General features: G+C 41.4%; 1 pseudogene; it reads right to left on the minus strand.

Annotated features, from left to right (window-relative positions):
• Positions 1 to 42,648: 42,648 nt before the first annotated feature.
• On the minus strand, positions 42,649 to 95,321 carry LOC110542421 (stabilin-2-like; annotated as a pseudogene).
• Between the last annotated feature and the right edge of the window lie 48,858 nt (positions 95,322 to 144,179).

Here is a 144,179-nt window from a genome sequence, read left to right on the forward strand (position 1 = left end):
CCTCAATACTTCTAGGTCTTGACATGTCTGAACTTAAAAATGTTAAACACAGACTGAACTTTGAGTATGAACCACAACAGTCCTAGGTAGTAGTTTGGGCCGATTTTGGTACCACATTTGCTCTCTTGTGTTGGTTTCTGTGTCTTTTCTGGATTTTGCAAAGGCTCAGGAATACTTAGGTTAAGAAATAAATGCTTCTCCAGATGCACTGATTGACGTAGTTGTGTCTTTTAGCAGTTACTTCTAAAGTTTCTGTTTGTTTGTTTGTTTGTTTGTTGTTTTCCCAGTCATGAGATTGAAGTTTGGTATTTCATATATCCCTTATTTTTAGTAGCGTCCATGGTAAATGAAAAAAAAAAAAAAAAAAAAAAAAGAAGTCTATGAATACTTGTCTTTTCACTTTAGGAAATTTCTGCTTGTGTGTAATGGTTAGGTGAAAGTAAGAGCATCTTCTGGAGTGTTAGAGGCAGCAGCCTAGGACACAACAGTGCTGAGAGATGGGAGCACTGTCATGTGTATGGCTCTCTAAGAACACATTTTTGAAATTAACTTCTTCTAATATCAGAGATCAGACCTCTACTCTTGCCTGATGCGTCTAAAACAAAAAGGGGGAACTGTAGAGAGCTGCGGAATGCTATGCCTTAAAGATGGAGCTGGTTCCCGCCTTCTACCTTCCCGATGGTGAGTGCTCTCTGTCAGGAACATTTGGCTAAGGCTGAGGATCTGGCTTGCTTCCATGTATGTGGACCTATCTGCATTGCACATGTGGCACGCCTGGGTTGGCTACCCAGAGGCTATTTAAGCTGTGGGCTGGCTTTCCCCAGGGTCAGATGATTGTTCAAGGTTCCTGAATAAACTGCATTGAAAAAAATAAGATTTGCTTACCATATTATAAATTTGATTTATATATTCAGGGTTGTGTGAAAGCTGTGTCTTACACACAACTCATATGCCTGTGGCCAATACAGTACTAATTTTTTTTTTTTTTAATTTTTGAACCAACTTTATTTCTGTTACACCAGAGATGGAACCCAGGGCTTTGGGCATGCTAGATACTATAATTCATCACTGTTGTTGTTATTATTAAAAATCAGAGCAAAACCTCATACACATGGCCACTGGCCAAACTTATAAAACAATTCCTCAATGACTATTCATTTTTCCAAGACATTTCTAATTAAAAAAAAAAAATAAGCATGCTAGGCAAGCAGTCTACTATTTTTTTTCAAGGCAGTATTCAGGAACCTTGAACAATCATCTGACCCTGGGTAAAGCCAGCCCACTTTAAATAGCCTCTGGGTAGACAACATCAGCATGCCATGTGGGCAATGCAGATAGGTCCACATACATGGAAGCAAGCTAGATCCTCGGCCTTAGCCAAATGTGGAGTTGTTCGTGATAGAGAGCACTCACCATCGGGAAGGTGGAAGGCGGAAGGCAGAAACCAGCTCCATCTTTCAGGCGCGACATTACGCAGCTCTCTACAGTTTCCCCTTTTTGTTTTAGATGCATTAGGCAAGAATAGAGATCTGATCTCTGATCTCTGATATTAGAAATAAATTGGGACTTTGAACTGATGTTCATTTAGGTGTCATCCACGCAAAGAGCATCAGACCCATCCAATACCTTTTTCTCAGAGGCTGGACCTGGGGCATCAAACCGCATGCAATCAGACATACTCTTCTCTGGGTCCAAAGCGGCTGACCCTGAGTGCAGTGCTTAGCCTCGCATACTGAGCATAATATTTTGGCTTTTTATGGTAGCCAACCATGCTTGGGGAGACTGTCCTGCTTCAATGGTTATAAAGGCCTGAATGGTCATGGCTGCATTATGCTGTTGTGAGACTCTAATCTTGCATATATACCACAGGCAAACCAAGGAGACCAACACCAGAAGGCCTGCTAATGCTCCCATGCCTGCCCATCCCTTCAGATGATTCATGGCTGCAGCAATCCATGATGATAATCCTGTGGCTAGTCCTGCGTCCACTCTGGTAGAATTTACCATGACAATGGCCACTCTCAGCTGCTCCATTGTAGTATCGAATTCTCCAGTCCAATTACCTAAAATATAGCTAGACAATTTTTTAGACAGATTTGCAGCACAGGGAAAATTGTCATGTTGTATGCTAGTGACTCAAAGTCCAGCATACTTTCATTGACAGCCAAGTTGAGCGATTTGCCATAGGGTATCAATTTGCTCCTGCACGAGGTCAATCCTCTGATTGAACACCATCAAACCTCCTTTTAGTTGAGCATTAATTCTTTTTTTTTTTTTTTTTGTATATCTAAGACATGAGCTACATTGGCTAAAAGGTTTTTCAGGGTCTGAACAGTCTGCCCAGTATGACTCATGGCAAATGGTATCTCCAACAGCTGGTGGTAGCTCCAACAGCCATCAATGAGATGGCAGTAACAATGGCAGCTATAATTCCAAGATCCCTTTTCTGTCTGAAGAGAGTCATAGCGTGAGGGGCATCAATGGGCACAGGCACCCAGCGAGGTATGCGAGTAACCAGCTAGTCAATTTACTAGCAATGCAGAATTGGGCAAAAAAGCAAGTATCATTACCACAATTAGTTGGCTCTATCTGGCTAATAATGAATAAAAATGGGGGATATAAACAAACAGGTGTGGGCTTATAGGAAATATTATGAGACGCCTTAACCCCCCTCGTTGGAACATCCTGCATCAGTTCTAGAACTAGCAGTGGTGATGTCCGAGGTCTGAGTAGTTTCAGGAGATCATTGCCCCCAGGGGCGAGACTTGCTCCATGTAAATTGACTAACTCCATGTTTTCCTCCACTTTTGAAAGTCATTTAACGTTCTTAAATTATTTTTCCCTTTTTTTTAAATTTTTCATCAATTACACTTTATTCATTCTTCATCCCCCATAAGCCCCTCCCTCCCCTCCTAATCCCACCCTCCCTCCTCCCTCTGCATGCATGCCACTCCACAAGTCCACTGATAGGGGAGGTTCTCCTCTCCTTTCTGATCTTAGTCCATCAGTTCACATCAAAAGTGGCTGCATTGTCCGCTACTATAGCCTGGTAAGGCTGCTCCCCCTCAGGAGGAGGTGACTAAAGAGCAGGCCAGTCAGTTCATGTCAGAGGCAGTCCCTCTTCACATTACTATGTAACCCAATTGGACTCTGAACTGCCCTGGGCTACATCTGTGCAGGGGTTCTGGGTTATCTCTATGAATAGTACTTTGTTGGAGTATGAGTCTCTGGGAAGTTCCCTGTGTTCAAATTTTCTTGTTCTGTTGCTCTCCTTGTGGAGACCCTGTCCTCTCCAGCTCTTACCATTTCCCAGTTCTTACATAAAATACCATTCACTTTGCCCAACAGTTGCCCATCAGGCTCAGCATCTGCTTTGATAGTCTGTAGGGAAGAGGTTTTCAGAGGCCCTCTGTGGTAGGTTCCTAGGTTGTTTCCTGTTTTCTTCTTCTTCTGATGTCCATCCTCTTTGTCTTTCAGGATGGGGATTGGACATTTTAGTTAGGGTCCTCTCTCTTGCTTACTTTCTTTAGATGCACAGGTTTTAGTGCGTTTGTCCTATGTTGTATGTCTATATGAGTGAGTATATATCATGTGTGTCTTTTTGCTTCTGGGACAACTCACTCAGGATGATCCTTTCCAGATCCCACCATTTACCTGCGAATTTCATGATTTCCTTATTTTTCATTGCTGAGTAATATTCCATTGTGTAGATGTACCACAATTTCTGCATCCATTCTTCAGTTGAGGGGCATCTGGGTTGTTTCCAGCTTCTGGCTATTATAAATAAAGCTGCTACAAACATGGTTGAGCAAATTTCCTTTTTGTGTCCTGGAGCCTCTTTTGGATATATGCCTAGGAGTGGTATGGATGGATCTTGGGGAAGCACTATTCCTAGTTGTCTAAGAAAAGGTCAGATTGATTTCCAGAGTGGCTGTACCAGTTTATATTCCCACCAGCAGTGGAGAAGGGTTCCTCTTTCTCCACAACCTCTCCAGCATGTGTTGTCACTTGAGTTTTTGATCTTGGCCATTCTCATGGTTGAAATCTCAGGGTTGTTTTGATTTGCATTTCCCTAATGGCTAGTGAGTTTGAGCATTTCTTTAAGTGCTTCTCTGCCATTCGGTATTCTTCTACAGAGAATTCTCTGTTTAGCTCTGTTCCCCATTTTTAAGTGGGTTACTTGGTTTGCTGCTTTTCAGCTTCTTTAGTTCTTCATATATACTGGATATGAGTCCTCTGTCAGATAAAGGGTTGGTGAAGATTCTTTCCCAATCTGTAGGAGGTCGCTTTGTTTTGATGAAGGTGTTCTTTGCTTTGCAGAAGCTTTTCAGTTTTATGAGGTCCCGTTTATTGATTGTTGTTCTTAGAGCCTGTGCTGTTGGAGTTCTGTTCAGGAAGGTTTCCCCTGTACCAATGAGTTCTAGGGTATTCCCCACTTTTATTTCAAGCCGATTTAATGTGTTTGGTTTTATGTTGAGGTCTTTGATCCACCTGGACTTCAGTTTTGTGCAGGGTGATAAGTATGGATCTATTTTCATTTTTCTACATGTAGACATCCAGTTGGACCAGCACCATTTGTTGAAGATGCTTTTTTCCATTGTATGGTTTTGGCGTCTTTGTCAAAGATCAGGTGTCCATAAGTGTGTGGGTTTATTTCTGGGTCCTCTGTTCAGTTCCCTTATCCACCATTCTGTTTCTATGCCAGTACCATGCAGTTTTTAAAACTGTTGCTCTATAGTACAACTTAAGATTTGGGATGGAGATACCTCCAGAAGATCTTTTATTTTAGAGGATTGTTTTAGCAATTCTGGATTTCTTGTTATTCCATATGAAGTTAAGAATTTTTCTTTCCAGGTCTGTAAATAATTGTGTTGGTAATTTGATGGGCATTGCATTGAATTTGTAGATTGCTTTTGGTAAGATGGCCACATTTACTATGTTAATCCTGCCAAGCCATGAGCATGGGAGATCTTTCCATCTTCTCATATCTTCTTCTAGTTCTTTCTTTAGAGATTTGAAATTTTTTTCATACAAGTCTTTGACTTCCTTGGTACCTTATGTCATTTGTGGCTATTGTGAAGGGTGTTGTTTCCCTAATTTCATTCTCAGCCCTTTTGTCTTTTGTATACAGGAGGGCTACTGATTTTTTTGAGTTAATTTTGTATCCGGCCACTTTGCTGAAATTGTTTATCAGCTGTAGGAGTTCCCTGGTGGAGTTTTTGGGGTCACTCATGTATACTATCATATCATCTGCAAATAGTGATAATTTGACTTCTTCCTTTCCAATTTGTGTCCCCTTGATCTCCTTCAACTGTCTTATTGCTCTAGCAAGGACTTCCAGAACTATGTTGAAGAGATATGGAGAGAGTGGGCAGGCTTGTCTTGGCCCTGATTTCAGTGGGATTGCTTTAAGTTTCTCTCCGTTTAGTTTGATGTTGGCTATAGGTTTGCTGTATATCTCCTTTACTATGTTTAGATATGTGCCTTGTATCCCTGATCTCTCCAATACTTTAAACATGAATGGATGTTGGATTTTGTCAAAAGCTTTTTCAGCATCTAGGGAGATTATCATGTGGTCTTTTTCTTTCAATTTGTTAATATGGTGGATCACATTGATGGATTTCCGTATATTGAACCACCCCTGCATACCTGGGATGAAGCCTACTTGTTCATGGTGGATGATATCTTTGATGTGTTCTTGGATTCGGTTTGCGAGTATTTTTTTGAGTATTTTTGCATCAATGTTCATAAGGGAGATTGGCCTGAAATTCTCTTTCTTTGTTGAGTCTTTGTGAGGTTTAGGTACCAAGGTGACTGTGGCTTCATAAAATGAGTTTGGTAATGTTCCTTCTGTTTCTATTTTGTGGAATAGTTTGAAGAGAATTGGTGTTAGCTCTTCTTTGAATGTCTGGTAGAATTCTGCACTGAAACCATCAGGTCCTGGGCTTTTTTTGGATGGGAGACTTTCGATGACTGCTTCTATTTCCTTGGGGGATATAGGACTATTTAATTGATTTACCTGGTCCTGATTTAGCTTTGGTAAGTGGAATCGATCAAGAAAATTGTCCATTTCATTTAAATTTTCAAATTTTTTCCCTATAGACTTTTGAAGTAAGTCCTAATGATTGCTTGGATTCCCTCAGTGTTTGTAGTTATGTCTTCCTTTTCATTTCTGATTTTGTTGATTTGGATGGTGTCTCGCTGCCTTTTAGTTAGCTTGGCTAAGGGTTTGTCTATCTTGTTGATTTTCTCAAAGAACCAGCTGTTTGAATTGTTTTGTTTCTAATTGATTGATTTCAGCCCTGAGTTTTATTATTTTCAGGTGTCTGCTCCTTCTTGGTGTGTCTGCTTCTTCTTTTTCTAGGGTTTTTAAGTGAGGGATTAGGTTGCTTGAATGAACTGACTCAAATTTCTTCTTGAAGGCACTTAGTGCTATGAACTTTCCTCTTAGCACTGCTTTCATTGTGTCCCACAAGTTTGGGTATGTTTGTCTTCATTTTCATTGAGTTCTAGGAAGATTTTAATTTCTTTATTTCTTCCCTGACCCAGCTGTCTTTTAGTAGCAAGTTGTTCAGTTTCCATGTATGTGTAGGCTTTTTGCTATTTCTGTTGTTACTGAGGTCCAGCTTTATTCCATGGTGATCTGACAGGATACAAGAGATTATTTCAATCTTCCTGTATTTGTTGAGGCTTGCTTTGTGACCAGCAATGTGGTCTATTTTGGAGAAGGTTCCATGAGGTGCTGAGAAGAAGGTAAATTCTTTTGTGTTTGGGTGTATGGTTCTGTAATTGTCTGTTAGGTCCATTTGATTCATGATCTCTGTTAGAGATATTGTTTCTTTGTTTAATTTCTGTTTTGTTGACCTGTCCTTTATTGAGAGTGTTGTGTTGAAGTCTCCCACTATTAGTGTGTGGGGATCTATATGTGGTTTAAGTTTTATCAATGTTTCTTTCACAAATGTGGGTGCCCTTGTATTTGGGGCATAGATGTTCAGGATTGTGATGTCTTCTTGGTGGAATTTTCCTTTGATGAGTATGTAGTGTCCTTCCCCATCTCTTTTTCTTAATTTTGGATGAAAGTCTATTTTATCAGATATTAGAATGGCTACTCCTGCTTGCTTCGAGGGTCCGTTTGCTTGGAAAGTCGTCTTCCAACCCTTTACAGTCAGGTAATATCTATCTTTGTGTCTTAGGTGTGTTTCTTGTATACAACAGATTGCTGGGTTTTGTTTATGCATCCATTCTGTTAGTCTGTGTCTTTTTATTGGAAAATTAAGTCCATTGATATTGAGAGAGAGTAATGACCAGAGGTCGTTAGATCCTTTGAATTTGATGTTGGCTGTGGTCATACGGTTGTGTGCTTGGTTGCTTTTTATTTTACTGTAGTGGGGTTATTTATTTCCTGTGTTTTCTTGAATGTAGGTAGCTTTCTTGGATTGTATTTTCCCTTCTAGTGTCTTCTGTAATGCTGGATTTGTTTGTAGGTATTGTTGAAATTTCTTTTTGTCATTGAATATCTTGTTTTCTCTGTCTATGAGGACTGAGAGTTTTGCAGGCTGTAGTAGCCGTGGGTGGCATCTGTGTTCTCTTAGGGTCTGTATGATATCCATCCAGGCCCTTCTGGCTTTCATAGTCTTTGTTGAAAAGTCAGGTATGATTCTAATGGGTTTGCCATTATATATTACTTGGCCTTTTTCTCTTGCAGCTTTTAGTATTTTTCCTTTGTTCTATATACTTACAGTTTTGATTATCATGTGGCGGGAGGATTTTCTTTTCTGGTCTAATTTATTGGGTGTTCTATAGGCCTCTTGTATTCTTATTGGCCTCTCCTTTAAGTTGGGGAAATTTTCTTCAATGATTTTGTTGGAATATTTTCTGGGTCTTGGTGCAGGAAATCTTCTTTTTCCTCTATTCCTATTTTCTTAAGTTTTGTCTTTTTATGTTGTCTTGAATTTCTTGGACAGTCTTTGTCAGGAATTTTTTAGATTTAACATTTTCTTTGACAGATACATCTATTTCTTCCATTGTATCTTCCACACCTGAGATTCTTTCTTCCATTTCTTGTAGCCTATTGGTTATGCTAACCTTTATAGTTCCTGATTTCTTCCCTAAGTTCTTTCTCTCCACAATTTCTTCCATTTGTGTTTTGTTTCTTTTTTTTTTTAATTTTTTCAATTCTATCTTCAGGTCTTGAGCTATTTTGTTGGTTTCCTTCCCCTGTCTGACTGTATTTTCATGTTTTTCCATCAATTCCTTCAGCTGTTTGTTTGAACAATCCACTGTTTCTTTTATTTCATTCAGTGATTTAAGCATTTCCTCTTTAAAGGCCACATTTGGCTTCAGCTTCTTCTATTTCTTTTTGTATTTTATTTGTTTCCTCTGTTATCATCTTCTTGATCATAGATGGTAGGTCATCTCCATTTCATTTATGCTGGGGTTTCTAGGGTTATTTGCCCCTGGATAACTGGGTTCTGGAGATGCCATGATACTCTGGCTTTTGTTGGTTGAACTTTTACGCTGTCCTCTACTGATCAGGCTATCTTAGTTGTTTGAATTTAGTTTCTGGTTGTTCCTGGACTGTTGTAGTGGAGAGAATCCCTTTGGCAGGAAGAAGGTTTTTTCTTAAGGAAGCCTTCCAAGCTTTTTGGGTATAGTCCCTGGATATCTGGTGTTTTTCAGGAGTTGCTACAGCTCACCTCAGGCCTAGAGACCTGGGTGGTAACTGTGGTCCTGATTAGTCAAGAGGGCTCTCCTCTCACCGGGAGAAGTCCTGGGGGCAGCTGCACTCCTTCTGGGTTTCTTGCTGTAAATTTAGTGATCAGCTGTGGTAATCTGTGGCGGGTGAGTACTGCTCTGGTGTCTTGGGGCACTCAGTTCTGTCTGTTTGCAATCTGCAGTCTGCTAGACTTTCCCTAGGTGACCCCATCAGCACAGTTTCTTCCTTCTCTGTGGGGTCCTCTCGGGACAGGGGTTCCCAGTCCCTGTTGTACTGGTGCGCACAGCTTGTCTGTACCTCTGAGCTGAGCGCAAAGCTCTCTGTGCGTGGCAGGAGCTTGGCTGTGATGGTGGCAGAAACCTTCCAGGGAGAGACTGGGTGACCTGCGATCAGACCCGCAACCCTGCCTCCCCATGGGGTCCCCAAGGACTGGGACTATCAGTCTCAGGTACCCTTGTGACCAAGGATCAGCCTGAGAAAGTGGCTGGGACATGCCCGCTTGCGGCTCCAGCCTGGAGACCCAAAGCCTGTGTTACCCGGGATTTCTTCCGGGTTCTGGCTGGTAGCTGTCTCCTGTCTTCTCTCTCTCCTCTCTCTTCTATTTCTCTTTGTGTTTTCTCCAAGTAGTTTCCCTTTCCTCTCTTCTCATGAGAGTTGGGCATATCCTCTTCTGTCAAATCTTTCTCAATTCATCACCGTTTCTGTTACTCAATTAGATATCACTTTCAAATATGGATGCTTCCTTTTACAAACTAATGTTCCTTTCTTTGTTTGGGATCAAACAATGAATGTATCGCCATACCTGGACCTAAGCTTTTCTTTATTTGCCACTTGGCCTTGAAATCAGATATGCTTGCCTCTGTTTCCTGGATTAAAGATGCTGTTTGTATTCCTGCCTAGGTGGTGTTTGGATGTGATCTCTTGCCAGAGCAGCCATGTTTTGAATAAAAATTCCTCTGCAAGTGTGGAATAGACTGACAGTCAGAGTACACCTGGCAGAGTTGCTTCTCCTCTGTGATGTCTTCCTTCATAGTGCAGTTTGGTCAAATAAAAATACTTAGCCTTAATATCAAATGAGGCTCACTATGATTCATTATCTTTTCTAGAACCTCATGGTGCTCCCTCCATTCGATCAGACACTGCTTTCTAATTCACCCCACCTCTATTGCAGCAGGGCCTCTGTCACATGCTGAAATGTATATTCTCTCTCTTTTACATGGAAACATTTTAAGAGGCACAAGTCTAAAATCAAGAACAAGGAAGAAAGACATTGGCTATCATTATTCACTCCCCTCCCTGCACTAAAAAAGAAGGGGAAAGGGGAACAGAAGAATCTAATAGAAAAAAAATATAGGAAAAGTACCATAAGATTTTCACTTTTAACCTAAGTCCCAATTCAAAAGTACTTATAGGTATGAAAAAGAAGAAAAATGTGGAAAAGGGGGTTGTCAGCTAACTCATGAGTTCCACTTACTATGTTAGGATCTTCATTTTAGAAGAAACTTCTAGCACACAGGAAACTTTCAGAAGTTGTAAGATTAGGGAGAGAATTAGTTACTTTATTTTAAATAAATTGTTATAATTTGGTGTTTATATCCTCAATTTATAAAAGCCATAACTGGACTATTTCTGTTCAAAAGAGAGGCTCTTGGGAAGTCTCCATGATTTTCAAAGTTCTTGCAATCCTCCTTCATTATCCAGAGGCCTTTCACACAGCAGTGTTAAGCAAAATATTTAGCACTTATGTGAAATTATAACTCCATATAATGCCAAGTGGCACTGCTTAATAAGACAGTTTAGTCTTACCAAGTAAGACAGTTTTCTCTCTATTCTTAGCTATCCAGAGTACTAAAATACCTTTAAAAAAACTGATTACAAAAGCCCATTGTTGCAAAGGCAGACTTATACAGATCGCCAAACAGCAGGGCTGCACACACAGCTGCTCCAGCCAGGCCACCTAGATCTCACTTTGCCTTGGCAGAGAACACCCCAAGTCCAGCCATGGTGCAACTAGTGACCTTGGCCCAACCTGTGATCTCTTCCAATATACAGCCACCAAAGGGGGTCTTCCTATTCTCATTATGATACTACCCAGTCCCATGTGGCTTTTAGCCCTTTACCTGTGGGCCAGACCAACCTCACACTGAGGACTTCAACTCCCTCAACTGACCTTTTTTTTTTAGGCAAGGCTTCACCTAATAAACCCGCAGATCCTTCTGCACTCTCTGTGAGCCAGCCACATGGGACTGTGAATAAGTCTGTTGGAGTGAGCAATCACTCAGTGTGTCAAGCCATCCAACCTGGGATTTTACCACTCACACAGCCCATGGGGTTTACTAGTCGACCACTGGGACCTGTAGTCAGATCAGTGGGGCTTACAAGTAGGCCAGTGGAGCCCATAAGTGGACTATCAGGCCTGATACTCCGACTTCTGGCTTTGCAAAAAACCCTGGGGTTCTCCAGACCATACCACCAGGAACAATTTATGTGGGTGAGTTGGTCTCATTGGCAGGCTTTCCTGAGGGACAGTTGACATCTCCTTCTGTGATTCCTGCAGTGACTGTAGCTTCTGGGGTTGTCCCCACTGGTCAAGCAATCCATTCCAGAGTTCCCCATGCAGGTCAGACAGTCTCCACACATACAATGTCTTATCTCTCCTCATACAATGTCTAGTAGGGTTTTTCCCTAAAGGTCAAGTGGTATCATCTGGGTTGCTACCCCCACAACAAGTGGCAGTCTCAGATGTCCTTGTGAACCAGGTTGTGAGCTCTGGTATTCCTCTGCTTGGTCAGCCTGTTAAATCAGGTCCATCTGTTGGGCCAGTATGCTTCAGCTCAGTCAGTATGTTGGCACCAGCATCCTGCCAGTGATCCAGTTAGTAAGAGCTGACACTTCACATAAGACCCTGTTCCTCAAATCAGGCTCTGTTTTCAGGAAGCTGATTCTAACAGGTTCACAGGTCAATGGGAAGCCCCTTTACATGCTGTACCCCATGTCTGTCATCTGACTGTTTCATCCCAGGTGTCCACCCAATTACTACCCCCAGTGTGGGTATGCTGATTTCCAGTGTTCCAGCCAGCTTGTCTTCCTCCCCGGGGCTGGTAAGCAATGCAGACCAGAACATATTTGTTCAGGTCTCCTCACCTGAGGTGGATATGAATTTGGTTGCCATACAGGCCACACAGTGGAAAGTCTGCCCAGTTTGCAATGTGTTATTCCAATCCAGTTTCTACCAGGCTCACATGGAAGAGGCTCACAATGTGAGTTCAACTCCAGTGAGAATTGTGAACTGGTAAATCTGGCAGTGTGTGCACTGTTTCTCAAGTGGACAAGAGAGTGGGCCATGCTTTGCCTTACCTGCAAATGCCTAGTCTCAGAGGAGGAGCTAATGTAGCACTTACTCTCACACAGCTTGGGGTGCCTGTTTTGCCCATGTACTTTCCACAGCATTCAGGGTCTCTTGGAGCACAGCAAAAATTAAACACCTGGGGAGGAAGAAGCTGTTGTTGGATTATCTTAATAGGGGCTTCCAGTTGAGGCTAGATGCTGTGGCAACCTGTTGTTCCCCAATCTTGATTTCATCATCACTCTGCCAAGAGAGGAGATTGGAGTACAGGAGGTCCACCTGGCTATCCTCTCAGGCATATACTCCACATTGCTGGTGCCCTTGTATGTTAAGATGTGTGCCAAAACCCACACTAGTGTAGCCATAGTAGCATAAGCTACAGGGCAGGAGATATGATTTCTCTGGAAATTCGCCCCCTGGAAGGTCCCTGGCAAACTCTTTCCACTTTGAAAAGAGATGTGTTCTGAGATTTCTATGCCCCTTCAGTTGTGCCTCTGGGGCTGGAATAATGAATTTTTTGATCTTTCTCTGTGACACTTGAAATAGCTCAACTAACTTTATAAAGAAATTTATTATTAGTAGATTGTTAAAGGCTTTAATAAAAATAATAAGTTTAAGAAAGTTAATTAATTAGATTTAATATTAATAGGTATTAAGAATAGTGAAATAATAATAGGCTCCTTCTTAAGAAATAATAGCATGAGAGTGCAGCTGGCAGGAGTTTCTCCCTCCCTTCAGTGTCTTGTTTCTACAGAATACCATAAATCTTGGGCAGGACATGTGGGAGGATGGTTAACAAAGGTGTAGTTAGATTTTGATATAGAGAGTTACTTAGCTCCTGACTTTCCTCTTCACTAGTTGGCAATAATGAAACTATATTTGAGATTTCCTTTCCTTTTTTGCTCTGATCAAAAAGTTTTTAGGCCAAGATTACTTGTGGGTACTGCTTTATGTTTGACTGCATTTTGAGTTAAAATGTAAACTTTGTATTCTTGGTAAAAAGTCTGAATGTTCTGGGAAGTATGCAAATTTTAAGGTGCCTTTTGTGAAATCATTATAAAAATACCAGCTTGATTTCAGTAAAGTTGCAGCAGACTCAAAACCATCAAGGTGTCTCTGTCAATTCTTCACCGAAACCATATCTTCCTGTCCAAAGCCTTGTTCTCCAGTGAACAACGGGATCACGACTAGGCTGGTCCTTGGCAGAAGAGGTCTCAGGTTAAGGTTGTAACTCAGCTCAGAAAACAAGAGCTGCCCTGTCCCCTCTGTTTGACAACATTTATGATAGCCAATGCCTACATGTTACACTTGAATGATAGACACCATATTATGCCCATGGCCTAAAAAGTACTCAGTTCTCCCACCTTTAGGTGTGGCTACTGTGGTAGGATCTACCCTGGAAGCTTGACTGCAGAGGCTATCACTCTTCATTTGCTACATTGTGCACATGCAACCAAAGACAGCTCAGACCTGTGAATTCAGTCCAGTTTTGTGGAGAACAGTGAACTGCAGTTTGCCAGTGAGGAAACAGTTACTGATTCTACCTGTCCCTTCAAAAGAAAGTGGCCAGAGGGCCATCTGAATCAAGAAGACCAAAAGAGGGATCGGAAAGGGCACTTGTATGTACTGGGTAATGAAGCTTCAGATATAAAAGAAGGGACTTGTTCTGTGACTTTGAAGAGACAAAGGAATGAAAGCACAACTAATGAACTGGAGGCCAGTCATGATTTACTCCAAATCCTAGCATTAAATCCTACCAAATGCAAAGACTACTCCTCTGAGGAAAAAAAAAAAAAAAAAAAAAAAAAAAAAACAGTTTCTTAAGAGATTATTTCCAAAAGAAACCATATCCTAGCAGAAAAGAAGTTGAAATGTTGTCATTATTCTTGAAGATGGAAAAAATTATTGTGATTTTGTTTTTTTGGAACAAGAAGATATATTTGCTTGAAGGCAATTGAAGACAACAGACCCTCAATACTTCTACGATTTGATATGTCTGAACTTAAAAATGTTAAACACAGACTGAACTTTGAGTATGAACCACAAAAGTCCTAGGCAATAGTTTGGGCCGATTTTTGTACCATGTTTGCTCTCTTGTGTTGGTTTCTGCGGCTTTTCTGGATTTTGCAAGGGCTCAGGAATACTTAGATTAAGAAGTAAATGCGACTCCAGATGGACTGATGGATGTAGTTGTGTCCTTTACAGATACTTCTAAGGTTTCTGTTTTTGTTTTTTGTTGTTTTTTTTTTTTTTTTCTCAGTCATGAGAATGAAGTTTGGTATTTCATATATCCCTTATTCTTAGTAGTGTCCATATTAAATGATAAGAACAGAAGTCTACAAATACTTGTCTTTTCACTTTAGGAAATTTCTGCTTGTTTGTAAATGGTTAGGTGAAAGTAAGAGCATCTTCTGGAGTGTTATTGGCAGCAGCCTAGGACACAGCAGTGCTGAGAGATGGAAGCACTGCACATGTGTATGGATTTCTAAGAACACATTTCTGAAATTAACTTCTGTAAGATTTGCTTACCATATTATGAATTTGATTTATATTTTCAGGGTTGTCTTGGAAGCTGGGTCTGAAAACACAACTCATATGCCTATGGCCTATACAGTACTAAATGTTTATCATTATTAAAATATTCCCATCTCAGCATCTGGTATATAACTCATAATAAGTTCTTATATAAGTGAAATATTTGTAAGGACTGGATTTCAATCTTTTGTGAATTTCATAGGACATGCAAGGTGCTGGACTCTAGTATGACTTACTTTTGCCTGTTTTGCAGAGGAATAGGCAGAGTAACAGCCATGGGGTCCCGCATACAAATGGGCTTCCCATTACATGCAGATCTTTAAACTCCATTAAAAGATAAGACAACTGAAAAAACTCAGAACTCTATGTTACTTGAACTACCGATAAGCAGGTTGGAGGAAAGCACCATGGTCACATCTATGGCATTTCTGCCCTTGTGTGTGGACCCTATTGAAATGGAGTACAAGTTTCAATCTTAATGGTGAAATGGGTTAGACAGGGAAATCTCTCTCTCTTCCTAATTTGAGTAACTTACTAGATGTGTTAGAGTCAAGAAGGTGGGATTATCCCTGGCCCAGGTAACCATTTGAGGGACTACTAAGGAATCTGTTTATTACTGGTCTGTGGATGCCAAGTCCTGTGTTTTCCACAGGCTATAAAGCACCATCAGATTGCACAGTAATGCAGATCAGCCAGCTTAAGTCTGGAATATTTTTTCTTTCCAGCAGAACAAACTACATCTGATCATGAGGCTGTGCTCAGGAAGAAGGAATACACAGAGGAAAATATACTAATGGTTTTTATTCTGAATAAGGTGGTGGTTGTTTCTTTTCCCTGTTGGCTGGGGTCTGACCTCCATCTTACACATTTGGATAATTTGAATCTAATTGGTGCACAGTAAAATGGAGGAAGGAGAAAGAAATTACTGCTTCAGGCTATTAAATTTCTAGAACAGGAATAGGACCTTTTCAATAAACAAAAGTTTGACTTGAGATGAGGGGAGGGATTATAATATTTGCAAATCTTACAAGATGAGGAAGACAACAGTATAATCCCTAAGTATCAGTTTTAGCATATTTGATAGAAAAGATTCATGTTTTATATTTCTCTCTTTTCTTTTAAAATACTCTTCAAACTCATTATGTTTGGTACTTATTTTTCTATCTTGGAATAAAAAATAACATTTGGGGCTATTAATGGTTGACTCAACTATCTTGTGTTAGGCTCCTAGTAGAAAGAATTAATTGTTACATTTATTTCATTAGCATGGTTCAAAATGAGCCCCTTCTTTCTAAGAGTATTTCTTTGACCAGGAGATTAAATTACCTCCATTGGGAGTATTGCCCTTTGATGTGTAAAGGGGGAACTTGTTTCCATCAGGTAAATCACCCACAGTATGAGGCTCCAGTACAGTGTTGCTAGATGGATGGATTTTTGTTTGGTTGGTTTTGTTTTTTATAGTCAGGGCTTCTCTGTATAGCCTTGCGTTGTTCTGGAACACACTAGACCAGGCTGGCCTCCCCCTGAGAGATCCAACTTTGCCTCCACAGTGCTGAAATTACCAGCTTGTGACACCATAGCTCAGCTGCTATATGGATTATTTTTTTAACTGTAACATTAGTATGTAATTTCTGTAACATGCATTCAGGCAATTCTCAATCAGTTTTAACTCTTTGACTCTGTTTACCACTCTTGTCAATTCAGAGTCCTTGTCTGGCTTTTTGTTTTTACTGTTGTTATCTCTCTTCGAAGTGTCTGCAGTGAATTAAAAGTGGTTATACCACTGCCAAAGGTAAAAATAAAGTTTGTTTTGCTACATAGTCTTAGAAATTTATTTTACATGATGTCTGAGGTCAATTTTGTATTAAGAAGGCAGAGTCGAATAGTGATAGAGATCAGCTGACCTGGAAAATTAATATTTGCTTTCTGGTTTCTTTACAGATTTTTCCCCAGAACCTAGATTAGAGGAATACAGAAACATTTCTGAATTTTTGGAAGCTTTTTCCCCTAGATAACTTTTTCATCCTTACTAGCCTCATACTTACATTATCCTCCTATCTTTTAAATACTTTACTTAGTGAACATCACCCTGTACTCAAATGTTCCAAATAAGTTCTTTCAATATAACTTACCTCACAACAGTTCCATTTGTTTCTGATACATCTGCAAGTGACCTTGTAGAAGCTGTGAAGTAAGTGGCTAAAGGAGACCATTATCCCCTTCATTGTAGGCTGGATATTCTTCTTTACAATAGCCCTCTATTTTCTCCTGTTCCATTCCCTTGATGCTCTTTAGTACCCTGCTGCTACTTCTAGCTCATTTTGTTGCAAAAACCCTGGCAATGGGACTAGTCACTGTCATCCTAAATCAACTCTATGCCCACTTTCTCTCACTGACCAAGTTTGTTTCTCCCTATATCTCAACCTTACCAGAAAAACCACATGGTTTTATGTTTTTACCAAATTATCTTGTTGAAACTCTCTATTTTCCAAGTCTCTTCAAGAATGCAGACAGCAGTCAGGTGTGATGGCACATACCTTATCCCCAGGGCTCAGGAAACAAGGCCAGACTAGTTTACAAAATGAGTTCCAGGACAGCCAAGGGCTTTTACACAGAGAAACCCTTTCTTGGGGAGGGCGGGTGGAGGGAAGGAGACAGATAGCAATTGCATAATTGTTTGCAGCCCATCAATTTAAGACTCTCCCATTGCCCTATGACCTTAACTGTCCCTTTTCATTGGGTCCAGAAGTTCCTCCGATGACACTCTCTTCAGCTAAAAAAAAAAAAAAAAAAAAAAAAAAAACTACAGTATACCTACTCTACATTTTTATATACTCTTAGAGTTGGGAAAGATAGTTTCCTTCTAAAAGATTACTCTTCCCCTGTTACCTTGTGGCCAGACCAAGTAGGCCCAGAAGCAAGAGACTATGATCCACACAAAGGTCTGCATTTGGGCATTCATACAAGTGGGTGATTAGGTAGCCCTGTGCCATGAATAAACCTGGTCCTATCTGTGCTAGCTAGTTTTATCTTAACCTGACAAGCTAAAGTCATATGAAAGCAGGTGCCTCCTCTCAATTAAAGTATTGCCTCCATAAGATCAGTTTGTAGTACTGCCTTTTGGGCATTTTCTTATTTAGTGATTGATAGGGCAGGTCTTAATCCATCTATGGTTGTGCCATACCTGGGCTGGTGCTTCTTGGTTTTGTAAGAAAGCAGACTGAGCAAGCCACATGAAACAAGACAGTAAGCAGCACCCCTCCATGGCCTCTCCATCATCTCCTTTGTTCATTCAGGTTCTCACTCTCTTTCAGAGTTCCTGTTCTGACATCCTTTTATAAGATGAACAGGGATATAGGAGCTTATGCCAAATAAGCCCTTTTCTTCCCAAATGGCTCTTTGATTATGGTATTTCATCACAGCAACAGAAAGTCTAATTATGAGACAACCTAAAAGCTAGAGCTACAGCTTCCTTAATGGTACAACAGAGCTGAAGGGGGTGGGGTGGGAAACTTCATATTCTGTAGGCATAACAGATTTGAGAGCTGTGAGGATATGGTCTGCTAGACCTTCAAGGCTTAATATTCATGTCACAAAAAATACACATTTATGAAGGCCCATATTTGAAAAATCTATCTCTTCTTTTCAAGTTTTTAACTCCCAATGGGTAAAAAGCAAGCCAAGTACTGTGGGCTGGATTTCTCCTCCACCCACCCTTTGACCAAGTGTCTTTATGCAGCACTCAGCCCACACACCTGTACATAATTGTCCTAACCTTGGAGGCATGATGCCAGTTGACAGAAGGGTTCATGAGTGAGCAGTACAATCGAGGGGCTAAAAAAGAACAATCATGAACTTAGTCCAGTTACTTATTTCGGAGAGTTGCCTCATCTGTGACATGAGGATGATATAGCCCTAACTCATATTGTAGTGTTATAAAAACCCAAGGAACACCAGGTGGGGGTGTGATATGTGGAATATAATGGACCTTCAGAAGTTCCAAGTATCATACATAGGCCAAGGTGATTGTTCTGATGCCTTCACGACAGAGTCAATAAAGGATAGCAGGAAACAGTCATCATGTATAGGATGGATAGTGGGTGTGCCAAATACATTCTATACAGAATATTCCATGGGATTTCAAAGCAAGAAGGTGATTCAGTAAATTCCAGCATTTACTGAAAGACCTTTAGTGGCAAGCCTTGAATTAGAGGGTGTTATTTAATCATCACAAAGAAAGAGAAATGATGCTTGCAGGGATTAGATGACTTCCACAAGATTATTCAGCTAGTGAAGAACCCAGACTCTATCATTTTAACATACTCTGTAGATATGGACTGTGTGGGAAGACCACCAAAGTGATGGGACTCACTATTCCATGGTGATAAGCTCAGAGTAAGAGGTGGGTTGAGGTGCCACCTTACTAAGAAAGTTGTGTCTATTCAAAATATGTAAGATGTGAGAAGAGGTGAGTTGTGTGTATTTGTGTTCACTAAGCCTGGATTTCAGTATTATATCTAGACTGACTGGATAAAGATCTTTTTGTTTCTCCTACCCCCAGCTTGTGTTACAGATCCATGAAACTATATCCAGCTTTTTATATAGACACTAAAGATGTGAATTCATCTATTCAATTTGTGTGACAAGCACTTTACCTACTAAGCCATCTCCTCAGTCCAATTTTATGTTTTTGTAATCAGTTTTTTTAAAGGTATTTTAGTACTCTGGAAAGCTAAGACTAGAGAGAAAAATGTTGGTAAGCAGTGTCACTTGGCATTATATGGAGTCATAATTTCCCATAAATGCTGAATCTCTTGCTTTACAGTGCTGTGTGAAAAGCCTCTGGATAATGAAGGAGGATTGCAAGAACTTTGAAAATCATGGAGACTTCCCAAGAGCCTTTCTTTTGAACAGAAATAGTCCAGTTATGGCTTTTATAAATTGAGGATATAAACACCAAATTATAACAATTTATTTAAAATAAAGTAACTAATTCTCTCCCTAATCTTACAACTTCTGAAAGTTTCCTGTGTGCTGGAAGTTTCTTCTAAAACGAAGATCCTAATATAGTAAGTGGAACTCATGAGTTAGCTGACAACCCCCTTTTCCACATTTTCCTTCTTTTTCATACCTATAAGTACTTTTGAATTGGGACTTAGGTTAAAAGTGAAAATCTTATGGTATTTTCCAGTTTTTTTTTTCTAGTAGATTCTTCTGTTCCCCTTCTTTTTTAGGATACCTTAGCACAGGGAGGGGAGTGAATAATGATAGCCAATGTCTTTCTTCCTTATTCTTGATTTTAGACTTATGCCTCTTAAGATGTTTCCATATACAAGAGAGAGAATGTGTATCAGGCAGCATGTGATAGAGGCCCTGCTTCAATAGAGGTGGGGTAAATTACAGAGCAGTGTCTGATTGAATGGAGAGAGCATATGAGGTTCTGGCAAAGATAATGAAGCATAGTGAGCTTCATTGGACATTAAGGCTAAGTATTTTTTTATTTGACCAAACTGCACTATAAAGGAAGACATCATAGAGGGGAAGCAACTCTGCCAGGTGGGTGGTGGCATCTTACTTTGTTCATGATGTGCATCACTCCATTTGTGGCTTCATTGTCACCGTCCACAGTGGATGCCCCCTCAATCCTGATATTTGGCAAGTGCAGACACAATGGGAAAGTGAGTGTGCTTGATTTTGTATTACCTCTGGGTTTTCTATCTTCTGAGCATCAGTAAACATTCTACTTTTGGGCCATGAAATACTTTATACTGTGACCCATTAGACATCACCAGCAGATAGACAAACATATTCTATTCTACATGAGGGGTATACTCTGACTGTCAGTCTATTCTACTCTTGCAGAGGAATTTTCATTCAAAATATGAGATTACTTCTGGCAGGAGATCACATCAGAAGATGACCTAGGCCAGAATACAAACAGCATCTTTAATCCAGGAGATAGAGTTAAACAGATCTTAGTTCAAGGCCACTTAGCAAAGAAAGAAAAGCTTAGGTCCTGGTGTGGTGGTACATTCATTGCTTAATCCCAACAATGAAAGGAATGGTAGTTTGTAGAAGGAAGCACCCATGTTTGAAAGTGATATCTAATTGAGTGACAGAAACAGTGATGAGTACAGAAAGATTTGACAGAAGAGGATACCCCCAAGTCTCATGAGAAGAGAGGAAAGGGAAGCTATTTAGAGAAAAGTGAGAGAGAGAAACAGAAAAGGGAGGAGAGAGAGAAGACAGGAGACAGTTTTACTGGGACAGTGATAGGTAGGTTTCAGAGAGAGAACAACCTAGACTGAGGTGAAGAAGGAATGAGCCAGAGAATGAGGAGATTAAGCAGATTGCAGGAGTTAGTCTGAAGTCAAGCAGAGCAATTCAGGGGCTGAGAGAGAAGCCAGATTGAATCATTCAGCTGGGAGAGAAGTTTGAGCCAGAATAGCTGAGTTGAACCACCCAGGCCAGAGCTCAGATAGAACAATGAAGGGTAAGCTTATTAAGCAATAAGTCTCAGAGGTTGACAGCCTTCCATGTCTCGGTTAGCAGAAGCATGCAGTGAGCCTTCTAGTCAACAATTGAAACATTTGAATAAATTTTCTGTTTACACAGTCTCTTTTAGTTCATTTGAAAAAAAAGGTAGAGGGAATTCATACAAGCATTATTGAGAGGAGATCCCATTTGATCAGTAACATGGACATCAATAAGCCAAGGAGGCAGCCTGGAACATCTTATTCCTTCACTACCCTCCCAGGGAATCAACTCTTGCCAATACTAATCTTGGCTTTACAGATGCCTTCTGCACTATGAGGATATCAACTATTGATAGAGCCCCCTCATTTGTGGTACCTTTTACAGAGATCACTGTAAACTAATAGATACGGTGACTATCTCCCATTCAAGAGCAATTGAGCTCCTTTTTTTTTTCCTTTTTTTCCCTCACTGGGACTTCTGTTTGCAATTTCTTTGTGATCTTAGGGAAAAGGGACATTTGCTTAAACCTGCACATGAGTTCCATGTACAAAGGCTGTGGAATCACATGTCATCTGTCACATCTTCTTTTGTTAAATTGGGGTATTTTTATTGTATTAGACACAGGAATGAACTTGAGAAACACTCCTGTTTGATGGTTATCTTCTCTAGGCCAGGGCCTTGATGGATTTATTTTGGGATTGTATGACTTGTGACATGCCAGGGTAGATGTTAATGTTTCAAAAAAATCGAAGTTTGAAATACCAATGGATTACCTGAATTTACTAAACACATTATATGTACACAAAGTCATGTGGTAAATTAAGAAAATTAATAAGGATACCTATCTATTGTGTGCAGTGTGGTGCTTCAGTGCAATTTTATACACTATGCAGTGGTCTAATTAGGAAACTTGGGCTCTCTGTCATCCCCATCATTTATTTCTCCCTGGGATTACAACATTCAAATCCTTTGTTCCAGCTATTTGGTTTATTTATATGGGAGTTCTGGAGATTGCATGTGGGACTCCACACAAGTGCTCTCTTTCCACTGAGCTTCATATCCAACTCTTTTTTACTTTATATTTCAAAACAGATGCAGCAAGTTGCCCAATATGGCCATGACATCTCTCTGTGCCCCAGAATGCTTTAACTTGTGATCCTCTTGCCTCAGCCTCTGGAGTGGCTGAATCATAGCCCCATAGCATCAAGCCTGGAACACCTATTTGATTTATATACTATAGTTTATATACTATAGTATATTTATATATATATATTTATATACTATAGTTCTCTTAAATAGAGAATAGCTGTGCAGTACTCCACAGAATTTGTTCTTTATCACTAGTTGTATCCTTTCACCATTCTGTATATGTATACATATGTATACACCTATATGTATGTGTACATATAGGTGTATACATGCCTATATAAATGTCTGTCTGTCTGTCTATAGAGACAGGGTCTTGCCACTTATCCCAGACTCACCTATAATTTGATATTGACCAGGTTGGCCAAAACTCACAGAGATCCACTTGCCTCTGTTTTCTCTGGGGCTGAGGTTAAAGTCTTTTTTCACAGTGCCCTATTGTACTCCAAATTTGTATTTAAACAATTCAGAAAATAACATGAGTGTCCCTGGAATTTCCAAAGATTTGTAAGATATCCATGAAAGCACATGTAGTCTATCACATGTCCCTGCTGTGTAGGCTCAGCTCACTAGATTCTTTTCCCAGTGCTCATAGGCTGATGGGGAAGCTGGGATGCTCTGAGCCATTGCTGCCTAAGGTGTCATTGTGACAGTAGTTGCTTGCTAGAACCCATGCATACTTTCACTTTGTCAACTCATGGAAAGAATTTAACACCCAAACCCTCATAGGCATGAAGCCAGACTTACCCCTTGAAGTGGCATGGGAGTCCTTGACAGACTATATGAAACTGGGAAGAGACAACCAGGTTCTCTGGAGCTCCACTCTTCTGTGGACATTGCCCTGCTCTGTCACTAAGATACCTGTGTCTGCAGAATAGGCACTCACCATAAGCTTGTAGTCTAGCTACCTTACATGACATCCCATTACTGATGATGGCTCCACTCAGAGGTTTGAGTCACTAGTCTTAGTTAACTGCACACCAGAATGAAGTGTGTGGAATTGAATACGTTGACCATTTCCGGGTCATGTCAGGAGAAGATTGGTGGTCTGCAGTTTGGATTACTGCTTTTGAGTGCTAATCTTTTTTTATTTTTCCTTTTTTCTTATTCTTTTTCATACAATATATATTTTAATGATTTCTTTATTTTATGCATATGAGTGCTTTGCTTTCAGGCCCACGAGAAAAGGGAGTTAGATTGCATTACAGACAGCTGGGAGCCACCCTGTGGTTGTTGGTAATGGTACTCTGGAAGAGCATCCATTGCTCTAAACCACTGAGCCATCTCTACAGCTCAATACAATATATTTTGTTTATGTTTTCCTATTCCCTTAACTTCTCCCAGATCTTCCCTCTGTCTTCCTCAAGTAACTTTATGTTCTTTCTCTCTTAAATACATACACACACACAAATGAAAATCAAAATAAACAAAAAGGCAATAGCACAAAAATGAAGAGCAAAAAAAAAAAAAATATCCCACAAAACCCCAAAAACAACCATGCGGTTCATTTTGTGCTGACCATGAACTGCCATTCATGAGGCCAGCCCTGGTTTGTGGTTAATATACACAGTGATACTCCATTGGGTAAAACTGATTTTCCTTTTCATAATATCAAGTCTTGATGAACTCTAGGATTACCATGGAAAAAGCCCTAGGGCACATGCACAAGGAAATAGGAAGTAGTACCTTAAATATCAGTAATGTCAGTTCTTGGGCTGGAGGCCTGAACTTCACAAAAGGTAGAAAGCTAGCCAAGCACCCTCCCATTAAGCACTCCTGACTGTGGGCAATGTGAGCATCTACCTTCTGCTTTTGCCATGGTAACTTCCCCTTGATTTTAGATTGTTCCCTCAAACTGTGAGCCAGAATAAACCCTTAAGTTGCTTTTGTCAGACACTTGGTTAATTTCCTCGGCAGAAAATTAATGAATATATTGCTGTAGCCTAGTTGTTTTTTTTTTTGTTGTTGTTGTTGTTGTTGTTGTTGTCATTGTTTTCCTCTGTTATTCTTTCTTCTCTTTTAAAATGTGTATGTGTGTGATCATTGTTTTAAATGGGTTGTTAGTATAATGTTTTTTTAAAATGTATATGCCTTACCCTTGTTAATTCAAATGCTGATTTCCCCACCCCCAACTCTCTGTTTTTAATCTGGATATTGCATTGTGATACTCACTATAAGCATCCTATCTCAACTCTTGTGTAAACAGGACATGAATAAAGCACCTAGATACAATGTTGTGCAATGGGAGGAGCCAGAGGACAGGAAAGAGGGGAGGAGCTAGAGAACAGGAAAGGGGGAGAAGAAGGAGGGGCTGGAGGAGAAGAGAGCAGGAGGAGAGCAGAGTGGGAGGAGAGAGCTTGGAGGACTTGGAGCATGAACCAGACCTAAGATTTCACAAAAAGCAAGTATAATGTGGGAAATAAATGACACTTACCTTATCAGGGCTGGAATATAGTTCTGTGACAACCAAAAGGGCTTCTCTTTCTGGTCCATGTCCTCAATGGTTTGTTGGCTTGGTACAAGGAAGTAAAATTTGAGGTGGTAGTCTGTATTGCCTGCAGGTAAACATTCTGAGTCACAGGAGGAGAGAATGTGGCCTGAATACTGTTAGCTACTAGCTATGCGGACCTATATGATGTCAGAGACAATGGCTTCCCATGTGATGTAACGCCAGGCACACTGGGAGGATCGTAGGCTTTCCTTCCCAACTCTACCCAGACCTTGGCTGATGACTCACTTTCTCCTTTGAGACTCAATCTTTTTTTTCCTCTTTAATGTGCAGATCTTTATAACAATGCAGATTTTCCTGATTGGGTCATACTTGTAAGTTGGAATGAAAAGGCTGATGAAGAGTCCTGTCTGTGTGTGTGCACATGTGTACAAAGGATAATGTGACTTCTACCATGTCTTTAGAGTAAGAAGGTTGCAGAGAATGAAGGCCTGTCTCAAACTCAACTATGTCTCATTCATGCCCAGAAAGACGATTGTTATGTTCAACAATTGGATGGAAAAATATTCAACCAATAATGATAATAATAATAATAATAACAAGAACCAGATCCCCTAAACCTTGATTTACAAAACTTACTGAAGCCAGGTATGGTGGCATGTACCTGTATTCCCAACACTCAGGGAGCCAGAGGCAGGTGCATCTCTGTGAGTTAGGGACCAGACAGGTCTACAAATTGAGTTCAGGACAGCCAAGGCCACACAGGGAAACCCTGCCTCAAAACAAAACAAAACAAAACAAACAAAAAAAGAAAGAAAGGAAAGAAGGATGGAAGGAAGGAAGGAAGGAAGGAAGGAAGGAAGAAGAAAACAACAAAACTCAACAAAGAACTTACTGATTTCTGGTGAATATTCTCCTCGCAATGATGTTCAAGTTTGAACTCAAAAGCATTTAAAGCAGGTCCTGGGGAAATGTGCCCTATCTAAGCTGCTACTGGGCTGGTATTGAATGGGGTGAGACTGGGTATAGCCACAGGGAAGCCAGCATGCCCAGAAAGGAAGCAGTTCCCTGCCTTGCTTTATGGAGAGACTCCACTTTATGTACTGAGACTCCACTGTAGAAAGAAGTGGTTCTTCAGGATACAGGGAGCTGTTCTCTGAGTGACTGATGACTGAGCAAGACCTATTTGGGCCCATACTTACAAAGGACAAACAATCTGTTATGATGTCAGGCTAGGGCAGACATCCCAATCCATTCAGCCCAAAAGGACAGAAACAATTGGGCAGGCTGAGACTGGATTCTTTTAGCTTTGTTTTTGATACAGTGTTTCTCTGTGTAACAGCCCTGGGTGTCCTGGACTCTCTGTATAGAAGAGCCTGGCCTTGAAGTCAGAGAATCACCTGCCTCTGCCTCCAGAGGGCTAGGATTAAAGGCATGCCACCAAACCCTGCTTGAGATGAAATTTTTTATGTGATCCTCCACAGGGTTGGAGAGTAAGCTCTACAACTATGTTAGGCAGAGAGGTAAACATATATGCAGTTCCCAGGTGACAACTGTAAGTCCACATTGTAGTGAATTATGAAGTAAGTCACATTAAACTTTCTGAGAAAGCTATGTGATTTCTTTGAAATCCATGCAGTGGCTAGCACTATTCTTGTGTATTTGAATTCCTTGGAAATCAGCTACCTGGCCTTTGGCTGCTGTTTCCATTTTGGCTATCCATGTTAGCACTGGTGACTAGAACAGGCCCCGCTGACTTTTAAATCATGATCTCCCGGGGTGGGATAGATTGTAAAGATCAGAAAAAGAGGAGGAGCAGCTGCTCAGGTTCCTCCCAACTCCACCCCCTGCCAGGTTTCTATTGTACAAACTCCTTATTTCTAAAGTGATTTATGTTGTCAGTGCTAGGATGGGAATTCTGGGACTCACATTTATCCACCAGTAAAATACAGCTGCTTCTGAGAGAAATGACAATTCCTTATTCATTCATTTGAAGGAGGGTGGAAGAGCAGAAAGAGAAAATAGAAATATTATCTCAGTGGCATTCTGAAAAGCCAGTGCCTGCCCTCTTGGCCTGTGCTGTATACAGAGCCAGCCTCCCCAGGCTGATGTGAACCAGTGCCCCAGTTAGGTGAGCCTACAAGCAAGAACTGCAGGTGGACTCCATAGTTAGGGGCCTGACTCTCCTATAGAGCACCTGATTCTCAACCTTCCTAGTGCTGCAACCCTTTAATATAGTTCCTCAAGTTGTGGTGACCTCCCCCCAACAAAAAAAAAATTATTTTCTTTTCTACTTCATAACTGTAATTTTGCTATTGTAATGGAGTGTATTATAAATACCTGGGCAGAGGTATTGAAAGTTAGTTTGTTTCCATGGGAAGACAGAAACATGGGAGTTGGAGGGGCTGGAGAGTTTGGGGTCATAAACTGCAGGTGGGAGAGTCCAAGCTCCACGGTGGGGTCAGGTGCAATGAGTGACAATGAGAAGCTAAGGTTGGGACCTCCCAGCACACAGCAGGGGTGTGTGTGTTGGGGGTTCAGGTGGGGATGTCACAGCATCCTGGGGACAAGCACTGGAGTGGCTTTTGGTTGCCAGGCTTTGGATTTTAGGGGATTTCTAGAATGAAGGTTTTGTAGGAGAAGAGGCACAAGAACTGGACTGTGTGAAAAACAAAAGGTGAGGAAAGAAATCATCACAGTGTCAGTTCTCAAACCTGGACAAGCTGCTAAGTGCTGTGCTTGTTAACACATAAAAGCTGAGGCTAGCTAGCCAAGTTCTCCCAGCATCCCTCCATTTCTCGCTGTTGCATGGTCCTCCTGGCTGGCATACCCTGCCCCTACCCTGAACCCTTCAGCTCAGGGACTAGCCTGCCATTCCCCAGCTTCTCATCTCTATATAATCCAGTTATTTTTGCTAGGCTGGTTGTTCTAGCACCTTTTACCTCTTGGTCGGTCACCTGGCCCAGGTAGCTGCTCTTCGTTTGTGACTATCTCCTCTCTTGCTCTCCCTTCTCATTTCCCCTCAAATGGCCCTGCTCAGCTTGGCCATGTTCACTCTGGATTCTCCCAGATGTCTCAGCCTCTGGCTGTATTTAACCTTTTATCTACAATAAAACTTCTTCTCCACTATTCCTAGAAGCAGTCATGTGCACCTTCTTGTTTCTTTTTTTCTTTTATTTTTTCCTCTCAGTCATCTGGTGTTGAAACCCAGGATTTCTGTAGGTTTACATGTGACAAAGGAGTAAGGTGAATGTGCCCCCTCTTGAGATTAGAGTGCTAATCTGTTGGAGAGAGAGATGGAGAGGTAGTGAGAGTTGGGCATGACCCATACTACACAGATAAAATACTCTATATTGGTGATTAAGTGTTGGGCCTGGCACATGGATAGATACCAACTCTGAGATAAGTATGTGTACTTAGCCTCTGTTTACTGACCTGTGGAATAGGCATCATTATTGCACTAATCCCAGACAACTGTTGTGAGTTTTAAATGAGATGTTACTTCATAAAGGGCCTAGAAAGGACCTCCTACACAGAAGGCATTTGCATGTGCACATTAGCACACATGTACAAATGCATGTGAGCACACATCAATCAGGATGAGCACATACATACACACACACACACCTCATTCAACATGAGTAAATCCAGGATGTTCTGGGTACGCAATGGGAGCCGTGGGTCCTCAAGGGGAGCTCTAACAGCTATCCCATGCAGCCCAGCAGAGGAAGGTCAGTAGCTCAATTGGGAAGTCTGAGACAAATTGGCAAACAAAAGCTGTCAGGACTGCTCTGTGTGTAGACATTGCCTAATAAATTCTGCTGTTGCCTGGGAAAAGCAGGAACCCACCAAACATGAAAGGACCTGCAAAAGCCAGCTGTCATCATATAAAGTCTGAAAAATGGGATACTGTTCCAAGGAGGTGGAGTGGGCTTAGAATGTTCTGAGAATGCTCTTTAAGAAATGGGACACTGTGGGCCTTGAGGAAGGGCAAGAGACCTGGGGAAGGCTTCAAATTGAGGAAAATTGTCAGGAAAGAAAAACAGAGCTGAAGAAGCATGCCTGGCTGGAGAAACAATGTTTAGGATGGATTCTGAAACTCTAACACACCCCAGTTGGGGCTGATATAACACTATTCAGGTGTGGGAAGAAGTGAGTAAGACCATTCATTGTATGAATTTTCACTGTAACAGTGTCACCTGCTAAGTGAGTTTTATAAGGCAAGTATGTATATTTTATATTCCTGTGTACAATATTTTATAACCATGTGAAACCCAAGCACACCCTGTGCATGGCAGAATCCAAGCTTATAAGCTAGAGCTAATTTCCTCTGTTGGGACAGCACCTCTATGTCCCCACTCTTAACACTTCTAACATTTGATCCAAACATGGCTTGTTTCTTTAAAGCAATATTCACAGATCTTAATGTCAGCATCCATTTGACTTGCCAACAATCTTTCAAACCAACTGTGACTGAGTGAAGGCCATCTTAGATGGGTTTATTTGATTTCTTAAATATGTCATAGAGACCCTCTCTTTCTTCTTTATCCCTTCGGGACATTTAATGTTTGTTTGCAGGAGAGGATGTAGACACTGTACATATTGAATTGTGTTCTCCAACCCCAAATTCATATGTTGAAGTCATGTCCTGCAGAACCCTAAAACATGATCATATGTAGAAACAGGGTAGTTATTAGGCAGTGACTTAAGACAAAGTCATATTTGAGTAGTGTGGACCCTGAATCTAATGGAATTGCATACATGTGAAGACATGAAAATAGGAGATGTATGCACAGAGAGAATGCCATGGGAGTGTGAAAATGGAGGTTGGGTAATGTGTCTCTACCAAAGATGGTCAGTAACACCCCAGGCTAGGGGAGGAGTAAGGGAAGGCTCTCCCTATTATCCCTCAGAGGAAGGCCACAGCTGACCTTGATATGGTGTCCAGATCATGAGACAATATGTTTGCTCTCTGCCGCCCACTGTGTGGTACTTTCATTATGCTTATCCCTAGAAAATGAATATTGACACTAAGACATTTTATATTATTCTTTTCTCAGCTGCAGCCTAGTAACACAAAAGTATCAAGGTGCAATGATTTACTAATTGCTCAGTGAGGCATGAGTCTGCAATGGGCTCCCCCTTGATTAGATTCCTGGGGCCTCACTGGCAAGTTCATTTTCCCTAGACACATTATCAGACACTGCTGTCAGAGTGATTAGAGGGGAAACTGGGACAGCAGCCACTAGATGTTGTTGAGTGGCAGGCATAAGGTTTGCCTATTCTATCTGGGTTGAAAGCATTTATCACTTTGCCACTTATTTGGATCTTTCACCTTACAGGAGATAGTTTCTCTAGGGTGAATTGTGGCACTTATCCCTAGTAAATGATTATCCCCCAAACCCAACTCAGTGGGTCCCAAGAAAAGCAATTGTGTGAATGCTAATGTAAACATCTGTTCTCTCTAGAAAAAAGCACCCCATTTGGCTCTGGGGACAGTACTCTTCCCTCTTGTCATTTATAATAACAAGACATGGTTATTTCCTTCATCCCAGGTCCCCATTATAGAGGTTAAGATTGAAATTGTTTCTGCTGGCACACATCCTGGCATCCAGGGTTGGATTTCTGCAATAATGGGCTGATTGCTGTCCCATGGCCTGATGGGAATGATAAGGGCTGGGAAAGTGTACAGTTTGAGCCAACAAGAGAAAACGAATCCTGGGTTCTGGTAGAAATGGTCACAGATGTACACCACTGTGCCTCAGTGAGAGCAGGGGTAAGGCTGGAGATGCTGGAGGGAATCCCTTACCCATGAGACCTGGGAGAACTTGGGGACAGACAGACATCCTTTGTGCAGACTTCCCATCCCTGATTGCACCCACATCAACATCTGCCTGTCAACATCTTCCTATAGTTGTCATAGTTGTGTGAGCCCCAGATGCTTATTTTGCTCTTAGACATTTTTCCCCTACCATCTTCTTTAAAACTGTGGTAAATAGTGCCTGACAAGCTTACCTTTGTTCCCATTTTTCAATAGACAGTTCAGTGGCATTAACCACACTCTGACTGCTCTTCCATCACTGATGTGGCTCCAGAACCTTTCTCTTCAGCACAAATTGAAACTACCTGCTTATCAGTAACTCCATCTTGCATACCAAGCCATGTCTTGCATTTTCAGTCTCTGTCTTTATGAATTTGACTCCTCTAGAGAGTGTATTTAAAGGGCTGGAGAGGTGGCTCAGTGGTTGAGAGCATTGGCTGCCCTTTCAGAGGAGCTCAGTTTAACCCCCAGCACCCACATAACAGCTCACACCTGTTTATAACTCCATTTTCATAGCTTCTGACACCCTCAGATATACATGTAGGCAAAACACCAATGAAAAGGATATATATCCTGTAAGAGGAATCAGTGATATCTCGCCTTCCTCCCCAAGACTGCTGCTTGACTTAGGAAGTCTACACGTTTATTTGTGTTGTAGTATGTGTCAGAGATTCCTTCCTCAGGTTAACTGAGACTTACTTGTTGCTTCCATTTTTGATTAGTGTGAAAAATGTTAGTAGCATTGTGGTTATACAAATATACCTTGAAGTCCCTGCTTTTAAACATTTTGGGGCAGCTGAATTACTGAATCATATGGTAATTCCTTGTTTAATATCCTGGAGAAATGCTATTTAAATTTTCATGGCCATGCCATTTTTTATTCTTACCAGGAATTTCCATGTGATCAGATTTTCTGTTATAACCAAAAGTGTTCCCAGTGACCCAATTATGTGCTCATCCTTCCCCACCCCTAGTTCTCTCAGCCTAAGAAATACCCATTGTGGCCTGTGGTGGCTTAAATTAGAACAGTCCCCATAGGCTCATATATCTGAACGCTTGGTCCTCATTTGATGGAACTGTTTTGAGAAGGCTTAGGAGGTATGGCCTTATTAAGACAAATGTTACTTTGTTTAAGGAGGTGTGTCACTGGGGGTGGGCTTTCGGATTTCAAGAACCCACACCAGGCCTAGCCTTCCTGCTTGTCTCTCTTTCTGCTTCCAAACTGTAGATAAATATAAGGTCTGAGCTACACTTCCAACACCACACCTGATGGCCTGTTGTCATGCTCTTCATGTTGAGGGTCATAAAAGCACCCTTTGAAACTGTATGCCGTTCTCCAGTTAAATGCTTTCTTTTGTAAGATGCCTTAGTAAATGTGTCTCTTAACATCAGTAGAACAGTAACTAAGATGTGGTGTATGTTACTGAGATATTTTAGCACAGTGAGACCTCAGCACTGTATGATCAGACATTGACCAGGAGGGAGCTAGAAGTTTGCTTGGGTTGGTTCTTGGAGAGACAAGATTCCTGGGTGGTATCCTGCATGTTCTTGCCTGCACACTCCCAGTTCCTTTCCCACTTTCTCTAATCACCTTCACTACCCTTTAGCCACCCAAAGTGATATAACTAGAAATGCTTGCAAGAAGATCCCAAGGTGTCCCAGTACTCTAAATGCTAGCCAACCATATACTGCCTCACAAGTGTTACCCCTGCTCTGCATCTGCAGGAGAGAGGCTCAGTCCCTCATTCCTGGAGTTGGGAAGAGGAAGAGAAAGGATAGCTTTTGCTGCAACCAGAGACATCCTTCTCTAGCAACTTAACTGGGCCAGAACTTCGGGTGTTGGGTGATTTCCATCCTTGAGCAAAGGAGAGGTATGATCTGCCCTCAAGGTCTCACCAAGGGCTATTCAAGCACATGCTGCCCCAGTTCCTAGCACATGTAAGGGAATGTGCCCTCTAAGGCTGAAGGCTTGTGAAGAAAAGCCTACCTCCATCCCCAGAAGCAAGATTAGGCCTTATACTGTGCCCCAACTCATGGGGAATATACCTTTCTTAACAAAATAATCTGAAGGTTTAACAAGTCCAGGTTTAAAAAACAAGTGTGAAAATTTCTGTCATCATTCAAAATAATGTATATGAAGGAGAATTTCCTGGTCCTTACCTTCTATGCCTTATGTTTTGTTGGCCTGATAGAGCCTAATGGACTTTTTTGGGGGAGAGGAGTGGCCAGGTGGAATGAAGTGGGCACAATCTTAATGTAGTTCTATTTCCTCCTCTGTAACTAGCTAATGACCAGACAGCAGCCTCTGCCTCTTGTCATGAATTGAAGCTACGTATAATTGTGTAACATTCTATGGAATGTTCTTAGATATTTTTGTGTGATCCATGGGTGTTGGGGGAATGACTGAGCATCTCTGAATTCTGACTCTGTGTGAATCACAGTGTGACTGGTTGATTTTCTTTGCCACAGGGCACATAGCTAACATCTCAGTGCCACAGTTCCTTTTCTGTAAGGTGGCATTACAATGACACTGAAGTCACAGACTCATTATAATTTACCCTTCTTCTCTACCACAACTGAGGGCAAAGTACCAAAGTACTTCTGTGGTTATGATTACAAAAATAAATGGAATTCCATTTCTTTTTTTTTTTTTCTCATTTTACCTACCTGCACAGGGCCTACATATAAACCGGTAGCACTGTCATGGAAGCCACCTGGACTGGGCAGCAGGCAGCTGTTGATCTCTACACAGTCTTTTCTGTTCTCTGTCCAGCCCCACTGGCACACACAGTTTTGTGTCCTTGTGGCAGGTTGGATGCATTCTGCCTGTAAGAGGAAGCATAAAATCTACACCTTTGAAACCACAGTCAAGCTGCCTAGGGTCCCCAGATGTGGAAGGGATCTGAAAAAATGTTCTAGAAACACATAATTGCATGTGGAATACAATGGTCATGATGGAAATGCTTTTCCACATGAACATAATACACCAACTGGGAGATTCTGAGAGCAGGACTGCTTGGCACTGGTCAGCTAAGGGCTACAGCACTCACATTGTTCTGTTACTGACTAAGCCATATATTGCTTCTATTGATTTAAAGAAGTAAAGGATCCTTAGGAGCAGGGGTTCTCAACATTCATGATACTGTGACCCTTTAATACAGTTCCTCATTTTGTGGTAATCATCCAAATGTAAAGTTATTTTTTTTTGTTTTGTTTTGTTTTCATACTTCATAACTGTAATTTTGCTGCTGTTATGGAGCCTAATGTAAATATTTGCTATGCAGGATATCTGATATGTAAAAGGTCATTTGGCCCCCAAAGGGGTTGTGACCCACAGGTTGCAAACCAGTGCTCTGCAAGCAAGAACTATGATTATTTTTATTTACCTTTGGGGAAAGAACTTTCCCCACAGCTATAGAGAGAAGCAGGAATCTCGGGCTCCATGATATTGTTGTCCAAGCCCCTCTAAGCTACACTAGGACTCTTGATTGGAAGGTGTGATGGTTATATTGTCAACTTGACAGCATCTATAGTCACATAGGAAATGGACCTCTGGGCATGACTACCAGGGAGTTTCCAGAATAGGGCAATTGAGGTGAGAAGATCTACCCTAAATGTGGGTGGTATCATGTCATGTGTTGAAGTCTTGGACAGAGTGAACAGGAGGAAGAGTAGAGCACTGACACATATCTCTGCTCTTTAACTGAGGATGCCATATGACTAGCTCCCTGGAATTCTGGTGCCAGGCCTCACCAAAGATCATGCTCCTTAACTAAGAGCTAAAACACCAACTTTGTTCCTGAATTGCTTTTGTAAGTGTTTGTTACAACAAGAAAGGTAGCCATATGCAGGGAGACTGTGGAAGCTGAAGGACCCTAGGAAAAGAGTTGAGGACCAGAATTGGTTGAGTTGTGGTGCTCTGTAGTGGGTGGGGCCCAGTTACCAGGAAATCTGGTGTTGTGTCTAGATTTCATCCCTAGGCCCAGGGACTTCTCTGAAAGGGGTTAAGCCTGAGAGAATTGACATGATTTGCTTCAAACCCCTCTGGCCACATGCACCTTGTTAGTACCAGGGGAAACAAGCCAACCAACTGCTCAACTGTGGGTAATGATTGAAAGTGGTGATGACACATGGTGCTAGCAATAATTGAGAGATACTAGTGCAAATAATGGCAGGCCTGGTAGTACTAACAAAAGCAAAATGTAGGCAAGTTTCTTTTTCTTCTTTCTCTTTTTTTTTTGATCTTGTTGTTTTATTTTATCAAGGCAGGGTTTCTCTGTGTAGACTCAGCTATTCTGGAATTGCTTTGTAGACCAAGCTGGCCTGTAACTCACAAAGATCTGCCTCTGCCTCTGCCACCAGACTGTTTGGGATTCAAGGTGTGTATCACTGCACCAGCCATAGACAAGTTTCTTACTTCCCCTGAGACAGCTTTGTCTTTAGTACAGCAAGGCTAACATGTTGCTCTCATTGGGCTGATGAAAGGAATAAAGGATATCAGCTGCACTAGAATCCAAGTTAGTTATGGAGCCTGAAGCAAGGGTTATTATTCTCCAAAGTTCATCTTCCCAGAGACCACAGATCTGAATTAGGGAAGTCACAGAGAACACCTACCAGATAGCCTTCTTCAAGTGCAAAGTTTGCAAAGACAAATGCCACATGTTTTCTCTTTTATATGTATCTGAGATCATAATTTGTGTGTGTGTGTGTGTGTGTGTGTGTGTACATATGTGTATGCAGAGGGATCAGTTGTATAAACTAACAGATTTCATTATGACTTTTCATATACATCTATAATATACTTTGGTCACCTTCAGTCCTCTGCTCTCATGGCCTGGTCTTCCCAGCTGCCTTCCCCTTCCTCTACCTTTATGTGTTCTCCTAATCCCATGCATTATTCTATTTTGGAAGGAGTGGAGGGATGAAGCTAATGAAATATCTGTGACAGCAGGGCTTATGGGGGCCAGTGAGGACAGGGAGACAATGAGGACTAAGGTAGGAGGGCAAGGAGATGGGAGGGGAATGCGTGAAGAAAAAAAAAGTCAAACCCCATTTCTTTGTATGCTATTTCAAAAATTCTAGTACAAAAATACATATTCAGCTTCACATCTATGTGCTTTGTGCCTATGAAGCATCAACAGGCACTGCTTTTTGGGGTGTCTCTTCCTCTAGGATTTCTTTAAAATGTCTTAGGTCACAAAACAGGCTAGGATGTCAGTGCTGATGGCATTATGACATTATGGCTCTGTTCTCATGGCTCTGTTATCACCTCGGCTGGGATTTCTTAGAAACTGGCCTGGGATTTCTGGGAAACAGAGACCTACAGCCTTTCTCATAAGTCCTTCACTGCTGGATGTACACCTCTGCCTTCAACTGTCAGCACCTTCTCTGACTCAAAGAATGCTAACCACCTGCTCTCCTATCCTGAGCTGCCTATACCATCACCTACCCATATAAAACCCAAAAACCTTTTGCAGCTGTCACTGTCTTCTGCTATCCAAGGCACCATGGCATGTTATTTTTTCCCTTACCTAACTTCTTTTATTGCTATAGAGAGGCTTTGATTGGTGGCTTCTTGCTGCACCTACTTACAAAAAAAGTAAACAGAATGACACAAAAGGATGCCCAGGGCACCTGGCTACACAACACTCACATTTTGACAGCAGCCTCCTCTGGAGGTCAATTCCATGCAAGGGTCCTTCTTAGAATAGAGATCCTTCTCCTCATTGCAGACACAGCTGTGAAGGAGAAAATGCACAGATGCCTAGCACCCATCTTGTAGGCACATGTAGCCAGCAGGAGACAAGCTGGAAGTGATTAGCAATTAGTTTTGTACAGAAAGCCTGGGTTTGCAAGCAAGGGTGGATGATTTTGGGGGGTTTGCAATCAGGGCTTGGTGGGAATCTGAGTCTGACCTTACCCATTATGTGGCTCATCTGAGTCTCTTCCCAGCTGGGATAATGTTTTCTTAGAAAAACAGGCCTAATTCTTGGGGTGAGCTTGGCAGGACTCCCTAGCATCATCAGGGGCAGTAGTGGCAGCTCTTACTGGATTAGAATTTGAGTGTTCACCCATGTATGCAAGTACACTCACAGATACAAAAGCATATAGATATATTACACACATGGAAATACACAAATACAGAAATGCACACATACTTGGACACAAAAAGACACAGACACATGCTCGAGTTTGTGCACACATGGGCACGTATGCTCACAGACACATACATAGACACAAAGAGAAACACAGGCACACAGACAGAAACACACACACACACACAGAGCCATACACACACACACACACACACACATTCAGAGGACAGAAGACACTGGTGGATCCCTGTCCAGTGGTGGAGCTATAGTTGCGAGTACAGGTATGGCTGTGGTAGCCAACCCAGATCCTCTGGAGGAGCAGCAGGTGCTCTTCCAGGCTGTAATTCCTCTCCACCTCTGCTCCCTTTGGATTTTTGAGACAATGTGTTGCTGTAGTTCTGGGTGCCGGGAACTGGCAGCAGTCCTCTTGCTTTAGCACCTGGTGTGCTGGAATTGTAACATGCAAAGCAGTGTGCTTGTCATGTTGTTCAGTCCAGGCTAGGCCAGCATGCTCATATCTTTGGCTCTTTTAATCTCTACTATCTTTCTCTTAGCTAGAGTTCATCACTGCTAATTCAGAAAGTGAAGCTCAGAGAGGTAAGGTAACTTGCCAAGGTCACACAACTGCTGCTTTCCAAGCAAAGAGAGATAAGATTTGGATTCAAGATCAGACTTAGCTCCTAAAGAGCCATGCTGTCAGCTGGGTAGAACATGCCCTCCTTTATGATGAAGCATTAGATATGGGCTGGATCCACCCAGAGGTGGCACTGTAGCCTTGGGCTGGGACCTGTCTGGCTGTCCCATTGCTGTATTCACAGGTTACAAGGATGTGACAGAACTGTACATAGGGCCCACAGGCTGAAGTCTTCTTGTCACAGAACCAGCCTCCTTTGCCCTCTATGCACTTGACTGTGAGGCAGTCTGCATCATGTTCTGGGAACGCACAGGATGGCTGGAAGAGAGGCAAAGAGGGTGTGCCGGGCTTGGAGAGCCACTTGCTATTGGAGCACAGTACCATAGAGGATGGGTGCCTTTGCCTCCCTGGAACCACTGCTGTCAAATCAGAGTTGGGCTGAACTCAGGGTCACCAGCCTTTCTCAGACTGCCAGGGGCAGCCTTGGAGACCTGACCGTCCCCCAGAAGAGGGATATGTTAGACCCCAGTGCGCTTCCAATATATCTGTGTGATAGTACTGGGAAGGAGGTGGTTTGTAATGTGGCCTAAGAAGCCAGGGAGTCCAGTTTTCAGCTACTTATTGGTTGGAAATGTTAGCTGCTGAGAAGTTTCTCACTTTCTGAAAACATTCTAGAATATATAGACAAGCTTCATTCTGTTTGTAGAACTTCTGATGGGCTCACATGATAATCCTTGACTATGACTCACAGCAAAGCATTGAAAATTGGTGGGCAGTATTTGGGCCCTGATGTCATTCAAGGCCCTGGACTGGCTTTTCCCTGTCTTAATAACCACGCTCAGTCCATAGTGTACATTCTACTTTCCAGATGCATAGGTAGAGGCCCAGGGAGCTGACACAAACAACAGAGTTTGCCTCTGAGTTCCCATGCAGAAACTTGAGCCTGTGCTGTCAAGTTCACATCTACAGTGACTGAACGCATAGTGGGCCACAATGCTAACCAGCACTTCCACAGCTCCTGTCATTTTAAATCTTGCCTTGTTGCCAAATATTAGTATCTGAAAACTTCAAAGTGGGGACTTAGTTCAATTAGAAAAAGAGCTTGCTGTGCAAGCCTGACAACCCAGGTTCAATCCCCAGAACCCAGTAAAAACAACAACCAAACAACCCAGACATGGTGACCTGTGCTTGTAATTCTAGTACCAGAGAAGCAGAAACAGGTGGGTTCATTGTGTCATTGACTGATGAGGGACCCTATCTCAGGCAACAAGGTAATGGGTCCTTAAGGAAAGATACCCAAGGGTGACCTCAGCCCTCTACATGGGTATGTATGTACACCACCATGCACATGTGCCCACATTAACATGTGTATACACTCCCATGTGCATATAAACTGCCACATGCATACAAACTATTTCTCTCTCCCTAACATATACACACACACAGATACACACACACACACACACACACACACACACCTCTCAGGCACCTGTACATGAGGATATAGGTAAGAAGGAGGGAAGGATGTGGAGTTTCTCAAAGGAAAGCTGCAAAGATTGGGTTTGAATACCATCTAACTTAAAGGCTCTGGGCCTTGCTTCAGCCAGGACAAAGGAGGCAGGAACCAGACCAGTAGCTAGAGCCAACATCCAGGAAAGAGTGAATAAACTCAAAGGAAAGATTATGGAAATCATATCTGGATTTAAAACAAAAATTAACTTCATGCCATCCTAAGTAATCCAGGACTTAATTTGCAAAGCACAGAAATCCAGTGACCCCAGAACCATGACAGGGGCAAAGCAGGAAGCCTTCTCCCAACCTGAGCCTCCACATCCTGCTGGAGATCTAACAAATGCCAAGGTTGTTGGGCTTTGTAATAAGTTCCTGTTTTTGTCTCAGGAACTTTTCCAAAAGAACAAGCAGATAGGACTTAACAACCCTGACCCCACCATGCTGCTGGGCTGCTATCCACACATCGGCTGCTCCACAACCTCTCCAGCATGTGTTGTCACTTGAGTTTTTGATCTTGGCCATTCTCATGGGTGTAAGGTGAAATCTCAGGGTTGTTTTGATTTGCATTTCCCTAATGGCTAATGAGGTTGAGCATTTCTTTAAGTGCTTCTCTGCCATTCGATATTGCTTTGTTGAGAATTCTTTGTTTAGCTCTGTTCCCCATTTTTTAAGTGGGTTACTTGGTTTGCTACTTTTCAGCTTCTTTAGTTCTTTATATATACTGGATATGAGTCCTCGGTCAGATAAAGGGTTGGTGAAGATTCTTTCCCAATCTGTAGGCAGTCGTTTTGTTTTGATGACAGTGTCTTTTGCTTTACAGAAGCTTTTCAGTTTCATGGGGTCCCATTTATTGATTGTTGCTCTTAGAGCCTGTGCTGTTGGTGTTCTGTTCAGGAAGTTTTCCCCTGTACCAATGAGTTCTAGCGTATTCCCCACTTTTTTCTCACGCTGATTTAATGTGTCTGGTTTTATGTTGAGGTCTTTGATCCACCTGGACTTCAGTTTTGTGCAGGGTGATAACTATGGATCTATTTTCATTTTTCTACATGTAGACATCCAGTTGGACCAGCACCATTTGAAGATGCTTTTTTCCATTGTATGGTTTTGGTGTCTTTGTCAAAGATCAGGTGTCCATAAGTGTGTGGGTTTATTTCTGGGTCCTCTGTTCAGTTCCATTGATCCAACATTCTGTTTCTATGCCAGTACCATGCAGTTTTTAAAACTGTTGCTCTATAGTACAACTTAAGATCAGGGATAGAGATACCTCCAGAAGATCTTTTATTTTAGAGGATTGTTTTAGCAATTCTGGGTTTCTTGTTATTCCATATGAAGTTGAGAATTTTTCTTTCCAGGTCTGTAAAGAATTGTGTTGGTAATTTCATGGGAATTGCATTGAATCTGTAGATTGCTTTTGGTAAAATGGCCATTTTTACTATGTTAATCCTGCCAAGCCATGAGCATGGGACATCTTTCCATCTTCTCATATCTTCTTCTAATTCTTTCTTCAGAGACTTGAAATTTTTTTTTTTAATACAAGTCTTTGTCTTCCTTGGTTAGGGTTACTCAGAGGTACCTTATGTCATTTGTGGCTATTGTGAAGGGTGTTGTTTCCCTAATTTCTTTCTCAGCCCTTTTGTCTTTTGTATACAGGAATGCTACTGATTTTTTTTGAGTTAATTTTGTATCCGGCCACTTGGCTGAAGGTGTTTATCAGTTGTAGGAGTTCCCTGGTGGAGTTTTTGGGGTCACTCACATATTCTATCATATCATCTGCAAATAGTGATAATTTGACTTCTTCTTTTCCAATCTGTATCCCCTTGATCTCCTTCAACTGTCTTATTGCTCTAGCAAGGACTTCCAGCACTATGTTGCAGAGATATGGGGAGAGTGGGTAGCCTTGCCTTGTCCCTGATTTTAGTGGGATTACTTTAAGTTTCTCTCTGTTCAGTTTGATGTTGGCTATAGGCTTGCTGTATATTGCCTTTACTATGTTTAGATATGTGCCTTGTATCCCTGATCTCTCCAATACTTTAAACATGAATGGATGTTGGATTTTGTCAAAGGCTTTTTCAGCATCTAGGGAGATTATCATGTGCTTTTTTTTCTTTCAGTTTGTTAATATGGTGGATCACATTGATGGATTTCCATATATTGAACCACCCCTGCATACCTGGGATGAAGCCTACTTGGTCATAGTGCATAATATCTTTGATGTGTTCTTGGATTGGGTTTGCAAGTATTTTGTTAAGTATTTTTGCATCAATGTTCATAAGGGAGATTGGCCTGAAATTCTGTTTCTTTGTTGAGTCTTTGTGAGGTTTAGGTACCAAGGTGACTGTGGCTTCATAGAATGAGTTTGGTAATGTTCCTTCTGTTCCTATTTTGTGGAATAGTTTGAAGAGAATTGGTGTTAGCTCTTCTTTGAAGGTCTGGTAGAATTCTGCGCTGAAGCCATCTGGTCCTGGGCTTTTTTTGGATGGGAGACTTCAATTAGTTAAGTGCTGTTTATTATAATTGTATTATTTATTTTTTCCTAGACAGGGTTTCTCTGTGTAGTCCTGGCCATTCCAGAACTCACTAAGCAGACCTAAAACTTAGAAATCAACTTGCTCCACCACTTCCTGGCTCTTGATGTGCTATTTATTAAACATCTAAAAACAAACATAACATATCCAAAGGCAGCATGCTTTGTTGTGTCAAAAAGGGAATTTCCAATTATTTCTACTCTTTCTACACCTAAATAACATACTCTCCAGAGAATTCATCTGGACCTTTAAGAGAGAGATCTAATCAAAACTACCCTGAACTAAGAAGAGCAGGTAGAGCTTATTAAAGATCCTGGAGGAAATAGTGAATGTTAAGGAGTATAAGGACTCATTCTTGGCTGCTGGAAAGTTCTTCTCCCTATTGAAGCACAATTCTTTGGGTTGTAACTCAATTCCACATCTCTAGTTTGTCCCTTAGGGAGGTGAAGAACAAGCTTTTGAACAGCCAGAAGCGGAAATGGCTAGCATTGGGCTGCCTTTGTCTCTCTCCAAACTCCCTTTTCTGAGCCAACAGAGATTCCTGAGGTAGAAAGCTGTGAAGAAGAGCATATTAAATGATTGTATCCTAATTTCTTAATTTCTTCCTCATTTTTTCAGGTCCATGTAAAAGGAACTTTTATTTGTCAGTTGTAATTGACTGACATCTATGGTAATTCGTTACAGAAATACCAAATCTCCCTGCTCATCTGTTGGTAGCCACTGGTTTGATATTTAGAGCTCAGTGGAAAGACTGCTTTCACCTTGTCCTTCACCTTAACAGACAGGAGATGAGGTGTCACCAAGTTCCTTAAAAGCTTGTCTGTGTGACCTTGGACCATAACTGCTTTAGGGTCTTAGTTTTAGAAAAGAACTATATCTGCTATAAGGGGTAGTTTTTGAAAGGAAGTTTGGCATTTCCACGAACCTTTTCTTTTTGAATTGATGTGACTTGTTTTTGCTTTTACCTATAAAAAGTAAACCCTGGAATATACCCAGAGTGCTTTAGTCCTATTGACAGCCCTCTCAAGCCTTCCTGTGTGTAGTGTGGTTTGTTTTAATTGTTTTTAATTTTCACTCCCCACTCAGGTTCTGTCTGACTCTGCTGACAGGCTCCAACACTCACTTGCTGGCCATCTCCTATAGAAATCCCACCAGAAGCTTGTCTCACAGCTGATAGGACCACGTGCCATCTCAAGGACATGTACTTTGAGGAGGTGGTTTCAACTTTCTCAGAAATGTGGGTACAGGATGCTGCCTGTTTCCAGTGTCTGCCCAGGCACCAGATTTCCCAAATTTTTAAAGTTCTTTTTTCCTTTTTAGCCCTCTCTTTGTTAAATCGCATCCGTGTGGAAGAACTGGGAAGAAGGGGGGGGGGAGGAATGAAAACTCCAGTCAGTGTTGTAAATTCTGCCATTTTTTGGCAGCGACCTCAGTGTCTTCTATGGCCATGTCATTTACCAGAATCTGTCCCTGAAAGAAGCAGTGGTGTCTTTCTTTTGGAGAGTGGTGGAGGGTATCCCCAGGCAGATGGGCATAGTCACAGCATCTCTAAACAGCTCAACATTACATTACTTGACCTCTCCTTGGAGGGAATGTTTCCAGTAGGCAGGTTTCCTTTGGGAAATGATTATGTCTGTGAACTGAATTCCTTCCTGGGCAAGCATGTCCCTGCACATGCCAAGGTGGGGCAGAGGCCTGCCCACTTCTGCTCCATACACCCTTACACCACTTACTTATTTTACATCCTACTTCTCAAAGGAGGATTTGTCTAGGCAATGCAATTTTTGACCTCAGGTTAACTCTGTTTTATGCTCTGTGAATATGAGAGTAAACAAATAGACATATTGCTGCTTAGCAGTCAGTGGAGGAAAACAACAGAAACAAAAAGTGTGAATTCACCAACATTTCTGAGTTCTTTCTCCATACCTGCTCCCCCTGCAAATCAATGGTGATGGCATCCTTGTTGTTCCATTCAACAACCCGAGTTATTCTTGGCTTTCTCAATCCTTATCACACTCCAAATATATTGGCAAGGTTGGGTATGGTGGCCCATGATTTTGATCCCAGTACTAAAGAGCCAGAGACAGGTGGATTTCTATGAGATGGAGGCTAGCCTTTTCTACACAGTGAGTTCGAGGACAGCCATGGCTACATAGTGAGAACTATATCTCAAGAAAAGAACAAAACAAAACCCAGATAGACAGACAGAGAGACATAAACACACACACACACACACACACAAACACACCAGTACCTTTTGTTGGGTCTATCTTCAAAATATATTCAAAATTCAACCACTTCTCACCATGTTCCTGGCTACCCTTGTGTAAAACACCACCATTATTTATTTTCTTTGTTTGTTCAATTATGGCATGTGGAGGCCAGAGGCCAACCCTACATATGGTTCCTTAGATACTGCATCTGATTTATTTATTTATTTATTTAGACATGGATTCCCACTGTCTTGGAATTCATCAAGCAGCATAGACTAATTGACTAAAGTGCCAGGGATCCACTTATTTGTGCCTCCCCAGTACTGGGGTTAGAAGTGTGTGCCACCACACTTGGGGGTTCTGATGTGGGTTCTGGGTGGCAAGCACTCTGACTACTGTGATGTTTTCTGTGCCCTCACTGCCATTTTTACTGGCTTACCATGATCAAGTATCTCAATTTTTTTCTCCAAAATTGTGTATCTCACAAGATCATCCTTCTACAATCCTCTGGCTGCTTCTCATCTCATTTGCAGTAAGAGCTGTGTCCTTATCCTGGTGTTGTAGGCTACAAAGGAACTGGCACTACATCCCTTGGGTGTCTGACTGCATCACACCTCCTTCTTTGTTCTAACTACACTGTATGCTTGTTCCTCAAATAGCTCAGCTTCTTCCTTACTGTGTAGATTTGGTTTTGGCTGTTTCTGTCCCCAGATAGTTACACTGCTTTCTTCTGTGTGAGGACTTTTTGGAACTTTATCTAAAATGCTAGTCACCTGAAAGCAGAAGGTTGGCTAAGTGTTGGGGGAGAGATTCTAAAGACAGGGAAATGGGGACAAGACAGAGTAATGTGGATACAGAGTAGGACAAATCATGGGAGGTTTTCTTCCACATACAGAATTGAGGTTTGTGTATGCACATACACATATGTGCATATATGGCATGAAAACAGAAGAGAGGAGGAGGGGGAATATAGAAGGCATTGTAGAGAGAAGTGGGTAAATATGCCCAAGCTACAGTAATGTACACACAAATACATGCATACACAAGGAAACCTCATAATATCCCATTATTTTCTACACCAACTAAGACAATAACAAATAAATGTAAAGTACCATTGGCACTGACTTCCTATTCTCTCTTCCTGCTTTATCTTTTCTCACTCATTACTTTCTATGGTAAACTTTTTTCTTACAATCTTTGTCAACTTCTTCCTATTTATTAGAATGAAAGTTCTGCGCAACCAAAGACTTTTGTTTGGTTGCTCTTGTGTTCTTCTAGACATAGGTGAGTGCTTGGCACATATTGATTCTCAGTAGATTTCTGCTGATTGGATAAGAATACCACCACCATCATCACCACACCACCATCACCACAATCATCATCATCACCATCACCATCACCAACACCAACACCAACACCAACACCATCATCATCATCAACAATATTAGACAGCTGAATCAGCAGGAGATGATTATTTCTGCTCCCATATTTAATCTACCCCAGAGCTCTCTGAGTTTGTTAAGTAAGCCATGTTCCCTCCACTTCATGGCTACTCACTTGTTCTCCTTCCACCCAAATTCTCTTTTACTCATCTTGACAAACTCATTTCTACTCTTCAATTCTTGACCTTTCTCAGACTCCCCTATGTGGTTTCACAAGTTCTCAGACACACTCTTTGCAACAGTACTTCATTGATCACTTTAATGGATTGTTAAACATTCTACTACCATAATGTAAGCCTTTTCCCCCCTTGCTTTAACCCTGATTACTAATCATGGAGGTGCTCAACTGGTATCTGCTGAAAGAACTGAGCAAAGAGTTGAAGTCTGTAGAGATGTCAGGGCTGTGAAATAGGAAAGATTCCTCATTTGGTAAAATGGTTGTGTTTCAAGTAGGAAGACTGGCTCTCTGGAACCTTTTTTAAAAAGCCCAGGCATAGTAGCATGCACTTTAGTCTATTTAATGAACTCCAGGCCAATGGCAGACCTTGTCTCTGAATGTAGGCAGCCAATGGAATGACACCAAAGTGGCCCTCTATCCTTCTTGTATACACACATGTACCTGCATATAAAGAGATATTCCAAGAGATGTTACCTAACAAGAAAAGGCTTCAGAGATGTGAGTTAGTGTAGAAGCAAGATAACCTGATAAATGGCTAAGCATGCATATTAGTCAGTTCCAGCCTTCAGCATCTCACTTACATTGCTGGTTATGTTAAACCATATGTTAAACCATATCATCTGGTTGGCCATGCTCCTGATGTGAGGAGTCAAAATGAGAGTGGCCACTTCCAGCTGCAATGGGAAGAGATCAGGGAGTCATCTGCAGCATGCCCAGAGTCTGCATTTCTCACAGTTCTTGCTGCAAACAAGGTCCTTCACTATTGAAATAATGGGAGGTTTGAGGTAATGAGCATTTGTCACCTTCAGGATTTCTTTGATAATGATATCACAGATAACAATCACAGTCTGCTCAGAGCTAGTGAGTCTCACAAATAATTCTCTAGACCCATCTTAGAATTGAAGGCCAGGATGTGGTGTTATAAAGGCAGGAATAAAGTAGTAGGTAGAAGAATAGGGCCAACCTCAGTTAATGGGACTATGTGGTATCTTAAGAGTTCCATATGTTTCTGATAGCCCTGCAAAGGAACCAAAACACTCTGTCAGTCAAGGAAGAAAAATCTACATGCTCCTTTCTTGACAGCCCTTCAGAAGAATGGCTTTGGAGGGGGTTAATCATAAAAGACAATGACCTAACTTCTTTGTAGGGAAATTGAAGATAAGAAAAATTCCATGCCCAAAGAGCTGACAGCCATCAAAACTCTTGGCTATTCCAAAAACAAAAGAAGCACATTTCATACCAACATCCCTGTGAATACAGTCTATCATTAGCCCATTTTACATATGATAACACTGAGTATTAAAATACAACTAAGTCACCCAGCTTCCTCAGCATATGAACCTAAGCTCTTAGCCACTCTACTCAACTACTCAACTGTGCACATCTCAGGTTACATTTTGGAGTTTTCATAACACCCATCTATTTAGGAGTCTCACTTGCCCTGGAAGTCAACATTTGCTAGTCAGGTCACATAATGATAGTTTAGGTGTGTTCAGTTGTGGGGACCCTGATCACCCAGTCCCTCAAAAGAAGTCACACATCTCCGTACCAAATCATAATTGCACAACTCTGCCACTGCTGCAACTAGAATCCTGGAGCTCTCAGGCAGAGCTGCAGGCAGGTGTCTTGGAGGGAGCCTGTAACATGGAGGATTACATGGCCACATGGCAGAAGGTAGGGGCCATGGTGTTTTCCTCTGCTTTGACTCAGCAAGACAAAAGTGGCCTAGGTTTGTAGCATCCTTGGACAGACAAAGCACCACAGACCAAGAGCCTAATAATCAGGATGTTTTCCTTTTAGCAGACATATTCCTACACTGTCAAGTCTCAGGCAGAATGAAATCTTTGCTGGACCTCATCTCATTCTCACTCTGACTCCTCTTGGCACTTGACCTTGGTCACCATGCCAGGGTATTTCCTGTAAGTACCACATATCTCAGTTTGTCTGATCCAGTTGTAGCTGACACCTGTTGTCTGGCTGCTCTGCTCATTCTCAAAAGTGTCTTTGTATGGATGATAAGGCTGCCACAGCTACAAGCTGATAGTGTGATGCGCAGGGCTGCATTACAGTAAGAATGTTGAGCTTTCTGCCCTTTACCAGGTCTAGAAACCATGCTCTCTGTGGCCATGGGTGGATCAGCATGTGACGTTGAAATAGTCAGCCTCTGGGTCTCAGTGCCTCCATGTTTCCCAGAAATAGAGACAAGAGTAAAGATCGTCAGTTCCTGAATGACAAGATGATGTATGTCAATGCTGAGCTGTTATTATTGTTCTGTGTCTGTTTAGAACAAAATGAGGAATACACTAGTCACTTTCCAAAAGCACTTGTGCCAGCAAATTAAAAATAATGCAGGTGTGTTATAAAGAGCACTGAGCTTGAGTGTAGAAGTCTGGGTAGCATTACATTTTAGCTTCTATGTGACCTTGAATGAGTCACATAACTGCTAGGGCTCAGATTCCCTCAAAAATAAAATAAAAATAAAAAAGGATTAGCATGAATGTCTTCTATAGGTTTTCTTCTTCTGGAAAGAATCTCTCCATGAATTCTCCATGGAAGAATTCAGTTCTAAAGTCTAGTTAGTGTTGGGTCCGTGACATAAGAAAGAGAAGAAGGAAAGGAACAGAGGAATCAGTCTCTGGTTATTGTGTGTCAGGGTCTATCTGGCTCGTGTCAAGGGTAACACCAAGCATGAAGATAGACTGCTTCTGTGAGATGGCCATCAGCTTTCTCAACTACCTTCTCCTTCTCACTTACTTTCTTGTGATTACTGTCTATGTGAATCTAGAATCACATGGGAGCTAGGTCTTGGAGCTGAAAGGGTTAGGCTAACTTTGTAACCTATATGTCCTCTAAAGCCTATAGTTATGAATTTTAGGTCCAGGTTAAGCTAAAGCCTCTTAGTACCTTTCCAGAGAGTGAAGGAATGTGACCCTATCTGTGAGGACAGATATAAAAAAAGGGCAAGCAAGCAATGACCTTCACTCAGCAAAAGGAGGACCAGACCCTTGTCCTTGAGATAACGTTTCTTAGCAACAATCCTAGACTTCTGAGTAGCTTTTGACCTCCAGCCAAGAGCCCGCAGCCCTAATCTTCAAGGATGAGCTAACCACCCCCACCTTAAATTGCAGCTGCATCCACACTTGGCAGGACTGGCCAAGCTTGAGCACCTAAGCCTAACTAATTATCTTACTTTATAGCTTCCTCATCCAATCCTAAATTGCCAAAACTTAAACTTCAAATCTCCCGCAATTTTTCTTTTAAAAACCTAAAGGCCTTTGTCTCCCGGTGCCACTCTTTGCTGACCGGCAGGGGTGACCCTGTTGTATAATGGTTAATAAACCTCTTGCTTTTGGAATGAGTCTTGGTCTGGGAGAGTTTCTGGGAAGGGTGCGATTGAACTCCTGAGCTGTGAGACCCCAGGTCTTACAGAGCATGCCTGTAGAGAAATGTCTTGATTAGTTAATTAATGTGGGAAGCACCATTTTAACAATGGGCAGGACCACTCCCTGGGATCAGGCTCCTGGACTGAACAGAATGGAGAAAGGGAGCTGGACACACACATGTATTCATCTATTGCTCTCTTTCTCTGACCACGGATGTTACATGGCCAGCTTCTTCAAACAACTTGTGCCTCAATTTCTCTGCCATGATAAACTGAGATTTAAATCAACTCTTTCACCTTATCTGATTCTGTAAAAACATCTTATTGCTATGGGTAAAGAAATTAAGACGTGTCTTTACTGTCTATGTAAAATATATTTCAGTCCTTTGGTGCCAGAAAGAGTGTTGTGTACAAACGTGGTACTATGACCTTGAACTTTGTGAATTCAGTTCTTTTTGTTTCACTTTCTTTGGAAAAGAATCTTAGAGCTTGCAAGGCATCAAGCTTTCTGCTCCTGTCACTTTTATTTTTGTGTAGTTCAGTGAAGGAGTACATGGAGGCTTTTCATCAACAGCCACAGGATATTTTCTGGACTAAAACTGTGGTTCAGAGACAAAAGGCTTTATTAAGGAAACACACATTTCACATTCAGGGCCTGAATGGGAACTTTCTGTCTCCTCTGAGGCTCTTCCCTGGAGATAAAGTTAAATGATGGTAGTATCACTGTGAAGAGAGGAGAACTCCCTATGTCTGAAATGTTTTAGCCCCTGAAGACTGGAAAATGGCTGTTTTTCTGTTCACTAGAAATGGCATTAGCAAAACCAGTTTTTGCCTCAGAAAAAAGAACTCTGGCTTTATATTCTTTGTAGGCAGAAAGATTTGAAACTCTGTAGAAAAAAGAGAATCAAGGTCCAGAAGCAGTGTTGGTGCTGGCCAGTTGGTGCTGTTCTAGGTATAAACAGTCCCACAAGAGCAATGAGAGGCTGTCAGTCTCACTGCATAGTGTGAGGCAAATGAGATCCACACATTTGCTTAGTAGCCAGAAGGAGCCTGCTCCTGATTGCTCTCTAATGCTGACAGAGCTTTCTAAACAAAGGCAGAGAGTAGAGCAATTAATTTTTTCTATAATTTGGTTTATTTTTGCTTTACTACCTATATCCTTAGGTAGCCTAAAACACATTCATTGTCATAGTTCCATGAGTAACATTATTAGGGAGGCCATATAATTTTAGGATTTTAATAATTTCCCAGGAGAGCAACATTTTTTTTTTAATTTTACTTTTCTTATTAGTTATATTTTGTTAACTCTGTGTCCCAGCTGTATCCTGCTCCCTCATTCCCTCCCCAACCCCACACTCCCTCCCTGGTCTCCTCCCTGCCCCTTTCCAAGTCTACTGATAGGGGAGAACCTCCTTCCCTTTCATTTGACCCTGTTTTATCAGGTATCTTCAGGGCTGGGTGCAAAGTCCTCTTCTGTGGCCTAATAGTACTACTCCTCCCTTGGGGGGTGGGGAGGTGAAAGATCCTGCCCTTGAGATCCTGTTAGAAATAGTCCTTGTTCCCCTTACTTTGGGAAACTGCTTGGTTACTGAGCTATCACTGGCCACATCCGAGCAGAACTTCTAGATTATATCCATAGATGGTCCTTGGTTGAGTGTCAATCTCAGAAAAGATCCTGTGCCCGGATATATTTGGTCCTTGTAGAGCTCCTATCCTTTCCATATCATACTAACTCCCCCTCTTTCATATGATTCCCCGCACTCTGCTGAGGGTTTGGTTATGAGTCTTAGTGTCTGCTTTGAAACTCTGCTAGGTACAGTCTTTCAGATGCCTTCTGCAGTAGACTCCTATCATAAGTTCAATGCACTTCATAAGTTCAATGCACATCCCATTTGTCCTTCTAAATGAGGATTGATCATCTTCACCCATGTCTGCTTTCTTGATTATCTTCTTTAGGTGTGTAGATTTCATTACATTTATCATATCTTGTAGGTCTATGTAAGTGAGTCTATACCATGTTTGTCTTTCTCCTTCTGGGATATTTCTCTCAAAATGATCTTTTCTAGATCCCACCTTTGCCTGCAAATTTCATGATTTCCTCCTTTTTGATTGCTGACTACACTGGAGTCCTTGAGTCACTGCTTTTAAAGAATTGCATTGTCTCTACCTCCCTCGTTCTGTGCCATCAATCAGTCAATCAATCAATCATCTACATACCTACCTATCTCTTATCTATCATCTATTTATTGTCTATCATGTATCTATCTATCTGTATCTGTATCTATTTTCTATCATCTGTCTATCTATTTATCTATCTATCTATCTATCTATCTATCTATCTGTCTGTCTGTCTATCATATATTTATCTATTGTATATCATCTATCTATCTATTTATCTATCTATCTAATTATCTATCTATATGCTTATCATCTCTCTATTGTTTTTATTATGGAGAAATGCCAGAGTGGTCAGAGACTGGGACAGGGATGCCAATGTCATGCCTTGATAACTGGGATACTATACCTCTGGAGAAAGGAGGTAATCGAGGGTGCCAGCCTTCATATGGCTTAATGCTTCATTACTTGGAACAAAAATTCTATATGAACCAACAAAGTCACCTTCATCTAGGGTGTATCCAACATTGGTTTCCTGCATTTGAAAAATAAAATTTAACAGTATTCCTTATTGAAAATAAAATTTGATGTAGCAACTAGAAAAACTATTGAAAATTGGCATCTCTGCTGATTTTACAGAGGACTTGACTCCATTCTTCTGAAATATATGAAAGCACGTACCTCTAATAAAAATTTGAACTTGCTGCATTTTCCTTATTGTATTGTCATTATGGTTTGCTGAAAAGAGAGATGTTGTTCAAAAGTTAGTAAAAAAAAAGTAAAAAAAAAATATGAACCTTCATGTTAAGAGACATGGCAGAGATAGGGTGAAGTTCTGAGTATGTATACACAGAGCCAACTGCTCTGTGTATAGGAATGTTTTGATTTGAACAGTCATGTAATCTGTGCATTCTACAACAGTCTCTGGCCATATCGTGCAGATGAGAAAGAAGAAATTCATTATTATCATGACTATCCTCCATACAGCCCAAGTAACAACCTGGCACCAGGCAGAGTTGTCTGATATGGCATAAGTAAAGTTTCAGAAAACATCTGTAAATCTTCTCCCACCCCAGCATGCCTTCCTTTCTCTCTGTGGAAACACTCAGTAGCCTACTGAAAATGGACAAACCATCCTGCCTTCTCTTAGCTTGAGTCACTGAGATCCTCCTTGTAAAACTTTCTTCATGGATGTGACTCTCCAGGCAGCAAAGATGGTGGGCATAGACTGACCTCAAAAATACCCGACTTGCCTTACCTGGTGGTTGCTCTCAAGTGTGGGCTCCATCTTGTCCATGGCACTATCCATGGTTAGTCCTAAGAATTACAGACAATAAATGTAATGAATGAATACACGGATATGTATACATTTTCAAGAATATGAATACATGCTTTGTCACATATATGCTGCTCAATCATAGCTATCATTCATCCTCACATTCACAGCATAGCACATTGGTGTCACTCAGATCCACCCTTGAACCCTGGCTCAGATATTTTCTGTGACCTCTCCACTGCCAGTAGGAGAACCAAGGATTCTGATGAATCCTCTTTTCCTAAATTGTTTTACATAATGCAAATAAAGGTTTATGCTGATACTTAGCATGGAAAGAGCACCCATCAGTCTGCCAGCTCATAATACTAAGGAAAATACAAGAAACAGCCCAGTATGCCACCCATACAGGCATACCTGTTAAGTGCATTTCACCACCTTAGTTGAAACACAAACTTTGTTGTGAAGGAAAGTGAAGTAGTCTGATAAAACACACACACACACCCACACACACAAACACACACACATGAAACAAAGTAGCAGGATGATTGGAGAAGATGTATCAGTGCCAGCAACCCAAACCAAACACACTCTATTAATTTTCTTTTGTAAGAGGAATGCTGATAGTTTGGAACCAGGGCTTTCAGGAAGCAGGCTCAGGGCACTTTGTCTTCAAGGTGGTGACAAGCCAGCCTGCCTTCATCTTGGGCTTGAAAGCCACCTTATAGTGAGGACAAACTAAGTTCATTACCATTTATATGATTAAATATTTGTTTCTTAAAAATTGGGCTATGCCCTACCTGTAATCGTAACTGCAAATGGTTCTATACTGCCTGTTCCAGGAAACAGAAACCATGTCTTTGTTTCAAAAGGTTATTATGACCACTTGTTTTATGATTATGTCTGTGTTTCAGCAAGTTGTTATGACCATCTTGTTATGCTTATGTTCTGCTTCTGTAACACTGCCTATTTGCCTGCCAATCCCATATTTGAAACACCCTACTTCTGTATTATAAAAACCCTTATCTCACTCATGTCCAATGCTGATCTCTTGAACCCCACCTTTAGGGAGAGGCAAGCCTGTGTACACAAAATTTTAAAAGTGTAGTTTAATTAATTGCTTGCTTTAATTAATTTAACCAAGATGTTTTGGGTCAGTGGTCTTTATCCTCACATCTCTGGGTTTAGTAGTGGCAGCTGAGTGTTAGTTGCCTTGAAAGCCAACTCATGGCAGACCAAAAGAGTCCCCTTTCTATAACAGTTCCTCCAAACCCCTCTACAAATTTCCCCAACCCCCAATACAAAGTTCCCCCAAACCCCAATATAAAGCCCAGGTATTGCTTTCTTGCTGTCATGGGAGAGAAATCAGAGAAATTCTGACCTTATCCCTGTTGGAGATTTCCCCTGACTTTCCTGTCAAGGTATAGAATGTGTCAGAGTCATTCATTTGTTCCACGCTCATTTGCCTAGCATTGATGTGGAGCTTCATGAGGTACCAAGCAGCCTCTTTGTTCATCGAGAGCTCCAATACTAAAAAAAAAAAAAAAAAAAAAGAGAGAGAGAGAGCCACTTGGGTGATGTCTGGAGAAAACATGGATAATACTTTCCACTACTCACCCATCATCGAAGACACCTAAGCTGGAGTGCTCTGCAGGGCTCTATCTGAAGTAGGTGATGTTTCACGTGAGCACAAGCCTTGATGAGAGTTGGAATCTGGAGAGTCTGAGTTGATACAACAAGAGTATCACCCTGGAATTGACATGGTATTGAGAAAAGAGCAATGGCTGCAAGTGGAGCTAGAGGGTTCCAGGCATAGAGGAATCTAGAAAAGAGGACGAGAATGAAATCTTCTCAGGATTTTTGTTTTTAAATGAAAAGAGAAGATAGTCCTGGACTTGCAGATGTGCATCACCCCAGGTTTTTAAAAGGTGTACTTACATCACACAATCAAAGAGCAGACAGTCAAAAATAAAGAGCAGGTACAATGGAATGAAGATGCTTTGGAATAGTAAATTTATGGGACCTATTCTGTATGTTTGATATTCCTCCATTATCTGACCCGTCCCGCAGGCTAGTTGAACAGAGTCCACCTGAAAGAGGGAGTGGAAATTGGGGGACAGAGTCTTGAAGGATGGAAAGAAGACAGATTCCTGATCAAGTCTCAGTTTATTGAACTTGCAAACAGCACTTATAAAGCAAAGCGTACAAGCATTTCTTTTTTTCACAGTAAGAAAACATCTGTGCCACCTGGCAAGGCATGCAGGAATTCACTCAAGGTTACACAAAGTTTGCTGTCTGGTTCCCAAGTATGCAGGATGCCTGTAAAGGAGAGCTTCATACCTGACATGGAACCAGCATAAGAGAGGGAAGTATGATGACCTCAACAAGGATCAAAGGAATGGGTGACTGGAAGAGTAGTTTAAGCCAGGATGTTGAATTTGCTTGTATTTTCACACTTTGCCCCCTTTCCACCATTTCTCTGCTGGACTTTGTGATTTTACAGGGGGTTTCAGATAAGCAATTTCCTTGTGTCTCAGAAGAGATTTGGACGTTTAACCTGTCAAGACTGTGGAGATTTCAGGGACTTTTGAAGTTGGATTGAATGTGTTTTGCCTTATGATAGGGTTACAAGCCTGTTGGGGACCAGGGAGTGGAATGTGGCCTCATTGGCTCACATGTTTGAATATTTGGTTCCCAGTTGGTAGAACTGTTTAGGAAGGTTGAAGAAAGTATGTCAGTTGGGTGAAACTTGAAGTATTAAAAGCTTATGCCAAACCCAGTCTCTCTCTCTCTTTCTCTGATGCCTGAGAGTCAAGATAAAAGAAAGCCCTTTGCTATTGCTCCATCATCATCCCTGCCTGCCACCATGCTCCCTGCCATGATGGCCACTATAAGCTGCCTCTGTCTTCACAGAAATAGAACAACAAATGAGACACTCCACATCCTTATCTTGAGTGTGATAAATGTTTCTCACTTTAAATAAGGTACTACCTACAAAGGCCTTTTATATTGGCCCCTTAGAAGAGGACATCTTAGATTCTCACATCAACCACTTTTAGTCCCTTGTCTGAGGACAGCAGCACAGTGAAGGGTCCCAGGTTGCTCAGTGGCCAGGCATAAGTTTTGTCTTAAAAGTCCAAATACATAAAGAAAATGTCATGGTCAGAGGTGCATGGGTTTTGAGACTGCTCAGTGGATCTTGAGTCAGGCCTAGTCCCTGTATGCCTTCTCCCTTCCCTTTGTTCCTGGTAAATTGAGGCACTCAAAGAGCACATGGTGCTGTGATGTGCATGCCACACATCTTCCATTACTCTCTAGGAGTTTCCCAGCAGACCTAGCTGGGACTTTCTAGGTGCTCTGTCCTTAAAGGGCAAGGTGTGACAGAGCTCTCTGGAAGTCCCAAAGTCATTGATCAAGTGCCTGGCTTGCTGAGCTGTTTCATCTCTACATGTACAGATGCAATTTCCACCCAGGGGTAGCTCAGAGGAGTCCATGATAGACCAACTCTTCCATTTGTGCCTTCATGACAAGAAGAATATTTGAACAAAGGACCCCACATTTGCATTCTGCCCTGGACCTTGCAAGTTATGTGGTCTGCTGGTTTCCATTACCCAGAGCATACCAGAAGGTTAGTACATGTTCCATGCTCTCATGTATGAGCCAGGTGCATGGGAAAGGTGAAAAGTAAGTAGTACTCTGTCTAGGAGCACGAGTGCAAAAGTGTGTGTGTGTGTGTGTGTGTGTGTGTGTGTGGCCTGTATTTCATAGTACACTTACACCTCCTTCTATTCTCATTAACCATGCTTAGAGTTCTTAGGTGAAGGTATGAATTACTGCAAGACTGTCTTCACACCCAAGCCATGTGTGTAATGCTTGAATTTCCCTAGGAGGTCTTGCAAAGAGTGGAGCATCACACAAAAGTTAAAGTTATTCAGAGAACTCAGTATAGCCTGCAAGGACACTTTCTTCTTCCCTGTGTTCTTTCTGGGCAATTGTTTCAGCTTACTTTGCCAATTTTAACACAAAAGCTGGTATATTAAGGTTTCTGTCTGGTCAGGTCTGTGCTTTTTCTATGTATGTATGTATGTATGTATGTATGTATGTATGTATGTATTTACTTACTTTCTTAATTACTTACTTATTGTTGAATGTTCATGTTTGGGTGAGGAGTTACCCAGTGCTCTGATCAGCTATAATATTTTGTCCTTCAGGGGCTGTGGGGTGACAGTTTTGTAGAAGGCATTTGGAAACAAATGAGCATGTTGTGTTATCACACACTCCCTCAGGAACAGAGAAGATCTGTTACTATGAAAGGGTTAATTAGTAGCTTATATCTAAAAATACACACAAGCAGGTTTGGTCCAATATTCAAATGACACCTTCCCTGCTGGGCATGGCTACCACCATGTGGTTGTCAGGATTATCAATTTTCAGCATTCTCTGCAATGTTTATTCCTCCTTGAAAAACACAAGAAGTCAAGGGAAAAAGGGACAATCTTTTACACCAGTGGCTGTCACTCTTGTTCTCATAGCTAGTCTGTTAATCTATGTTTATGTTATGACCTTATCCTCAGCTCACTTCCTGCTAGTCTTTGCACTGCCAGTGTGCCTGCCAAACAGCTTTCTCCTTGGAAACAGCTCTTCTGCCCCTCCCCATCACCCAACTGGCCTGTCCCTACAAGGATTAGCTCAAATGCACCAGCCTTGCCTGCCCTCTTCTGCCTATTTGTAACTTGCAGATGCCCTGGCCTGGAAGAGTGCTGCCCTCAAGGAAGGAATTGCATACCCAGGATGGAGATGAAAGAGCTAGGCCTTCCTTGCCACATTCTTCTGGGTTCAGTATTTAATTCCCTGAGTCTCTCCAGGAGGTTTCCAAAGAATGTTAGGCCTTTGCCCAAGTAACCTTTCTGGCAAATGCATCTGTAGAGAGGGTAAATCACATTCTCAGGGCCTTGGAGTGATCTTGAGTTGAGAGTATGCAGCCCAAGGCTTTATTTCACAGTTGAGGAGAACAATAAGAAAGAACAGGGTTGGAGAACCAGACTCAGTGCTCTCTCAATCTCAGACCCTGGCTTCTCTCGTTGCCTTTCTAGATGGGTTTATATAATAGAATGTGTGCATTTATGAATACTAGATAGCTTTGCATGTTCTCTAGAAGTAACTTCCAAAGTGTGTCCAGATAGCATCCATGTCAGAATCACTTGTAGTGTTTGCTATAAATATAGACTCAAGAATAGCTGCACATGTCTAAGGTTGATAGCCAATGTGGTCAACTGTAGAATCACCATGGAGACAACTCTATGAACATGCCTGGGTGAGGGTCTAGATTAGACTAACTGAGGAGGAAAAACCCACTTTAAGTATGGTTGGCACCATTCACAGGATTAGGATTCTGGGGTAAACGAAAAGGAGAAGGGAGTGGGCAGAAACAAGGGATCATCACTCTCTGCTCTATGTAACAACTGTTCATCCTTCTCTCTCTCTACTTCCTGCATACTAGCAATTGTCACTCTGTTCCCTGACATGCAGGTGCAGCTGCCTCTAAAGCTCCTAGTTTTGTGACTTTCTCACACAATGGATGATTCATCCAAACTGTTCACCCAAGTGCACTCTCCTTCTTTAAGCTGCTTTTGTAAGAGTATTTTGTCACAGTAACAGTAAAAGAAGTGAACATTCTTCAAAGGCAGCCTGCAGGCCGGTAAGACTCAAAACCTTCCACATATAGTATGTGGCCCCTGCTTTCTCCCTTCCAAGTGGAGGTTTCTCCTTCCTCAGGGAAGCCTCCTCAGAAATTTGCCTCAATAGTCTCATAAGAAAAAGAGGTAAAGATGTGCTGGCCAAGGCTGGTCACAGTCTGATAACTAGCTCTTGAGGCCCAGGAAGGAAAGTATCAACTGACAGCATTCGGCACTCTCAGTGCATTATCCTTGTGCCTTGGCTAATTTCATACTACTAACAGTGTTGTCAACAAGCTTGAGAAATTCCTGAAAATCTAACCCTCAGCTCTGAATCAGGAAATGCTGACTGCTGTTTTCAGAAAAGTTCACAGTGGAAACTGAGAAAGCATGTAGGATGGTGATTCTGGATAGGAACCAAACATGAGGATGGGAACAATCTTACAGATTGAAAGGCTAAGGAAGGTTCAGATGAATGGTTCCCACAACAGCATAGATGAGATGTGTCAGGGCTATATTCCAGATTAAACTACTCTGTTATGAACCCAGCTACAAATAAATACCATCTCTAAGAAAACAGATCTATTTTCAAATCAGTGGGGCAAACCTCTCTGAGCCCTGTTGCCTGGATTGCAGCAGTGACCATTTTGGTTTATTTTTTTTTTTTTATTTTTATTTTCTGTTGGACATTTTTTATTTTTTTTAATATTAGCTACAGTTTGTTAACTTTGTATCCCTGCTGTATTCCCCTCTCTCATTTCCTCCCAATCCCACCCTCCCTCCATCATCTCCTCCTTGCCCCTTTCCAAGTCCACTGATATGGGAGGACTTCCTCCCCTTTCATCTGATCCCAGTTTATCAGGTATTTTCAGGACTGGCTGCAAAGTCCTCCTCTGTGGTATAGCAGAGCTTCTCCTCTTTTGGGGGTTTCGGACGTCAAAAGTTGACATGAACCACCGTTGAGTTCATGTCAGAAACAGTCTCTATTCCTTTTATTAGGGTACCCACTTGAATACTGTGCAACTGTGGGCTACATCCAAGCAGAGGTTCTAGGTTATATCCTTACATGGTCCTTGGTTGGAGAAAGAGTCTCATAAAAGATCCCTGTTTCCAGATATATTTGGTCCTTTTGGAGCTCCTCCTTCTCCTGGTCATATTACGTCCTCCTTCTTTCTTATGGTTCCCTGCACTCTACTGAAGATTGGTTATGAGTCTTAATATCTGCTTTGATACACTGCTAGGTAGGGCCTTTCAGACGCCCTTTGTGGTAGGCTCCTGTCCTGTTGTTTTTCCTAGATCCACTACCATTGCTGTTCGGTTCTCCCATCCACCCTTCATTGAATCTCAAAGTGACTTCCTCAGAAGAGAAACTTGTTAGCAGTATGTTTCAACCCTCTGACCCTTTTCTCTTACAAATTAATATAGAAGAATTGGGTACCTGCTGCCCACCACAAGCCCTGGAAGCATTCAACTGATGCATGTTTAAATAGGATCTCATTATGTCCTCCAGGCTAGACTCCTACCTCAGCTTTGAGGATTCTGGGATACAGTTGTACAGCAACAATACTCTCTTTAAAAAGGTTTTCTAGGTTTCCTCAGACTGTTCACCCTATGGGACATAATCTGATGGGTAAATACCACAGCGTGTCCTACTCAGATGAAGCAGGTGTACATACATATTGGAGGTTGTTCTAAGTGGAAGAGAAGGTAGGAGGCATGTAGTTGAGTATAACATAGAACAGAGTGGTGCTTGAGACTGATGGGTTGTGCCAGCTTTACAGTCTCATGCTGAAATGTTAATCTCCAGAGTGATATATTTTAGGAGCTGGGGACATGTTAGGTTATAAAGCCTCATCAATGGATCAACGCTCTCGGGAAAGGGCCTTCAGAACACTTGCTACCGCCCGTCACTTTTAAAATAATCAAGGACCTGACTCTCAATCCAGAATGTCCTTAACATTCAGCACTGTTTGTTATACCTTTCTGTGGCTGGAATGTGAACTTACTGTTTTCACTCCAAATTTTCAGTCCAGTTCAGTCTGGCTCAGCATCTTTACAGCCAAAGTCAATTATATAAAAGAAAGTGTCTCTCCTGTGTGGCTCTGTATTTCCTACAAAGAGGTATAATGGGAAGTGATGCCCATTACAGAAATAACCCCATTTCATCCTTTTTAAAGTAATAATACAAATAGAGTCTAGAGTGAAAATGTACCTTGACCCTTCATGGGAAGGCTTAGATGATCTCTTGCTCTCATGTTGGTGAGGAGATTGTCGGGGTTAGTCTTCTTCCAGGTCACCCTAGTGAGGACTGGGTGAGCCCATGTTTTAGCGTCTTCTTAGTGATTGGGTGGCCTTTTGGATTTTGGTTTGAGAGTCTACAGAAAACTGCTATGTTGAGACATAAACCTAATGAATCCTTTAATTCAGATAAACTATTGTATATTGCCCAAGGGCCAATGGCTTCACCTTTTACCAATCTCACCCAGCCAGACGTTCTATCTTGGCCTCTTTTAAGTAAAGATTTTTTTTTGTTTGTTTGTTTTTCTGGGTAGGAGGAGAGTAGGAAGGTTTATAAATGGCATACATGGTCCTAAAAATTATTGATAGTTCTACTAAACATCTTAGACACAAGTTTGGATGAAGCTTATGGCATTGTGTTATTCTGATTTTATATTTTTGTCTTTCTGTACATGAAGGAGCGAGATGATATGAGGCACTCTGCTCAGACTTTCTAGCAGGGTGGTGAAATGACCTCTCTGCTTCCCTGGACTCTGAAGAAGAGGTGTGCAAGTGTTCACATATGTCTAGAGGGCCTATGTACCTAAACTGATGGCTGTAGTTACTTGGTGTGTGTTATTTCTGTGTAACACCGCTCATGGAGAGATAAAGGTAATTTCATTTGGTCCTCAGCACAGCCCCAACAGGAGATACAATTCTCCCCACTTTGTGGCTTAATAGCCAGCAGTCCTGGAGACTAAGTGGTGGAGTTAAGATGTAAGCACTAGTATCCTGATACCCAAGCCTGATCCTTCACCCACACCTAGGGTATTTATCTATAGAATGTGATGATAATTCATCTGGGAGAAAAAGCTGCACACAAAGGCCCAGTTATAAAGGACCAGCCCTGAGAAAGCTGAAGTGGCTGGCCTCTGAAAGTGAAGAAACTGTTTTGTGATGCTTGGTTCAATGTAATCATGATTTTAAGCTCACAAAAGAGGCAAAAGTATTTCACAAAGGTGGAGCCAATGAAAAGTAAGTGGAGTAGGGAAGGTCTGAGATTTAAGAATACAGGTTCTAGCTTCTGTTCAATCCCTGATGAAAACATAACATCCTTGCTCAAAGTCTGCACAAAAATATTTTCTCATATTGCCATGGTGGCTCTATGGAGCAGACATCTTTTTTCTGAACATAGATAGGCAGTCTCTCTTTCCCAGGGCCAGCAGGGTAAGTACAAGAGTCATGACTTAACATCAAGTCTTTCTCCTTCCTTCCTTCCTTCCTCAAATTCCCTTTCTCCCCCCTTTGAGACATGATCTTATTAAGTCACCCTGGCAGCCTTGGAAATTGCTATATACACAAGGCTGGCCTCAAACTGATGGAGATCTGCCTGTCTCTGACTGCCAAGTGTTGGGATTAAAGGCACTTGCCTCCATGCCTAGCTTACCTCAGGTCTTTAAACTTGACTCATCATTCCCCTCATACAATGAGGGTTGCCCTGCCTTGGGAAATTACACAGAAATATTTTCACTCATGGCAAACATCTTCTGAAACTTGGCTTCCATGAAATACCTTTCATGCTTAGTCATTTTCCGAAGTCTTATTCTGTCTCATCCACAAGCACTGGCCCAGGAATGCAGAAACAGAAGTGTGCTTTAGTGGTCTAACTCCTGCATTCCCAACAGCCATTTGTTTTCCCAGGCCAGAGGTTTCCTTTTGGGTTCTGTCTGCTAAGCCCCAATATTTGGCCTAGTTAATGCTCAGAATATTCTCATAGTCATCAGGGAGGAAATACCTATTGACTCATTGATTAAACAGATCTATGGAACACTCCTTGCTGCCACTACCTGGGATGGAGTGGATATAGGGATGATTGAGAAATGATTTCTCTCATTCAAGGAGCTTACCACATTGACAGGTTCCCATTTTCACCATCTGAGAAACATCTAGGGAGACTGAGAAGACTTACTGAGAAAAATGAGAAGGCTTTGTCTGGTGTGACTATGCTGCAGTTTGCATTCTTATGACATGGGCTGTTTGATTCACAGATGTTGGTCATACTGCACCCCACTCCAGGTACAAAGTTTTGGTAATGTTCTTTACACTCACAAAGAGACAATGAGATATATAGAGAAAACCAAATTGGACCCCAGTTAGTCTCAGCAGCTGATATTTTTAAATCCATACATATATTCTCCCACAAAAGCCAACACTAAGCAGGACTGAAGTGTAGGCTTACAGAAAACACTTGTCAAAGTTTCCAGAAGTTGAAATTGTGATTGTATATCTTCCCTATTGGAAAGCTCATATCCCTTGTATGCAAAGTTTGAATGTGTACTTTTTTTTGTTTGTTTCCTGAATCTTAACCTCACACATAATTCCATTTAGACAATTGATAGGGCAGTGGAGGCTGGCCTTCAAATGGGAGCCACAATTCCTCTAGAATACAGAGGAGTTTTCATTCATTTTCAGTGGAGGAAGAGCCCTGGACAATGTCTAGAGGAACTTTTCATTGTCACAAGAAGTTAGAGATGAAGAATGATATGATGAACCTAACCCAACAAAGAATGATGCAATTCAATACAACACCAAGATTAAAAGTCTTGTTGTACAGGGATGCAATTGCCATGCTTCTATGAAAAACAAAACAAATCAAACAAAGAATGAGGATTCCTAAACCTTCAAAATCTGCCTTGAGGTGTGGGCATTGTTACAGTAAAGCCACAAATAGCATTTTAAGTGTTATTTCCAAGTTCGGATACTCATGACATACCATGGATTTTCTCACAGAGAAAATCGAGGAAGAGACTTTTTATTCCTTTGAATTTTTAGGCAATGCTGGCTCAGTAATTGGAGAATTTTGTATGATACATTTACTCCTCAGAAGGAAGACAGACTTGATTCTCTGCAGAATTTGAGAACAGTCCCACCAGGTGAACCACAGGGGCTTGGGGTACACACTGAGCTTTTCCTTTATCCTGTGCAACAATCCTCCCCATGGCCATGAGCACAGTCAGCATCCACTAAACACTTGGTAAGGGCTCTTTCAGCAGGTCTCCTCAGTAAAGTTCTCCAGGCCAGGGCAAGTTTTTGTCATTCCAAATCATAATATAATTCATGTCTCTCCCAGGCCACCCTCAGTCCCTAAAACCTGTAATTCTGCTGACTTTTGCTCAATTCCCATCCTTTGGGACTCCAAAGATTCCCATTAATCTAAAAAAAGGCTTTACTGAGAATGGGGACCTGAAGGTGGATGTTGAGTGCATTCAGATGACTCCAGGCAAACTAATCTAGTCTAATTTAGAATTCTGTCCATATATTGTCAATCAGCACATGGGATGGGGACAGGAGAAAACACAGGGCAGTTAAGTTCTGATTCAGGGTCTGGGAAGGTATGAGTTTAGTGGGAGCATAGGGTAGAAAAGCCCTGCAATCAAGTCTTGAGCACAACAAGAACTGCCTAGCAAGGAAGACCAAACTGAATACATGCACGTGCGATCAGAACTGAAGACCTGAAAGACACACATGGAGTGGTCTGAGTTACCTGACATCCTCCCCCATTTCTGGACACATCAGTTCCATTAGCTCACCTGTCCAGGCCCATCTTATTTTCACCCCATAGATTTTGTAGGCCAGTTTCCACAGTTTGTCTGGCAGGGATCTACTGGCAGACACACCTGACCATCCCCTTGGTAGCCTTCTTGGCATGCAAAACTGTGCCAATTTGGTCCCAGGTAGGAACAGCTTTAATGAGGGTGGCAGATGATTTTTAAACATGGGTTGTTAGCTTGACAGAAGGTGAGACAAGAGGTTGTTAGCATTCTCAGAGATGAAGGAGAGAGAAAGGAAACACCAGGCAGCAGTGGCCCAAATGCATTACAGACATCAAAGCAGTTGGACAGTGTTCAGAAAGAATGCATCTTCTTAGGCTGTCTGATCACCCTGCTCTGCCAACACAGATTCACACAGGAAAGACAGAAACTGTAATTGCCTATGAAATCTTTGTATTAGCTAGATAATGGAAGGGGATCTGCCACGATTCCAAGATTTCTAAGCTTTTTACCTGGAGCTTTGTAATTTCTTACTGAGCTTCACAGAAAGGCAAATAGGGTGTGATCCACTCACCCTTGCAGTTTTGGCCATCACCTTCATAATTGGGAAGGCATTTGCATTTGATCTTGGTTTCATCTCAAGTTTTCTGGGCAAAGCAAGGCTGCATACTCTAGGATGGCTGCACTGGAAGGTTACAGAAGCACTCCAGTTAATAGGATAACTGATTATAAAAGTCTTTTATTAAAAATGCTAAGGCTGCCAGACAGGGTGATGCAGACCTATATTCCCAGCATTCAGCAAGGCAGAGGCAGGGGCAAGGGCAGGGCTAGGTGGATTTCTGTGAGATTGAGAACAGCCTGGTATACACAGTGTGTAAGGAAAGACTGGGCTACACAGAGAAACCCTGTCTCAAACAAACAAACAAGCAAACACACAAAAAAAGAAAAAATAAGGCTTATGCCAATAATTATTAAAATATAGCAACAAAAACTAACTTTGATTGATTTTGGTTTCTTTTAGATAGGATATCTTATAACTCACTCAGGCTGGCTTCCAACTTGCTACGTAGTCTTATTATTTGGAAAAGGGTATCTCATTAAACTTGGAGGTAGGCTTGTAGCCTAGTCCCAACTATCCTTTTGCCTCTGGGTCCTACACTGCTGAGTTCTATGTGCACAAGCCATAGCAGGTTGTAGACATTTGAACTCAGGCTCTCAGTCTTGCAAATTGAGGGCTCTCACTCCCAGAGTCATCTCTCCAGACCGGGAACTTACTTTTAACCACAACAACCACTAAGAAGACAGCTAGGGAAAGATGCTATGTCATGGAAAAATGTAGTGTGATCTCATATGCAGTCATGAACTAACCCAGGCTAGCAGGTCTTATGGTATTAGACAGGTGCATCTTTCCACTCTCCATATTTCTTCCAACAACTCAAATAACCCCAAAGTGGTTTGTGGCTTTGATGTGGTCTCCTGCTAGATAGCTTGAGAACAATAATGTTAAATCATTGAAGGTTTGTGTGTGTGTTGTGGGGAGCATTTTGGAAGGAGGCTGGTTGAGATCACAGGGAGGACAGCCCAGCTACCTGGGGATTAGTGTGAGCTGGTGGTTTGCAGGGCTGTGTCCTCTGCAGAGAAGACAGAGGGTGATCTATGTACTTGTCACTTCCATGGTATACCTTGGGCTTTCAGTACAATGAGTTTGTCCTGTGTGGAATTCCAAACTCTTCTGACCCATTATTCAACAGGAGACTACTATTCAGATGATATATTGAGTGATCCTTGTGTTGCTGGGTAAATTTGGCTGATTTTTTTTAATACCTTCTTATCCATCCTGTAGAAACTGCTTTGACTTAAGGCTGAGTTAGGAGTGGGGATAGGCGTGTGAATGGGGATGGTGAGAGGATGTTTCTCTTCTCTAGAGATAATTAAGTTTTGCCAGTAAAGGGCGATGGTGGGACAGAATAGCTGGTAGCAGCTGGGTGCAGGGCAGAGCAGCTGTTGCTGCTGCTGTGCAGGCCTCAGAGGGATGTCTGCCCAGACTGTACACCCAGAGTGCAGCATCCTCATCTGTACAACCAGCTCCTTGTTTAACTCAACCCTGCTCTTAACCTTCTAACTGGACCCAGTGTCATGGACTGTTTAAATGATTTTGCATGGTTGTCAGTACTTTGACAACTGATTGTATTTGTCATTCCTGTACCCCTGGGTAAGCCGCATAGCTTTGGAGCCCCTGTTTCTACACACTTTGATTGGTAATGAGGATTTACAAATGAAACCATACTTTGTCTCCTTTATGGACTGTCTTTCTGGGATGACCTTCCTGGCCTTCCAGGCCTCTTCATCACACTGCCTCATGCTGCCTCCTGCTCAGCCTCCCTACAGCACATCTCTGATCATGTTACACACCTCTTCATCCCTGTCCCCCTTCTATTCTCTTTAGCTCTTTTACCATGTTTCCCTAATTTGTGTCTTCCCTCAGAAAACATTTGGCAACCCACCTTCTCAGGCAGAGTCACAGTAACAAGAGAAAGAGTGAAATGTATCCTCGCCACTCTGGGGCTGGGTAGCGGTGAGGAAGCACACTTAAGCTTGTCACACCTGGGGCCAGGTAGGCCGAGAAGTCCTCACAGCCTCCATCACCACTGAGAATACTGCAGCACACAAGGTGAACACAGCTGCACACTGTAGGCAGAAAAGGGGAGTGTCCCCATCCTCTGATGGGGAATGCTCTTAAAGATCACGGATTGGTAACAGTCTCAGGAAGCCCATCTGAGACTCATTCCCAAAGAAATTAGTTTGTATCACAGCTTCATCTCTCTTCTATTAAAGTTGTGATTTTTCAGTGTGTGAGATGGACAGTGGTGCCTTGGCTGATAAGAGTGTGAAGTAAGGAAATGGATTTAAAGCATACCTGGCACATAAAAGGCACTGGTATTCTTTTCCCCACTGAGCTGTTTGCTTTGCCTTTGGATAGCCTGGAAGTGGGAATAATCTAGGATCTTCTTACAAAGAGTCCCTGCCCCCCTCAACTCTGTCCAGTAGCTGGTTGACATCTCTGTTATCAAATCTTCCTGAATCAAGAGGGCAGTGTTATGATTAGGAAAGAAAAGGAAACCAATAGGGTCCAGAATGACTATGTCCTATTTTCTGCCCAGCATAAATGGCAGATGAAGGGCCTTTGGTATAAATGGTCAACCCTTCAACAACCATCTCTTACACAGTTTACTATCAAGCTAGCCAGCAGTATACTGAAGCCAAGATTCCCACAAGGAACATTATATGAGGTTCTGTTGCTACTGTTACAAACTGTCCTGAAGAGGAGCCTGACAGAGTCCAAATTCACCTGACAATTCTGAAGGACTAAAGATACCATTAGGTTAAAATCAAAGTTGCTGTAAGGCTGTGTTATTTTTTGTTTGTTTGTTTGTTTTTGTTTTTGTTTGTTTGTATTTTTTTCTGAAATCTCTTTATTACCTTTCCCAGATTCTAGACTCATGACCACTTTCTGCACTTTTAGTTGATGTTCCAAGTTCTTCTCACACTGGTGTCTCTATGGTTACGTTCTTTTCCCACTCTGGACCACCTGGGCAATAAGACCAACCTCTTTATGTCAAACCTACTGGTTAGCAGCCATAATCTCATCCATGGCCTTAGTTCCCTGTCATGTAGCTTAACATGCTCACTGGCTGAAGGATTAGGATATGGATTCTTGAGGGATGGAGCATTGTTCTGTCTTCCATATAAATTTTTTTGCATATGAGAACATTTCATATAAGCTCAAACAAGTTCCAATTATTCAGAGGTACTTGCATAACAAGAAATATAGAAACTCAAGGGTTTCTAAGTTTAATTTTTTCTAAATGTCTAAAATTGCACCAAACCCTTAGTAGTCTTTTTCTTCATCTCCTCCCTGGGCATCCCATTCATCATCTTACTGGTCCTGTCCTTGCCCTTTCCAAGCTTTGTCTACACTGTTGCAGCAGCATTCTACTGCATTATCTCCAGTTTGTTGCCAGCCCAAACACAATTAATTCTTACACATTTGACTTCTACGTGTATAGGAAGACTCCTGTTCATTCCCTTTCATCTTCATGATTAGCCAGCAAATTGCCATGTTCCAAAGAGTGTACTATACAAGTTTTCATGCTCAAAGGACTTCCAGGGCAAAGGCAGAAGGAAACAGCCCTTCACAGCATAGTGTGATAAATGTTATTACCCAATACAGCAATCGGAGGTGGCCAGGAAGAGCAAGTTGGGCACAGGCCTCATGAAGACCACTCCAGGGAGAAGTAGCTCATGTGTCCTGCACTCACACATTCCATGTCCTGAACTCACACACACATATCCTATGTGTCTTGCACTCATGCATCCATGCATTAGCTTCTGGTGTGGTATGTGAAGGTCTTTCAAGGACAGCCTACTTTTGTGGTGCCATCCCAGGAATCCTGAAGTAGAACTGTTGCTCCATTGGCAGGGATGGAGAAGAATGTTAAAAGGGAGTAAACTCGGGGAGGGGCAAGATGGCGGCGCCAGGAGGACTCTCATTCTGAGCAGCAGCACAGCAGGATCAGCACAGTGAACAGCAATCAGAACTCTCGGCCATAAAACACAGTCATTGTGTTTCCCAGGTGAGAGGATACCCCATAGTGGGGGATTCAATCAGCTTTTAACTCACCCGGCTAAACCGCGGAAGAGATCCCGGTTCCACCAGACGCTTGGCTGCCGGCCTCCAGCCCCAGTCCCAGCCCAGAGCCACAAGCCAGTGTCTCTGGTCACGGTCCCAGACTGAACCTTGGGCACCACACTATCAGAGACTGGAATTTTCAGTCGAGAGATAACCCCAGGGTACAGGAAACGATTGGGACCGGCCTTAGGTCACCCAGACATCCCCTGGAAAAGACTCGGGCGGGTTCCACGGGCACCCCAGGAGCCAGCCCGGAGCCAGAGCCGGGGACCCAGGTTCCGGCACAGAGCCCTGCCTGCCTGCGCGCCTGATTCGCCGCCAGAGATAGAAACGGCGGGTCTGATCTCAGAGCACTCAGCTCACCCCCAACCTGAAAAGGTCCCCGGAAAATTACCCAGCTTAGGGAGCCACTCAGACTCCCAAAAGCCACAAAGGCAGACACAGGCAGTTTCTGCACACCAGACAGCTGGCAGAGACTGAGCCGCCATCACATAGCTGTGCTCCAGGCACAGGCAAATTTCTGTGGCCAGCCAGCTGGCGGACACTGAGCAGTGTGCACCAGGGCAAAAAATGACACTAGGAGTCCCTGTCTCCAGAGAATCCAATGGGAAGGAAGGAAACTGTACTGATCTAAATCACCCAATCCTTCCCTAGAAAAAGTCTAGCAGTCTAGTGGGGCCGAGGCGCCAGCACTCAGCTGTGCTCCAGACACAAGCACAAACAGTTGAGGTGCGCCTGATGTCCAACTGGGTCACAACAGCTGATCATTAAATTTGCAACAAGAAACCCAGAAACAGGGCAGCTGCCCTCAGGACTTCCCTGGGTGAGAGGAGAACCCTCTCGACTAACAAAGACCACAGTTACCACTCAGGTCTATATCCCTGAGGTGAGCAACTCCTGAAAAAACACCAGCCATCCAGGGACTATACCCAAAAAGCTGAGAAGACATCCTTCAGGAAAATCCAGCTTTCTGCAAAGGGGATTCTCTCCACCACAGGATCCCCAGGAACCACCAGAAAATAACCCCAAACTCCTAAGATAACACAATGGGTAGAGGCCAGCGTAAAAGCTCAAGCAACAAAAGACAGAGCAATATGGCATCTCCAGAACCCAGTTACCCAGGGGCAAGTAGCCCTGGACACCTCACCATAACTGAAATCCAAGAAGATGACCTAACAAGTATGCTCATGAAGATGATAACAGAGGAAACAAATAAGATTCGTAACGACATAGAGGAAGATAAACTCAAACAGAATATTGCCATCCGTAAAGAAATAGAGGAAGCTGCAGCCAAACAGTTTATGGCCTTTAGAAAGGAAATGCTTAAAACACTGAATGAAATGAAAGAAACAGAGTTGAAGGAACTAAAAGAAAAACAGGAAAGTACAATCAGACAGGTGAAGGAAGTAAACAAAACAACTCAAGACCTGAAGATAGAATTGGAAAAATTAAAGAAAACACAAATGGAAGAAATAATGGAAAGGAAGAATCTAGGGAAGAAAACAGGAACTACAGAGGTAAGCATAACCAACAGACTACAAGAGATGGAAGAAAGAATCTCAGGTGTAGAAGATACAATGGAAGAAATCGATGTATCTGTCAAAGAAAATGTTAAATCTGAAAAATTCCTGACAAAGACCGTCCAAGAAATGCAAGACAATATGAAAAGACAAAATCTAAGAATAATAGGTATAGAGGAAAAAGAAGACTCCCTTCTCCAAGGCCCGGAAAATATTTTCAACAAAATCATTGAAGAAAATTTCCCCAAGCTAAAGGAGAGGCCAATTAGAATACATGAGGCCTACAGAACACCCAGCAAATTTGACCAGAAAAGAAAATCTTCCCGCCACATAATAATCAAAACAGTAAGTATACAGAACAAAGAAAAAATACTAAAAGCTGCAAGGGAAAAAGGCCAAGTAACATATAATGGCAAACCCATTAGAATCACACCTGACTTTTCAATAGAGACTATGAAAGCCAGAAGAGCCTGGACAGATATCATGCAGACCCTAAGAGAACACAGATGTCAGCCCAGGCTACTATACCCAGCAAAACTCTCAGTCCTCATAGATGGAGAAAACAAGATATTCAATGACAAAAACAAATTTCAACAATACCTACAAACAAATCCAGCATTACAGAAGACACTGGTAGGGAAAATACAACCCAAGAAAGCTAGCTACATTCAAGAAAACACAGGAAATAAATAACCTCACTTCAGTAAAACAAAAAGCAACCAAGCACACAACCTGATGACCACAGCCAACATCAAAATCAAGAGATCTAACAGCCACTGGTCATTAATCTCTCTCAACATCAATGGACTCAACTCTCCAATAAAAAGACACAGATTAACAGAATGGATACGTAAACAAAACCCAGCAATCTGTTGCATACAAGAAACACACCTCAGACACAAAGATAGACATTACCTGAGGGTAAAGGGTTGGAAGACGACTTTCCAAGCAAACGGACCCAAGAAGCAAGCAGGAGTAGCCATTCTAATATCTGATAAAATAGACTTTCAACCAAAATTAATCAAAAGAGATGGGGAAGGACACTTCATACTCATCAAGGGAAAATTCCACCAGGAAGACATCACAATCCTGAACATCTATGCCCCAAATACAAGGGCACCCACATTTGTGAAAGAAACATTGATAAAATTTAAAGCACATATAGATCCACACACATTAATAGTGGGAGACTTCAACACCCCACTCTCAACAAAGGACAGGTCAACCAAACAGAAATTAAACAAAGAAACAATGTCTCTGACAGAGGTCATGAATCAAATGGACCTAACAGACATTTACAGAACTTTACACCCAAACACAAAAGAATTTACCTTCTTCTCAGCACCTCATGGAACCTTCTCCAAAATAGACCACATAGTGGGTCACAAAGCGAGCCTCAACAGATACAAGAAGATTGAAATAATCCCATGTATCTTGTCTGATCACCATGGAATAAAGCTGGACCTCAACAATAACAGAAATAACAAAAAGCCTACACATACATGGAAACTGAACAACTTGTTACTAAATGACAGCTGGGTCAGGGAAGAAATAAAGAAAGAAATTAAAGTCTTTCTAGAAATCAATGAAAATGAAGACACAACATACCCGAACTTGTGGGACACAATGAAAGCAGTGCTAAGAGGAAAGTTCATAGCACTAAGTGCCTTCAAGAAGAAATTCGAGACAGCTCATTCAAGCACCCTAATGGCTCACTTAAAAACCCTAGAAAAAGAAGAAGCAGACACACCAAGAAGGAGTAGACGGCTGGAAATAATCAAACTCAGGGCTGAAATCAATCAATTGGAAACAAATAAAACAATTCAAAGAATCAATGAAACCAAGAGCTGGTTCTTTGAGAAAATCAACAAGATCCACAAACCCTTAGCCAGGCTAACTAAAAGGCAGAGAGACACCACCCAAATCAACAAAATCAGAAATGAAAAGGGGGATATAACTACAGACACTGAGGAAATCCAAACAATCATTAGGACTTACTTCAAAAGTCTATATGCCACAAAATTTGAAAATCTAAATGAAATGGACAATTTTCTTGATCGATTTGACTTACCAAAGCTGAACCAGGACCAGGTAAATCAACTAAATAGACCTATATCCCCCAAAGAAATAGAAGCGGTCATCAAAAGTCTCCCATCCAAAAAAAGCCCAGGACCAGATGGCTTCAGCGCAGAATTCTACCAGACCTTCAAAGAAGAGCTAACACCAATTCTCTTCAAACTATTCCACAAAATAGAAACAGAAGGAATATTACCAAATTCATTCTATGGAGCCACAGTCACCTTGGTACCTAAACCTCACAAAGACTCAACAAAGAAAGAGAATTTCCGGCCAATCTCCCTTATGAACATTGATGCAAAAATACTTGCAAACCGAATCCAAGAACACATCAAAGATATTATCCACTATGATCAAGTAGGCTTCATCCCAGGTATGCAGGGGTGGTTCAATATACGGAAATCCATCAATGTGATCCACCATATTAACAAACTGAAAGAAAAAAACCACATGATAATCTCCCTAGATGCTGAAAAAGCCTTTGACAAAATCCAACATCCATTCATGTTCAAAGTATTGGAGAGATCAGGGATACAAGGCACATATCTAAACATAGTAAAGGCGATATACAGCAAGCCTATAGCCAACATCAAACTGAATGGAGAGAAACTTAAAGCAATCCCACTGAAATCAGAGACAAGACAAGGCTGCCCACTCTCTCCATATCTCTTCAACATAGTGTTGGAAGACCTTGCTAGAGCAATAAGACAGTTGAAGGAGATCAAGGGGATACAAATTGGAAAGGAAGAAGTCAAATTATCACTATTTGCAGATGATATGATAGTATACGTGAGTGACCCCAAAAACTCTACCAGGGAACTCCTACAGCTGATAAACACCTTCAGCAAAGTGGCAGGATACAAAATTAACTCAAAAAATCAGTAGCCCTCCTGAATACAAAAGACAAAAGGGCTGAGAAAGAAATTAAGGAAACAACACCCTTCACAATAGCCACAAATGACATAAGGTACCTCGGAGTAACCCTAACCAAGGAAGTCAAAGACTTGTATGAAAAAAATTTCAAATCTCTGAAGAAAGAATTAGAAGAAGATATGAGAAGATGGAAAGATCTCCCATGCTCATGGCTTGGTAGGATTAACATAGTAAAAATGGCCATCTTAAAAAAAGCAATCTACAGATTCAATGCAATTCCCATCAAATTACCAACACAATTCTTTACAGACCTGGAAAGGAAAATTCTCAACTTCTTATGGAATAACAAGAAACCCAGAATTGCTAAAACAATCCTCTACAATAAAAGATCTTCTGGAGGTATCTCCATCCCTGATCTTAAGTTGTACTATAGAGCAACAGTTTTAAAAACTGCATGGTACTGGCATAGAAACAGAATGTTGGATCAATGGAACTGAACAGAGGACCCAGAAATAAACCCACACACTTATGGACACCTGATCTTTGACAAAGACGCCAAAACCATACAATGGAAAAAAGATAGCATCTTCAACAAATGGTGCTGGTCTAACTGGATGTCTACATGTAGAAAAATGAAAATAGATCCATACTTGTCACTCTGCACAAAACTGAAGTCCAAGTGGATCAAAGACCTCAACATAAAACCAGACACATTAAATCGGCTTGAAAAAAAAGTGGGAAATACCCTAGAACTCATTGGTACAGGGGGAAACTTCCTGAACAGAACACCAACAGCACAGGCTCTAAGAGCAACAACCAATAAATGGGACCTCATGAAACTGAAAAGCTTCTGTAAAGCAAAGGACACCGTCATCAAAACAAAGCGACCACCTACAGATTGGGAAAGAATCTTCACCAACCCTTTATCTGACAGAGGACTCATATCCAGTATATATAAAGAACTAAAGAAGCTGAAAAGCAGCAAACCAAGTAATCCACTTAAAAAATGGGGAACAGAGCTAAACAGAGAATTCTCTGTAGAGGAATACCGAATGGCAGAGAAGCACTTAAACAAATGCTCAACCTCATTAGCCATTAGGGAAATGCAAATCAAAACAACCCTGAGATTTCACCTTACACCCATGAGAATGGCCAAGATCAAAAACTCAAGTGACAACACATGCTGGAGAGGTTGTGGAGAAAGGGGAACCCTTCTCCACTGCTGGTGGGAATGTAAACTTGTACAACCACTCTGGAAATCAATCTGGCGCTTTCTCAGACAACTAGGAATAGCGCTTCCTCAAGATCCAGCCATACCACTACTGGGCATATATCCAAAAGAGGCTCAAGTACACAAAAAGGACATTTGCTCAACCATGTTTGTAGCAGCTTTATTTGTAATAGCCAGAAGCTGGAAACAACCCAGATGCCCCTCAATTGAAGAATGGATGCAGAAATTGTGGTACATCTACACAATGGAATATTACTCAGCAATGAAAAATAAGGAAATCATGAAATTCGCAGGTAAATGGTGGGATCTGGAAAGGATCATCCTGAGTGAGTTGTCTCAGAAGCAAAAAGACACACATGGTATATACTCACTCATATAGACATACAACATAGGACAAACCCACTAAAACCTGTGCATCTAAAGAAACTAAGCAAGAGAGAGGACCCTAACTAAAATGTCCAATCCCCATCCAGAAAGGCAAAGAGGATGGACATCAGAAGAAGAAGAAAACAGGAAACAACCTAGGAACCTACCACAGAGGGCCTCTGAAAGCCTCTGCCCTTCAGACTATCAAAGCAGATGCTGAGCCTGATGGGCAACTGTTGGACAGAGTGAACGGAATTTTAGGTAAGAACTGGGAAATAGTAAGAGCTGGAGAGGACAGGGTCTCCACAAGGAGAGCAACAGAACAAGAAAATTTGAACATAGGGAACTTCCCAGAGACTCATACTCCAACCAAGGACTATTCATGGAGATAACCTAGAACCCCTGCACAGATATAGCCCAGGGCAGTTCAGAGTCCAATTGGGTTACATAGTAATGTGAAGAGGGACTGCCTCTGACATACTCTGATTGGCCTGCTCTTTGATCACCTCCCTCTGGTGGGGGGGGAGCAGCCTTACCAGGCCACAGTAGAGGATAATACAGCCACTTTTTATGTGAACTGACAGACTAAGATCAGAAAGGAGAGGAAAACCTCCCCTATTAGTGAACTTGGGGAGTGGCATGCAAGCAGAGGGAGGAGGGAGGGTGGGATTAGGAGGGGAGGAGGGAGGGGCTTATGGGGGGATGAAGAATGAATAAAGTGTAATTGATGAAAAATTTAAGAAAAAAGGGAAAAAATAATTTAAGAACCTTAAATGACTTTCAAAATTGGAGGAAAACATGGAGTTGGTCAATTGGCATGGAGCACGTCTCGCCCCTGGGGGCAATGGTCTCCTGAACCTACTCAGACCTCGGACACCACCACTGCTAGGTCTAGAACTGACACAGGATGTTCCAACGAGGGGTTAAGGCTTCTCATAATATTTCCTATAAGCTCACGCCTGTTTGTTTATATCCCCCATTTTTATTCATTATTAGCCAGATAGAGCCAAGTAATTGTGGTAATGATACTTGCTCTTTTGCCCAATGCTGGAATGCTAGTAAAGTTAGGTATGCCCTGGTTACTCGCATGCCTCACTGGGTGCCTATGCCCATTGATGCCCCTCACGCTATGACTCTCTTCAGACAGAAAAGGGATCTTGGAACTACAGCCACCATTGTTACTACCATCTCATTGACGGCTGTTGGAGCTACCACCAGGGCATTAGCCATGAGTCATACTGGGCAGACTGCTCAGACCCTGAATAATCATTTAGCCAATGTAGCTCATGCCTTAGTTGTACATAAAAGAATTAATGCTCAACTAAAAGGAAGCTTGATGGTGTTCAATCAGAGGATTGACCTCTTGCAGGAGCAAATTGATACCCTATGGCAAATCGCTCAACCTGGCTGTCAATGAAAGTATGCTGGACTTTGTGTCACTAGTATACAACATGAGAACTTTCCCTGTGCTGCAAATCTGTCTAAACAATTGTCTAGCTATATTTTAGGTAATTGGACTGGAGAATTCGATACTATGATGGAGCAGCTGAGAATGGCCATTGTCACAGTAAATTCTACCAGAGTGGACGCAGGACTAGCCACAGGATTATCAACATGGATTGCTGCAGCCATGAATCATCTGAAGGAATGGGCGGGCATGGGAGTGTTAGCAGGCCTTCTGGTGTTGGTCTCCTTGGTTTGCCTGTCGTATATATGCAAGATTAGAGTCTCACAACAGTGTGATGCAGCCATGATCATTCAGGCCTTTACAGCCATTGAAGCAGGACATTCTCCCCAAGCATGGTTGGATACCATAAAAAGCTAAAATGATATGCTCAGGATGCGAGGCTAAGCACTGCACTCAGGGTTAGCCGCTTTGGACCCAGAGAAGAGCATGTCTGATTGCATGCGGGTTGATGCCCCAGGTCCCGCCTCTGAGAAAAAGGTATTGGACGGGTCTGATGCTCTTTGGGTGGATGACACCTAAATGAACATCTGTACAAAGTCCCAATTTATTTCTAATATCAGAGATCAGACCTCTACTCTTGCCTGATGCGTCTAAAACAAAAAGGGGGAATTGTAGAGAGCTGCGGAATGCTATGCCTTAAAGATGGATCTGGTTTCCGCCTTCCACCTTCCCGATGGTGAGTGCTCTCTGTCACGAACAACTCCACATTTGGCTAAGGCTGAGGATCTGGCTTGCTTCCATGTATGTGGACCTATCTGCATTGCCCCCGTGGCACGCCTGGGTTGGCTACCCAGAGGCTATTTAAGCTGTGGGCTGGCTTTCCCAGGTTCCGAGGATTGTTCAATGTTCCTGAATAAACTGCATTGAAAAAAAAAAAAAGAATGTAGAGAAACTTAAAATCTGGGTTTATGTATGTTTCTGATGCTTCAGATTAATGTTAAATTAATGTTAAAGTTAGAATGCATCCTTCACAAATATTTTTCTGTTTCTCTTATTTGACAACAACAGTACTTACTTTCAAGACAATGTAAAAAATGACAAGAGGCCCTGAATATTCTTAATATTTTTCCCTATGATAATTTTGATTTTTAGAGAATCTCAGTGAGAAATTGCCTAGATAGATACCTAGAGTATGTTTGTTCTTTACTGACTTGTTTACATTAATTAAAGTGAGACAATTCTCCCACTGTGGGTGGCACCAAATCCTTCAGCAAGAGATTCTGTATTGTATAAGTTTGAATACTGCAAGCTCAGTGCTGGTATGCATGCATCAATTTATCATGTTCTGCTTTCTCTGTGGGTGTCATGTGATGGAACAGTTTAAATTTCTCTGCAATGAGACCTGGAACCACGAGTTAAATAAATATCTTTTCCCTTAAAAAAAAAAAAAAAAAAAAGGGAGTAAACTCTGCTAACAGCCTCACTCTGATCCTTCAGCTTTCATAAGGAGTTGTGCAATTTGAGCTGCCTTCTTATGCTGGCCCTAAAAAGTTGATGTACTGATTTGCCTTAGTTGAAATTTTTTTTCTTCTTCTTAAATTTCACTCTGAGGAACATTTCCTCCCTCACCTTACTCAGGCCTGCACCTGTGCTTGCCTTGACTTGTTGCCTGTGTTCTCTCAGGCATTTTGCTGTGCACTTTTTGGTTTATTGTGAAACAAGGCAGGAAACATTATTAATCTCAATTTATCAACAGAAAATGTGGGAGCTAAGTAGCAAGTGCTTGGTCAAGGAGATGAAGCATTGAATTTGTCACTTTCATCTTTAAGTCTTGTGTGCTTTTTTCTGTTTTAGCAAATCACTTCAAACTCTACACCTGACTGCAGCTTTTGGAAGGGGAGAACTCTGGAGAAAACTCAAGTTGATTACAGAACTTCTTGGAGTAAGGCGGGATCTCAGCAGAAATGATTCTTCCATCAAAGCTAATGGAAAAGGGTCCAGTCAATTCAGCTAAACAATACTCACCCTGTTTCTGCCTAGCAGCAGGTAGGGCATCTGGTGTGAGGAGTACAAACACAGTTGACTATGCATATCTCACTTTTGGTAGGTCAGAGAGTGGCAGAACAGTCAGACCCTGGGAACAAGGTGGCAACTAGTGTTCTTTTTTTTTTCCACATAGCCAGCAGATTGTGGTGACATGGAGGTGGGTTCAAGTTCCCACATGCTAAAGCAAGTGTTGTCCTTGCTGGTAAGAGCTCCCTCAGTCATGTGCTGTGAGATCCAGCAGCAATCTGGCATCAGCCTCCCATTGTGCCCCATCCTTCTGCTCTGTGCGCTGCTTTAGCTGGCAGTCCAGGCAGCCTCTGAAGCTTGTGACACTACATTTCAGGACCATCAGCCACTTCTAGGATTGTGTCCTTGGCAAGGAGAAGTGAGATGCTGAGGGTTTCCAGATAGCCACCTAAAGTCCTCAGGTGATTCGTGAAGTGGTCTCAGCAAACTTATAGAGAAATGTGAAACTTGGGTGGTGTGATTTTTAAAGTAGCCCACACCTTGGCCATTGTGGTCACAGAGATGGTTCACGGTCACCTATGACATGCCCAGAGATTCTCTCTCTCCTGTGGGGTATGCACAGCACAGTGTGATTAATATTCATATTTACAGCTCCACAACAACATGAGATAGTGACCTGTTTGATATCTAATCCATGCTGCATTCATACCAGGGCCAGAGCAGTGCAGTGCAGTGGCCAAGTCAAACACATGGTTAATCCTCTAACCTTGTAATAGTCAGAAGGCCTTTTTTCACCTCTGTGCTCCTTTAAAGCATGTTAGTTCAAAGTGATATACTGAGGACCTGAGACAATTGTGGGTGGGAAACTTTTTGCACACTGCCAGGCACACCGCCAGGAACACATGGATGTGGGTTGATTAGGGGGTTACATAGGGAAAGTGAATTTTGCACTGGACTGGACTCTCAATGAGAGCAAGGTACTGAGTAGCTTCAGGGCTGGCAGCAAAGATGAAAGACACTGGCTGACCAGCTGATTTAGCTGTCAATCATCCCCAACCAACAAACAGCCTCACAAGGGAGCATCTTTGGCAGCAGGGAGAAGTCAGCATTAAAAATAGATGACACCTGAGAGAACTGTCCCTCTTTCAGGCAGAAGTGCCACTTCCTGGGGCCAAACTCCACTGGATGAGAAAACCCTAGCACCAAGTGGGCACCTGGATGAAGAAGTTCCCCAGGAGGAAGATAACAGTCCTTTTTCATAAGACACACAGAAGTTGAACTTTGTTCTGGACTCAGGCTAATTTGAATTCACTGGTTGCTCTCTTATCTATGATGTGTGAAGATGTTCTGTCCCATAGGAGACTCACTGGCCACATTGGGCTCTTTCTATTTAAATTCAGAAGCATACACTAAAAATTAAAATTTGGCTCCTCAGTTGCTGTAGCTGAATTTTAGGAGCTCAGGGTCTGCATGTGGACTGTGGAAAGCATACATATTGAAAATATCAAAGGAAGTTCTGTTGAACTGTAATCTAGAACACAGAGAGCTTTTGCTGGGTCTCTTTTTAGGCTTAATCTTCTTAACAATTCAGGGCTTGGGGCCAGCAAAATGGCTCAGCAGGTTAAGTTCCAACTGAGCTCAATGCTCAGAACACAACCCACATGGTGAAAGGGGTGAACTGAGCTCTGCAAATTTCCCCATGACCTCCACATATGTCTTGTGGCATGCCCATACCTAAGCACACAACTAAATGTTTACAATGTAATAAGGATAAATAATACATTTTATTCATTTGAATTAATAAATGAAGAAAATTTCATTAAATAGGGCCCGAAACATCTTCATACTTTTGGCCCCTGTTTACCTCATGGCACAAACAGGAAGCATATCTTCTTTCACTTAGAAATATCTGGAATTTCTATTATGTTTGTGCTTGTCAGCAATCAATGCCCAGTATTACAGAGGTTCCCTGTATTACCTTCATCCTAACTTTTTATCCCCACACAACCAGTCTACTTTTCTGGGGTGCTGGGTGCTTGCTTCCTACTTTCCCACCTCAGTATTTATTTATTTTATCTAATTTAAATCCTAATTGATTGTGGTAGGGAAGGAGCCATGTAGAAGGAGAGCCAAAATGGCATTCTAATCACTTTGGTTTTGTTTTAGTTGCTCTCCTTTAAATCAATGCAAATGTTAAGAACCTGTGGAGTACTATGACATGGTTTCAATTTGCTTTGCTAGTGCAGCTATGGAATGATCTTTGTGGAGCAGAGAATGAATGAACACTTAAAGATGAGGAGGAACTAGGGAACAAAGTTAATGACAGCTAAAAGCTACTATGCTCTGTCTCCAGATGCACTCCTCAGAGATGACCATATATTTGCTTTTACAGGTAAGAAGCTCACAGAGACCATGTTCTATACAGTTCTCCAGTTGCTGCAGTGAGCAGCCCTGGAGCAAGAGCCCTACAAGGGTCAGCTCTAATCCTTTTATCTGTACCTCCTTAATTGGGCTTCACTCATTCATTCATCCATCCATACACTTATTTGTTTATTTGGTTAACAAACAGCTGTGTTTCCCATGCCATCCACACTAGAGGAGTTATGAGAGAGAAAAATACAATGGAGTCTTGCCTTCAACAACAACCCCATGCATCAGAATGAGGAAGTCTTCTTCTCCTCCAGGTGAAATGTATTATGGAACATGCTGAAAAACTTACAGGGTTCAATGTATGTATGTGTTTATACGTTTTTTTTTTTTTTTTTTTTTTGAAAACAAAACAAACAACTGGCTAGATGTAGCATATAAGCCCAATATAACACTCCATGGCTTATTCCCAAAGGACTCCATATCATACCACAGAAACACTTGCACATCTATGTTTATTGCAGCTTACTCTCAATATAGCAAAGTAAAAGAACCAACCTAGATGCCCATCAATTCATCAATGGATAATGAAAATGAGGTGCATGTACACATGCAACCTCCCAAACTGAGTCCCCTCAAACCTGTCTCCTCACTAAATCTCCAGTTTCATGTTCTTTTTTACATGAGTGAAAGGCAAGCTACTTTGTATTTTAAAATAACACAACTCTATATATTTATGGAGGGTAGCCATCTAAAACCACTATTAAAAATCAGAGTAGCCTAAATGAACATCGGTACAAAGACCCAATTTATTTCTAATATCAGAGATTAGACCTCTACTCTTGCCTGATGTGTCTAAAACGAAAAGGGGGAACTGTAGAGAGCTGCGTAATGCTGCGCCTTAAAGATGGAGCTGGTATCCGCCTTCCACCTTCCCGATGGTGAGTGCTCTCTGTCAGAAACAACTCCATATTTGGCTAAGGCTGAGGATCTGGCTTGCTTCCAAATATGTGGACCTATCTGCATTGCCCACGTGGCACGCTGTGATTGGCTACCCAGAGGCTATTTAAGCTGTGGGCTGGCTTTCCCCAGGGTCTGATGATTGTTCAAGGTTCCTGAATAAACTGCATTGAAAAAGAAATCAGAGTAGCCATCTCTGGGGATTTTAAAAATTTACAGAGATTTAAATGAACAGAAATCAGACCTACCTGATGAACAATTTGGCCCAAAAACATGGTCAGCAGCACAGATTTCACAGGCTGTTCCCCAAAGCCAGCCTCCAAAACACAGGTGGGAGACATCAGGGCCAAGGTCATACCTGGTGACTCCTATTTTATCCAGAAAGCCCCCAGGCAACCCACTGATGGCCTGGCCATTGTGTGCTTCACAAATTTTCCTTTCCCCTGGGCCTTTTTTTCCTCAGGCCCATTGAAATCTGTACATGTCATAATGTACAAATTTTGTTGCTTTTTCCCTTAATTTCTCTCTTTTTTTTGGTTTTGTTTTGTTTTCAATGCATCTTGATTGCTCCACTTCTTCCAGTCCGCACTCCTCAACCTTCCCTCTCTCTAAGATCCACTGTTCCTCTGTTTCTCTTCATAAAAGAGCAGGTCACCCAGGTATACCAACCAAACATGGCATAACAAGATGCAATAAGACTAGGCACAAGTCCTCATAGCAAGGCTGAATGAGACTGTGTTGAAAAAAAATGGTCCAAAGAGAAGGCAACAAAGTCAGAGACACCTCCTCTCCAACTGTTAGGGTGTCCCACAAAACCAACAAGCAATTTTTTTTCTCTAATGTCTAGACCCTATGGAAGAAATCCATCAGCCCAATAGTATAAACAGATAGTAAGTGCTGTCAGTTATCACACTTTCACCCAAGGACAAAATAAAACCACTTTCAGTTCTGTTCAGAAGGCAGCTGAACTCAATCCCCTTTAGAAGTATCTGTGTTCAATTCCTCCACAGTTTGAAATTCACAAGAGTCACTTTTGGTTAGCTAAAGAAATTCTTCAATGGCCACATGTCCCTGGTTGGCTCAGGATTAGAAGCAAAGCCCCCAGGCTAGTCTAGTAGCAGGGGTAAGTGCTACCAGTAGCAAGAAGTGACAACTTTAAACCTCAAATGGATTCATAATTTAGATTTACATAAATGACCTCATTGTATAACTTCAAAGAGGCTTATTCCATAGGTCTTTCTTCAAGTTTTAGTGGTGTATATATAAGGGTGAATGTTCCTATTGTTGTACATGGTGAACTCATTTTATTTACACTGTTACTGTTAGAGACTTCTATCGTGGGCTGTCGTGAAAGAAGATCAACAGGTAGGAAAAGGGGAAGTGGCATTTCAGGAGCAGTTCTCTGAACTTACTTGGCAAGAGCATCTTTTGGTTCCTTCCATGCTGTAATTGCAAATTCCCCTGCCACTGCATGGTGATGCTGCTCCTCCTGGGAACTCTGGAATAATTGAACAGACAAGAAAAATCCATCCATTCTAGCCTGATCAAATGCATGCTGCAAGATGCAGTTGACACCGACAGTGTGCCACTTAGTGGTTAGGTCCCAGGGAAAAAGCAATGAAGATCCTGTCTGTCTGATCACAAGTTAGAGGCCAACCTGGAACTTACTCCACAAGTAAGTTCAAGGCCATAAATTTAATGGCTGTAGAAGTAGCTTTTTGCTGGAGCCCTTGCAGAGGTGGGGGGACTGCTGAGGGATTGAGAATTGGACTTAGGAGTAGCAGGGGTGGGGCTAATATGGCACATGAGGGTCACTTTTGCCATTCCATGATGTTCTTATTTTTTTTAATGATTTTATTTTTATCGCTTGTTTGCCTACAGGAGAGGTCTATGTGAGGGTTAGATCCCTGGGAACTGGAGTCACAGGTAGTTGTGAGGCTCAACATGGATGCTCGGAATCCCTGGTCATCCAGAAGAACAGCCAGTGCTCTTAACTGCTGAGCCATATTTCCAGCCTCCCTCAAATATGTACTTATTAAGGTGAGCAAAGGGAGCCATATTTCTCCTAGAGCTGGTTGAAAACAAGCAACCACTTTTCTTTTCAGTGTAGTTATGACCAACAATTACCAGAGGCTTTTCTAGTTACCAGACTGTCTACCAAACATCACATGCATGCTGAGTCAGAGGGACACACACCAAGGTAGCCAGTAACTACCATGCTCCAGCCCAACAGAATGTAAAAGAATTGTTAGTGGTGGAAGTTTAAGGTATGTCTGCTGTGATGGTGAGAGAGTTTCCTCTCCTCTTATGTGTTGTTTGGTCTGTGTGTGTGTGTGTGTGTGTGTGTGTACATGTGTTATGTTAACATGGATTTAATGTCAATTTGGGTGAGTTCATACTGTCTGTCCTCAGAAGGGAATGCTAGGCATGTCTAGATGGGACCCTTCATTACTTTTCCAAGAGAGTTGCTATAAAAGGCTGACATCAACCCCTGACTTCCTATCTCTCTGTGTGATCTCTTTTTCCCACATGAGTTCCTGCCATCTTGCAATACAGTCATGAGGTACCTCACCAGAGTTGGGCTCTACCCCAGCTATGCCTCAACTCCAGAACTGTCAGTTAATACTCTTTTTTATAAACTTAGGCTGCAGCAGGTTATAGTAAAAGAGCACCTGACAGGCACAGAAGTACAGGATATAAATATTCAGACCACAAAAACAGTTCTTAGGTAAGGTAAGTTATAAGCACAGAGAAAGGATATTCTCTGACAGACACTGGTGGTTCTCAGTATGTTGGTCTTTCAACAGATGGTTGGTAGGCAATTTGCAGATATTGTAGAAGTGACACTTGAGTTGTCCCATTGGACAACACATTTGCAGGTGTTTACTCTCTGCATCCTTCTATTCAAAATATAAGTGGCTGAGACATTTCAATTTTTTTTCAAGAGTGTTTTACTGTGTTGCTCTGGCTACTCTGGAACTCTGCATGTAGACCCATGTGGCCTTGGGCTCACATAGGTTCCTCTACCTCCTGAGTGCTAGGATTAAAGGTATTTTGAATCCAGTTTTCAGCAGTAGTGGCAAAGCCACTCTACAAAGCCATGCAGATGCTCTAGGCTCTGTTGTGTTGTGTTATTGTGATGGACTCTCATTAAACAACCAGTCAGGGACAGGATCATAACACCGGTGACAAAAACATTCGGAAAGTGGGAGAGAAAAAGCCATCCTACTCAAGCTACACTGACAGTCATTTTTGAAAATGTGATGTTGGTATGAAAAAATCCTAAGTGGAAGTCATTTTGGTATCATTAATATTGCCTTCATCCCTTAAAGAAAAGTTAAATGAAAGGAAGGAAGGAAGAAAAGAAAGATAAAGAAAAAAGAGAGGAAAAGGAGAAGGAAGGAAGGAAGGAAGGAAGGAAGGAAGGAAGGATGATAGCAAGAAAGAAAAAAGGAGGAAAGAGAGAGAGAGAAAGATGGAAGAAAAAGATCTGGTCTGAGCTGTTCAGCAACTAAAGATGCAGGAGAGAAGTCTGGTGGAAAAAGCCTGGGCCTGGCAATTAGGACCTTTCAGATTTGAATGCCAGCTTGAGCTTTTATGGCCATGTCCCTTTCTCCTCTCAGTACAGCCCATGTCTGGCTCTGAGATTCACCTCCTTGCTGTTCCCTTGGTAGGGTGATCTTGGGGCAGAAAGATAGGTGACAGTAAGTGTAAACTACTGCAACTCTGGCTGGATATCTGGATATTTTCTTTCTTTGGGATTGGCATGGTAAACAGTTAATGACAGTCAGGAAAAAATAAATTAAATAAGGAAATAAAAATTAATATGTTGGGGGCACAGACCTGTCTCTGTGGGGAGCAGAGGGTTGGTCATCAGCCTGATGAGGGCTAAGATTTTTACAACTCAGCTGAGGACACCTTGTAAAAGGCCTGGTCTCCACAGCATGCCCTACTGGAGACGTTCAGAATTTATTTCAAATAGCCTAATTTTGAGAGGACAGATTGGTTTCCCTTTGCCTCAATGGACAGGGCTGGTAAAATTATAAATGGAAGTCTTTGTTAACAAAAAGTTGGGGAGAGAAAAATGAACAGACATTTCTTAAGCAGGAACCAGGAAAGCTCTTGGGATGTGTGTGCATGTGTGTGTGCAATTTTTATGGGCCTTTTCTAAAGTGCATAAAGTCTCTCCTAGTCTGGAATAAACCCAAGACCCGTCAAAATAGCTAAGACAGTGTTAAGGATGCAAAGATTCATCAGAGGCAAAGCTTACAAAGAGAACTTAAGAACTAATAGTACAGAGCCTGGTGAGGTGCTTGCCACCAAGCCTAAGGAGTTTGATTCCAGAAACCAGTGTGGTGGAGGGAGAGAACTGATTCCTGCAAATTGTTCTCTGAGTCTCCTCACATGCTCACTGTTGCAGACCAAACACACACACACACACACACACACACACACACACACACCCCTAAGAAACACAAAAGATACAAGTTTTATCAAACAGCAAACCAAAGTAGCATTTACAATATTTGAACTCAGTGAAAGCTATCTAGGCAGAAGCAATAAAGAGAAAATAATAGTTAATTAAAACCAACAGAGAGGACACACATTTCAGAAAGAGACTGAGAAAGTGACAATCCTATTCCATATATTAAAGAGGGGAACAAAGACAACAGTGTTTAGAAAAGCCAAACATTTACAGATAAAAACACATTAGAGTCATAACAAAAGGTATCCATTTAACAGTTGCCCAAACACTGACAGCAAAATGTTCAGTCTAACAACAGGCAGTAAAGACAAAATAAAACAAAGAGAAAATTCTGGATACACCAAGAGAGTATGGGTGAGCTGTGTGACAATGTCAAGTGGAAAGGAGAAAAGATACTGAAAATTAAAAGTCAGCATTTCACAAACATGATGGAGATGCTACATGCCCCTTGCCTAGCTTGCAAAGAAAGAAGGCAATGTGGTGAAGATTGCACATGACCACAAAACTTAAAATCAATGACAAGATCATCTTACAAGCTGGAAAATTCAATGTGTAGTGAGAACTGAGTTACCATGACAACAACTCTCTGCTTGTACTCAAGTACACCTAGAAAACAGTGGAGCATTTATTTTCAAAATACTAGAACAGAAACACTATTGCAATCAAAAATACGACCTAAATGATATCTCTAAAGAACAAAGGCATAACAAAGAATTTTTTTTCAGTTATACAAAAGTTGAAAGATAAATGTAATTAATTGGCTAGGAAGAAGCAATATGACAGCAGATACAGATCTTGAGTCACACAAAGGAATGGAAAATGCTGGACATTATCATTATGAGCAACAAAACAAAACAACAACAACAACAAAATAACCAATGGCTGGTTAAGGACAAATAGCTAATGCTGTATTGTCACACTTCAGGGAAGGACAGAGAACTAGAGCATCAGGCCTGGGATGCAGAAAAGGATTTGTGATGTTGTAGATGTCTATGCATTGGGTGGTGTAATATGACTTGAAGGCAGACTGCAGAAAACAAGGGGTGTTTTTATGTACACAGAAGCAAATGCTTAATCCCCTAAATAAACAGTACAGCAAATACATCAACAAAGAATATAAATAGATTATATAATATAATTAAGAGGGAGGCAAAGATGCAGAGGAAGCAACAGAGCAGTTTCACATAATGGAAGGCAAATCAGGCAGTGAATATAAACCTGATATATTAGGCATAAATGGTCAAATACCTTAAATAAAAGGTGTGGGTTTTCACACTAGATGAAAAGTTAAGAACTTAGATGGCTCAGTGGAAGAATGCTTGTCTCACAGTGTGAAAACTGAAGTTCAGATTCTTCAATCTCATATAAGGGCCAGGCTGAGAAAGAGGATCTCACACCAGCTGGCTAGCTAGACTAGCTGCATTGGTGAACTCTGAATTCAACTGTTAGGCTCTACCTCAATGGTGGAAAGCAATTGAGGAAGGCTTGCAACATCTGCCTCAGGCCTCCCTATAAATAGTTCATTCAGGCAAAAACCACACACACACACATGCAAAATATATTAAGAACTAACTATATTCTGTCTATGGAAGACTTGCTTTATTTCCTTTCTTTCTTTCGTTCTTTTTGAGGCGGGGTCTCACTGTGTTGCCCTGGCTAGTCTGAAACCCACAATGTATCCTAGGACACCCTCAGATTTCACAGACAATCGTTTTGCATCAGTTTCCAAAGTTCTGCAATTACAAGTATGTACTCTCGTACTTTAAATACAGAGACTCAAAAATGTTGAAGATAAAGGAGATAAAAGGATATAGAGCATCACCTGTGAATGAGAATGGCCCCATAAATTCATATATTTGAAGGCTTGTACCCAGTGGTAGGACTGTTTTGGAAGAGACTATGAGGTGTGGCCTTTTTGTGGGTGGTATGTCACTGGGAATGGGCTTGAGGCTTCGAAAGTTTATGCTAAGCCCAGTCTCTCCCTCTCTCTCTGCTTTCAACTTATAGAGTTCTCAGCTATTTCTCTAACACCATGCCTGCTGGCCATGATGCTTTCTGGTATGAGGGTCATGAACACATACTCTGAAACTGTAAGAAAGCCTTAAGTAAACATTTCATTTTGTCTCTATTGCTGTAAAAAGATGACATGTCTTGGAATGTCACGACATCATTTTACAGCAATAGAAAAGTAACTAAGACACCACCAATCACAAGGGGGGATGGAGTTAAGTAAACAAGGAGATTTCAGAAAGGGACATTTTTAAAAGAATAAGAAAGTTTATTTCACAATGTTATAATGGCAACTCAGGAAAGAATATACATCATAATTTTAATGAAACTGATAATAGTCATAGTCTATACACTAAAATGTCATAAAACCCCAAGGAGAAGCTGATAAACCCACAGAGTCACAGAGGTCTATACCTTTCTCTCAATAACAGATGGAATAAATTAGTCATCAAATCTTTAAGGCTAGAGAAACCTTGAACAGCCCTTTTAATCAACTTAACCTAATTAACACTTACAGAGCATTGCCTAAGAACTGCAGATCACCACCCCGCTCACCCCCCCTCCTTTTTTAAGAGCAGACAGTCCATTTTCCAAGATAAGTGATATTTCTGGGTTCTAATACATGTCTCCCAAAATCAGAGAGACTGAAATCTTATCAAGATTGCTTTCTGACCACAATGGGATTAAATGAGGTAGAGAGGCAAGATAACAACAATTAAATCCTAGCAGAACACCACAGTAGAAATTTATGAACAGACACATTATGCAAATGAAGTTACTGGAGTAATCAAAATGACTGAGAGTCTGAGCTGAAAGACATACTCTATTCAGTTTCCATGAAGCACGGTAATGACTGAGAGTAATTTCTCCCCTCAGCAAGATAAATCTTCGTACTACTGAAGGGCCAAATATTCAGAACTGATTCCAGAAGAGAAACACACACATATGGTTAACTGTTTTCTAGAAAGCCTTCTGAGGAAAAGGTTCCTGGATCTGAGTGTGACAGCCCATGCACCAAAGGTGGAGTTAGGAGGATCAGGAGGCTAAGGTCATTCTCAGCTACATATTGAGTTTGAAGCCAGCCTGGGTTACATGATATCTTGTCACACAAGAACACTTGCATGCATGCATACATGAATGAACATTCAGAAAAACAAAACAAAACAAAACAAAAAACAACAACAATAACACCTCTCCCAAATGTTGCTGGAATTATTGGAAATAGTTGGAACTGAGCTTTGATCCATCCCTTTCTTCAGATAAAAGGGCTGTTGTAACCTAAACATAAACCTAAAACTGTGAACCTTCTAGAAGAAATCCTGTGAGATCCTATGTCAGTCAAAAATTTCTAGACATAATACAAGGAACACTATCTGTAGAAGAGAATCCCCTTCCCTGGCCTCAACATGATGGAGGAGGATTTCCTTGCAAAGATGCTGTTAAGACAGTGCAAAGGTGAGAAGTGTGAGCAACTATTTATGAGTCACAATTTCCATAAACAGCCTGTGTCTAATATCCTTAAAGAACTCTCCAAGTTTAATGGTAAAAGAAAAACTGACTGCAAAAGTGTGCAAAGAGAAACAAAAGCCTGGACCTCAACTGAAAGCACATCTAACAGCTGTAGCCCACATCCTGCACTGCAATTTCAAAACCCCAAACTCTACCTGCTTTTCCAGAGACCTTATAATTACAGGACCACTAGATGGGGCCCCTCACCAAGACCTTGCTCGCCAACTCCTCTGAAAGCACAGGCAACATCAGTAAACTGCACCCTAAAATTTGTGCTCTATTTTTGACTCTCACTGTGCACACTTGTACGACCACTTTGGAAAGTAGTTTGGCTTTTTCTCAGAAATTGGAATTAGTTATACCTCAAGATCCAGGTATACCACTCCTGGTCATAAACTGAAAAGATGCTCCAACATACCACAAGGACACTTGCTCAACTATGTTCATAGAAGCTTTATTTGTAATAGCCAGAGACTGAAAACAACCTAGAACCCCCTAAGTGGAAGAATAGATAAAGAAAACATGGTACATTTACATAAGAGTAGATTAAAAACAATGATATCATGCAATTTCCAGGCAAATGGAAAGAACTAGAAAAGATCATCTTGAGTGAGGTATCCCAGACCCAAAAAGATAAACTTGGTATATACTCACTTATAAGAGTATGTTAGCCATAAAGTATACAATAACCACGTTACAAGGACTCCAAGAATATAAGTAACAAGGAGAGCCCAAGAGGGTATACTTGAAACTCACAGAGTAGGGGAAATAAAATAGGCCATTAGGGGTGGACAGATGGAGGTACCTAGTTTGGAGAGCACAGAGGAGCAAGAGGGATCAACTCAGGGAAGGACAGAGGGAGAGAGAGTTGTGAGAGAGAACTGAAATCTGTGGGTGTGGCCATCTCTGGGACAAGCTAGAAACCCCCAGGAATCTATGAGGGTGACCCTAGCTAAGACTCTTAGCAATGGGGGAAATGGACATCTCCTGTAATCAGAACAGATTTCCAAGGGGACAGGGACACCAACCCAAGCGTGAAACCTTAGACACACAGCTTGTCCTGCTTATGAGAGTTGCAAGTGTCGAGTCTGAGCAGAAATTGAGCGAACAACTCAGGTTGAGACCCATGCCATAAAAGAGAGCCCACGCCTGACACTGTTAATGATACTCTGCTGTACTTGCAGACAGGTGCCTAGCATAACTGTCATCTGAGAGGCTTCATCCAGCTGTTTCCACTGATGGAAACAGATGCAGACACACAGCCAAACATTAGGCAGAGCTTGGGGAATCCTGGAGAAGATCAGGAGGAAGGACTGAAGAAGCCAGAGAGGTCAGGAACACCACAAGAAAACCTAAAGAATCAACTAAGCTGGCCCATGGGAGCTCACAGAGACTGAACTGGCATACAGAGAACACACATGAGACAGACCTAAGCTCTCTGCACATATGGAACAGTTGTGTAGCTCAGTCTTCATGTGGGTCTCATCACAGCAAGAGCAGTGGCTGTCTCTGACTCTGTTGCCCATTTTGGGATCCCTTTCCTCTAACTGGGATGCCTTGTGTAGCCACAAGAGGACATGTGCCAATTCCTATTGCAACTTGATATGCCAAGGCAGGTTGGTATCCATGGGAGGATATCCTTTTCTGGCTGGGGGGGGGGGGATGAGATGAGAGGGAGGGACTATAAGGAGGGAGGGAGGGGAAGCTGAGATCAGGATGTAAAGCAAAGTTAAAAAAAAAAGTTTCAAGAACCTGATGCCTGAGACAGACTTTCTATATTCTGTTTTTGTCACACCAGACATTTTACTCCATTCCAGCATGGGTCTGTGTAGGCAATAACATTTGTGAATGCACTAGTCACCAAGAATGATTTTGAATCTCAATTATTTGGTGACCTGGCAACTTTCTAAGATTTTCTCTGTCCAGAAAGGCAGATGAGCGGATCTGTTACAGGAATGAAGCAAATGCCTATTTAATCTGTGCGTCCAGACAGGAAAAACTGGTGACCCACACAAGTGAGCTTTTGTGAGAATTATCTACAATCTATGAAATGCTGAAAGTTGGTCTAAAAATACCATTAGTTATCTGTAGTTATAAAAAAAAAAGATAAGTAGTTACAATTAGGTAATGTCCACTCAGGTTAGTCAACTCTCCATTTGACTTTCCATGAGTGGCAACAATATTTAGGGCTTGCTGAGTTTTAGAGGTCAGTTTGTAATGAGCCTTGGCAAGTGTGTTCACTGAGTTGAAACATTTTAATTTACTTATGGAAAACTGTTTGAATAAATGAGGATGTTATAAAAAAGAAATAAGCACATTAAAGGTATAAATAATACAATAAAAGGCTTAATTCAATATTTAGAATGGCTAGAGAAATAAAAAAATATAGTTACATCAATTTTAATCATGGATCTCCAGCAAACAGGGTCCTTATACACTGATAAGTAAAAATACATTGGAGAGGTGGCTCAGAGGTTAAGGGTGCCTGTCAAACCAAATAATCTGAGTCCAGTCACTGTGACCCACATACTGGAAGGAGAAAGCCAACTCTCCCAAAATTGCCCTCTGACCTCCCCACACTTGACACAGCACAGAATAACACCAATAATAATTATAATAAATACATAAAGTTTAAAAAACTGGTTGGATACTTCAGAAAGTGGCTTGGAAGTGTTTTGTTGTTGTTTTTGTTATTTTTGTTTGTTTTTTGTTTTGTTTTAAGTTTAATGTATAACCTAGCTTTCATATTTCTAGTTATTTATCAAAGTGAAAGAAAAAATTAAAAATGACCCACACCTAAATGTCCACAGCATCTTTGTTCTTATTTGTCCTAGACTGGAAACAACCCTGAATGTCTCTGGCTTAGTGACTAAACTGTGAGCAGTCACACAATTCCCCACTGTGGAGAATTATGACCAACTGCTTGACCTGGACTGCAGCTTGCTAAGTGAAAAAAGCCTGGCTCTTCTAGAAGCAAGGCTGGGGTAAAGCCAGCCCTGTGCAATCATGAGGACTTGGGTTTGGATTCTCAGAACCCGTGGTAAGTCAAGACCAATGAACATTCACTTGTGAGCCCAGCTCTCCTGTGCTGAGATGAAAGGCAAAAAAGGAGAATGTTCAGAAGCCAGGGCCCAGCTGTGCTTTAAGGTACCTAAGAGAGTGGTATACACAGCAGCACAAGGAGGAAGACATGGTCTGACAACAAATCCACATGCCTGCACACACACACACACAAGCACACATATACACACACAACCTACACATGTGTGGGTATTGTTATCAATTTACCTGAAAGGAAAGTGAGACACAGAGGTGTCAGATAACAAAGTCACACAGCCATGAGCATCACAGGGAAGGATTCTCCATGACTCTATCTCTAGTTTGTCATGGCTTCTCTGTACGATTGAGTATACTATTTTCCTAGTCAGTGGGTTTTTACAAATCACTGATTCAGCCAATGGAATCATTTAATACTTTCTGAGTGCTTAGTATTACTTTCCAGGTTGGCTTCTCTTTGTGTTTTCTGAGGAAAGTAAAATAATGTTTAGCCAGGATAGAGGGAGGGACTGTCAAGTCTTACTTCAAAAGAGGAGTATCCGTGAGTGTCTGTCTTTGAAATCGGTGCCCCTCCAACCGAAAGCCTGATGTTTGCTTGAGGCTCTGCTAAGAATGAAGGCCAGTTGGAAATGTCTGTCCCCTAAGGGTTTCCCCAAAGACCAGAAAGTAACCAGTCTGCTGTAGGTGAGACATTTTTCCTCTGCGGAGGCTGCTTTCTCCTTGACCAGCTTATGGCTCACTAGTGTGAGAACTCACTGCTAGGAAATGTATCCCCAGAGATTTCTGTGTTGAAGTTTGGATTCCAGTGTGATGATCTCAGGGAGTGGCACCTGTTAGTATTTTGGAACACAGCCTGTGTTAGTTATCCAGAGACCTATGATGTCATCGTGTTGTGGCCAAACCTGGAAGGTGTGGTTACCTTCCAACTTAAATGGCCCACCCCAACAGGAGGTCTCTCTCTTGACCCCTCTCTCTCTTACTCACTTACTTTTTCTCTCTTACTTTCCCTCTCTCTCTGGGGTGCCCCCCTTTCTATTTCCCTTACCTCCTCTCTTCCCCCACCATGTCCTGCTACTCACATCCTCCATGTCCCTCCTAATAAACCTCTCAAAGAGAATATCGGTTTTCCCCCCTGCTGCTTCTATTTTTAATTTATAACAGCACCTTTTGGAAGTGGTTAGATGTAGTCTAGCAGGCAAACAGGGAGCTTTGGGAAAAGGACAGCAGCAATATGGGGATAAAGCATGTTCATTTTTTGGCTTAGGTGGGTCTCTTAATAAGACCTAAAAACTATGCAATTGGTTTTAAAATAGAAGAAATTAAAGCAAAAGTGAACATTTGTTTACTGCATCTGAGATAATTCTGTGTCACCTCAGGTACTGCTAAGAGTATAGGTAGCAAAACGGCCATTCTCAGCATCTGCATTTGAAAGAAAAATCTCAGAATTTCCTCTAGGGCATATTTGTGATGCCTTGTGAGGCTGAAGTAGCTGATGAGACTATTTTAGGTTATTATCATGGTTCCTTTAGGTCACTGCTGGTGGGTGGCCTTTTCTGTGTCAAGGGCTTTCTCATGTATCATAACTGCCAGCAAATCACCAGCTGGTCTGTTGCTTCAAAACAAGAGAATTCATTTCCTGCCCAGCAAGAGGTGCCACTCCCACCCTCCAGAGAGCCTTATCTGTTAAGAGATTGCCTAGCCCAGGCAGTCTTAGCTCACTGCACAGCACCAGTAGAAAACACACCCTGATATGCAGGCAACACTCTAGTCTGCTCGGGAAACAGACATGAGCTAAGTTGCTCATGTGAGCTCAGCACTGTGTACCCCTCAGAGCATATATACATTGGCAGAACAGCATGGCTCTTGATCCACAGATCCCTTAGGTATTTGTAAAGTGTGTGGCACCTAGCAAGGAATGTGAAGTAGGAGATCAGGGGCTGGGTAATGTAAATATCACAGCACAGAAAAACAGTCTCACTGAATATAGCAACACTAAGCTGGACAGAGACCACTTCTTTTTTAGAGGCTGAAGAGAAGGGTTGGCCACTACAAGTGTTTACTGCTCCGGCTCCTGTTCTGATGTGGGCACCTACATGCATGTGATGTGTATAAACTCTAACAGGGAAACACACATTAAAATAACTCACTAACTAAATCTTAAAATGGCCATTTCACTTTGAAATGGATTTTAAATGAGCTTTAGTGTGTGTGTGTGTGTGTGTGTGTGTGTGTTTATGTGTGTGAGACTCCATTGAACACATCCAGATTCTTATCTTGCTGTAAAAAACCATTGTGTTCATGACTAAATACTAAGAAAAGGGATGTAAATGAAAAACAATTGGTTTTGTGGCAGGTAAAATATGGGCTATTCAGTGCAAATGTGGTGGTATGTGACTGCCACCTGACCAATAAGGAAACTGAGGCAAGAAGATTGCCAGGACTTAAAGGTCAGCCTGGGCTATATAGTGAGCTCTGGGACAGCCTGTGCTACAGAGCAAAACTCTGTTCAAATGTGATTAAACTGCCAAGTTAAAAATACATTCATACATCATATACGTGTGTATATATATATGTATGTATCTTAGCTAACTCAGGCCCATCAAGAGAAGCACCCTGTTCTTTTTTATATAATATTCTATATTAAAATATTTGACTTCAAAAAAATAGGTTTCTGTATAAGCATGGTTGAAAAGTAGAGGTAATTTTAATGAGGGTGAATCAGATTAAATTGTAGTATAAACATCTTTCCTACCTTAGGAACCAATTTCTTCCATCCACCTCAAGTGAGATTGCATGCCTTATTCTCATTTTTAGAAGACAATGGATAATTTGTTTGTTTGTTTTCATTTTGCTTATGGTGTTTTCCGAATTTTCAGGACTGATCATTTTTTCCCAGAATGAGGCATTATGAAAATACTTTTCCCTGAGATGCTATTGATGGATGTGTTTGTTGTCAGAATATAAAGGAAGCCTGAGTCCATCTGCTTCCAACAAAAGGTCAGAGGGAGGTTGTGAATGTGCTTCCTCAGAATAGAGGAATGGACCCATGTCAGCAGCCCTGAGCTGGCCTTGTCTCTTTGGAAATGCAAAGTGATAGTCAAGACCCTGATGGTCATGGCCATAGAGTGGGTGAGCAGCCAGCCAAGGAAAGGGCTAATCTAACTTCCTGAGCCTAAGGAAGGAAAGTCCTTTGTGACACTTGCCTTGTTTAGAATATGAAGATAAAGGGTAGTACCTTTTGGCCTTACTAGAGAACTGAATAGTTGTTAGGCATCCATTTTCATGTTCCACCTCACTGGTAATGATCTTGTTCATAGGAAATTCCTGAGCTTTCAGAAGAAAAATCTGTTTGAGCACTTCTGATCCTGTGGGAAAACCTTGATATATTTGCCAGCACATGGCATTGCAGGGTATGACAATGGCTAAGGGTTTGAAGTCCTGTTTGCAGCTCATGTTTTAGATAATGTTTATGCTTACTAAAGGACTCAGAAAAGGGCATCATTTATTTGTCTCTTATTATCAGACATATATTTTGAAAATGCTTTCATGTATTATGGTTGTGATGTGCCATTCTTTCTTTAGACATGCTAAGTTTCCTAATACACCTCAGTCACAGCTTATTCTTGTGTATGCTATGGCAAGCCAACAACTACATCACATTAGTTTATTGAGGCAGAAAGAGAAGAGCAGATGAAAAAACTCTTTCCAGTCTAGCAAGGAGGCAATGAGAAATGGATGCCATCACAGATATATTTGGCACCAAAAGCCATCCTTGAACTCTGAAAATATGGGACTACTCTGAAGAAAACAGACTTGATCACTTGAGTTAGTCTTTGGATGTGTGTGTGTGTGTGTGTGTGAGAGAGAGAGAGAGAGAGAGCAGAGAAAGAGACAGAGACAGAAAGAATTTTATCTTAAGATAATTGATGTGGTAAAACCCAGCCCACTATGGGTAACACTATTCCATACACAGGAAATCCTGAACTGTCTAAGAGGGGCAAAAACAAGTTTAGCACAAGCAAGTGAGCATGCACATACACCTTTCTTTGTCCTCTTGACTGCGTGTTTAACTATTTGAAGTTCCTATCTTGCCTTCCCCACAATGAGGCATGTGATCTGGATTTATGAGATGAAATATTTTTTTTCTCTTCTATGTTGCTTTGTAGTCAAAGTATTTTGTCACAGCAACAGAAATGAAATCAGAATATGGAGTAAAGCCAGGAAAAAAGCTGTCAATAGAATAGTCTGGATATCTTAATGACAAAATTTTATCTTTCCAGGGCAAATAACACACTGAAGACAGTGGCAGGGGAGGTAAAGACACCAAGAGAGGAGTTAGAAAAAGCGCATGTTTCTGTCCATTTTTCTCTCCTTGACAAGCTCTGCTTTAGGTAGAGGACAAGATGGAAATGTGATAACTTTTAGTGCCTCATGGATCATTTAGCATCAAGAAGGGAAACCAGAAAGACACATACTTCAAATACCTGTTTTTCCTAGTCAAAATGGGAATATTCAAAAATTATATCAGATGATGAAAAGTCCAGGGCATCCCTATACCTAATGCCAGGAGTGTGGAAATGTGGAAGCCATTACTCAGTTAGTCATTACTTATGGGAAAAAAAGCAGATCACACAGTTTTGAGTATAAAATGAGCTCAAGGATTTGAAAGTTAAGTAGAAAAACATCAATATCAAGATTAATGCAGAAGGGTAGAGTCCCTGTGTGTCAGTGTGTGAGTCACTGCCTTCTTGCTTCTCTTGTGTTTAGGTAGGTATTTCTGTGGCTATGCACATTCATTTAGTTAGGCAGAAACAAACCTTCTCATGACTCGGTCTGAGGGATATTTCAAACACTGTCTTAGAATCTAGGGACCAAATGAAAAATTCATAATGAGAGAACTTGTCTCAAAACAAAAGATAGACAGTGATTGAAGAAGACAACCAATGTCAACCTCTGGCCTACATACAGACACAGACACACACACAATGTCAACCTGTGTCCTACACTCACAGACACACACATACACACACAATGTCAACCTGTAGCCTATAAACTCACAAACATACAATCCCCTGAAATCCCCACAAACATGTAGACCTGTATATAATGTGTAAATTAAAAACTTCATTCTTTGAACAATGCCTCATTTCTAACCCAGCCTGTTGAATGAAGAAAAAAAATGTGTTTGCCTTTGTAGCCTCCAGGCTGCAACTGTTAGTATGCATACAGATCCTCCCCCTTTGAAAGGATCTGCCCTGGATTATAAGGGTTCCAGATCATATATGACCTTCAAGGATGTAATACAGACAATCCAGCAATGTGAAAATATTTTTCCATCCAACATCTTTGGGTTCATAATTAGCAACATCAAGACCTGTGGCTTAACAAACTAATTTTGGTTTTGAGACAGGATCTTGCTATGTAGCCAAGGCAACCTACAGGTTTTTTTTTTAATATGTTCAAGTTACAACCCTAATTAAGTAATTGAGACTCTGTGTGCATGTGTGTACATGTGTGTGTTGCACGCACATGAGAGTGAGGGATGCTTATGCACATGAGTAGAGGCTGGGGCAGGATGTCAGGTGTCTTTCTCTGTCATGTTCCACCTTGTCCCCTTGAGACAGGGTCTCTGACTGACGTGGAAACTTGACATTTGGACTAGGCTGGCAGGCCAATGAACTCCATCTTTCTCTGGCTCCCAATGCAGGGTCACAAGCACCCACAAACACATTTAGGTGGGCACTGGGGACTTGGCCTCAGGTTCTCATGCCCACATGTCCACTGAGACATCTCCCCAGTTGGAGAACCATTTCCAAATGAAACAAGACTACAATCAAAACAAAACAGAACAAATCAAAACAAACAAAAACAATGACAAAAAAATCTGGGGCTTGTAGGCTGTACATGCCTTTAATTCCAGCATTAGGGTAAGCAGAGGCAGGACAATCTCTGTGATTTGGAGGCCAGCCTGGGTCTACAGAGTGAATCCAGGACAGTCAAGACTACACAGACAAACCTGTCTCCAAACAAACAAACAAACAAACAAACACACCAAAAAGAGCAAGAGGAAGGAGAGTGTGTACAACACAATTTTGTATTAAAATGTATGTCAGTAGGCATAAAGATTTAGATCCAAATCCATTGACTGTGAGTTACCTAAGTTTGGGCTTGGTATAGTCTTAGAGTAAGAGATAAATCCTGGAACTACTTTCCAGTATTTGAGACAGGATGTTCCAACTAGACTTGCAATTCTCAGGGTACCAAACCATGGACACACTTATCTTGTCATAACCTTTACCTACAATCTTGAACCCCGACAGAGCCATTGGTAACCTTGATGTAACCATCTCAACACTTGGTTGCGATGCTAAAAGAGCAGAATTAGCACTCTGTCTTGATTATTAGAAGAGACTTCTTATCACATTTTTCCCCTGTACAAATACAGCAAAGAACACAGATTCTTCAGAGTCTTGAAAAATATTTGGTATGGCTGCTTCTCTAACTGCTTCATCTCACTACAAGTTAGGAATGGCAATGAGGTTGATTTGCATCAACTGTCTTGCTGCTCCGAGGAGTATTTTCTTGAGAGAATGCTGGAATCAGTGATCTGCTGGTAATGTCTGCTATGGCTGTGTGTGTGGACAGGGATACTGCTTACACCACCCCTCACCTGGAACCTGGAAACCAAAAGAGGGTAATGTCACTAGTCACAGTTATCAAAAAGAGTAACATGAGCTATATTGCAGAGTACCTGAATCAAGTGGCTTAATGCAACAGTGGGTTATTCAAAGCTAATTGTTCAAAGATCAGTTATCTTCAGGGATAATATTTCAGAATTGTTTCCATAGGAATATTTGCTGTAGGTCTAGTGCTGTGCTAAATGCCATGGTGTACAGTTTTTATTCTAGAGTGATTTGTATTATTAAGATTTTAATGTCATGAAAAAAGCAGGTAGCATGATGCAAGGCTTTTTGTTGTTGTTGTTCATTGCTATTGCCTGAGCCCCTAGAATGCTGCCTGATACATGGTGATATCCTGAAAATATATGTTGATTAAATTAAACCATGGGGACATAAGACAGCCATACTAGAAACAGATCTTTGGCAGCAGAAGGTGGCCCAGAACTAACTGCTTAAATGAATGATATAGGCAGACCCTGGTGCTCCTGACCCTCCTGGATAGACAATCCTCCCCTCCCCACATCTTTAAAGCTTCCCTAATCTGTCCATCAAATTTGGTCTGCAAAATGCAGGCTAAAATTCAGAGCCCAGGATGGAGTGTGGGTCAAATTCTACATCTTGTGAGGTGTACAGCCTTGAATGAGTTGCTATTCCTTGTTATTAGCTGTAAAAGGGAGACAGTGGTTGCTGACTTTCTTTTTTTTTAATTATTTGTTTATTATTTATACATTCCAACACATGTGCGTACATGCCAGAAGAGGGCACCAGATCTCATTACAGATGGTTGTGAGCCCCCATGTGGCTGCTGGGAATTGAACTCAGGACTTTTAGGAAGAACAGCCAGTGCTCTTAACCTCTGAGCCATCTCTCCAGCCCCCCCTTTTTTTGTTTGTTTTTTATTTTTTTATTTTTTTTTATTTATTTATTTATTTATTTTTTTTGGTTGCTCACTTTCTACAACATGCCAGCTGCAAGCTACCTGGCACAGTGTCCAAAGAAATAGATGATGGCTCTTGAAACCCTCTTTATCCTACCTCTGAACCTGAGGATGATCTGACCTTGCAGGAATGTTCAGTCCCCTACCCTAGGCTAACCTCAATCTGCCAAGAGTAGGCTTTCACCAACTCATCCACAAAACAGTACTCATTCTTTATTTCCTTTGCTCACATTCAAGTCCTTCAGAAGTTTGTTATGTTTTTGTTTTTGAGAAAGGGTCCTGAGCAGCCACACTCCCTGTCAAATATGCTCTGTGGCCAAAGATGAGCTTGAACTCCTGATCCTCATGCTACTACCTCCTAAGAATGGGTGTGCTCCATCACAATGAGCACATGCAGATGCAAGGATAGAACCCAGAGCTCTGTGAATGCTAGGCAAACACTCTACAACTGAGCTACAACCCTAGGACCCAAGTTGTTAGTCTCTGCTCTCTATTTAAGAACTCTAGGCTGTAGAGGGCCATGTCTCATATTTCTTTATTATCCTGACAGCCCAGTGCTTTTCAGGTGTGGGGGAGACTTCATCATCTCCTCTCAGTTCATCAGAATACACAAAATGTGCAGAGGAAGAAACCTTTCATTCACAGAATTCCAGTGGTGTCACCTGATATTCATTGCTCCAGAGGGTCAGGCAAGGGTCACCATTTTTATTGCAAGGGTGGAGGGGCTGAGGAGTGCAGATAGTTTGGAATATGAGTTGCCGACTGTCACATATAAGTTTCAGCCCTTTGATTAGCCCTTTCTTCAAGCACCCAAGTGGCACAGAGAAAAAAAGTCTCTAGTTTTGGTAGAAGCTTCATTGAGGACCAAAGTGCCCCTGGCTTCTACTTGAAGAGTGAATCAACACTCCCTGTAACTGTTGTGGCATGATTCAATATTTTGAAAGCAGGGTTTCATTTATACTGGAGTTTCTCTGTGGATAAATGGATGAGTTGATGTCATGTTGAAGTTTCCTTCTTAATATGACCAATTTAACTCTATTTTATAGAAATTCTTTGCCCTGGGGATATGGATCCATTCATAGAATATTTTCTCTGGCAAGTGCAAATCCCTGTGTTCAATCCCCAATACTGCATAAAATCATGAGTTTGTTGTTCAGGTCTGTAATTATTTCACCCAGGAGGTAAAGACAAGAAGACATTCAAGGTCATTCTTACTACATAGAAAGTTAACATGACAAACACACATACTTAGAATATATATTTACCTCTCTCTCTCTCTCTCTCTGAAATTACTGTTTTCAAATGGAATGACTCATTTTTATGAACTTAGACAAATGGAAAAACATACTCTCCATTGAACATTGGTCAAGGGCAAGTGCCAGCACAGAAGCAAGCCCTCCATGCTGAAGATAATGGTGATAGCCTTCCCTCCCATTTGCATAACCCTGCCTGGGGAAGCAAGTGAGGCTTAGAGGGAATATTTGCTTGGGGTTGAACAGCTAGTGTAGTGAGCAGCCATGCAGCCTGTCCTCTGAAATATAGTGAAGTTGCATGTACCCCTCTCTAACATTTTGGCCAGAGAGGTATCCATCATTCTGCCACCTTCTTAGGAAAGTGCAGCCAACTCAGCCAGTCCCAGGACAGTGTCACTTTTTTCTTGACATTCATGAAGTCCAGCCAGGGCTTTTGACCCCAAGATTATATTGCAAAACAAACAAATAAACAAAGAAAACACCCAGCCCACATTGTGAAAGTTAACAAGTAAAAACTAAGGAGTACTGATCATACCTGTCCAGGGGCTTCAGCTAGGGAGCATGTACTTTGTAAAACCAACCCCAGGAAGAGTTGGATTAAAGGGAGTATCATGCTGAGGAAATGCTTGAGTCTTCACATGACAGGCTTCTATAAGGGTGATCTGTTTTAGCTTGCTTTGATGAGTGCCTGGAGAATTCTTTAATATGTCTGTGTCTACCTTTAAATCCTTTCCTTTCTCTGGATAGTTAGATAGGAAAGGTAGCTGAGGTCTGCCTGATTGTTCACAGGAAATCATGGTAGCTGGCCACGCTGAGCTGTATGTAAGTCCTGGATGGTGACAGGATTACCTGAAGGGGCTCAGACAGAGGTCTGACCCAGGATTTCTGTGCCTTGCAGAATTCCCAGGGATGGGTCTTCCTCCTGTCACTGTGCCCACTCCTCACTTGACCTGCCTGCTGACCTTTCCACCTTTCATCATAGAGCACTCTTAGCCTTTTCAATCCAACATACAGATTTAGATTTTCTATAGGGAGAATTGGCTGGAGTTCTCATCACTGAGCATAGTCCCAAGCACTGAGAGAATGTTCAAGAAGACTGGTCCTTGCCTTGGAAGATAGTGGTGTCTGAATCCTCCTGTGGTTGTCAAAATTCATGTTGGTGCCAACAGTTGGGGTTCCAGATAACTTTTCCTTCTCTTCAAGGTTATTCCAGTAGTGAGTAACTGCTCTACTGGGCAAGAACCATGGGGTTGCAAAGCAAAGTAGTAGCTTGTCCATGTGCAAGACATTGGGGCTCAGAAACATTAGATGATGAGATAAGTTGTGAATTTCCAGGTGGGGTTCTCAAAAACATCTAGACAGGCATGCAAAAAGTGATGAGTAGTTTTAAAAAAATAATTTCATAGATATTACAAATATTTCACCTTCAAAAATTTATATCTTATATCAATAAGACATAGCAGTTGATGCCATAAAAGTATGTATTTCTGGATAAAATATAAAATAATATTAGTGGCAAAACTATGAAAAACATTTCAAGAATTTTAGTACTTTAAAATAATATAGCTCCAAGTTAAAAAAAAAATAAAAGTACCTAAGAACCTTCCAAAATAGCTACAATTATTTATACCAATGCAAAGACTTAAAAAAAAAAAAAAAAAAAAAAAAAAAAAAAAAAAAAAAAACAGCTGAAGTGGCAAAAGGGGCATTTTTTTCTGACATTAAAAAAAATGACTCTGTGGAGGAAAATTCAACAAGAAAATGCACAGTTGTTGCTGCCTAAATATGTGGTTTGGACTCTAATCATAAATGTTTCTTTGATATGTAAATTACTATTTTAAGTTGGTTTTTATTTTATATTCCTAATGAAATGTTAAGCCATTTTTCTACATTTAAGAGCTAGAGTGAACACAAGCCTGTCATTATAGCACATGCCTTTAATCCAAGCTCTTGGGGAGGCAAAGGCAGGCAGATCTCTGTGATTTTGAGGCCAGCCTGGTTTACAGAGCAAGTCCAGGACAGGTTACATAAAGAAATTCTGTTTTGAAAAACAAAACAAAACAAACAAACAAACAACAAACAATGAGAGAGACAGTGCACAATGCTCTTATGAACACTAGGTAAATATCTTCAGCTTACAATTTTTTTGTTAAATATTTTAGTTTCTTTCTTTGTTTTCACAGTAGCTGTGACATGGGAAGGTTTTTTTACATGCTTGGGTCTTTCTATTAAGTAGGTGGTGCTTGAATGAACAGGTTTTGACAAAAACATGAAATGGCATATGATTGATGAATTAAAATGTAGAAGATGCTTGACAGCTGGCTCACTGGTTAAATATGGGTATTACAGTGAAGAAGGACCCTAATTCAGTTCCTGGTATGGATATTGGAACTACTGAGGAGTTACAATACTTCTGGATTTTTTGGATTTTATACCTCTGGCCTCTGTGACCATCTGTACTCATATACACACCCAAACTCATGCATACACCCCCACACATGTGCATACACATGCACACACACAAGCACCAATAAAAATAAAAATAATATGGATATATGCCTAGGAGTGGTACAGCTGGATCTTAAGGAAGGACTAGTCCTAATTGTCTGAGAAAGCACCAGATTGATTCAGGAAGTGGTTGTACAACTTTATGTTCCCACCAGCAATGGAGGAAGGCTCCTCTTTCTCCATTTCCTTTCCAGCATGTGTTGTCACATAAATTTTTATTATTATTATTATTATTTAGCCATTCTGATGGGGGTAAGGTGAAATCTCAGGGTTGCTTAATTTGCATCTACCTCATGCCTAAGGATATTGAAGATTTCTCTAAGTGTTTCTCTGCCATTTGATATTAGTCTATTGAGAATTCTGTGCTTAGCTCTTTTAAATTGGATTACTTGGTTTGTTGGTATTTAACTTCTTATATTCTTTATATATTCTGGATATTATCCTTCTCTCTGTCAGATACAGATTTGGTGAAGATCCTTTCTCTACCCACGGGCTCTGGGGGCTCTACAGAGACTGATAGACCAACCAAGGCCCATGCATGAAGTGGACCTGAAACCCCTGCTCAGATGTAGCCCATAGACTCAGTCTCCAAGTGTGTTAACTAGTAAGGGGAACAGGGACTGTCTCTGATGTGAACTCAGTGTCAGGCTCTCTGATCACTGCCCCTGGGGGTGGGGGTGTGCAGCCTTGCCAGGCCACAGAGGAAGACAATGCATCCAGTCCTAATGAGACCTGCTAGGTAAGATCAGATAGAAGGGGAGGAAGATCTCCCCTATCAGTAGACTAGGGGAGGGTCATAGGGAGAGAAGAGGGAGGGAGAGAGGAATTGGGAGAAGATGAGGGAGGGGCCCATAGATGGGATACAAAGTGAAAAAAATTGTAACAAATAATCAATAAAAAAATTTAGAAACAGAAAAAAATAAAAATCTTGTTTGTTTGTCTTTTGAAACAGAATGTCTCTGAGTAGGCCTTGTTGTCCTGGACTCACTTTGTAGACCAGACCGGCCTTGAACACACAGAGATCCTCATGCCCCTTCCTTCATAATTGCTGGCATTACAGGTGTGTACCATTGCATCTGGCTCTAAAAATAAATCTTAAAGAGAAAATGTTGACTGCTGATATTGACACTTACTAGAGTTGTGGCTTTCTTCTCCCTGACATACTTCTTGATGGCCTCATTGTTTGGAGCAAACACTGTGTAAGCACCTGCAGCCTTGATTGCATTTGCCAGATTGTATTGCTGCAAAGACAGGATAGACAGTGAGGGGACCCTAGTTCCTAGACAGCTTGACAAAATGGTTTTGCAGAAAGCATGTTACTTACAATGATATAGACTTGGAAGATGGAATAGTCAGGCATCTGATCCAGTCACATGAGTAGGCTTGGTAAGGAGCCACTTAGAACTTTTTGAGGAACCAGCACCTGGGAAAAGAAGCCCCAAATTTCTAGTTAGCAAAATTTGGTACCATTTGCTGTTGACTAATAACTATGGAAGTCCTGCTGGCTTCTGGGCAGTTAAAAGAATTACTGAAAACATTTTATTTACAGAGTAAGTTATTCTGGGGTGCAAACTGACTAGGCTGAAAGGAACTTTGAAATCTTAGTTCAATTTTAAATCTTTCTCTTAATTTTATTTTCAATTTAGGGAAAATTTCATCTTGTACAAAAGACTTTATGGATCTAGCTATGAAATCCCTTCTAACTTTCATTAACTTCTGTTAATTCTTTGCTTATCCTGAGAACCTTAACTCTACTATATTCTAGTGACCTGAATTTGCCTGCCAAAGGCTTTGCTTGATAAAAATATGAGAGGCAATTTTGCATAAACAGATTTCTCTCTCTCTCTTTGTGTATGTGAGAGGGGGTGTAGAGGGAGAAGGAGAAAGAGAGAAAAGTAGAAAGAGGAGGGGTTGTTGGAGTTCAGAGCCTTGTGCAGATGGGGCAAGTAGCTATTGCTGAGACATTCCCCAGCGAGTTGACCCCTCCCCCACAATTCTTCCCAATTTTTGCAACAGAATCTTATCACAAAGTCCAGGCTTTTCTCAAGCTTTTTGTGATCCTCCTGACTTAGCTTCCTGAGTGTGGGAACTACAGGCATGCCCTGAGCCAAAGTTATTTTCTGAAGCCAAAGCCAAATATCAAGCCAAATCCATTTAGTGGAGCCAATACCAATTAGTGGGAAAGTTACCAACAGCTGCACTAGGACCCTAGGTCATAGGTGATGGATTTATGTGAGAACAACTGCTCCTTAGTCTTGGAGCATCCTTGAGACATATTAAGGAAACATTCTTGAGAATCTTGCAGGAGGTATCTCAAACCATAAAACATGTTTGCTATCTTCTGTAGAATAAATTAGCCTTCCCCCTTTCCTGATTTCTCCCTATATGTAAAAATTTCAAATAAACGAGGATTTAATCAGACAGACTTAGCCTCCCTCCTTGTGTCTCTGTGTCCTACCCATTCATTCTTTCCACACCCCTCACCCCCATTTAGGAACCCCTTGATCTCCTGTGGGTGGGGACATTCTAGTGTCCAGTGTGGCCTAAGGTAAGGGGAATGGATTGAATGTCTTTCTTCAGTGGCCACAAATCTACATAGGAGCTAGCATTTCCACTGGGAAACAAAAAAAACCTCCTGCATAAGATATCTCCACAGAGCCACCCATCTGTGAGTTTGATCTGAGAGGTAAGTCAGAATGATGAATTATGGGACAAGAATTGATTAAGCATGTCTTAATCTTACAGGGTCTAATGGAGTCTCCTCAAAATGCCAGGAGTAATGGTTAAGAAAAAGTATTTAATCTATCAGTTCTTATCAGAAGTGGCTGTGCATTGTCAAGGACTATTCATGGAGATAACCTAGAACCTTGACAATGCAGCCACTTCTGATGAGAACTAATAGACTAAGATCAGAAAGAAGGAGAGGAGGACCTCTCCTATCAGTGTACTTGGGGAGGGGCATTTATGCAGAAAGGGGAGGGAGGGTGGGATCGGGAGGGGAGGAGGGAGGGGCTTATGGGGGGATACAAAATGAATAAAGTGTAATTAATACTGGAATTAATTTGATTAATTATATTCTTCAGGTCAGATATTCCGAACCTGACTTGGATGAGGTAGTTTCTCAAACTGAAAACAAAACCAAAAAAAAAAAAAAAAATTTCTAAAAAACAATTCTAGAGGCAGTCCCAAATCCATTGAAGTAGGTAGGAATGAGGCTGCACTTCCCCAAATTTCTGAGCTCCCTCCCTCAACTCTCCATACCTATGCCAGAACCAGAAGCTCCAGTCCTATTTCAGCCTACAACCTATTCCCTTTACCCTTCCCTTATAGACCTTCATTTGCAGACACAGGATGGTCCTAATGACCTGCCTTTCTGAAAAGGCCACTTCCCTTGAGAAAAAAAGCTGCCAGATACCTTAATCTAGACTGGCAACCCCTCCCTTCTCTCCCAGCTTCAGCACATGCCCCTTTTTTACTGCCTTCATATATTAAAGCTGCTCCTTTCTATGCACCAGCCTTACATTTTGATTCTGACATAGAAGATGCTGCTCAGCACACTTAAACTCAGTCAGAAGTGAATAAACATGATCCTATCTGTGCTAGCTAGTTTTATCTCAAATTGACAAGCTAAAGTCATGTGAGGAGGTGCCTCCTCTCAATTAAGGAAATGCCTCCATAAGATCAGGTTGTAGTCCTGCCTTGAGGGCATTTTAATTAGTGATTGATGGGACAGAGCTCAGTCCATTTGTGGTTGTGCAAACCCTGGGCTGGTTGTTCATGTTTCTATAAGAAAGCAGACTGACCAAGCCATAAGAAGCAATACAGTAAGCAGCATCTTTCCATGGCCTCTGCATCAGCTCCTGTGTTCAGGTTCTCACTCTGTTTTAGAGTTCCTACTCTGACTTCCTTTGATAAGATGAACAGGGATGTGGAAGCTTATGCCAAATAAGCCCTTTCCTCCTCAAGTTGCTTTTTTATTTTGGTGTTTCATCAAAGCAATAGAAAGTATAGTTATGACTCAACTTAAAACCTAGACCTACAGCTTTCTTAACAGTACAAGATAGCTGAAGGGCGCTGGAGTGGGAAACTTCAAGTTCCATAGGCATAACAGATTTGAGAGCTGCAAGAAGATGGTTTGCTAGACCTTGAAGGCTTAATATTTCTGTCACAACAAAACGCACAATTATGAAGGCCTGTACTTTGAAAAAGCTACCTCTTCTTTTCAAGTTTTTCTCTTCTGATGGGTACAAAACAAGCCAACTACTGTGCGCTGGAATTCACCTCCACTCACCCTTTGACCAAGTGCCTTTATGCAACACACAGCCCAAATGCCTGTACATAATGTTCCTAACCATGGAGTATGATGCCAGTTAACAAAAGAATTCATGTGGGAGTAGTACAATCAGGGCTAAGAAAAGAACCATCATGAATTTAGTCCTCTGACTTATTTTTGAGTGTTGCCTCATCTGTGAGAGGAGGATGATATAGCACTCACTCACATTTTAGCATTATAAGAAACACAAGTAACACCAGATGGGGGTGTGATATGTGGAAGCTAATGGATGTTCAGAAGTTCCAATTATCATACCTAGGGCAAGGAGTTTGTTCTGAAGCCTCCAGGACAGAGTCACTAAAGGATAACAGGAAACAGGCATCATGTGTAGATGGATAGTGGTCATCCCAAGTACATTCTAAACAGAATTATCCATGGGATTTCAAAGCAAGAAGGGAATCAAGCCAGCATTTATTGAAGGCCCTTTACTGGCAAGCCTTGAAGTAGAGGGTGTTATTTAATCTTCACAAAGAAAGATAAATGATGCTTGGAGGGATTAGATGACTTCCACAAGATTATTCAGCTAGTGAAGGACTCAGACATACATTTTAACATACTCTGTAGATAGGGACTGTGTGGGAAAACCACGGAAGGGTTGGGACTCAGTATTCCATCATGATAACCTCAGAATAAGAGGTGAGTTGAGGTGCCATCTTACTAAGGAAGTCATGTCTTTTCAACATATGTTAGAAGGGAGAAAAGGGGAGTGTGTGTATTTGTGTTCACTAAGCCTGGAGTTCATTTAGACTGGCTGGCTAAAGATCTTTTTGTTTCTGCTCCCCCATGCTGGGGTTACAAATTCATGAAACTATTCCCAGGTTTTTATGTAGACACTAAAGATTTGAATTTAGCTCTTCAAGCTGTGTGACAAGCACTTTACCTACTAAGCCATCTCCCCAGTCCAATTTTATGTTTTTTAAATCAGTTTTTAAAGGTATTTTAGTACTCTGGAAAGCTAAGACTACAGAGAAAACTGTTGGTAAGCAGTGTCATTTGGCATTATATGGAGTCATAATTTCCCATAAATGCTGAATCTCTTGCTTAACAGTGCTGTGTGAAAAGCCTCTGGATAATGCTGGAGGATTGCAAGTATTTTGAAAACCATGGAGACTTCCAAACAGCCCCACTTTTGAACAGAAATAGTCCAGTTATGTTTTCTTAAATTGTGGATATAAATACCAAATAAGAACATTTTTAATTGAAATACAAGTAACTAATTCTCTCCCTAGACTTACACCTTCTAAAATTTTCCTGTGTGCTGGAAATTTCCTCTAAAACGAAGATCCTAATATAGTAACTGGAACTCATGAATTATCTGACAACCCAATTTTCCATGTTTTCCTTCTTTTTCATGCCTATGAGTACTTTTGAATTGGGACTTAGTTGAAAAGAGAAAAATCTTAAGGTACTTTTCCTGTGCTTTCCTAGTTTTTTTTTTGTTTGTTTGTTTGTTTTTGTTTTTTTGTCCTATTAGATTCTTCTGTTCCCCTTCTTTTTTAGGATACATTAGTTCAGGGAGGGGAGTGAATAATGATAACCAATGTTTTTCTTCCTTATTCTTGACTTTATACTTGTGCCTTTTAAGACATTTCCATATACAAGAGAGAGAGTATGCATGTGGCTGCACAATGGATCCCCCTTAGTTGTGATATTTTGCAAGTGCAAACACAATGGGAATGTCAGTGCACTTGAGGGTTGTATTACCTCTGGGTTTTCTTCCTTTTGAGCATCAGTAACCACTGTAGTTTTGGGGGGTGAAATACTTAAATTGTGACCCAATAGACATTAGAAACAGATAGACATACATATTCTACATGAGGGGTATACTTGATTGTCAGTCTATTTCACTTTTGCAGAGGAATTTTCATTCAAAACATGGCTGCTCTGGCAAGAGATCACATCTGAAGAAGACCTAGGCCTGAATACAAAGAGCATCTTTAATCTAGGAGACAGAGGCAAACCGATCTGAGTTCAAGGCCAAGTAGCAAATAAAGAAAAGCTTAGGTCCAGGTGTGGTGGTACATTCAACCCTGAGATTTCACCTTACACCCATGAGAATGGCCAAGATCAAAAACTCAAGTGACAACACATGCTGGAGAGGTTGTGGAGAAAGGGGAACTGTCCTCCACTGCTGGTGGGAATGTAAACTTGTACAACCACTCTGGAAATCAATCTGGCGCTTTCTCAGACAACTAGGAATAGTGCTTGCTCAAGATCCAGCCACACCACTCCTAGGCATATATCCAAAAGAGGTTCAAGTACACAAAAAGGACATTTGCTCAACCATGTTTGTAGAAGCTTTATTTGTAATAGCCAGAAGCTGGAAACAACCCAGATGCCCCTCAACTGAAGAATGGATGTCCTCCATAGTTAGGGGTCTGACTCTCCTCTAGAGCAGAGGTTCTCAAGCTTCCTAGTGCTACAACCCTTTTATACAGTCCAAGTTGTGGTGACCAGCCCCCCCCCATCCAAAATTTATTTTCTTTGCTACTTCATAACTGTAACTACTTGTCTCCTTCCCACTCCCCTACCATGGGCCAGGCTTGAATGGCTTGCAGAGACCTGGGCAGTTGAGAAGGCCCAAACCATCAGAATCAGCCTAAGACCTGCCTGTGCCAGCTTCAGAGCTGAGCAGGATTCAGGACTGCTTACCCCACCCCTCCCACAGGCTTCAGCCAGTGTCAGCTTCATCCAGCCCTAGGACAGAAACCAGAGGGATGGAGCCACTTCTAGTTTTAAAGATTAAATTGTGTTCACTGATAAATTCTGAGTTTTTCTAGCTCTGACTTTTAAAATCATGGTTATGCTCTGTATACTCATATGGGGACGAGGAGCTGTCTGTGTTACTTTCACAGGGAAAGTATGCAGCTTGATGTCTACTGGAACGCCTGGTACAACAAGTGGATGAGAGGTTTTCTCCTGATAATGATGTCAAAGAAGACCCCTCCAGTCAAGATGACTGCTTATGTGCTGCCCTTAAGGAAGAGTGCTGCTTTTACACAGATTATACTGGGATTGTAATGGACAGGATGGCCAAGGATAGAGAAGGCTTAGAAGAGAAAAAGAGACAGAGAGAACAAGAGGAAAGTTGGTTTAATAATTGGTTTTCAACCTCTCCCTGGCTCACCACCCTCCTTCCTTCAATCTTGGGACCCTTGGTGGATTTCCCTCTCCTATCTTTCAGCTGATGGGCCATCAAAAGTCGTACTGGCTTTGTAAAACAGCAATTGACTACCTGGCATCTAAATTCATACAAGTTCATTATCACAGACTTGATTTGGCTGACAGAGGCTTAGCTGAGCCTGAGAAAGACTATTGAGAGTCCATCACATGGGTCTTGACTGCTTACATTTGGCTCTCATGAGAACAGCATGAAAGATAAATGCTTTCCTGGGTACCTGTAATGGGGTGCAAGATGACACTGCAAGGGGAAGACCCAATCACCTGTTTCTTAGTCCCCTGAGAAGCAAACCTGATTGCATAGAGGTTGGTGTCTGATTGCCCCTAACCACAATCTGCTGGGGATGCCCTCAGGTTTTGATGGGATCTTCCTCTCCTCCACAAAATGGCACCCAAAAAGGCTGCAAAAGCCTTGGGAGGATCAGGTCACTACTTCTCCCCTGTGGTTAATGCCCATTGTCTGCAAAAGACCTCATGTCCAGAAAACTACTTGCTAGCATCTTAAATTGTTTTAGAAGGAAGGAGATGCCAGGGGCCAAAGCTATCTACTGAAGTCTAAGTCAATTAGTGAGTCAAAGTTATCTAGTGGAGACAAAAGTATTTGCTAGACCAAAGCCAAATAGTGAGCAAAGGTCATTTAGTGGAGACCTAAAGCTATTTGGTGAAAGTTATCTAGGACCCTAACTCATGGGTGATAGACTGTGAGGACATCCATTTGTTAGAGCATCCATGAGAAAACATCCCTATGGTATCTTGCAGGTACCCTATTTAACACATGAAAGCACTCTTCCTGTCTCCTGCAGCAGCTAATTATCTTCCCCCATTTCCTGCCTTCTCCCTATATAAGTTGAGTAAAAATTTCTAATAAATGAAGCCTTGATCAGACAAACAGACTTGGCTTTCTTCCTTGTGCTTCTCTCCCCCCCCCATTGCTTCCATTCTCCTCCCTTAGGAACTCCATTGAAGCCCCGCTGGTCAGGGCCAGACCCTGAACCCTTCAGCCCAGTGACTGGTTTGCCATTCCCCAGCTGCTCTTCCCTATATAATCCAGTCATTTTGGCTATGCTGGTTGTTCTGGCTCTTTTACCTCTTGGTCAATCTCCTGGCCCAGGCAGCTGCTCTTCATTTGTGACTGTCTCCTCTCTTGCTCTCCCTTCTCCTCTCCTCTCAAATGGCCCTCCTCAGCTTGGCCATGATCACTCTCCCAGATGCATTAGCCTCTGGCTATATTTAACCTTTTATCTACAATAAATATTCTTCTCCACTATACCTTGAAGCAGTTATGTCCTCCTTCTTGTTTCTTTTTTCTCTCAGTCATCTGGTGTTGAAACTCAGGATTTCTGTAGTGACATAGGAGTAAGGTGACAAGTGACATGTGACATAGGAGTAAGGTGAACATGCTTCCCCTTGAGATTATAATCCTATTCTGTGGGAGAGAGAGATGGAGAGGTAGTGACAGTTGGATGTGACACATACTACACAGATAAAATACTCTATATTAGTGATTAAGTATTAGGAATGGCACATTGACAGATACCAACATCTGAGGTAAGGAAGTGTTCTTAGCATTGTTTACTGACCTGTGGAATGGGCATCATAATAGCACAATTTGCAGACAACTGTTGTGAGTTTTAAATGAGATGCTGCTTCATAAACGACCTAGAAAGAACCTGCTACACAGAAGACATTTGTATGTGCACATAAGCACACATGTACACATGCATGTGAACACACCTCAATCAGGATGAGCACATACACACACACACACACACACACACACACACAAACACACACCTCATTCAACATGCATGAGAAAATCCAGGATGTTCTGGGTACCCCATGGGAGACAGTCCCATGCAACCCAGCAGAGGGAGGTCAGTCGCTCATGTGGGAAATCTGAGACAACTTGGGAAACAAAAGCTGTTAGGACTGCTCTATGTGTAGAAAGTGCCCAATAAAATTCGCTACGGCCTGGGAAAAGGAGGAACCCACCAAACATGTAAGGACCTGCAAAAACCAGCTGTCTTCACATAAAATCTGACAAACTGGCTACTGTTCTGAGGATGTGGACTGGGCTTAGAATGTTCTGAGAATTCTCTTTAAGATCTGGGACACTGTGTGCCTTGAGGAAGGGCAATAGAGCTGGGAAAGGCATTCAAACTGAGGAAAAATATCAGGAGAGAAAAACAGAGGTGAAGAAGCATGTCTGGCTGAAGAAATGATATTTAGGATGGATTCTGAAAGTCTAACACACCTCAGTTGGGGCTCATATAACACTTTTCATTTGTGGGAAGAAGTGAGTAAGACCATCCATTGTATGAATTTTCTCTGTAACAGTGTCACCTAATATGTGAGCTTTATAAGGCGAGTGTGTATATTTTATATATCTGTGTACAATATTTTATAACCATGTGAAACCCAAGCACACCCTGTGCATGGCAGAATCTAACCTTATAAGCTAGAGCTAATTTACTGTTTGTTGGAACAGCACCTCTATGTCCCCACTCTTAATACTTCTTACATTTGATCCAAACATGGCTTATCTCTTTAAATCTATATTCACACAAGTTAAAATCAGTATCCATTTGACATGCCAACAATCTGTCAAACCAACTGTGACTGAGTGAAGGCAATCTTTGATGGGGCTTATTTGATTTCTTAAATATGTCATAGAGACTCTCTCTTTCTTCTGTATCCCATCAGGACATTCAACGTTTCTTGGCAGAAGAGGATATAGACACTGTACATTTTGAACTGTGTCCTCTACCCCAAATTCATATGTTGAAGTCATGAGCTGCAGAACCCTAAAATATCATCATATTTAGAAACAGGGTAGTTATTAGGCAGTGACTTAAGACAAGGTCATATTTAAGTATGGTGGACCCTGAATCTATTGGATTCGCATCCATGTGAAAACATGAAAATAGGAGATGTGTGCACAGAGCGAATGCCATGGGAATGTGAAGTTGGAGGATGGGTAATATGTATCTACCAAAGATGGCCAGTACCATCCCAGGGTAGGGGAGGAGCAAGGGACAGGTTCTCCCTAGAATCCCTGAGTGAAAGGCCACAGCTGACCTTGATATGGTGTCCACATCATGAGACAATATGTTTGCTCTCTGCCTCCCACTCAGTGGCACTTTCATTATGCTAATCCCTAGAAAATGAATATTGACACTAAGACATTTTATGTTATTATTTTCTCAGCTGCAGCCTAGTAACAAAAATGAACCAAGGTGAAATCATTTACTAAGTGCCCAGTGAGGCATGAGTCTGTGGTGGGCTCCTCCTTGATTAGACTCCTGGGGGCTCACTGGCAAGCTCATTTGTTCTAGACATATTAGCAGGCACTGCTGACAGAGTGATTAGAGGGGAAACTAGGACAGAAATGACTAGATGCTGTGGAGTAGCAGGCATACTGTGTGCTCATTCTGTTTGGGTTGAAAGCATTTATCACTTGCCACTTATGTGGATCTGTCACCTTACAGGAGATCATTTCTCCAGGGTGACTTGTGGCCCTCAGCCCTAGTAACTGATTATCCCCAAAACCCAGCTCAGTGGGCCCCAAGAAGAGCAATTGTGTGAGTGCTAATGTAAACATCTGTAATGCCAATGTAAACACCTATAGAAAATTTGGCTTTGGGGACAGCACTATTCCCTCTTGTGGTTTATAATAAAAAGACTTTTTTTTTGTTTTTTCTTTGTTTGTTTGTTTGTTTTTTCCTTCAGCCCAGGTTCACAGTATAAAGGTTAAGATTGAAATTGTCCCTGCTCTGCATATATCCTGGCCTCCAGGGTTGAATTTCTGCAAGTATGAGCTGATGCTGTCCCATGGCCTGATGGGATTGAAGAAGGCTGGTAAAGTGTTCAGTTTGAGCCAACAAGAGAAAATGAATCCTGAATTTTGGTAGAAATTGTCACAGATGTACTCTGCTGTGCCTCAATGAGAGCAGGGGTAACGCTGGAGCTGCTGGAAGGCATCCCTTACCCATGAGATTGTGCATAACTTGGGGCCAGACAGACATCCTTTGTGCACACTTCCCATCCCTGATTGCACCCACATCAACATCTGCCTGTCAACATCTGCCTGTAGTTGTGATAGTTGTCTGAGCCCCAGAGGATTCCTTTCCTCTTAGACCTTTGTTTTCCCTACCATCTTCTGAAAAACTGTGGCAAATAGTGCCTGACAAAGCTTACCATTGTTCCCATTTTTCAATAGACAGTTCAGTGGCATTAACCACACTCTGACTTCTCTTCCATCACTGATGTGACTCCAAAACCTTTCTCTTTACCACAAATTGAAACTACCTGCTCATCGGTAATTCCATCTTGCATATCAAGCCGTGTCTTACATTTTCAGTCTCTGTATTTATGAATTTGACTCCTCTAGAGAGTGTATTTAAGGAGCTGGAGAGGTCGCTCAGTGGTTGAGAGCATTGGCTGCTCTTTCAGAAGAGCTCAGTTTAACCCCCAGCACCCACATAACAGCTCACACCTGTCTATAACTCTATTTTCAGAGCTTCTGACACCCTTAAACATACATCTAGGCAAAACACCAATGAACAAGATATCTACTATCTATCTATCTATCTATCTATCTATCTATCTATCTATCTATCTATCTATCTGTCTATCTTTTGTGAGAGATTCTGTCCTTCCTCCCCAAGACTGCTACTTGACTTAGGAAGTCTTCAAGTTGATCTGTATTGTAGAGCTCAGTTTAACCCTGAGCACCCACATAACTCGTAGTTATAGGCAGCTCACATCTGCCTATAACTCCAATTTCAGAGTTTCTGACTTTCTGACATACTTACACATACACATAGGCAAAACACCAATGAACAGGATATACATACATACATATATATGTATATATATATATATATATATATATATATATATACATATCCTTAGCAGTGTATGAATAAACCTTGACCAGGAGGGAGCTGGTATAGATCCTAACCAAAACATAGTGGATCTCCAGGGTAGAGAGTCCTATGCCTGTTTCTGGGGTCATCCTCACTTCCTCTGTGTGAACTCCCACTCTGATGCCTGCACATATCTTTGGTCTCAGCAAGTTCTTGATGCTGTGGGAGCCTTGGTTTCTTGGTAAAATGGCTATCCCCCAAAGCCTGTTCTGTGAAGCTATTTGTGAAGGTATGTTTGGAAGAAGAAAAGAGACAGTCTTAAGTGCATTTTCCATTTCCTTCTCAACTTGTTAATGGATGCAGTTCCAGTCCTACTGGGTTTTGAGATATTCTGCTGCAGATTATACCCTCAGGCTGATTTTTCATTCATAGAATTGTCCTCTAAGGGCAAGGTCAGGCCTTTTGGGATTTGAGAAGGATCTCCTCATGGCTTTTCATGCTTTCTTCTGTAGATGGCTGCTTTGCTAAAGCTGTTCTCCAAGGTTGGTCTGGAATGATCTGGTTTGTTAGCAATGTCTTATCTAGATTGCTGGAGCACAGTGTTTTTTTTTTTTTTTTTTTTTATTTATTTATTTTTTTTTTTCTCTTAAAAGGCCATGTTCTGTAGCCAGTCAGTAGTTCAGGCAAAATGTCAGTGAATGCAGTGGGGGTGAGAGATCCTAAGGACATCATAGAGAAAAGCATACATTAATATACATACATAGTGTCAGGATGCTTTGTACTTTGTTGCCTGTTGGAATTCCTGCTGATTGACTTTCCTCTGTGGAGGGTAACATAGTTCTCTGGAGTTAGTTCTAAGTTCTTTTCTCAAGTGCTCAGCCCTGAATAAGAGCAGAAGAGCAGCCATTGGGGATGTGCAACTCCAGATGTGTCCCTTGAAACACCTGCCCAATTTGCTGGTATCCAAACAAGAATAACGCTGGATATTCATTGGAAAATGACTAGGGGAAGCCAGATGGTGGGAGTGTACAGATAGAAGTTATTTCTTTCTGTCACATAGGAGTCCTCTCACTACATTACCTGCCATCACAGTACCCAATGTAGAGAACTGCAATGAAGGAAAAAGAATGGATTTAGGGACAAGAACAACATTTCTCTGAAAAAAAAAATGTGGAAAACTCCTACCCAAAGCAAGTACTTGGGAAGACTTATATCAGAATGGGTTGAGAGCCTGGATTTAAATCCCAACATTCTACTCTCTACCTTGCTAACTTTGAGAAAGACACTTGACCGTTTCTGTGGGAAGAACACTGAACCCCTAGGAAAGGTGAGAAGAACTGTGTGTCCTTGAGTTTGCCGAAGTTCAAATCCTGCTTTGCATATGAGGATGGCATGTAGGATTAGTTATTGATATAAATATCTGTTTTATAATATATATAAATTATTTATTATATAATAATAATAATAAATATCTGCTTTGGTTTTGATTATCTGTGTAGTCCTGATGTTAGATCTGAAAATTGTTAAAGGAAAACCTCAGACTCAAGTATGTAAAAGCAAGAGTGTTTATTCTGAAGAGAAAATCAGCATGCTGGAGTCGATCACTAATACAAAAATGACAATGACCAACAGGGAGCCTTGCAGGACCCTTTTAAAGTCAGAAAGGGAAATTCCTACTTTGGCTATGTGACCTTGATTGGGATAGGCTAGTGCCCATGGAGGCTGTGTGACTCAGATTAGAACTAGCAGGTACCTTGGTATTAAGTCCTCTCAAAGGCTGTGATGGCACTCTGTGGAATAGGTGGCCTCAAACTCATTGGTCTGCTTGCTTCTGTCTCCTGAGTGCTAGGGTTAAAGGTGTGAATCACCACCACCAGGAATATATCTAGTTCATGTTAGCTACAGAGCCCTGTCTGTTGCCTATGTTTACCGCTATTGCATATTTTGCCTCCTGGTGACAAACAGTTTTCCCAAAACAGAGGGAAAACCCCATCATTATACAGAAGTCCAGAGTTGTTCTCTCTAACTGAGTTCTATGGTGACACCATCTTTCTTTTCAGTGGCCTCAATGCTGTCCCTGATAAAGAAGTCACTGACATATACAAGGGGTCCCACATGCCCTTGGAGCAGATGATGAGCAACTTTTATGGAAAAGTATGGCTAGGTACTGGTTCTTCTGAACCATCTTTTGTAGTTGCCCGAGACCACCAATTGTAACCACCTGCACATGGGGTTGGGAATTTGAGACAGAGAAGAAGAAGAAGTGACACTAAGACCATACTCTGATCAAGGTGCCATCTTTATTACAGAGTAAACCACTTAGATCATTTCCAAGTAAACATATCCAAGAAAACAGGAAACTTAACCAAGCAAAACAGGAGGCTTAACTGAGCAAAATAGGAGGTATCTGCTGAAAACAACAAGAGTAGCGAGTCAGTTTTTATATATTCTGGATATCAGCCCTCTGTCAGATATAGAGTTGGTGAAGATCCTTTCCCAGTCTGTAGGCTTTCATTTTGTTCTGATGACAGTGTTTTTTGCTTTACAGTTTCATGAGGTCCTGTTTATTGACTGTTGATCTTAGAGACTGTGCTGTTGGTGTTCTGTTCATGAAGTTGTCTCCTGTGCCAATGAGTTCAAGGCTCTTCCCCACTTTTTCTTCTAACCAATTTAGAGTATCTGGTTTTATGTTGAGATCTTTGATCCACTTGAACCTTAGTTTTGAGCATGGTGATTAATATGGATCTATTTTCATTTTACTGCATGTTGACATCCAGTTGGAACAGCACCATTTTTTGAAGATGCTGTCTTTTTTCTAATGAATGGTTTTGGCTTCTTTGTCAAATTCAAGTATTCAAAACTAAACAATAGAGAGGACCCTAACTAAAATGTCCAATCCCCATCCGGAAAGGCAAAGAGGATGGACATCAGAAGAAGAAGAAAACAGGAAACAACCTAGGAACCTACCACAGAGGGCCTCTGAAAGCCTCTGCCCTTCAGACTATCAAAGCAGATGCGGAGCCTGATGGGCAACTGTTGGGTAGAGTGAATAGAATTGTAGGTAAGAACTGGGAAATAGTAAGAGCTGGAGAGGACAGGGTCTCCACAAGGAGAGCAACAGAACAAGAAAATTTGAACACAGGGAACTTCCCAGAGACTCATACTCCAACCAAGGACTATTCATGGAGATAACCCAGAACCCCTGCACAGATGTAGCCCAGGGCAGTTCAGAGTCCAATTGTGTTACATAGTAATGTGAAGAGGGACTGCCTCTGACATAATCTGATTGGCCTGCTCTTTGATCACCTCCCTCTGGGGGGGAGCAGCCTTACCAGGCCATAGTAGAGGACAATGCAGCCACTTTTATGTGAACTGACAGACTAAGATCAGAAAGGAGAGGAAAACCTCCCCTATTAGTGGACTTGGGGAGTGGCATGCAAGCAGAGGGAGGAGGGAGGGTGGGATTGGGAGGGGAGGAGGGAGGGGCTTATGGGGGGATGCAGAATGAATAAAGTGTAATTGATGAAAAATTTTAAAAAAAAGGGAAAAATAATTTAAGAACCTTAAAAGACTTTCAAAAGTGGATGAAAACATGGAGTTAGTCAATTGGCATTGAGCACGTCTCGCCCCTGGGGGCAATGGTCTCCTGAACCTACTCAGAGCTGGGACACCACCACTGCTAGTTCTAGAACTGATGCAGGATGTTCCAACGAGGGGGTTAAAGCTTCTCATAATATTTCCTATAAGCCCACACCTGTTTGTCTATATCCCCCATTTTTATTCATTATTAGCCAGATAGAGCCAAGTAATTGTGGTAATGATACTTGCTTTTTTACCCAATGCTGGAATCCTAGTAAATTTAGGTATGCCCTGGTTACTAGCATGCCTCACTGCGTGCCTGTGCCCGTTGATGCCCCTCACGCTATGACTCTCTTCAGACAGAAAAGGGATCTTGAAACTACAGCCACCATTGTGACTACCATCTCATTGGCGGCTGTTGGAGCTACCACCGGGGCATTAGCCATGAGTCATACTGGGCAGACTGCTCAGACCCTGAACAATCATTTAGCCAATGTAGCTCATGCCTTAGTTGTACATAAAGGAATTAATGCTCAACTAAAAGGAAGCTTGATGGTGTTCAATCAGAGGAGTGACCTCGTGCAGGAGCAAATTGATACCCTATGGCAAATCACTCAACTTGGCTGTCAATGAAAATATGCTGGACTTTGAGTCACTAGCATATAACATGAGAATTTTTCCTGTGCTGCAAATCTGTCTAAACAATTGTCGAGCTATATTTTAGGTAATTGGACTGGAGAATTTGATACTATGATGGAGCAGCTGAGAGTGGCCATTGTCACAGTAAATTCTACCAGAGTGGACGCAGGACTAGCCACAGGATTATCATCATGGATTGCTGCAGCATGAATCATCTGAAGGAATGGGCGGGCATGGGAGTGTTAGCAGGCCTTCTGGTGTTGGTCTCCTTGGTTTGCCTGTGGTATATATGCAAGATTAGAGTCTCACAACAGTGTGATGCAGCCATGATCATTCAGGCCTTTACAGCCATTGAAGCAGGACATTCTCCCCAAGCATGGTTGGATACCATAAAAAGCTAAAATGTTACACTCAGGATGCGAGGCTAAGCACTGCACTCAGGGTCAGCCGCTTTGGACCCAGAGAAGAGCATGTCTGGTTGCATGCGGGTTGATGCCCCAGGTCCTGCCTCTGAGAAAAAGGTATTGGATGGGTCTGATGCTCTTTGGGTGGATGACACCTAAATGAACATCGGTACAAAGTCCCAATTTATTTCTAATATCAGGGATCAGATCTCTACTCTTGCCTGATGTGTCTAAAACAGAAAGGGCGAACTGTAGAGAGCTGCGGAATGCTATGCCTTAAAGATGGATCTGGTTTCCGCCTTCCACCTTCCCGATGGTGAGTGCTCTCTGTCAGGAACAATTCCACATTTGGCAAGGCTGAGGATCTGGCTTGCTTCCATGTATGTGGACCTATCTGCATTGCCCACGTGGCACGCCTGGGTTGGCTACCCAGAGGCTATTTAAGCTGTGGGCTGGCTTTCCCCAGGGTCCAAGGATTGTTCAAGGTTCCTGAATAAACTGCATTGAAAAAAATAAAAAATAAAAATAAACAATTTTAAACGACAAAAAAAAAAAAAAACCTTTCATGCCATATAATGTATGGATTATATGCCATATTATGTATGTATGAAAGGATTGCCTTTCTTCTCAATTAACCTTAGCCTTTGTAGTAGTAGAAATCTTAATTAATAACTTTAGCAAATGAAATTCTGGAGGAATAAGGACACTTACATATGGGGGAGGCTATGAGTTTTAATTTGAAAATTATTTTGTTGCTTTTCATTTACATTCATATGAACAACTCAGAGTGGAATGATCTCTTTAATTAATTAACTTCTTGAGTACATATTTAAATTCACTCAAATTATGTGACTACAAATTTTCCAATTAAAAGTTTCAACGATATCTTCCATTATTCTGTATCCTTAGTTTTTAATATTCCTTTCAAAACATAGAGAATAGAACCACCCTAAAGACACACAGAAATGATCTCCAGCAAATAATAATAAAGTTGTAAAAGTTCCTTTAAATACATAAGGTTTACATATGTGGATCTAAAATCTGTTGACAGAATATTACAATGTACTGTTAAATGCATCTTCTACCTGTCCATCTCTGAGGTGATGACTGAAGAATAATAGCTGACACACTCCTCTTCATCCCAAGTCCAGAGCCTCTGTTCCATTCCTGGGAACCTCTCAGATGTGATTTTTACATACTTCATGTCTGTTATTGACATATATTTTATAGTCACTGCAGAGTCTTTACCCCACAGATAATTTTTTTTCAAGTGTGATGTGTATTCATGGTCATCACCTTGACTACATTTGAAATGAAATAAAGATACAAAAATGGAAAGCACACCAAGGAAGGAATTTTTCCCCTTAATTTGAAATAAGAAGATCCACTTCTAATCATCATCTTGAGGTGAATGAATGACACCTATACTGCCTGAGAGCAGATGTGGATACATGGTACTCAGTTTAGAAGAGAAATAAGCTCAAATTCATGAGCAGGACTATCTGAGTGAGAGGCTGTGGGACTGAGATTATGAAAAACAGTTGGCTATTATACTACAGATGAGATTGAAGTCAAGACAGAAAGACACATATTTCAGATCAAGCAATGAGGTAACAGAGAACACAGAAAGAACAAGGTGTTCTTGCTGCCCTTCAGGCCACAGAAGAAGATAATGCAGTCACTCCTGATGAGACCAAAAGGAAGGAAATGATGTCCTCCCCTATCAGTGGACTTGGGGAGGGACATGCATGCAGAGGGTGGAGGAAGAGAGGGATTGGGATGGAAGGAGGGAAGGCGGGAGGGAACCACAGGGTGGATACAAAGTGAATAAAATATAATTAATAAAGAATTTAAAAAAAAATTCAAGTATTCATAGGTGTGCGGGTTTATTTCTGGATCTTCTATTCGGTTCCATTGATCCTCTTTTATATTTCTTTGCCAATACCATGCAGTTTTTATTATTATTGTTCTGCAGTACAGCTTAAGATTGGGGATGGAGATACCTCTAGAGGATCTTGTTGTACAAGATTGTTTTGGAGATTCTGGATTTTTTGTTTCTCCATATGAACCTGAGAATAATTTAAAAAGCAATAAACAAGTAATCCAATTAAAAAATGAGGTACAGAGCTAAACAGATAATTCTCTGTAGAGTAATATCGAATGGCAGAGAAACACTTAAAAAGAAGCTCAATGTCCTTAGCCATCAGAGAGATGATGCAAATAAAAACAACCCTGAGATTTCACCTTATTCCCATCAAAATGGCTAAAATAAAAAACTCAAATGACAACACCTGCTGGAGAGGTTGTGGAGAAAGGGGAACATTCCCCCATTGCTGGTGGAAATGTAAACTGGTATAGCCACTTTGGAAAGCACTCTGGTGCTTTCTCAGACAATTAGGAATAGCACTTCCTCAAGACCCAGCTATACCACTCCTAGGCATATATCCAAAAGTTGCTCAAGTACACAACAAGGACTTTTGCTTAACCATGTTTGTAGCACCTTTATTTGTTATAGCCAGAACCTCGAAACAACCCAGACATCCATCAATGGAGGAATGGATACAGAAATTGTGGTATTTTTACACAATGGAATACTACTCAGCAATGAAAAAAAGAGGACATCATAAAGTTTGCAGGCAAATGGAGGGATCTAAAAAGATCTTTCTGAGTGAGGTATCCCAGAAGGAGAAAGACACACATGGTATATACTCACTTATATAGACCCATAATATAGGATAAACATAATGAAATCTATATACCTAAAGAAGATAAACAAAGAAGATGATCAATACTCACTTAGAAAGACTTTGGACATAGGAGAAAACAAGTAATAGGACAGGAGCCTACCACAGAGGGCCTCTAAGGGACTCTACCTAGCAGTGTATCAAAGCAGATACTTAGTAAGACTCACAACCAAACCTTCTGCAGAGTGCAGGGAATCATATGAAAGAAGGGGGAGTTAGTATGACTTGGAGAGGATAGGATCTCCACAAGGACCAAAGATATCTGGGTACAGGGGTCTCATATGAGAATGATACCTCACCAAGAACCATGTATGGATATAATCTAGAACCTCTCCTCGGAAGAAGCCCGTGGTAGCTCATTAACCAAGTTGGTTACCCTAGTAAGGGGACCAGGGACTGTTTCTGATATGAACTCAATGGTGGGCTCTTTGACTTCCCCACCCCCCAAGGGAGGAGCAGTCCTGCTAAGCCACAAAGGAGGACTGTGCAGCCAGTCCTGAAGATACCTGATAAAACAGGTTCAGGTAAAAGGGGAGGAGGTCTTCCCCAATCAGTAGGCTTGGAAATGGGCAGAGAGGAGATGAGTGAGGGAGGGTGGGATGGCTACCTCACTCTTTCTCCTCTGTCTGGCTGTCCTTTCGCTGGGAAAAACATCTTAAGGAGGAAGGACTTTGTTTTAATCCTCAAAAGTCTTGGATCTAGTGTTCTCAGGTGCCAGGGGAGGCAGAATATCAGTAAGAAGGAATGGTGGAGGAAAGTGGGGGAGAGAGACAGGGAGAAAGATAGATACATCTGCTTCAATAGCTGTGCCCTATTTCTGTTAGAGTTATGAGTTAGTCAAGAGAAGAATCTCCTGATAAAATTAATGGCCTTATGATCTGGTTATTTCTTAGTAACACAAACCGGTATGAGCCAGGTCTTGAGGCTGTGATGTTTAGGGGAGGGAACACCTAAAGCTAAAGAAACTTAAACCATTGGGCCTATCTGCTGTATGTGTGATTGGTGGGATTCAGAATTTGGGTCTGGAGAGAGTGCAGATGGGAGAGAGATTATAGAGTCACTGTTGGGTCTTAGTGATTGCTTTCTCCCTCACTGGTGGAGGCATTTTCCATCTTCTCATATCTACCCAGTTGTCACCATACCCATGCAGGTATAGCCCCATCTTTTGGTCTATTTCACTAGATGTGTCACTGGCTGTCATGAGGTGGGCTGAAATATTCTGAGATTGCAGTCTACTCAGCCACAGTTGTCTGGGCATGACCCCAGCTTTTCTCACCTCTGTGACCTCCTGAGAAGGAATGGGAAGTGATGCTGACACTTGGTAAAGTGTGTGTTGGGGGAACAATGAAAGGGAGAGGAAAGAAGGAAAGGATTTAAGGAAAAGGATACATGGCTACCTCATAAGAATCACTTCTCATGAGGAACAAAGGAACATATTAGTTTCTCTCTGTGAGGTCCCTCTGTGAAGAGGGAGCAACTGGAGACACCTGGGTTACTGGAAAAGCTGGCAGCCACCTTGTGCCTGGCACTTTGTGAGATGGGGTCTGTGTTACTAAGCCTGTTCTCCCTCTGCAGAGCTTTCACAGGAAAACTATGATGCAGCTCATGGATATTTTTATTGTATTTCAGTTTCTTAGTAAGTGAACATTTGGAACCTACCTATCAAGATTATTAAAGTTCTAAATAACATAATATATGCAAAACAGCACAATTACTTGAACATGGTAATATTTCAACTAATATTAATTTTGTTGAAATGTGATTAAAAAATGTGTGTATGGTATTTTAAGACAATAATTCCATTTCATTTATCTATTATGTGTTCTTATAGCTACAGTTTTTTTTTCTTTTTTTATAGGTTTTTTTGTTGGTTTGTTTGAGACAGAGTCTCACCAAGTAGCCGTAGGTGGCCTAGAAATTGTTATTGTAGACCATGCTAGCCTTAACTCATGCTGCCTGCTTCTGTTTCCTGAGTACTGGGATTACAGGCATGTGACACCATACCTGCCAGACCCATAACTTTCTTTTAATTAATTTTTATTTTATACAGTATATTCTGAGTGTGATTTCCCCTACCCAACTCCTCCCATATCCTTTCCACTTTCTCATTCATCCAAGTCCTCCCCTTTCTTGTCTCTTTAGAGGAGAACAAACAACAGCAAAAGAACAGAATAATAAATAAAAAAAGAAAAAATACAAAACATGTACATATAATTGAAGTTCATAAAACATAAGTTAAGAAACAAAAATTTACAGGCAAAAGACTAGTTGAGATAAAATATGCCCAGTCTCTAACAGTTCCATTGAGTTTATTCTTTTTTGTCCAGCTACTGTTGGGGTAGGGCCGATTCTTAAATGTGGATGATACATTCAGTGGGACTCTGTTGGCGAAGATTAATAAAAATTATATATATATATATATTAATTAAATTAAATAATAATTCAGGAATTAAATTCAGGCTCTGGAGGAGCAACCAGTGCTTTCAATTATTGAGCCATCTCTCTAGTTCCCACAGTAAAATTTGACTGCCCAGATTTCTGGGTTTTAGATTTAAAGGATGTCTTGTAGTTACTGAACATTTCAAAAAATTTGGCTAAATTAATTATGTAGTGTTTAATTCTCTATATTTAAGACTCATTTGTATGAGAAGGATGGTTTACATAGAGGTTCAGTCTTTTGTACAGGATCACTTATGCCAACAGCAAGACACTTATGTAGAGATGACAGTGTTCCAGGCTCTATTCTGAATGTTTTATAAAAACTCATTAAATCTTTTCATTGGTGCCTGGAGAGCAGTACTACTCTTATATCCCCACTTTCACCTTAAAGACATTGAGGCACAGACAACTTGAGGGTTTTGCCCAAGCTCACAGAGCTAATAAAAGGCAGAGCCTAGATTTTTAATCCAGGCAGTTTAGCTTTTGTTTAACTATTGCTCTCTGTGTTGTGTAAAATTGAAATGGGTTTATAATATTTGAGATGAAGTTTACAGACCAGACCTAGAGTGGCCCAGTATGACAGAAATCCACACAAAGTATAAGACTTAGGTTCCTACTACTGGTGGCAGAAAGTGTCCATGACCTTCCAGGAGATTAAAAAAGGTTTGTAGCCACAAAGCCCCAACCCCACAAGAGGAACTCTGCAGTGACACCTAGTGACATCATGCTGCCACAAACCTGAGCCTACAGTGGCCTTTATGTCTTTCTCACATTCCTGCCTTTGCAGGTTGGATAGTTGTTGACTGGTGACAGAGACTTGGGCCTCCAGAGATAAATAATCCTTGTCCTTTTTCCTTTGCCTTGCCTTGAAGAACTGTTTTCATCTTGAGATGGGAAAGGAAGAACATAAAGATGCAAGGCATGGACTCTCCATCCTGCATGTACAAACTTCCAGGATGCACATGGGACTTATACACAAATAACCCTTTATTTTTTATTTCCCTTTTTAAATTTTTTATTAATTATAGTTTATTCACTTTGTATCCCACCTGTACCTCCCTCCCTCCTTCACTCTCAATCCCACCTTCCCTCCTTCTTCTCCACCAATGCCCCTCTCCCAGTCCACTGATAAGGGAGGTCTTCCTCTCCTTCCTTCTTATCCCAGTCTATCAGGTCTCACATCAGGACTGGCTTCATTGTCTTCTTCTGTTTACTGGTAAGGCTGCTCCCCCACTCAGCTGGAGATGATCAAAGAGCCAGCCCATGAGTTTGTGTCAGACACAGTTCCTGTTCCTATTACTGGGGTACCCTCTTGTTCACTGAGCTACCATGGGCTACATCTCTGTAGGGGATCTAGGTTATCTCCATGCATGGACCATTATTTGGGGTATCAGTCTCACAAAATATCCCTGCACCCAGATTTTTTTCTTTCTTTTGTTCTCCTTGTAGAGCTCCTGTCCCCTCCAGGACTTTCTATCTCACCCTTCTTTCATAAGATTTCCTGCACTCTGCCCAAAGTTTGGTTATGAGTCTCAGCATATGTTCTGATAGCCTGCTTAGTAGTCTTTCAGAGGCCCTCTGTGGTTGGCTCCTGTCCTGTTCTATGTTTTCTTCCTCTTCTGATGTCCACTCCATTTGCCTTTCTGAATGAAGATTGATCATGTCACCCTAGGTACTCCTTTATGATTGGATACTTAGGTGTACAGATTTTAGTATGATTATCCTATGTTATATGTCTAATATCCACTTGTAAGTGAGTATATAGCATGTGTGTCTTTCTGTTTCTGGGATACCTCACTCAAGATGATCTTTTCTAGATCCTACCATTTGCCTGAAAATTTCATGATTTCATTGTTTTTAATTGCTGAGTAGTATTCCATTGTGTAAATGTACCACAATTTCTGTATCCTTTGCTCAATTGAGGGACATCTTGATTATTTCCTGCTTCTGGCTATTACAAACAAAGCTGCTACAAACATGGTTGAGCAAATGTGTACTTTTGTATATATGCCTAGGAGTGGTAGGGCTGGTGAGTCTTTTGGAAATCGCATTGGTAACAGCCTCTGTCACTGTGGAAGCACATCCCTTCAGGTGGTGAGTGGGTTGGTGTTGGGATGTGTTGTACACACTGGGACTATCTCCAGTATCCTGGGCTCCTTTTAAATGATGGTGAATATTCATTTTGGCAGGACTCCATAAGGGACATCCACATCAAAAGAATAATGTGCTGAGGAATTGAAATGGATATTGCTATGTATTCAGCAGCATTTACCATGTTGCCATGGGACATTTAAACATAACACTTCACCTAGGGGCTGAGCAGGGACCACAGGTGTTCCCTGAGTATTCTTTAAGGGGCTGGCAGTGTCAACCTCCCCTCTCTGTTGTAGGGTTTGGTGTCTGTCAGTCTAATTCTAAGAGGGGTGATGGCAGCTATAGCTATATATATATCCTCCACTTCAATGGGGCATGTATGTAATTGTATGGTGTCCTTTTATTTCCAGTACAGTGGTCACTCACACACTTCACTGAATTAACCTTCCATGAGACTTGAGTTTCCTCACTGTGCCTAGGGCACAGTGCCTATCTTGTAATTGATCACACAGTGCCTGATTTCATCCTGATCTTGTGAATGTTTCTCTCATTCCTAGAAAAGTACGATTATTAGGACAGGCAGCCCCAATGCAGTGTTGGCTAAACTGTATGCCCACTGCAAGAATATTTTCCTCACTACCAATAGGTCATGGTCACATTCCACTAATTTTAGCAGCTGGAAAGAAATAGTTTGCAAGGAAAAAACAAGTTCATCCCTTTGATATCAAGGTCATGTGCCTGCGTTGTTCCAGGGACAAAAGGATGTAATATATCATGGGGAATGACTGTTCTATGTGGTCATAGTTCAGTTGAAGAAACCAAATTTTTTCAATGATAATCAGAGTTAGGGCATGTCTACTGGTGACTGGGCTGTCTGTGTGATATAGAGATAACTTGCTTTAGTGAGAGCCAGTCATAGAATCATAAGAATCTGAGACACAGCTTCTAATGTGTGACCCACTTAACACTTAGCTTCAGGAAAAGTGGCATGACACATGACAGGCAGTGTTCTCAGGTCAGCATAGGTTGCTGAGGTTCTGTGAGTAAGGCTTTAGGAAATTGAGACTTTAGGAAAACAAGGATTAATACAGTAATGTAGGTCTTTGGCTCCAAATGCCTTGTGAAGTATAAGAGAGCACCACCAACACCAGATTGCCTCATGACAGTTCTTTAAATAGAACTAATTGGTGCATTTCTTTGTTTTGTTATTTTGAGACAGGGTTTCTCTGTGTAGCCCTGGCTGTCCTTGAACTCTCTTTCTAGAGCAATCTGGCCTTGAATTCAGAGAGAGGTGCTTGCCTCTGCCTCTCAAGTATTTGGGGTTAAAAGTCTACACAATCACCACCCAGCTACTGTTGAGGATTTTATGGTAGCATTCTAAGAATAGTTTCTGTCTTTCTAATGACCTAGTTTGGTCTGTAGTTGGTGGACAGCAGGCTTTTCTGTGGGTAGCTCTAAGGATCCTAAAGTGTTATCTGAAGTTAGTGTGGTATGTGTTCAATTGGAATACTAATTTTCAGCATAGAAGATAAGAATGAGTCTTCTATGTGGTTGAAAGCTACACATGTGCCAAGTTGCTTATCGCACCTTCACACAGTTATTACATTCCTTGAAATTGAAAGCTGGGATTCCCTTCATCCAGCATTTTATGAAATATTCATGGCAGGGAGGTATTGATCCCATTCTCTTTTTGGCAGGGACCCAGCCCAGCACTGTTGTTTTCCTTGTTCTGGATGTCTGGAGTAATGGCTGAGACATTCCTATTCCTTATGTTGTTCATGAAAGCCAACGGTTGAAGATGACTCTTTACTCAGAATATGCATTTGAGAAAGTGTCGAGCAGCCAATAAAGATGACGAATTTGGCTAGTAAAGGCAGCCAGCATATCTTTCTTACTGCAGATGTGGTTGAGAATATGACATCCACATGAGAGATTGCTGACAAGATTCAAAGAAAAGAGATATTAATAAAATTATACAAAAAGATCTTTGTGTTCCTCAAGAAAGAAAAAGTGGGTTTTGATACCTATGGTAAGTTACTATTTTGTTACTAGAGAAACAATATGTACATAGACACCCCGAGTCCAGTGGATTGTGCCTTCATGGTGAGGGATGGGGCCAGCTTCACTCCCAGTCCCATCATAGCTACTGCCCCTGCTCTACACTTGACATTTGACCCAGGCTACCAGAATTCCCCATAACATTTGCAGGCAGCAGTGTTCCTCTAGACTTCCCCTTGTGAAACAGATACTCTGCCTTGACACACATCCGAGGGCAGCAGTTCTCAGCCCCTTGGGTCACTGATTCTTGCTTATCAGATACTTATATTATGATTCATAACAGTGACAGAATGACACTTATGAAGGAGGAACAAAAATATTTTTTTTTCCTTGGGAGTAATAAAAGTGTGAGGAACTGTATTAAAATGTTGCAGCCTTGGGATGATTAAGAACCACTGTCCTAGAGAAACCTGAGTAAAGGCTGAATTAGTTTTTCCTTTGGTCTTTTATTCTTGTTCTTTATCACTTACTTGTGGGTCTGTGGTGGGGCATGTGTAGTCTGGCATGGAGTGCCCCTGGCCAGGGTATGTAGTGAGGTTTTGTGTTCATGAGCTATCTACTTCCTGTTTTCAATGGTTCCCATTTTGTATTTTGTGGATAGGAGAGACTGAACTGTTTTCATTTGCCGAGTAACCTTTCACTGTTCTGTTGTTAGGCTTTTGTGAAAGGTGATTGAGAAAGGTATCTTGGTCAAGGATAAAATCCCATAAGCTACAGAATGGCTAGATCTATGAACAAGTAGCTATTCCTTCATCAGTCTTTTCCTGTTGCTCTGTAACCAGCAGTTATAATGCTTTGGATACAGAGACTATCCAGGTGCTTGAGACAGTCAAATACCTTGATTGACTGATGATAAGATGATAAAACTTAGCCAAAATCAATGAATTTTCTGGTATTCAGATTGACTCAGTTGGCCATTTAAAAGAAATAATATTAAAACATTATCCTCTATAATATGATGTAAATGTCAGTAGTAAATAGCTGAGATTTTTCTTTGAGAAACATTGATCTTGGACTATTATTACCCATCCAACATATTTGCTGCTGAGAAAATTTTGTGTGCTATTTAAAACACTTTGGAATCATCTAAGGCTGTCAAAGGTTCAAACAATGGCTGAACATTCTTATGTCACCGCAGATTTTTTTCTTTATTGAACATTATTGGTGGGTTGTAACAGCCTGCTGGATTTAGCAATGAATATATTCTCTAGTTCTTGAAAAAATATCCTTAATCCAGACAGTTTGTTTCTAACAAATTAGAAGATTTATATATGGCTAATAGGATTTTTTGTAAGAATGTTTATAAAATACATTGTGAATGTTCACCATAAGGGCATTGGCAGAAGGAATCAACTGTAGTAATTATAATGAAATTAATAGTCATTTATATAGAATGATGGCTCAACATGTTTGGCTAGTGTAAGGATAATTGCAGAGAGGGTTATATAATCTAAAATGTTGTTGTGGTTGGGTAACGTTCTCCTATGTATTCCAGCTCGTCTCTAGTATGTAGACCAGACTAGCCTTGAACTCACAGAGATCCTCCTGATTCTATGTGCAGAGGGCAGGGATTAATGTCATGTACCATCATGCCTGACTGTGAAATTGTTTCAGAGTATATTTGTCATCAAAGAAAGTTCTGAAAAATTTTCCATGAATTGGACTTGGAATTGGAGAGGGGCATGGGAGGAGATAAGAATGGGAGGTTCAGTTTGGGAGCTAATAGCCAGAGAGAGGACTATAGCCAGGATACAAAGTGAATAAACTGTAATAAAAAAAAAAAAGAAAAGAAAAGAAAAGAAAAGAAAAGAAAAAGAAACAAATTGTAAGAGTTAAAAACAATTTTTGCAATTTTTAAAGGAGGTTTTGTAGACTGTGGACTACTGAGTTTCCAACCTGTAATGATTAACATTTCTCTTTCATTCAGGGAAATTTTTATGAGTTTTTAAAACTCAGTAGATAGAGAGGATCCAAAGTAATGTATTTTTGTTACTACATATACAGTGACCTGGAAGTGAGGGGCATTTTCCCCAGTGGGGATGGCTGTGTTCAACTCTAGTGGAGATTCTCTTTCCAGTTGGGTTATCTTTATGTTTTTGTTTGTTTGTTTGTTTTTAGAAACCAGGAGTAGGACACAGTTTTGAACATCTCAGTTTTACCAAGCAGGAGAGATTAGAGTTGTGAAAAGATAGTTTTTCCCCCTCTTTTTGAAATGATGGAAATTAGAAATACTCTCAAAGAGTTAATCAGAAAACATCTATTTAAATCACTATGCTATGTACTTAGTAAATGCTAGGAACCTTTCTTTTATCAATATGTCAAAACCTTTTATCAAAATGACAACAAATTTCAAGAGTGCATGCAAATGCTCACAGCCAGCTGCACTTCTTTATAGTCATAGTCAAGCACTTCTGAAGAGCAGAAGCTGGCATTGCCAGGAGGTGGAGGAGGCATTGGGGTTGTTTTGTTTGTTTGTTTTAAAAAAACTGATATCTGGCCCCTTGTGAATTTACAGGTTTGTGATATGTGGAATAAAAATGCATTCAAGTGGGCTTGCATTTTCTGATTGTTTCAGGCCTGAGGTTCTGTAGTTCCCCATAATGACTGGTACAGGGTAGATATACCACAGGAGTCTGTAAAGTGCTGTAGTATCGAATAAAGGACAATTGCCACACATGCATAGTACTAGGTGTTGAACCCATGGCCTTGTTCATGCCAGGAAAGTATTCTACTGCCACGGATCAGCCTAGTTGGGCTCCCGGTGTCCGAGGGAGAACAAGGCTTTCGACAGGAAGTCATGGATTCGGCGATGAATTGACAGACAGAGACACCTTCATGGTTTTGACTCTGCTGCACTTTACTGAAATTAAGCTAGTATTTTTATAATGATTTCACAAAACGCACCTTAAAATTGGCATACTTCCCAGAGCATTCAGACTTTTACCAAGAATACAAAGTTTACATTTTAACTCAAAATGTAGTCAAACATAAAGCAGTGCCCACAAGAAATCTTGGCCTAAAAATTTTTTGATCAGAGCAAACAAAGAAAAAACCTAAAGTGTAGTTTCATTATTGCTAACCAGTGAAGAGGAAAGTCAGGAGCTAAGTCAGATGCCTGCCAAAATCCCTCTCTATATCAAAATCTAATTACACCTTTCTTAACTATCCTCCCATATATCCTGCTAAAGATTTATGATCTTCCCTAGAAACAAGGCACTGAAGGGAGGGGAAACTCCTGCCAGCTGCACCTCTTATGCTATTTTTTCTTAAGAAAGAGCCTATTATTTTTTCACTATTCTTAATGCCTATTAATACTAAATCTAATTCATTATTTTTCTTAAACTTATCCCTTTTACATTTTATTTTTATGAAAGCCTTTAATAATCTACTAATAGTAAATTTCTTTATAAAATTAGTTGTGCTGTTTCAGGATTCACAGAGAAAGATCAAAGAATTCAAAATTCCATTCCCAAGACCAGGCCCGAAAAGCACAGAAATCTCAGAATATGTCTCTTTTCCAAGTGGGATGAATCTGCCAGGGACCTTCCAGGGAGCAAATTTCTGAAGAAAGCGTGTCACCCGCCTTGTAGCACATTCTACTATGGCGACACTGGTGTGGGTTTGGCATTCTACCATTGATCTTTTTTCCATCTATGACTGTTCCCAATAAAGGTACAGTAAGTTTCCTCTCCGGTACTACTTTAGGACAGAACCAGAGATCTCACTGGGGGCGACCAAGACCTTTCTGTACCTGCCTTCCATTTCAGCCCCCATCCTCACAACTAATCTGCCCCTCCCAGATATGTATCTTTCTGTCCAAAACATTTGTTTCCAGGCTTTCATTCAACAGAGCTCCTGTATTTTTCTGTTAGCACATGTTTCAGCTCCAGTGTCATCTGTTTCCTATCTGGTTGGTGGAATGGTTGTGCCTGTGTGGTATCAGGCATGATACATACAAAGTATGCTTACTATTTTTTTGAAATGTGACTTTGCCATTTACTCTAAGCATTGATTGTATATATTGTGATAGTAAACTTAGAGCCAAATAAAAGCTTCAATTTATCTCTGTGGTTTGTTGGTTTTGTAATCAGTTATGCATACTTTAAGCCAGTTGCAAAGAATGCTTTCCCACAGGGTTGGATGTTGTGTCTATAAAAGAAATCAAAGTTAAAGAGAGATCCTGGGATTGGGAGTACAGCCTGGGGGTAGAGTGCTTACCCAGCATGCTTGACATGCTAAGTTTGATTGGGACCTCAAAACTAGGAAGCCAATGGATCCACAGAAAAGGACTGAGAAAGTGTGGATTGTAGGTTGACTTCAGACAGACACAAGACAAGCCACTGATAGAAACTTGTGTGAGCTCTGCCTTGGGCAGATGACAGTAGTGACACATATGCAGGGTAGGGTAGTGGTGGTGGGGAGGTGAGAGGATGGACTAGGGTATACCTTCTTGGAGAACTAGAGGTGAACTGTCACCCATTTGCTTGTATTCATATACCAGGAAACTAGAACTTGCTGAGGAAATGTGGAATTAAGGAATGTTAAGAAAATTTGTTCCTGGGTTTGGGTAATGAATATTTGGGTATGGGTATGAATATTTAGAATGCCTATTTTTAAACTTCTTAAATGTGTATATGTATAGCATTACCTTTCCCTGTGCTGAAGACCCTCATTTATCTCTCCTGTGAATGTCATGTTTCCTGATTTTGATCATTAATTTTTGTTGTAATTATGGATGCCACAGAGCCACTAGCTAATCTTTCCTCCTTTTGTTGCTTTGGAGGTGATTACCTAAAAATGTGGCATACTTTTTCATGATATGTTATCCCAAAGGTCTCTGTGGAGAACTGGGGCAGCTTCAGGAGTTAGGCAAGATTTTATGAGTTCCAAAACTTCATGCAGACTTGCTTCATGAAACCCCTAATGAGATGGAATGAAGCAATTTTGGGTGTACAGGCAAAAGAGAGCGGAAGTTGTTGCTTTAAGTTGCATGAGGTCTGTTCATCCCAGCCTTCCACCCTGTTCCCTGTAGTAACTCCATTCTTTTGACACTATGCACTTCTGATAACTGGGGAATGAGTAGGTGGGTAGCTGCATGGATGTTACAGAGATGACTGATAAAACATGCTGAGTTGTGAGCAATTGTCCACAGGGAGAAAGAACCAGAATTTCACAGTATGCTAAATATTTATCCTAGATCCACAAATGTTAATTGGTGGGATCTGAACTATTGGATATAGAGCTCAGAACTGCCACCCTAATCCCAGCAGCTCATGTCACCTAAGGCTGTTCAATCTCTCTGGACTTCTACTTATCTGCAAAAGTGACTACATTGGTGGTTTTAAAGCTTTTTTTTTTTTTAATTTTTATTCTCCATCCCTAACCCCCCCAGTCTCATGACCATTTTTTATTGTTGCTTAAGCCCATGATCCTAGCACTCTGGTGACTAAAGCAGGGGTGTCTAGACACTAAGGCTAGTCTGGGCTATGCAGGGAGGAGAGAAAAGGAGGTAACAGGAGTGAGGGAAGAACAGAATGCTGTGGCAGGCTGCAAAGAACACCTCATGTTTAAATTATGTCACTATTCATCATTGCACATGATAACACTGCATCTTTCAGAAGTGTGTTGCAAAGCTACACTACAGCTCAGTCACATCAGATGATGGACATTTGGATCGTTCTTTGTTGTTTTTGTTCTTATGCACAGTGTCTCCATTTGTAGTGGTATATGTCTTAGCAATCTGGGAGGTAGAGGATTGCTGTGAGTTTCGAGGTCTAACTGGTCTACAATAAAAGTCCAGGACCGCAAAGGCTACACAGAGAAACCCTGTCTCAAAAAAAAAAAAAAAAAAAAAAAAAAACAGAAACAAAACAAAGTGTCAGCATGAATACATGTGAGTCTATGTATTGTTATAATTTTTTTGAATGTTCATTCAAATGTTGATTTCTCTCTCCCACTCTTGGATTTCAATCCAGATATTGCATTGTGATACTTATTCTAATCATCACTTTGTGTGAACTTTGTCAACTTTGTGTGAACAGGACAGAATAAAGCAACTAGCCACACTGTTGAGCAAGGAAAAGGAAGTAGGAAGAGAGGGAGGAGTCAGAGGACAGGAAGCAGTGGGAGGAGAGATCTGGGAGAAGAGAGGTAGAGAGAGAGACATATCTTATAATAACATGGAAAGATGGACTGGACCTAATATATCACTAAAAGCAAGTACAATATGGGAAATCTAGATGTTAGGAAACTATGAGGGCTTGGAGGTTTAGGATGGACTAACTATTGTCCAGCATTGTGTTCTAAGATAATTAAAAAAAATTCCAGTCTCTGTGTGGTGATTTGGGTATACAGCTGCTTAGGACTATTAGCAACTTTACCAGAAGCTATATCAATAGTAAATATAGTCACCTACAACATATATGAGTGTTTATTACTTTTGGGTATAGATCTATGAGAGGTAATTTTGGATTCTATGCTAAACCTATTGGACTGTCTGAGGAACTGTGAGACTTTCCCATAATACCTCCACTTGACAGTCCCACTAGCAAAAACGTTCTCCACACCCTCACCAATGTTAGTCCTCTGATGGGCCATCTGACCTTTGTTCTTATGGTGGGTGTGAAGTGGGGTCTCATTTGCTTCAAGTAAATGCAAGGAAACAAAACCAAGAAATTGATTAAGACATATAAATGTTGGTCAATTGAAAGGCCTCAAGTTAGTCTAAATAAGTGCATTTTATTTTCATAGTTTAACCCCTCCAGACACACAGTGACTTTTTGTTGTTGTTGTTCCAAAAACATTTATTGAACATATCCCTGTGGCAGGTAATTCTGCATATTGGGATACAAAGCACGTGAGATGAATCCCTGTCTTTGTCCTTTGGAAAATTGAAAAATTCCACAGGATTTCAGCTTCCTTCCGACAAGATAGGGCAGAACAGAAGAAGTGATATCTGGAGTGTACAAAGAACATCAGAAGTGGCTCAGATAAAGGTCCTATGGGTGTTCCTGGCAACATGGAGCCTTACCCATGGAAACAACTCCAGATTAACTGGAGGGGGAGGTATGGTTTCTGAGTGTATTATATGTTAAAACAATATATAGTACAAGAGATAGTTGGTGTTCAGAATTCACATTGGAACTGTGATACCTCAGGGCTCATGTGGTTGTTAGTGGCTGTTGGATGGGTGCTCACATTAGGGCCCTCCTGAGGGTTGCTAATATCCATTTCCTGATCTTCAGAGTCCTGAAAGACAGGGCTGAGATAATGGGGGGGATGAGGGGCTGCTTGTTTTGCTGCTACACCCTTCTAGGAGAAACACTGCTTTGCTCTGGGACATCAAGCATTTTCCTCATTTAGCCTTTGTTCGTGATGCTGTTTTAGGTAGAAAGTGTGTGGGGCTAACGCATGCCTGTCCTCAGGAGCACATGACAAAGGAGCATTCCCTCATACTGCTGCATCATGAGGGAGGGGTGCAGGTTAGGTCTGCTTATGCTGGGCCCATACATGCTTTGCTGCTTGAAGTTGCCTGCAAGGTTCTTAGCAATGTTCTTTCCCCTGCTCAACCAGCACTATAGGGATATGTACTTCACAAGGAATATGTGAGGCTTACCAGGTGGTGATTAACAGGATTATAAAATCTCTCCTTCAGACTGAAAATATTAAAGTAGGGTGAATATAAACTTTTGAGGCTTGAACTTGGAACACCTCACTCCCTGCTAGAAAGCCTTGTTAACCATCCTGCTATTATTATCTCTGAGTGGCACAGAGGTTTGGCAAGTAGTATTGTTTCAAGCTAACAAATTTTCTCTTTGCTTGGGATATACAGAGATGGACAGTTACCCCACCCTCCAATATTAAAGGCAAAGAATGTAGCCTGTTGGTGTCCTAGGCTCAGGAATGCTATAATGGAACTTTTGGCCACTTTCTCTGACTGATTATAGCTAAATCCTGTTTCTAAAATGTTCTTCCTTTGCATCAGTTGACACTGTCATACATAAAGTTGAAGATAGCATTAAGGCAACATATAGGAAGGTATGGAAAACAGTGAACAACTTAATACCTCACACCTCCAAAACTTTTTAAAATTAATTTATTTATTATTTGTTGGTTTTTTGAGACATGATTACTGTGTAGCCTTGGCTGTCCTAGTACTCTCCTTGTAGACCAGGCTGGCCTTGAACTTACAGAGATCCATCTACCTCTCCCTCCCAAGAGTTGGGATTAAAGGCATTTTAACCAAACCCGGCTTCCAGAAACTTTGTAAATGACCCTAATTTCAACATGATGATGCTGACAGACATACTTTAATCTAGTACAGCCCATGATGAAATTTGACACAATATTCTTACATAGATCAAGAATAAAATCAGTGGATCTAGAAAGATGGTTCAGCATTTAAGAGCATTGTCTCTCTTTCAGAGGTTCTCAGTTCAATTCTGGTCAACCACATGGGGGCTCACAACCATCTATAATATGATCTGATGCCCTCTTCTGGTGTGAAGGTGTGCATGTATATAGAACACTCATACACATAAAATAAATAAATCTTTAAAAAAAGAAACAAAATAGTTTTGATGTAGTTATTTTTCAATGTACTGCAAAGGTAAATCAGTCTGCTACCACATACACTAATCCCTGCAAGGTGCTCACTCAGGGTTCACACCTATTGTAGTAAATAATCTTGAAGTATTTTTGCAAGAAAACTTTGTAGTATTACAGGTAACAACCTGTAAAAATTCAACTATGTAATTAGGTCATGGTAGCAACTTGGAGGCAGTACTTGGCAGGCAGAAGGAAGTGAACCTCTAGGAATTCTACACAGCCTTGTCTAGCTAGTGAGTTCCAGGCCAGCCAAGGCTATAGAGCAAGAATTTGTCTCATGAAGTAAACAAGTAAATACCATATGTATTTGGTTTAATGGGATTTCCAGGGTCATTTTTTTTTTCATTTAATCATTTTTATTTTTATTAATTACAGTTTTTTCACTTTGTATCTCCCCCGTACCTAGCTTCCTCCTCCCCTCTGAATCCCATCCTCCTTATTCCCCACCCATTTTCTTCTCCCAGTCCACTGATAAAGTAAGGTCTCTTCCCCTTCCCTCTGATCCTAGTCTATCAGGTCTCATCAGGAGTGGCTGCATTGTCTTCTTCTGTGGTCTAGTAAAGCTGCTCCCCTCTCACAGTGAGTTGATCAAAGAGCAGGCCAATCAGTTCCTGTCAGAGATAGTCCTTGTCCCCATTACTAAGGAATCCACTTGGATATTGAATTGCCATAGGATACCCTTTTCAGGGGTCCCAAGCCATCTCCATTAGTGGTCCTTAGCTGGAGTATTAGTCTCAGAAAAGACCCCTGTGCCCAGACTGTTGGATCTGTTGCTCTCCTTGTGGAGCTTCTGTCCTCTCCCAGTCTTACTATCTCCTAGTTCTTTCATAAGATTCACTGGACTCTGCCAAAGTTTGGCTACAAGTCTCAAAAACTGAACCCAACACTGAATTTTTGGAGAAGTATTAGTCCTAAGCATTAAACTGACAGCAGCTATTTGGCTTTGGTTAGTGCTAATTAGGGATATTCATAAATATACGCCAAAATTCAATTGTTGCCTTGTCTCAGAGAACACTGTCAGCTCAGGAGGTTGCTAGTCAGACAAGGATACTTTGTACACTGGTTGTCAAGGTTTCTTTCATGGTTATGTAAGGGGGAAATGCCTTTCCCAGCTCCCCAATCCAGAACTAATAAAAAAAAAATAGTAGGCAGGTTACTGTTCAATTCAATATTAATTGCCTGTCCTCCAGAGGGTTACCCTCAGCAAAAATCAGAGTAGCTCCCATCAAAGCTCAAGCCTCACCAATCCAATAAGTAAATGCCTCCTCTTGGAAGATGAGACCAGAATGTCACCTACTAAAGACTTTATCAAGAAAAAAGGCAGCTATCTCTCTGAGCAAGAAGTGGTTCTTCCCAAGGCAGAATGAGAGCATATAAAGGAGAAGCAGCTTCAGATTTACTTCCACAGTTAGAATCCTTCCTGGCAATGAGGTGGGGGCTAGGCTACCTCTCCTTTGAGGTTACTGCAATCTATGCAAAAGGGGGTGCTCTGAATGGAAAACTGGTTTCTAGGCTTGCTATTTGAGATACATTTTCAAAAAATGCTCTTAACTGGTGTTCTACTTATCTTTGCTGGAAGGCAGCATTCTCTTCCACAGATGAACCTTCTGACTTAGAGTGACATGCAGACTTACTGTAAAGGGGTCAGAGGAGCACTCCTGTGGTGTCAGCATTGACATCTCATACAAAGAGTTTTAGATATTCTCAGGCTGCTGCTTAACAAAGGTCAAGACATCAATGTCATCTTCTGACTCTCCAGAAAGAAAGTCACAGGGTTAAGAAGCAGGACTTTGCCCTAGTTGTTCTTCAACCTTGTGAGGCTTTCAGAAGAACTGTGCTGAGACAGCTGACATAATAGGAGGCACTGGGTCCAAGTGACAGCTTACATGTCTGCCTAGGTATGTCTCCCAAACTGGACCATAAGGACATTTCCAATCACGCTCTCCCCCCCAAAAAAAATGTTTCCATGGCTCATCCTAATTCTACTTATAAGCATTGTTGAGTCTCTTCTTCCTCTAGATGTGTATAGCCATCCCTGAACTTAGATAAGTCATATATGGCATGCATACCTATGCTACAGATGACAGTTTGAATGTTCTCACTCTAACACACATTAAAACTTAGTCCCCATTTTGAGCTATTAGGATGGCAGAAACTTGATACTAGTGTGGTATTTGCAGGCAGGACCTTTGGTTAAGGATGCAACAGGGTGAAGCTATAATCCAGTGGGATTGTGCCTATACAAAAACTGATGCTTGAGTCAGAAATTGGCTCTGTCTTCTCACTTGATTCTCTGCACTGTGTTGAGAACTTGTCAGAGTCCTCTCTAGCACAAAAGCCCTTACCAGATGTGGACACACAGTCTTTGATCTCATAGCTTTTAAATCTGTGAGCCAAACTGACTTATGTTTATTGTAAGTGGTCTGGTTTGTAGTGTTTTGGTTATAGTAATATATGGTTTTGAGAGTTGCCACTGGGCTTACAAAGGAGCAACCTATCTTGTGAAGGCATGGACTGTTGCTAGGGGAATTTCATGGCTTTTCCTGAGTGTGGAAAAGAGACCAGAGAAGAGAAAAGAGGACATAGGAAGAATGCTTGAGTGCTGCCATTCTGCTCAGACCAAGTTTGTGTGTACTGTTTAGAAATGTGTCTTCCAAAGGCTCTGGGTGAAAGACTGTACCCTACCCATGGAACTCTTGGGAGTTAATGGGACATTTAGGAACTAGGCCTAGGGGGTGAAGTTTGGTAATTAAGGCATGTGCCCTATTAAGGGGACTTGAGAAACTTGGCCCTTCATTTTTCATTTGTACCCCAACCACCTTCATGGTATTTTTCCAAGTGTCCCTGTCACCATGTGCCACCTTGCCACAGGTTCAAACGAAAAGTCTCCAAGTAACCTTGTCACCAAGGTACCTTGGATGAAAACCATGAACTGGACTTTTCTTCCAAATAGTTTGATTATCTCTGATTATTTGTTATAGTAACATAAAACTGACTGGCATATGGGGCCATGCCACAGTCAGCTCAGGAGCTTGCTGACAAAGTGAGGTAGACTCAAGTCTGCTAACATAATGAAGTAGAATCTGCTGGAGAGTGAAGCTGTTTTGCTATTAGACACTGATCCCCAAATTTTAGGGTCACACCAAAGCCCAGTGTGGTGGTCAGTACTATAGTGACTCCTCTCAGAAGGCAGGCACATGGGGAAAGATTGGTTATTGGTTATACAGTGTGTTGCTGTAACCACACACTAGGTGAGGACAGCTTTGATGTAGCTCAGCCTCTGGAGCAGGTGAGGACCTGATGTGGTGTGTTTTTCCAGTGGGCATGATGAATTATGACAGTGGGATGTAAAGCCTATAAGGGTTGAGGAAGTGCCTCCTGTGCTGCAGCTGACTGTTTTATACCATGACTGGCTTGGTGCAGGATGAGGCTGTCCCTGTGTCTTGCTGCTTCCGTGTGCACAGACTTGCAATTTAGCTTTCTGCTGTGAGTTGAAGTGGCATGAGGTCCTTGTGAGAAGTCAAGTGATGCTATCCCCTGGTCTTAGACCTCGCAGTGTCCAGAGCCAATTAATGTATGCTATTTGTAAATCACCAAGTGCTGGACATCTGGTGTTATGGCAATGTGCACCCATGTATGGAGAAGCCAGAGGACAGGGCAACCTGAGGTTATATCTACTCTTTTAAAGACTTTCACTGATCTCAGAACTTAACAGTTCAGCTAGACTAGCTAGCTAAGGAACACCAGATATGGTTCTGTCTATCTCTCTCTCTCTCCGCATTGCTGGCTTTACCAGCATGTGAGTTACACCTGGCCTTTATTATATAAAACCAGGGATTGAGCTCAGGACCTCCTGGTGGCAAAGCAAGCATTTCAGTGTCTGATCTATCTCTCTGGCACTCCCTCTACTCCCCCCCACATTTGTTTGACTGCATAGCTCAGCTGGCTGTGAAGTTTGGATGTATCCCAGGCTGGCCTGGAACTGGTGATCCTGCTGCATCAGCCTCCTGAGCACTGGGGCTCCAGGCATGAGCATGTGCACATAAACAGATGAAAGGCAACCATGTCATCACATTCTCAGTTCTCTCTTACCTTAAAACTCTTGAAGCCAATTGTTCTCTTGTTTAGCTGGAAGTAGCAGTAGGTACCTGGAGCAATTTCACCAGTAACTAGGATGACAGTACAGGATATGCCGGTCCCTGGGCCAGGGTGGACAGCAGTCTGTTCACAAAAAGGAAAGGGGGTGGTTTTAAACTGATGATTCCTCTAGAGATTATTCCTGAGTTCACTTTCTCCTTACTTGTTCAGCAGGCAGTGACTGAGAAAAATAATGTTAAATTAACACAATTCTAGACCTTATTACTTCTAAGACCTATTTCTTATAATGACTTAATGAAATATGAACAGCAATTTTGCCATTTTATGTGATACCAAGCATTTGCCCAAACCATAGCTTTCCAGAGGTAGAATGGGCTTTCAAGCAAATATGTTTTAGAGATTCTATGCACAGCCATCATACAATTGAACTTTGTAGGAGCTAACAACTCAACTCTTTTGCTCCTGGGGAAAAGTTAGGCTATTAACAGTAACCACAGCCAGCCTTTTCAGAGCATGTAGGCTGTACCAGAAACTGCTTTAAGGATTTATTGTTTCTTCCCTCAGAGTCCCCAGTCAGGCAATTACTGTGAATTCCTCTGTACACTCTGTATAGTGGAGAAATCTGGAGCTCAGACACACTCAAAGGAATCAGAGTTTAGGATTGCTCCCTCACCCTTCTTACCCCTGACTCATCTTTTCTTTAGATCAGCAAAGTAGCAGGGTTGGAAGCTGGTGGAAAGTTTGGGTTGTGCACATGTGACACTGGATCTTCCTGGCAACAATCACACAATCACTCCTGATGTTGGAGGTGCTTTCAAAGGCCCAGAAATGATATGAATAAGTCCATAGGAGGCAATGATGTCCCACTATAAAACAGCCCTTTCAATCCACAAACCTTGTCTCCTAGGGAAAGAAGAGATCTGAGACACCCCATCTCCTATAACTCCATCCCCAACATAGGTAGTTTTTCCATTTGGCTTCTCCAAGGCCTCAGAGCATTGACTTCATTCTAAACTCCCTGTGTGCTGACAAACACCTGTTGACTTTGTGTTACCAAACAAACTGACCCATGAGCTGCAGAGACCTTTGGGCTTATTTATTCAACCCTCAGTGTGACAGATGAGCTGTCAGAAGGAAAATGGCCTTTACAAGGTCACTCAAGCCCTAAGAAGTAAACCTGAGGTTCTGACTCTGGGTCACACCACAGCTATAGAGAAGGGCTTTCAGTGTTAAACCAGGTCATGATGTACTAGCATGAATGCATAGGTTGAACTGAAGCCACATGTCCCACTTGAGAGTTACAGTCACATTCTGACAGACTTCAGGTGGCTCAGATGTGCACAGATGTTCCAAGAGAATCTGTATAAATCCCAGCCATGTAGAAATCACCATTTCAAATGCTAGTATCTGCACATGACTAAAGCTGTATCAAGGAACACTTGGAAGCCTATGAATTTTAGTTCATAATCACTGTGGGCATCATCACTTCCACCTTCCCTGTCATACCTACTACCTGCCATTCACTGTAACCCTCATCTGTGTTTATCATATAAGGAGACTGAGCTTAGAGAAGTTGGGTGGAATAAGTTCTTATGTTAACAAGAGGAAGAACTTATGTTGATTCCAGGGTCATTAGACCTAGAAGCTTACATGTTAATGCCTTAGACAGAATAACAAACCGAGCAAAACAAATGTAGAGAACAAAGCATCTTCCAAACAGTTTCATTTCTCTGGCTGGTGGTAGTACATGACTCTAATGCCAACACTTAGGAGATAAAGGCAGATAGATCTCTATGAGTCTGAAAGGGATAACACAAAGAAAGCCTTTCTTAAAAATTATGAAGAAAATTGGTTTCATTTCTTGGTACTCATTACTAAACATTTGAGGCT

The sequence above is a fragment of the Meriones unguiculatus genome (assembly GCF_030254825.1).
Source record: "Meriones unguiculatus strain TT.TT164.6M chromosome Y unlocalized genomic scaffold, Bangor_MerUng_6.1 ChrY_unordered_Scaffold_35, whole genome shotgun sequence".
Taxonomy (NCBI): Eukaryota; Metazoa; Chordata; class Mammalia; order Rodentia; family Muridae; genus Meriones; species Meriones unguiculatus.